This window comes from Symsagittifera roscoffensis, chromosome 4, assembly GCF_963678635.1.
Source record: "Symsagittifera roscoffensis chromosome 4, txSymRosc1.1, whole genome shotgun sequence".
NCBI lineage: Eukaryota > Metazoa > Xenacoelomorpha > Acoela > Convolutidae > Symsagittifera > Symsagittifera roscoffensis.
Window position 1 is genome coordinate 56,960,143 of NC_087065.1, and position 128,821 is coordinate 57,088,963.

General features: G+C 40.6%; 3 protein-coding genes across 5 annotated transcripts; all 3 read left to right on the top strand.

Annotated features, from left to right (window-relative positions):
* Positions 1 to 53,067: 53,067 nt before the first annotated feature.
* On the top strand, positions 53,068 to 65,232 carry LOC134843895 (probable D-lactate dehydrogenase, mitochondrial). The gene is made up of 6 exons (XM_063860233.1): positions 53,068 to 53,526; positions 57,894 to 58,091; positions 58,299 to 58,485; positions 58,771 to 58,979; positions 63,843 to 64,091; positions 64,400 to 65,232. Exons 1-6 carry the CDS (start codon positions 53,074 to 53,076, stop codon positions 64,604 to 64,606), a joined length of 1,503 nt encoding a protein of 500 aa, XP_063716303.1. The 5' UTR covers positions 53,068 to 53,073; the 3' UTR covers positions 64,607 to 65,232.
* Positions 65,233 to 65,346: 114 nt separating this feature from the next.
* Positions 65,347 to 84,162, top strand: LOC134844051 (GTPase-activating protein skywalker-like). 3 transcript variants are annotated; one of them, XM_063860514.1, is made up of 12 exons: positions 65,347 to 65,571; positions 72,528 to 72,667; positions 72,998 to 73,323; positions 75,505 to 75,528; positions 75,768 to 75,785; positions 75,919 to 76,023; positions 78,077 to 78,167; positions 78,240 to 78,322; positions 78,658 to 78,858; positions 79,958 to 80,116; positions 82,971 to 83,170; positions 83,373 to 84,162. In XM_063860514.1, the coding sequence occupies exons 1-12, from the start codon at positions 65,459 to 65,461 to the stop codon at positions 83,512 to 83,514; spliced, it is 1,602 nt and encodes a 533-aa protein (XP_063716584.1). In that variant the 5' UTR covers positions 65,347 to 65,458; the 3' UTR covers positions 83,515 to 84,162. The 3 variants fall into 3 exon arrangements, with proteins under 3 accessions (XP_063716584.1, XP_063716585.1, XP_063716586.1); XM_063860515.1 differs by lacking the exon at positions 75,768 to 75,785; XM_063860516.1 differs by lacking the exons at positions 75,505 to 75,528; positions 75,768 to 75,785.
* Positions 84,163 to 93,061: 8,899 nt separating this feature from the next.
* Positions 93,062 to 120,626, top strand: LOC134843801 (short transient receptor potential channel 6-like). The gene is made up of 16 exons (XM_063860084.1): positions 93,062 to 93,454; positions 94,190 to 94,399; positions 95,178 to 95,397; positions 97,180 to 97,311; positions 97,716 to 97,871; positions 98,234 to 98,479; positions 99,113 to 99,291; positions 104,100 to 104,172; positions 104,446 to 104,608; positions 104,965 to 105,098; positions 105,883 to 106,361; positions 106,560 to 106,761; positions 106,997 to 107,188; positions 108,105 to 108,161; positions 119,748 to 119,876; positions 120,314 to 120,626. Exons 1-16 carry the CDS (start codon positions 93,162 to 93,164, stop codon positions 120,422 to 120,424), a joined length of 2,976 nt encoding a protein of 991 aa, XP_063716154.1. The 5' UTR covers positions 93,062 to 93,161; the 3' UTR covers positions 120,425 to 120,626.
* Positions 120,627 to 128,821: the final 8,195 nt, after the last annotated feature.

Sequence of the window (128,821 nt, forward strand, 5' to 3'; positions counted from 1 at the left end):
CGTCATCTCTTTGACGCCTCTTTTCGAACTTCACCATAGCCTGGTGTCCTTGTACTCCAGAGCCGAAACGGTTCAGCAGGATGTCGAATATCTTGCGAGCGCTGTCTCTCTCATTGGCTCTTTTCGCCATTACACAATTTAGTGCAGTACCCTCCAGGTTGATCGTTAGCGCGCTGCACTCTTGTTTCTTGGAGAGACTCTCTTCCTCAAAGTGTAACTTCATCACCTCTATCCAAGTATCAATGCAGCCGTCTGACTCGTCTTTGTATGACTTCGGCTTTTTGACCTCTCTCCTCTCTCGGTTGAGAGTTTGGTGATGAATGTTTCGAGAGATCTGTTCAGAGGCTCAATGCATGCAGCCGTCTGACTCGCAGCCGTCTGACTTCGTGTCCTTCTTGACCTCTCTCCTCTCTCGGTTGAGAGTTTGGTGATGAATGTTTCGAGAGATCTGTTCAGAGGCTCAAACATCGAGGCATACATCGTTGTGTCCTGTGAGACTGTAGTCAGATCTGGTACTGAACTGACTTGTGGCACAGTTGGCAACCTCGTCTCCGGGGTAGCATCTGCCTCCGGCGGGACTGGATTCGTCCAGCCAGGCCTCGACGGGGCTGCCCTTGGCAGCTCCTTGTTCCTAGGTTCGTAGTTCGTTCTCGAGCTTTGCTGGGCTCTGACGTTGCTGCCCGTACCATCTCCATCATTCGCATGGCGTGAGCGCTCCCTTTGGTTGGAACGCTCCTGCCAATTGCTCCCATTCAGGATCGCGTCAAGGTTCCGCATCATTAAGTCAGACTTGGCATCTAACCTTTTCTCCAGGCTAGTCATCGTGTGGGCGTAGGTACAATCATGATCGTTCAACAATCGCTCGATCTCTCTCGTCATCCTAGCCTCTCTTTCCTGTGACTCCTTGTTTGCCTGTGCCAGGCTCTCCGCCAGGCATTGATCGGTGTTGCGAATCAATTGAGCCTGATCAACCCTCGCCTGCGACTTCGCGTGCGTTAGTTCATCTCTCAGATTCTGGTGAGCTCTCTCGTCAACCTGATCTACTCTCTTAGTCATGTCCCGTCTCAGTTCATCCAGACCATTCATTACGCCAGCGAACATGTCACTTATGTCGCCAGTGGCCACAAATGACGGGGTTAGTCCCAAAGAAGATGAGGTCAACTGCGGCTGCAGCCTGGTGCTTGATGATGCACCGCCTTTTTGCTTGCTCATCGACGTCATCAATCTGTCGAACGTTGATGACGCTCCCATCGTGATCCCATCTGACATGGGCCTGGTCGGTGAGGCGGACGACGCCTTCCTGCTCATGTCGTTCATTGGGCACGATGTGAAGTTCACATCCGGTTGGGTTATCTCCGGGTAGTCATAACTGGAAGATAAACCTTCAGTTCGTAGTGACGCCATGCGCTCATCGTACAAAGACTTCCAACTCTTCTTGGCCTTCGAACCCGGTTGTTCTTCACTCAGGCTTATACTCGACATCATCGCGTTGTTGCTCTGCTTGGCCAGAGATGAGTGGGTATTAGCCGAATGTGAATATTCTCTTCTCCACCTATGACTCTTGGTCTCCGATTTGGACATTCCCTTGAATAACACTTCCTCTCGCGGCTCGACCTCGGAACGCTCCGAGGTCTCCTCCGTCCTCTCGACTTCCTCCCGCTCGAGGTCCTCGCTTGGCTCAAAGTCTGGTCGAATAAGCGTCCGTTCTCCTTCGTCAAAGGGGTCCACAAGCGTTTCGCTCGCAGTTCCGGCTTCGGCGCTCCGCCTTTGATCGCCATCGAGGTTTTTCTCGCTCCTTAATTTCATTTCGCTTACTGAAAGATCAAGTTGACCTTTAGTCGATTCGGTTTCGGCAAACACGTCGGAGGCGCTGCTAAACGAGGACTGGCTACGCCTAGTTTTAAATTTTTGCGTGCTGCCCTTGCTCAGCCTGGGAATCTTAATAGTCGATCCTAACGAGTCCCTGCGCTGCATGCTTTGTGATAAAAATCAATATTCGTATGATTTAATGGCGATACACACGTACCGCAAACAAGTTCAAATTAAATTGCTTAACGCTGCCTCTTCGATCTCGTAAGTATCAAGAATGTCTCTTAGGTTTCTCAATGACAATCTTAGTGACTCAGCTAGAGTTACACATACAAGGCCTGCTCAGTATTGATATAATGCTAACTCAACCCTATTGTATAGTATAACAGTATTACAAAATTTTCACAAGATATAATCAACACACAAAACACAATGGATAATCAGATAAGAATATCCTACAGGTGATAGCGACCTTTCGTCAGTATCAATTTATCGCCACACAATTTATCAAGTCACTGCTTTGTTAAAATCAAACAATCTTTGATAAAAAGCAATGATGATTCAGAAACAGATCAATAAAACTCAGTCTTAAAGAAAAAGACTTCCCTCAATCGGAACGATCCGAAAGAACAAAGCCCAGGACACAGTCTTTTCAAGTGGGTGTGTATTTGCCTAATACACCCACCGAGGTCTTCTTTTAGGTGCCCTGCGATTGCCCGAGCTGTCCTACTAAGTAGCTCAAGGCAACCTCTGATCGAAAATTTCTATAGTCTAAGAAAAAGCTCCCCCACACCCGGACGGCTCCAAGTGCACGAGAGTAGGGAACAACTTTTCTTCTCAAGTGAGTGTGTATTTAGTTAATACACTCACCGAGGTCTTGGGTCCAATTAGGAGATAAGTAATATATAATAAGGATAATAACCTATTAGTAGTCGTTAATGAATAGTACTATACCCTCCTGTGCACCAAAATACCCGAATTAAGACCCTTAACTCGGAAATTTGTGATCGATGGAGGGTACAATCGGACCGCGCCAATCGTGCCCCCCATCACTTAAGTTTTAATGAAATAGTACCCAAGCGATACTAAAATTGTTTCAACGATACCCAACAGTCATTGTGGATGTTGTCCCTGATGTCCTTGTTGAGTGTGGAACACGTCGGTCAGCTTGCCGCTCTACCCTCCGGTCACCGGCAAAATCACCATTAACGTGCTTAAATACTCAAATTACACTCAAGGGAGGGTATCCAACCCTTCACCAAAACACACAATCTTTCTATCAGAAATGATATAGATCAATCTAAAACAACAACAAATAGGAAGGTCAGGTCACATCTCGTCCGAAAATAACATATAAACTGTGACTTTATGTTTTTTACTGTTTTTGGTCTTTTTTGGATATTTTACTGTTTTTTGTACTTTTTTGTTTTCAAATAAATTTATTTTTGGCTTTTTCTTGGTTATACAAAATATTTGTTTGGTTTCACGCTTTCTCTTTAATTGTTTTTGGTCCCGGGACCTTGGGACATGTAACATTCGTCTACTGCAGTCACACATGAGGCTTAAGAAAAATAGGCCCTATAACCACTGGCTCAAGGGTCAGGGACACTATCTCTTGTGTTTTTCTACCTCAAGAACGGTCGGAGCCAGTTCGGTTCGCTTGTGACATGAGACTACGACCCGTTACAGCTTAAAGGCTACTACTAAAATATCCCCCCACTCTAGAATTAGAAACGTCCCCATACTTAGGTCTCTCGATACCCAAAATACATGAACGCCGTTAAAAACCGGGTTGGAACAATCCGTTAAGTTACTTTTTATTAGACAGTGTAACTTTGATCCATTTCAGATGGATCAACCTAAAACTCGCCTTACCTCAACATAACAATTATAAAACACACTCTAGGAATTTAAATTAAGTACTCACATTGCAGCACGCTCAAGAACCAGGAAGTAAATAAGTCGGTAAGCAACTCAAGAATTAATAAAGTAACTAAAATGAGTTTAATGTCAGTCAGTTTTAACAACAAGAACAAGTGTTTACTCTAGACTACCAGTTCTCGTGAACCATTGGGACACTCTAGCTGTCCACCTTTCCACCGAAGGTTCACTCTGGTCCAGTCAATAATAGTATTCCAATCGTAATAATCCAACTCGTGGGAATGCTCTCGTCTCTGTTTCAGATGGGACAGCTCTACTCTAGGTTATTGTTGCTTTCGAAATTGCGAATAGCAATTTCCCACCGATTTTTCTAGCAACTTTCCCGCGATTGTTACTCAATTGTTCTGAAATTGTTCTCACTTCTTTTTCTGATTTTCAGTTCTCGCGAGAAAATCGTGCATGACAGGTTCCATTAGAAATTTTGAAAAATTAAATTTCACTCCAGAATCAAGTGTTTTTTGCTTCTCTCAAGGTCAAACTTCCAAATATGACCGACTGGCACATACTCCCCGGACTCGAGATCGATGTCCTCATCGCGCGCTGTCTTCTGCCAGTGAGTCCCAGAAAAACCGAGTGTTGCTCAAGATACAGTGCCAGTGGTCATTTACAGAAGTTTGCAGCAGATTTAAGCTTATCTACACCCCAAAATTCACAGCCATTTAAAATTTTCACACTATTGCTAAACAGCAACCAAAATCTGCATACACCTGCACCCTTGAATTTTCGCTTTTCAAGCCAATCATTTTAAAATCTCTTTTGTCCTATTCAATCAGGAAATTGTCATGCAGCATTTCGATTTATATAATAAATATAGTATATTAGTAACAATATTTGCTTTGTTAAAATTTCTTTTTCGTGAATCCAAGTTTCACTCGGATCCACGCTCAAGCCCCCCTTCCCTCTCAAGACTCAAGATCCATCCGATTTGCCCATTCATCTCGTACTCTTCGCCTTGGAGGTACTGCATCCTGAAGTGCTAGATGCGGCAAACTGTCTCAACAGTTCCTCTTCATCATCGGAACTAATCACAATCTCCTCCCAAGCCTTCAGCTGTTCATAGGATCGCATCCATTCTCTCTGCTCCTGCAACCTCTTTGCTTGGTTGGGTAGTGCCTTCACCCTAGCTTCTCGGTTCAAGCAAAAGGAGTTGTGCAGGCTCAAGCTCACGTTCTTCGTCAGGTCTTCCTCTAGTATCGACTCCCTCGCTTTGGTATTGTCTCTAGACATCTTACCCACTCTTTTCCATCCTGTCGTGATCGCATTACGATGGGTTAGTAGGGGTCTCTTGAAAGCTTCCGGCCCAATCTCGGCCTGGAACTGTCGATACTCCTTTTGATGTTTTCTCATGTGATCTTTCGTTGTCATGTACAACCAAGACGTCAATGTCGCCCGAAACCATGGAAAGTACCTCAAGCGGCTCCATACGTGCCTGACTTCCGTCGGTATGGCGAATACTTTGCACGCAGTCTCAAACAACTCGAGTCTCCTGCTGTAGTCTATCGCGTATATTGACTCAGCCGTTGGCGTCGTCGCCTCCCGATACTCCGTTATATTCTCTTCTATCCATCTCAGAGCTAACATCGTACTCACTACTAAGAGCGTCACCTTCTGCCGGTGATCCGGTAGTCCGATCGACCGAATCTCTTCCACATCCCACACCAGGCAAAGGTTCTTGTGATCTGGATACCACACCGTTTGTGCCAAACAGTGGCATGGGCATTCCCCATGAGAGATCTCAATGCTCCTGAGATTACGCTCCCCTGAGGCTTCCAAGAGAGGCTCAAGCTCCATCATTTTCTCGTGCATCGTGTCGTTGTCTTCCAGGTTCGGAGTACCTCCCACAGGTTTCCCGATCACGTTTTGTCTCTCGTGATCGCTTGTGTTTTCTCTTTCCAACTTCAGAAGATCTTCTCCCCAGATTTCGCTTAAGTCATCTCTCAATTCTTTTGGTACTGTCCCTTTGATTTTTCTCAACAACTTGTGCGAGTGATGCGACATCCGAGCCAACCTCACGCACTTGGGCACTGAGAAGGCCTTGTCCACCAGTATTCTCTGGCTGGACACTTCCACCATCGCCATGTGTAGCGGGTAGTGACTTCCGCACAAGTTGGCCATCATTGACCCTATCAGCGATTTCGCGTTCAATGGCAAGCCATAAGCTTCGCTCAGGGGAAATCCCATTTCCGCCTCAAGACCAACTTTCCAGCTCCGGATGTGTTTTTGAGTCACCTGCAACACCCCGGGCCATGATTCCACGCTCAACGCCGTCACTAAATGATGTTCAGATTCCAGTGCCTGCAGACCACACATTCTCGAGAAGAATCCGAGAGCTGTCGCTATATTCACCGTGGTTCTCGCGTAACATTCCGCTGTTATTTGCACTTCACTTTTCTCCCTTTCTGTGATGTCTTCGAACCAAGTGACCAGGTCTTCTTTTTGAAACGACAGTATTCTGACGCATGACCGTCCATCGCAGATGTGCTCTCCTTTCCCACACGTCGAATCCAGACAGCTACCCGGCTCCAATTTCTTTGTTGACCCGGGGTCGCTCGTCCTTTCGCTTGGCTCTTGCATCTGGGGCGTGATTAGCTTATGTAGCACACTCAACTTCGCCAGATCTTCATCTTCCGTTGGTGCTAACCTCACTCGCTCGGTGGTTTCCTCGATTAGACTCGCATGGGGATGTGGACACCAGGAGGGTCTTAGTAGCTTCCATATCACTCCCAAGTTCGTGGTTAACAAGCCACTTCCACCGCCCATGTTCACTTCAACTCTCTTGTTTGAGCGCGGTATGCTCATCACCTCTGGTGTTTTCTCAAGAATCAGGCCCAGGCTCGGCCCCTCTTTCTCCACCGCGTCTATCTCCATTATTCTTTCTGTCCAAAACTTCAATAGCTCCGCTACCTCATGGTTTCTGTGGGCTCCTCCAGCTTCCGAGGCCAAGAAGGGATTGTAGGCTATTCCCATCACTCCAGACACATATTGGTATTCCCCCTTCTCACTGAGTCTCGAGTACTGTTCTGACGAGGCCAGGTTACGGTGAACATCATGTTCTTCCTCAAACTTCTTATTAGAGAACCTCCGTACCTCGTCCAGCTTTCGATGGTTCTCTAAGGATAGTCTGGAACCATCTTCTTTCTCTATTCCTGTACTCTGATATACGTTCAAGATGATCGTTGAGACTCTTTTCTCCATGGTTTTACTTCCACTTGCTCTCTGGTGGCATGCCAGGATGGTGCTATCAGACATCATTGACATTATCCATCTCAAGAAACATGTGGCATCTTTTCTTCTAGCCAGGCTCAAGCCTGAATTGTCCCTGGCCACGTGTTGCATCAGTGCCTGATACACCTCTAGCTTCTTGCTTCCCAACTTCAGCCTGTCATACGAGGTCAATGTCTCCAACTCTATTCCCACCAGACTCCAGGTGAACATTAATTGTCCCGCAGTTCTAACGAAGGGATTCGCCATTAGTGGCGGTGCTGATGAGGATGTCCTCATCGCCTCTTCAAAATGATCCTTCAACAAACTCTGCCAGGACCTCTTCAGATGACTTGCCATCTCTATCTTATTAACCTCGGCTTTTTGCTGGGTGGCCCAATTGCGTCGCCTGCGAGCTATTCCACTGTCCAACTTCTTCAAGCAGTCCTCCATTTCCTTCAATGTTTCGAGGGCCACCCACCACGTCCGGGAAGTGTTCCTCGTCTTGTTCCTCTCCAATGGATCACTCGTCACTTGTTTGCCCATGTCCTGATGTGCCTTCGAGATCCATTCTTTGCCGATCTCCACTTCCCCTACCTGTCCGTTCGTTGAACCTCTCTTCACGTTTACCTTCTGAGGCTTGAAGTCTTCTTCTGACGTCGAACTGGTGGAAACCTCTATTTCCTTTTCTACTTCAAGTGGTTTCCTGAGCTCCGAGCTGTTCTTGGATGCCGCCGTCTTGCATCGGGCCAAAACGATGGGCGCCGTCTCTCTCAAGTTTCCTTCCGAAACAGCATCCACTGAAGGACTACCCCATCCTTCCACTTCTCTCTTCCTCTTGCGAGTCTTCACATCTCTGCTCGAGGGTGTCGTGGCTATCATCATTGATTCGACCTCTCCATCCACTCCTTCCAACTCTTGCCTCCCCCCTGCTCGAGCCTTAAGGATATTTGTACTTTTAATCATATTACTAGTCCCAACCTTATCCCTTTTTATATCATCAACCATTTTATCCACAGTTTTTTGTTTCAGAGTAGAGCTGTCCTCACATTTCTCTTTTCTAGTCTTCGATCGTGCGTTCCTCAGCTCCACTAGCTTGTTCAGCAGCTCTTTTCTTGCTTTCTCATCCAGGCCCGTTCCTATCAGGAGCGGTTCCCCGAATCTCACTACTGCGTCCCACAGTTCCTTCTTGAACTTGTCCAGCGTCGTCTCGCTGCCCACTTCTCGATTGAATTCCCCCAGGAATTCCTGCCAAGCGTCATCCTCGAGAGATCCCAAGAATATGTCCCTGTTCCCTTCGAACGTGTTCTTCTCCCTTTCCTCCGAGCTCAAGAGTAACATCCCCATATTGAAGGTCTCACCTGCCAATGGCAACTCTAGGTTCTTCCGCGGGGACGGGTTCAGAGGTGGTGTGGCAGTATCTGCCCAATTCTCTTCGCTCAAGTCTTTCAACAGCTCTTGAGTGGTGAGTTCCTCCCCTGATGGCCCTGGTTCAGGTGTATTCCCCACCTCCATGTCTTCTCCAGCTTCACTGAGAGTTTCATCCATACTCTCTTCCTCTGATTCATTTCTTCTTCTCTCGAGAATTCTTTTGAATCGATCCTCAACGGGTCCACTCCTCTTGTCTCCAGGCGTGTCTACAGACAGTGGTGACGGTGTCGTAGGATCCAGCTTTTTATATTCCGTCAGGGCTACATGCAGTTGACCTGCTGCATCTAGTTCTGTTCCCTCCTTTGTCACTTCTACTTGTTCCAAGCCATAGGGTGCCTTGTATTTTCTCGTGGCAAATTTCATTTCGTCCACCAATGCGACGTGTCCCTCCATCACGATCATCCTGCCATCATCCCATATGGGTAGCATATTCTCAAGTCCTTCCTTCTCAAGAGTCCTCAAGACTTTCCGCACCTCATATCCAGGGGGCTGCGAACCTCTACTCTTTTTCGCTTGCGTCGTCCACGAATTTACCTTCATCTCGCTGGTGTGGAAGTAGACTGCCGCCGTGTAGCCGATGAACAGGGGATCCCAGCCATCCGTGAAATGCCTCTGCGTTTCCTCCGTCATCATCTTCGCCATTATGGAGGGAACCACCAAGGGACTATTCATTCCCAAGGTCATCCTCCTGACTGTCGGGAACTCAGGCATGGTGGCTGGTAGGATTTCTTTCTCCATTATGGCCTCCAGCTCCCTCTTGACTAGCGCAAAGCACTCCTTCCAGGCGGGGATTCTCAAGACTTCTCGTCCGTTGGCCGTCAATGGGTTTAGGTTCCAAAACTTTGGATACATTTCAATGGGGCCCTCTCGCTTGCCTCCCATTCTACATTGCATTTGTCCCCTGAAGTTGCACACCATCATCTCGGCATCTTTCACTTTTCCGAAGAGTACCGTGTTGCTCATACGCGCCCTGAGCACCTCCTGCTGACACCAATTCAGCGCTGTACCATCCAGTACGCTGATGAGACTCAAGTGCGTCACCGAGTGACGATACGTTATCACCAGGGGGTCTGGAAACGCGTACGTCACTGCTGGACCATAGATGCAGGTCACCACCTCCTCTAGACCTCGGATTATCCCCATTGGGTCCGACCTCATTGCCAGGCACAGGTCCGTCAACAGAGGCATCCCTCTGTTCGCCTTCTCCCATTCTTCTCTCGAGGTTGGGTTCTCATCTTCACCCGTCATGTATCGATTCTGCATCATGAGGTATTGCACCAGCAGTGTCTTCAACCCTGCGGCGCACTTGTAGGAGCTGGTTTCAATGCTCGTGTGGACTCTCCCCATAGACAGAGGTTCTCCATATTCCATTAACCGATGAAACGACACCAATTCCCCATGGGTCAAGAGCACTAGTGCCAGGTACCCATCAACTCGAAGTGTCTCCACTCCCCGACTAAACATGTATGCTGGACCCATGTTGAACAAGTATCTGGGGTAGACCAAATACAGGGCCAAGAGCAGGCTGATGGGCATGCCCAGTATCTCCTGCACGAAGGCTCCGAAGATAGTCGCCGTGGTGCCGAACACTCCTGCCAAGAATTCTCTCTCCCAGCAAGGACTCAAGAACTTGAGAATCTCGTAATCTCTCCTAGTCTTCAATTCGCCGTTGGCGTGCTCTCTCCAAAATCCTCCAATCGTCACTTCATTGGCGGCCGAGACAAATCTAACCACCGTCATGTCTCTCGTTTCAGCTAGCTCCAGTTGCTTCTCTAGAAAACTCCAGATTTGTTTCACGAGGAGTGGTGCTTCCTCCCTCGTTTTATTCGTGACGTTCTCCAGCCTTGGTGTCAGGAATGGCCACCAGCCATTCTCTTGAGTCAAGCGATATTTCATCGATTCTAACTGTTTCTCCGTCTCGACCACATTTCTTCTCTCGTTGCTGGGACCTCTAGTCCTGCTGGTGGAATTTGCGACTTTCACATCCATACTCCGGAACCACAGGCTGGCCGTCAACTGGTTTATCGCCGGGTGGTCGTCCCCGATGACTGGGCTGAACTTGAGTTGTCTAGCAAAGTTCGATATCTCTAGCAAGAGTACCTCATCCAATACAATCAGGACGTCGGCCAGTCCGTAAAAGCCCCTCAGTGCATGAGATATGTCAGCCCATGCCGCCGGCAATTCTGATTTGTAAAGCCTCAAGTTCAATGGCTCCAGCTCTCGATTGGGGGCTGCCATCAGAATCCGCCATTCACTCCCTTCTGCTATCAGGATCAAGACCGCGTACACGAATTGTAGGGCGGGTGGCATATTTGCGTATCCTGGGGATGTGGTAAACACCACCTTCGTCTTGGACCCAAATCTCGAGGCTACGTTCTCTTGTACCTCATTCATCGCCGCAAATAACGCCTGAATAGCCTCCCATATCTTCTTTGATGTCGGAATTTCATCCCCCTTTAGTTGCTCAAGAAGTCCCATCGCGTGCAGGTGATCATTCATCCCTGCAAACAATAGCAGTTCAGGTTCACAGGGCATCTCCGACTTTATTGCTACCACTAGAGTCAACATCTGATTCAATTCGGCTCCTGGCAAGGAGTATACCAGAGTCTCCGGCCAGAACAACATGGGAGACGTTCCTTCGAAGTCCGATCCCGCCACAATGACTACTCTTGCCGCAGCTGGATCTGTTCTATCGTAAACTGCCAGAGTTTTGGCCAGTTGGGTGCCACCACAGGGCTTCCCGTACCTGGGATCTTCCGCCAATTTCGAGCCTTCGTAAGCGGCGTCTGGCAATCCCGTTCCTCCCGGATTGAGTAGCTTGTCTACCACCTTCAACTGTGCCGGGGTTGCCAACCTGATTCTGGCGATGCTGGTTCGGTGCTTGGGAGGTTCTGCTATAAGTCCCGGACTCCCCAGCAGCTTGAGAGGTCTGTAATTAATGGGTCCCATGATCGTTTTTGTGGGAATTCCCGTCAGGTCTGTGGTCTCCATCAACTTCGCCCTCGAGAAGTGCGCCTCATGAGCCTTCAACCAGTCTATGCAATGATGTCTATTCAAATCCTCGTGCGACACTCGTTCGATCCCCAGGGTTTCCGCCAACTCTCGTCTGCATTCCAAACTCTCTAGATCCAGTTCCTTCACCTTCTCAGGATATCTCAAGCGGGCAGTCTCCATAGACTTCTTTTCTCTCCTGCCATCTGCCACCACCACAGAGGACATCGCCGAGCCCGGAGGTGTTGATGACTCTACCTCCTCCGACTCCATTAGCGTGGCACTCTGCAATCGGGTCTGATTGCTCCTTGAACTGTCTCTAGTATCAACTCTCGCTCCCAAGCGACCAGCCAAGGCCCTCGAGGCAAGGAATGGTGGGTTGGGAGGTGGTCCTAAAGTGAATTGGGCTGTCTCCAGCAGGTCCGCCTCTAGCGTGTTAATGTGTTCCTGGAAGACGTCGTTCAGCCACTCCGCTCCCCTTGGCCTATCGAAATGGATTCCATCTTTTGAGGTGTCTTCAGGGAATCCCTTTTTCTCCATACGTTCTGCTATGTCCAACAGCCTGAGAGGAAGCACACTCTTCCGGTGTATGTCTCGGATCATCTTGTTCAGGCTCCGCACCTTCTGGTTCATCTCTAGGGCGTGCTGATCAAACATCATGTTGTAGGGGATCGTGCATACCGTCAGCAGGATGGGGTCCATCTGGATCCTCAGTTCCTCAAGAAGGCAGCTCATCTTGTCGCACAGCCTCGCTACTTTCCTCGCTTCTCCCCTTGACACGTCGTTGGTCCCAACCATCAGGGTCACTGTGTAAACTTTGGTCATCCCTAGCATGTCCAGGGTTGCCAACATCTGTGGCGTGGCAGCTCCAGCGAAACTCAAGACTCCTGTTTGCCAATGGGACCGTATCTGGGTCAACACCCGCACTAGGCTATCCCCTATAATTAGGTGAACCGCACCCTCTGGCACACGAGGTGGCGCTAGATACTCCACCCAGGCTGCGTCATGGAAGCAGTCCCTCCTGGTTCCCTGTTCCGCACTCCAGTCCAGCCGATTGTGCCTGTGGTAGTTCCCTTCTGTATTCTTCTTATAGCTTGCGATCACGACATTCCTGACCGGCTGTTCCCTCCAAGTTGGGGGAAGCTCTGGCCTTGTCGATCTTTCACGACTCTGCTGCTGCAATTTCTCGCCTAGCTCCTTCAGGCGCGATGAGGCGCCACTCACCTGACTGCCACTCGAGGTCGAGGTTGGGGTATATCCTGGTAACACCACATCCATCAGAGGACGTACAGGTTGTGTCTCTAGGTTGCGCAAGGAAGGCGTCACGTCATTCGGTATCCAGACCTCTAACCCTTCGCTCATGTGTTCTCTGGCCTCGCGGTCAAGGTTGAACCGTCCTCTAGCCCTGGGAGCTTCATCCACCTCCATGCGCGACTCTGGCCTCGAGCTGGTCACCACTCGTTCGTTTGACCTGGCTCCCTTCTGTGCGTCAAGCTCGCGTTGTCGCTGTTCTATCCTTTCCAACTCCGACTTCAGTTGATCACGATTCGCGACGTTCTCCCGCACCCTCAGCTCCTGCTGATGTTCAGCCCTTAGCATCTCAAGTAATTTCATGTCCAGCTGAAGCTTCTCCCTGTCCAGCTTCGCCTGATCCCGATCGAGGTTCGCTTTATTCCTTTCCTTCAGCGCCTTCTCGAGCTCTTTCTTTAGAACCCCCAGATCCGGATATGCCTCTGTCATCTGTTGCGCTCGCGACATCGATGGCACCTTACTCGAGCTCTGGCCTGTGGATCTTGCTGTTGGTCTCGTCGGTAGCGGGAACTCCCCTGCGCCGTGTTCGGTGTTGTTACTCAGGCCAGGATTTCTTGCCAAGTCAAAGCCCCTTACTCCTCCATCCGCATTCCAAGATAACCATCTGGTCTGTTCTCGATTTGATATGCCCTCGGTGGTGTAGCCGACCATCAAGACAGCCTCCGTCGCAGACTCCCTGCACTCACCCTGGTCCTCCAACTGGAGGATCGCATTCAGCATCACCGCCATTCTCTCGTCTATCTGGGTGTAGTCCAGGTCCCTCAAGCGTCTGTACAGCTCGTCAAGAGTGGGCTTTTTCAGAGCCGCGGGCACGGAGTTCCAGAATCGGTCTGCCATTCTTTGTAACTTCGGGATGTATGTAGGTATATGTTAACCAACTCAAGAATTACCTTACCAACTCAAGAATTACCTTACCAACTCAAGAATTACCTAGAAATGTTCTCCTGCAAGTACTTGCCGTAGATTCGGATTATCGCGTGTTCAATCAAGATTCTCTCTTTCTGTTACTCGCTTGAGTGTAGTTGGATTTTCAACTTTGTTTTTCAAACTTGATCTGAAAACAGAAAGCTCATTAAAACTTAGCATATCACGTCCCTAACCTAGAGACCCCCCTTCTACCCATATGGTTAAAATCTTATCATTCTCATATCACTTAAAGCAATTCGATTGGATTTTCCCTTAAGAACATGCAGATTCATTTTATGTTTTAGCACCATCAATTCTTCCTTTTAAAATTCAATTGTCATGCCAATCACATCTTAAGATCCCTTTACCTGCGCCGCACCCCAGTACCTAACTCAAGACTCCTCCCTCACACCCGACCTGATACCTCCCTGTACCCGACTCAGGCGATGCTCAAGTAGTACTTCTTGTGAAGATGCACCATTATCTCTGTTTCTGCAAAGACCACATGTAGGATAGCGTACAATTCCCTCGAGCTCAGTTTGCCCCTGTTTGGGTCGTACACCGGCATCGAGACCTCCACTATTCCTCTTTCAATCATGAAGTCACGTAGTCTTGTCAGTGCCAATATCACGTGTTCGGGATCAATTGTGTTTCTGTCGTTGACTCTCGTTACTAGGAAGCAGAGGTATTTACCCGGGACTTGTGCCACTGACGGTGGAAGCGCTGCTATGCCTCCCAGTCCTGGCCTCTGTCTGAACAGAAACTCTACGTTCTGGTACTCTCTTTTGAAGTCAGCCTCCAATCTTGACTTGAAACTCATGTTCGCCGTGATGCAGATCGCGCTGGTCCTGTTTGACAGGATGAAGTCGCTATCCGTTATCATGATGTTCTCTGAGTATTCATTGGGTATTTCGAATTTCGTTTTGAAATTCCTTCCTATGGTAGGCTCTGGTTCTTCTTCCTCCAGTTCCAATCCGCTTGTTTCCCTCACTTCCTTGAGCTTCTTTATCATCAAATTTTCGGTGTGGGTAAGTCCTACCCCCACTCCCCGGACAAAAATATTTATCGACGTCCCCGTCGATGTAGTCGGGTCTGAATTGTCCTTGGGGATGTCCAGTGGCCTGTCTGTTGCTGTCCATCCGAAAAGAGGGTCCTCTGTCTTCATGTAATTTGTTGCTGATACATCGATTTGCTGAATGCTTTGTCCTTCGCGGCTCTCGTCTTTGACATCACGCATCCACTCTAGAATCCTCAAGTTCGTGTTCTCCCTCCTTTCTATTTCACTCTGTTCGAGATCCGTCTCCAATTCTGGCGTCGAGTAATCTTCCTGCGGATAATGTCCACCATCGTCAATGACCTGCCGTTCCTCTTCGGCTTCCAGTTCGCCTGCGCTTAGTAGTTCATCGCCCAACTTGTCTGGCTGTATCTTATCGATCAAGAAGTCATCCCCGTACCTATTGTACCTCATACCTGTTCGTTTACGATTGCCAGTCCTGGTTTCCGGTGGTGTTGGTCGATCCGGCTCCATCCACTTCGGTACCTCGTTTTGCTCTGGGTCGTTCCAGTCTTCTTCTACAAATGAACCTGCATCCGACTCCACTTCTATCTTTTCGTTGTCGTCCAAACTCAAGTTCTCATTACCATCATTTTTCTCTCTAGTGCCTCTCTCATTCACCTCGCACGCTGGTTCCACCATCAGGTACTCAAGACCTTCCATGTCTTTTGGTAGGCACCAGTCCTCCGGGGACGGGACATGAGGCTTCAGATTTTCGTAATGTGCTGCTCGCCCTGTACTCAAGCGATAGAACCGTCCTTGTTGATGTACTTCAGTAATCATGAACGGTCCTCTCCATTTCTTGAGTAGTTTCTTTGTTCCCTTGGGCGGTATGACATTTTGGAAGACCCACACGTATTGGCCCACTTCGTATGGCTTTGCTCTTAGTATCTTTTCGTCATATTTCTTGCGTTGCCTCATTTGCGCTTGCGCCGTGTTTCTCCGACATAGCTCGTTTAGCTCTTGTTGTCTTTTGATCGCTTCCTTCACGTATGCTTGAGGTGACGTCCTCTTCCCCTCGTACTCCGGGTAAAAGAATGTTATAGGCATTGCCCTTTCCCTGCCTGTCAACATCATGAAAGGACTGATACCCGTCGTTGAGTGCTGAGTACTATTATAGGCTCCTACTACCTGTGGCAGGTATTTGTCCCAGTCCGTCATGTATCTCGAGCAGTACACCCTGAGCATGTTGACCAGTGTCCTGTTCTGTCTCTCTACCAACCCATTGGTCTGTGGATGATAGGTCGTCGAGTGTGCTTGAGCAATGTGTGATCTCTTCATCAATTCTTTTGTCAAGTCCCCCACAAAAGCCTTGCCGTTGTCCGACTGGAAAGTCATTGGACAACCATACCGCGATATCCAATGCGTTATCAGGTGATCACATGTCTCCTCTGCCGAGGCTGTCTGGCACGGAACCGCTTCCGCCAACTTGGTGAAGTGATCTATTATAACTAGTATTTGGTTATAACCCGACTCCGTCATGCAGATTTTCTGATGGTCTATCTGCACCACTTCATTGAATTCCGAACTCTCGACAGACTTGAGGGGAAACTTCATCTTCCTTGGGTCTTTTACTTGAAGGCATGCTAGGCAGGCATTCACCCATCTCTCGCAAGCTTTTCTCATTCCCGGCCAATCAAACCTGTGAAGTATCCTTTGTTGTACTTTATCTATCCCCTGGTGGCCCATCTGGTCGTGTGATCTGAAAAGCACCTCCGTTTGGTACAATTGTGGTAGTATGATGAGGTTGTGTTTGTGTAATACTTTTTCCTCATCTCTTCTCTTGCACGCTACCACCCCTTCAGCTGTGTGATAAAGTAAATCTCTCTTTTCCTTGTAGAACTGGCTCAAGATCTTGTAGCTGTCTTCCTCAAGTTCCTCAAGTTCCCGAATGGATCCATTTGGAGAGGTTACTTGTCATTTTGTCATTCTTCTGGGCCCTTATTAGGTCAGACAGCCTGTATCTCGCCTTAACGTGCTCCTTTAGCGCCATGATCTGTCCATTCATTTCACCAGGGTTGTGGATGTCATCGCTCAGCTTCACACATATCATCCTTTTCACGATTTTCATGTCGTCTTCTGGTACCAGATTCGTTCTGACGTTTGAGTTGCACGATAGTTCCCTTAGTGGTTTTCTTGAAACTGCTATTTTCTCGAGCTCTTCACTACCTCGTACCTCTTGTATTTCCAGATTGTACGTCCCTGAAGATGGATCCGTCTGTAATTCCCTGTCGTGCTGTCTTATCTTCTCTTCCGCCAGTATCATGCATAGACTGTCTTGGTCTTCGCTGCTCTCATCCGAGTCTTCATCCCATTCTTCACGCTCCCCGGACAATTTCCCTTCTCCGGTTTCGTCTTCTTCCATGATTCTGGACCACTCCCCGGACTCTTGATCTAGTCCCAGGTGTTCAACTTCTTCTCTGAATGTTACTTTCTTGTCCCTGACTTTTGTCTGCTCCAGAATTTTTTCGGGGATTTTTTCAACTAGTGATCGCACAACTTCCTTGCTATCAGTGATGCTTCCTTTTGAGACGTCAGTATTGTTCACTGTTTCTTCTCTCCGAAGTATGGTTAGTTCCGGTGCCTCCTGACCTTTCCCTTGGATCACGGGCTTGTTATCTGATAGTTTCTCAAGCAACCTCATTAAGTCTTCATCTATTCGGACCGTTCCCTCCTCTACCTGGATGAGATCATAACCTTTTGCCTTGAGTGTTTCCCTCACGATCTTGGACTTGAGCATTATTCCTATCGGAATCCCTCTATTTTTCTTCAAGATGGTCTTTTCAAGAGGCTCTTTCGGCAATTCGGGATGATCTTCTATCGGTTTGCCTGATTTGTCCAGCCATCTCGTGAGTGGAAGACTGTCGTACGTTTCTTTGTCCATAAAGGAGAAGCCGTCTTTGATCTCAGGTCTGTCCGCCTCTCTTTGTTCTTGCCTCTCGTAGAACTCCGTCTTCTTACTCAAGCTGTCAGCATTTTGATGTTTATCCCGTGTTCTGTGCTCAATTATCATGTTGTATCCATCCAAGCGAACTATCCACCTCCCAATATAGCTCTGGTCCATTGAGTACGTTTTCAGCCAGCTTAGTGCTCGGTTGTCGACTCGCAGCTTGAAGGGCTCACTGCCTAAGTATGCTCTGTATTTTTCGACAAAGGTGACCACCGCGAACATCTCTGCTTTCGGTGCTCCGTACTTCATTTCTGTGTCACTTAGGACCTTGCTCCCGTATGCTATTGGTCTCAAGACTGTCTTCCCATTCCATTCTTGTTCTTGATGGAGAATCCCAGAAATAGCGACTACTGACGCATCCGTGTCTAGCACGTACATCCCCTTCTCAGTCGGCATACCCAGTACTGGTGCCTCACACAGCTCTTTCTTTATTCTCTGGAATGACTCTTCTGCCGCGTTGGTCCACGTGAACTTCTTGCCCTTATGTCTCATTAATTGTTGCATCGGGTATACCTTGTCCGCATAGCCCTTGATGAATTCTCTATAATAGTTGGCGAAACCCAGGAAGCTCATCAGCTGGTGTTCCGTCTTCGGTGATTTCCAGGTTAGGACTGCTTCCACGGCGTCTGGGTCAGGTCTGATACCGTGTTTATCTACCATCCTGCCCAAGTATTTAATCGAGTCCTTGAGTATCTCGCACTTTGATGGTTTACACTTCAGCCCCGATCTTTTCATGCACGCGAACACCTCGTCAAGCCTCTCGATGTGGTCTTCTAGTGTTGGCGTTGCTATTACCACGTCGTCCAAGTAGCACATTACCAGGTTGCCGTACTTCTTCGTCACGCCTATCAACGCGTGTGCCATCAGCCGCTGAAACGTGGCTGTTGCATTGCAGAGTCCAAACGGCATCCGTTTCCATTGAAACAGACCCAACTCGCAGGCAAACCCTGTCTTGTCCCTGTCCTGCTTCCTTAGTGGTACTTGCCAAAAGGCTGAGCCTAAATCAAGAGTCGTAAAAAATTTTGCATCACCTAACTTCGAGAGGCTCTCATCAATCCTAGGTATGGGATAGGCATCCTTCACCGTGACGGAGTTCAGGTATCGAAAGTCACAACAAAACCTCAACTGGTCGCCTTTCTTTTTGGCCATCACTACTCCACACGCCCACGGTGACTTGGATGGTTCTATCATGTCATACTCTAGTAACGTCTCGATCTCTTTTCTACACGCGTCCGATTTGTGTGGGGTCATGCGCCTCGCCCCCTCCCTGTGTGGCACCGCGTTTTCCTCAAGTTCTATTTCATGTTCAACAAAATTACAACACCCGATATCCGCCTTATGCCTTGAAAAAACCTCCTCGTTCCGCTCTAGTACGTCCTTGATAGCTTCGAGCTGTTCATCTTTCAGTTTGCCCCTTAAATGTTCAATCTCCGGCAGAACCGGTTTATCTGTTTGCATTTCATCTAGCGTGGGTCGCTCTGGAAAGTTCGAACAGCTCGAAAGCCCATCGTCCGTTTCTGACTTAAGTGATTTGATAAGACCTGAAGAATCTTTTATTCTCTGCAATCGTCTCAAGATACAAATTTTGTCCCTGTGATTAGGACAATCAACAACTTCATTTTGTTTTGAGTTTTCAATTGTTTCGTATCGAGTTTTAACTGGTAAAGCATATCCCAGCTTCCTCCCTCTCTGTATCGTGATCGGTATATCAAGGGTATTCAACAAGACACTGACGCAGAGGCCGCTCTTCGTTATCGAAAATGATCTTCCTAAAACAGCAGCGCTTTGACTATTGGGATTTGGAACTATACACACTTGCTTGTTGTCACTTAGTTCATTATAATTTTTCATCCTCAAGCTTACGATTGCCGCTTCATTAGCTTTTAACCTCACTCTCCTACTCAAGAATACCGGTGCTTTGTTCTCATTTGCCATTATTAAATTTACCGGTTTGATTGCGTACCTCCTATCCGGGTTCCGTATCCTGAACATTGCATTATTTAGATCTATCGTTACGTCGAAATTCCTGATGAAGTCTCTGCCCAAAATGAATTGGTCAGATTCATCTTGGTTTTCTACCACGATGAAGCTCATCCACAGGTTACGTTCCCCCAAATTGAGGGCTATTATCGGCGTCCTGCCCAACACCCGAAGGGCCCCTTTGTTTGCAGCTGACAGCCGTATTCTCGAGTCTATCAAGTCACCTTTGTCAAAGCCCATCTTTTCCCATGTTTCGATTGGTATGACGCTCAAGACTGCTCCCGTGTCAAGTAATCCACGTAACTGAGTCTTTTTGCCACTTATGTCTAGCACGTGCCCTGTCACGTCTGCTTCCGTCCCGATGTGCATTGCATCTTCTTCAAGCATAGCACAGTGTCCAATCGATCTTACTTTCAATTCCTCTTTTCCTACATAGATTTTTCCAATTAGGTCTTCGTCGCATGTTATCATCGTCTTGGTATAGATGTTGATTCCATCTATATTTAGCATGACCTCGTGTGGACCATAAGCTTCAGTGTACCTATTATCAACACGTACCGACTTGCTGCCCCCTCTCGTGAGTAGTGCCCTGAGCGCTCTGGAAGTCGTTTGTGGACTTATTCCACTCAAGTAGTCTGCATACACGTCAATGTGCATTATCGTCTGGTCGCTCGGCTCGCTCAAGTTTTTGGTTACCTCGTGTCCGCCCACTGTGATTATCGACATTATTCTTGCTCCGATTTTCGATATTCCAAAAGGTTTACCTGTCACCATTTTCACGGTGTTACAATTCCCGGTCTTCATTGAGCCCGTTCTAGCCTCTGGTATTGAGTTCGATCCGGTTAATGCTTCGTTAAAATTCTGTCTTTCGATCTCCAACTTTAGTCGTTGCTCTATTTCTTTCGCAGCCAGATCTTGTTTCATTTTGGCAATTGCTTCCGTCGCCGCTTTCTCATAATTTATCTCTAGAGAGCTTCCGGCCGCGGACTCTAACGCACCGCTAACATGTGTAACAGCTTTCACTGTCTTCGTCGGCAATTCGGTGTTTGGTGCCCCCAAGTTCCTAGATTCAAACTCGTTTTGCCTGTTCCGCTGATTCTGCACCGCCGCTAATGCCAACTTATGTTTGGGGTGATTCTGGTCCTTGACCGCTTCCCAGAACAAGGGACAATCCATTCTGAAGTGCCCCTCCTGGTTACAGAAGAAGCATCTGGCGCCTATCTTGATGATTAAGCCATTATAGTACTCGTGTTCCTCCATCTGGCTCATATCCTCTTCATCCGGTGCATAACCTAGGCTCTTCATGCCTTGTTTGTACGTTGTGCAGTCAGCCACATGATGATCCGCTGACCCGCAGTTCGCGCATGATCTGCGCTTGTCCATATCATCTCTAGGTTTGTACCATGATGACCTCTGGGGTTGGCTTCCCCCTTGCGTGTTCCTGTTTTCAGAATATGAGTACTTCTTAGGTTTCATCAGCATGTATTCTCTTGATTTCTGTCTCATTTCTTCTGGGGTGGGTGCGCTGTCCTTCGACAATGTGTAGTATGTTGCTAACATTGTCCTTAAGTCATCACTTTTCACCCCATCGATGAACTTCGAGGCAATGCTAAAGTTCCGTCTATTTGTCGACTCCTCTGGGTCACTCCTCCTTCTCAAGCTCTCGAGGTCATCTAGGAACCAATCTATTGACTCGTCGTCCCTCTGCCTTCTCTTTTCAAATCGCATCATCGCTTGGTGACCCTTCATGCCTGACCCGAATCGATTCAGCAATATCTCGAAGATCTTGTCCGCGGTGTCGCGTTCTTCCTCCTTCTTTGCGACCACGCATTTTAATGCCGTTCCTTCCAAGTTGCTCAGTATGGCTGTACATGCTTGTCTTTCGTCACTCAAGTTATCTTGTTCTAGATGTAATCTCATCACTTCCACCCAAGTGTCAATGCATCCATCGGAGTCGTCTTTGAATTCTTTTGGCTTCTTGAATGTCTTTCTTGATTTTCCCTCTCTCCTGTCGCTCGAGTCAGTGTTCCTCATGGCGAAGGCCTCTAGAGTCCTGTTCATCATCTCCCAAGTACTGGCCCATGTCATAGCATCCGGTCCTGTGTTGCTGTTAGCTGTTGAATCTCCCAGAGCAGTCGTTGTATTCGACGTTCCATTCTTCATTATTGTTTTCGCAGCTGTTGGTGCTATGCTTATCGCATCCCTGGTTAAGGGCAACGGTGTCGATTGCCGTTTGTTCCTTTGTGGTTCTACAAAGTCGACTCTGGTGCCTTGCGTACGATCCGCTGCCGGTCTTTCTTGTGGAGTAGAACCTCTCAAGATTGCATCCAACTTCGCCTGTATTGCACACGAACTCTCGGCTTGACTCTTGCTCATTGTGTCCATTCTCCTTTCCAGGCTCCCTAATTGGCTGTTGACATCATCATATCGATTCTTCAACTGTTGCATGTCTGTTTTGATGTTCTTTTCTCGTTCTTCATTGGTGGCTTCTACCTTATCTGACATTTCCTTGAGTCTCTCATCTGTTGCCTTAGCTAGGTTAAAATAACTGTCTAGATACTCGTGCTTGTTGTATCTTATCTCCTTTTTTATCACCTCTCTGTCTTCTTCACTATGCTTAAGTCTTTTGTCAATCTGATTTAATTTCGCCAACAAGTCACCCAGCTCAATGGTAGTCTCTTCATGGTCAGCTGTCGGTCTCTCTTCGGCCGTAGCCTCTGCTTTAGCTTGTTCCTCTCTTGGATTGGCTTCTGAGGTCTTCGTGCTCACTGTCCCAAATGTTTGTGCTCTTTCTGCTTTTGGTTCTTCAGTCACGTTTTCTTTTGTTTTTATTCCGAACATTATTCCCAATTTTTCCGTAAAAGATGTCCTCTTTACTTGAGAGTCTTCTTTCACCGTTTCTTCGGTGTTGCTTATTGCATCTTCCGCGTCATCTATCGGTGAGAACTCTATGGGTTTCTGGTTCGGTTCCTCTGCATTGGGCATTGGAGTTGACTCTGTCGCCATCTTCCTTGTTTCATCCACACTTTGATCGGGTGTCTCTAGATCAATCTCGATGGTGGGTTCTACTCGCTCCCCTTCCGTGCCCTCTTTCGCCCTGCTCTCCGATGTACTCCTTGTGCTGACCATGTTAACTGAAAAGTTCTTCTTCGTTATCTTTGGGCCCGTTGATGTCGTTCCGCGCAGCGATGAATTATATTTCGTGTTTGATCCACTTGACCTTTTTTCGAGCACCGGTACCCTACTCCGCCTCATTATTTCTATTTACAACTGCTTCTATTTACAATTTTATTATATACACGATTCTATTCTAAGGGTAAAAAAAAAAATATTTTTTGTGGTAACAAATTCTGTACAACGTGTTAAAAACCTTATCCAATTCTCTTTCTACAATCTCCGAAAAATTTTCCTTAATTTGGTCTTAACCCTACCTGTTTCGATTTGTCTTATTCTGTCTTAAAACACACTTGTTGTAATTCTACTTCAATTTTTATACCGTCCCAAGACTATTCGTCATTATCACAGTATTCTCCGCTAGTGTCCTAAGACCCTTGTACCGAGGCCCCTGTTCCAAGACTACTGTCCCAAGACTAGTGTCCCAAGACTACTGTCCCAAGACTAGTGTCCCAAGGCTAGTGTCCCAAGACTACTGTCCCAAGACTAGTGTCCCAAGGGCAGTGTCCCAAGACCAGTGTCCCAAGGCCAGTGTCCCAAGACTACTGTCCCAAGACTAGTGTCCCAAGGCTAGTGTCCCAAGACTACTGTCCCAAGGGTAGTGTCCCAGGGCTAGTGTCCCAAGACTACTGTCCCAAGACTAGTGTCCCAAGACTAGTGTCCCAAGACCACTGTCCCAAGACCACTGTCCCAAGACCCTGTCCCAAGACCCCTGTCCCAAGACCCTGTCCCAAGACCACTGTCCCAAGACCCTGTCCCAAGACCCTGTCCCAAGACCCTGTCCCAAGACCCTGTCCCAGGACCCTGTCCCAAGACCACTGTCCCAAGACCACTGTCCCAAGACCCCGTCCCAAGACCACTGTCCCAAGACCACTGTCCCAAGACCCTGTCCCAAGACCCTGTCCCAAGACCACTGTCCCAAGACCCTGTCCCAAGACCACTGTCCCAAGACCACTGTCCCAAGACCCTGTCCCAAGATCACTGTCCCAAGACCCTGTCCCAAGACCACTGTCCCAAGACTGCTCTGTCCCAAGACTTCTTCGGTCTTGTCCCAATACTCGTCACGGAGTGTCTTCCTCGTTGTAGGGTCTTCTTGAATCACCGTACCTTGTACCACCACTCAAGCTCTAGTAAAATTTTCCCAAAAACCCTCTCTTAAAAGCCAAATGCTGACCCCCCTCTTCTTTTTGGTTGTTTCTATTTCAATGTAGGTGCGCAGGTATCTTGTGATCACCTGTTCGTATAAAACCAAACACAAATCCTCACTAAAATGCAACAAAAATCTAAGTAAGAAAAATAATAAAAACAGAAAAATGAGCCCACCTGAAATTCAAAGGTGACCAATGTCTACCTTTCGTCTAAAAAAAAATGTCTGGTATCTAATTGCCACGCGTTTTCCTCCCCCCACTAGTGATCTTATGGGGTATCACAAAAGCTGTCTATATCCGGTCCCCCCTACCAAACCAACCAGCGTACCAGTCTTAACTCGAGTTGAATTTTGGATCTCCACCTAATATTACCAACGCGTGTTAATTTCTAATGTAACTAAGTCAACGATGTCGACTAATTAGTTACTCTAATTTCCCCCTTTTTACAATTTACAACCGCCAACCTCTAACTTAACCAGCCCCCCTTCTAACCTCCCCCCTTTCTAGCCCCCCTTCTTAAGCCTAAAAATTACTTTAAGCGCCGGGTGCTAAACCTCTCAAGAGAAAACCGTAGACCTGTTTCCAGGCCTGCTCAAGTAAAAACGTTCCTCAAAACTGGGGGATTTCGCTTATCCAATTTTACACTTATCTCCTATAATGTAATGTGGATTCTAACGATACCCGTTCTGCCCAACTTGAGAACTCGAGAATTGCCAAATCCTTCTTGGCTGCTTTCCCACTCGACTGGTCACCTGTTCCAGTCCAGTCTCCTATTGGTTCAGCTCAAGTGTCCCTGAACCACTTTCCCACTCGGCTGGTCACCTCTTCCAGTCAAGTCTCCTATTGGTTCAGCTCAAGTGTCCCTGAACCACTTTCCCACTCGGCTGGTCACCTCTTCCAGTCAAGTCTCCTATTGGTCCAGCTAAGTTCCAAGCTATCTGAAAACCCTTGACAACGCCCCACTTCGGGCACTTTATTACGGTTACTGGGTTAAATTGCTAGGTTGATCGAAACGATCGAACTTATAAAACAGTATGGGTATACTATTTAATTAATATAAAGGTTTGATCCAACTGATCTGGTGTCAAAGTCACTGTCTTTTTTCGTTTTATGGTTTTTGTTCCTTTTTCTTTTCTTTTTTGGTTTTTGTTTTGCTTTTTGTCTTTTTGCTCGTGTTTTTGTCCCCCTAGTTGCCCCCCTTTACTCGGTTAGCTAAGCCTCGTTCGGAGAGCGTACCAGGAAATTTTCTCGAGTTTTCTTAAAAAGCTATCACGGTACAACCGGAAGGTTTGCACGTTCCTGTCGAACCGTACCGCCGGTACTCTAGAATGGGCATTCAGCCCGAAGCTGTCTCAAGTGGGTTCGACTCCGTAGTCTTGATGTCGCAAACACCCAGGAGCGCCATAAAAACACTATGTAACATTCGTCTACTGCAGTCACACATGAGGCTTAAGAAAAATAGGCCCTATAACCACTGGCTCAAGGGTCAGGGACACTATCTCTTGTGTTTTTCTACCTCAAGAACGGTCGGAGCCAGTTCGGTTCGCTTGTGACATGAGACTACGACCCGTTACAGCTTAAAGGCTACTACTAAAATATCCCCCCACTCTAGAATTAGAAACGTCCCCATACTTAGGTCTCTCGATACCCAAAATACATGAACGCCGTTAAAAACCGGGTTGGAACAATCCGTTAAGTTACTTTTTATTAGACAGTGTAACTTTGATCCATTTCAGATGGATCAACCTAAAACTCGCCTTACCTCAACATAACAATTATAAAACACACTCTAGGAATTTAAATTAAGTACTCACATTGCAGCACGCTCAAGAACCAGGAAGTAAATAAGTCGGTAAGCAACTCAAGAATTAATAAAGTAACTAAAATGAGTTTAATGTCAGTCAGTTTTAACAACAAGAACAAGTGTTTACTCTAGACTACCAGTTCTCGTGAACCATTGGGACACTCTAGCTGTCCACCTTTCCACCGAAGGTTCACTCTGGTCCAGTCAATAATAGTATTCCAATCGTAATAATCCAACTCGTGGGAATGCTCTCGTCTCTGTTTCAGATGGGACAGCTCTACTCTAGGTTATTGTTGCTTTCGAAATTGCGAATAGCAATTTCCCACCGATTTTTCTAGCAACTTTCCCGCGATTGTTACTCAATTGTTCTGAAATTGTTCTCACTTCTTTTTCTGATTTTCAGTTCTCGCGAGAAAATCGTGCATGACAGGTTCCATTAGAAATTTTGAAAAATTAAATTTCACTCCAGAATCAAGTGTTTTTTGCTTCTCTCAAGGTCAAACTTCCAAATATGACCGACTGGCACAACAAGCGGGCTCATGACTTCCCACCTAACCCTCCGGCCCCCGGAATTTTCGGTGTTAACTAAGTTAAAAAGCTAAATAGTACTAGACGGAGGGTACGCACCTTCCCCCTAGTACAATAACGGTCATTAAGGCCTCTAACTTGGGCATACGCCCGGAGCGGAGGGTTCGTCGCTGAAACGCTTGCTGATCATGATGGTCTTATGCCTTTGACAGGCCCACCCAGGAGCGCCAAAAAAACGTCTATGTAACATTCGCCCAAATACTACACAGCGACGGAGCGTAGAAAAAGTACCTATTAACGACTGGCAGGCGTCAGTTACCTTAATCCTACTCGTTTTTCACCGTCTCGACCTTGCCAGTTGATTTTCTGGTCTGTCTAGGGCAAAGTAAAAAGTTAAAAAGTAAAAAGTTGATTTTTTGAAAAATTCGAATCGACCATGTCAGGCTCAAGTTTTTCGCGACACCGAAGATCAGAAATTAATTTGATGACAAAACTTGAATCAGATTTGCGGGAAAGTCGATAAAAAATCATACCAGAGTAAAATTGTAGATCGCAATTTAATTGAAATCAACAATTCGAGCTCATTTGTTCCTGACAGAGAGCATCGAGAGTCCTACGAGAGTACCTTCGCTGGGCGAGAGGAAAGTTTGATTCGGCAGGCAGACGAGTGAAACTGCCCAATGGTTCAGAAAATTAAACTTCTTGATTTAAAACTACTTATTAGAAAAAACTTGCAGAGTTGCTCCTTTTATATTTACATAATTGTAGAGACGCGTCTTTATGCGAGTACTTAATTTAATTTCTCGAGTGTATTTTATGTGATTATGTTGAGATAAAGTAAGTTTTAGGTTGATCCATCTGGAATGGATCAAAGGTCCACTGTCCAATAAAAACTAATGGTACACAAGAGCTTCCAACCCTGTTTTTAATAGCGTTCGCGTGCTGTAGGTAAATAGAGACATAGATATAGCGACGTTCTTTTTTCTAGAGTGGGGGGGGGGGGTATTCTGGCAGTGAATTATCAGCTGTAACGCGATTTTGTTGTCTCATGTCTTACGCGAACCGAATTGGCTACGACTGAATGAGGTATAAAATCACAAGAGATAGTGTCCCTGACCCTTGAGCCAATGGTTATAGGGTCTGTTTGTAACATTCGCCCGGAAGATACATATCGACGGATAACAAAACTAAGTCTTAAGACGACTGGCTAGCGTCTAAACAGAGCTTTGCATGTTTTTCACCGTCTCTACCAAGCCAGTACTTTTCGGTGGTCTTTCTTACATCAGGCTGACAAAAACGCTACTGTTCTCCGGCTTCGACCAGAACGCTCAAATTAACTAGATTACATGCAAAAATAGTGAGCTCATGGCTGGGTCTCAGTATCCCCAGACCACGAGGTCACTCCTAAAAACAGGGCTACTACTTATTATATTACTATTGTTTTTGTTCAGTAGATAAAAATCATCATCTCCATCGAAGATGGATCAACCCTTCCCCCCCTTCCTCTAGCTCCTCATTCTTGTCAAAACGAATTAAGATCTTAATTAAATTCAAGTCAGGACATGACGGATGCTAAAATTCAATATAAGTTCATAAAAGTCCACGTCCCGAGACCCTTCCGGATTCTTGAATCCGGTGAATCAAGCTTCTTAATATCCAGTTCACAATAACTCGGAAGGCTGGGTTTTACCCTTCACCGTTGCTCGCAACGGCCTTGCAACTATTGTAACAGCACAATAGTTGCAACTCGGAACGTCCTCTGCTGTTCGGTAGTTCGTTGTAGTTTTTTAGTCTCGATTTCGTACTGTTCGTAATCGCAGATAAAAGTTTTTCTGTTTTTTCTTGCTCTTTTTGCTAAAAATGGCCGTTTCTGACGTTTCTCAGAAATATGACGTCATAATTCGAATTTTTAAAAACTAGAATTCCAGAATCTTCTAGCCTTCACCGTTTGGCTAATCGTTCAAATAACGTCCTTATCCGTTCTAAATCACCAATTCGGAAGGCTTGCTGCTAAAATACCGAATTCCGCAGAGACTGCATTTTGGCCATTCTGGTCGAATGTCACATACTCCCCGGACAGTCCGGTCAATGTCCTCATTGAATCGCGCAATGTTCTAAGTGGTTACAGTGTCATCGAACAGAATTTACAAAATGCACGAAATTACTTTTACCTACGTCACATCGACTCACTGCAGAATATAAATGGCATCATCCTACATCACTATAGCCTTCAAATTCTTTCATTAATCTGCACATTGAGGATATGACTTAAGATAAAACATATTTTCTGACTTCCAGTGTCAATATCCCGATTGAAACTTTTTCTCCTAGATTTAAAAGGTGTTGGCTTGCAGGACAGTCCTGCCAACCAACAAGCTAAAATTATCCTACTATGCTCCTTCCCTTCGGAAATCTTGCTTGTTTATTGTCCTGAATATTAAAACTAAGGAACTTTGTGGTTAGAAAGAACAATGCAACAACCTCCCTCCTCAAGAAGTTACTCAAGTTTTTCATGTTACCACAAAGTGATCAGCCTTCCTAAGTGATTAAAAACAATCATGCAGGCTGGAATATTTTAATATACTCTTCCCTCAAGCCTTTCTAAATAAATAATAAGTGAGTGTCTCTAAAGCCACTTCAACTAAAACCAAAATGCAAATTTATAAATGCAACAATTTCCAAACTCAACTTAAATGTTTCAGTTTTCAATTACAACTCGGTTGCTTGGTTTCTCATTTGAGTTTTTCACACACATAAAACAATTTTGAGTTTTAACTTTTCTTCATCATCCCTTTGTTCTCTTCTTTTTTCGTCGTTTAGAAGTTCTAAAACTTCTAAATTCTTCCAATTTTCTTTCTTGTTGCCTCTTGTTTTCTCGACCATTCATCAATGCTCCATTTCCTCCTCCTGTGACGCTGACTCTGCACTCTCGGTCTCCGTGTCTTGTAGCACGTCATTGACTATCCTGACGCTGTTGGAAGCCGTCCTCCAACACTTCTGCTCTTCCACCCTCTGTTTACAGCAAGGTAGGGGATCCACGTTTGATTCTCTGTTTCTACAGAAGCTGTTGTGGAGACACAACGTCACGTTTCTCTCCAAATCTTCTTTCAGCATCTCTGCCTTCTCATTTCCACTACGCTCGCTCGTCCTGGAAATTCTTTTCACAGCGGTGGTCACTGCATTCCGATGGGTCACGAAAGCTCGCTTGAAAGCTCCTGCCCCAATGTCCAGCTGATATTCACTGTACACTCTGCCATGTTTCGACATATGCTTTTTCGCATACTCGTACAACCATGCAGTCATGTTAGCTCTGAACCATGGCATCAATCGTTTTCTTGCCCATATCTTCTTCACTTCCATCGGAATGTTTAGAACTTTGCACATTGTCTCAAAAAGATCTAAATCTTTTAGACAATCTAATTTCTGCAATTGTTCTCTCGTCGGTGCTTCCTGTCCATTATTTTCTCTCACATGAGCTTCCAGCCATCGTATCGCCATCATAACTCCCACTATCACTACTGTTATGGGCTGTGATGAATCTGGTAAACCCATGGAGAGCAGCTCTCCAGATTCCCAGATCAACACCAGATTACTACGCTTGGGATACCACCAGGTCTGCAGCAAGCAGTGGCAAGGAAACTCGTCATGTGTCAACATGATGCTCCTCCAGTTACGTTTTCCCGAAGCTTCCAGCAATGGTTCCACTTCCATCATCACTCGGTGGATTTCATCATTCTCATCTACTGCATTGTAATCTGAGACAGTTGATCCTCTCTGTTTCTGTTTTTCGAAGTCACTGAAGTTCCCGCTCACATATCCCATGAATTTCTTTCCTAGTATTGACTCCAACTCTTCTTTGGTTCTTTCTGGAACTGCTGAGAAAATCTTACACAGTAACTCGTAAGACTTTTCAGACATTCTAGCCAACCTCACGCACTTCGGCACTGAAAAAGCTTGATCCACGATCGTTCTTGTGCTCTTCACGTCCACAGCCACGAAATGTACAGGGTATCTGCTCTTGCACATTGGAGCCAACGTTGAACCCACCAAATATCGTGCTCCTGATGGTCTACAATAAGTTTCGCTGTGTCTGGTGTTCATCTCCGTTTCGATTGCTTCCCTCCATTTTCCTATATACTTCTGCTCAGTCTGCAGAACTCCTGGGAATACCTCTACGCTGATGGCTGTGACCATCTCATGTTTCTGTTCTAGATTCAATAGTGACTCTAAAGAACCAAACATGCTGTAGAATCCTAGTGCTGTCACTAGATTCACATCGGTTCCTCCATGGCAATCTGCTATCAGTTCCGTTTCCGTTCTTGCTTTCATCACTACATTTCCAAACAATACCGTCAACTGCTTGTGTTGTTTCTCCAGGGTTTTCACACAGTCTAGACTTCCACAAACGTGACCCTCTAGTCCACAGACTTCCGCCAGACAGCTACCAGGTTTGACCCAGTCTTCTGGTCCCCAGCCAGGCAACTCCACTCTATCTTCTCCGTTGCTCTTAGAGGCTGTTATCATCACATTATATATGATGTTGAGGTCACGCAGGTTACAGTCCACATTCAGTTCCCTCTGTACGTCCTGTGTCGCCCGTAATATTGAGTCAGCGTTGGGACTAGGACACCACGATGGCTTCATCAATTCCCACACTGCCATCAAGCTCGTTCTCAGTAATTCATCTGAGAACCCCAACCCAAATTCCACTCTCTTGTCGGATTTTGGCACTGAAGGTGCAGTCACCTCTTCTTCCAAGACCAATCCCAATTTGGCCTGTGGATTGTTAACGCTCTTAGTCGTCACAATTCTGGACGTCCAGAATCTTAGTAACACCGCCTGCTCATAATCAAAGAAGCAATCACGTATGTCTTCACTCAGGAAAGGATTGTATGCTATCCCTATAATCCCGGACATATAGCTATAGGACTTCTTCTTGATCGGTCCACAGTATTCACTGGATTTTGGCAATGCTCCCATAGATTCTTTAGTGAGCCTCAACTCCTTGTTTGAGAATCTCCTGATCTCGTCTATCTTTTTCATGGGTTCCAGTTCTTCAGGTTCTTTCATGTTCACCCTCATCGGTTTACTTTGCTGCATATCCAGCATTGCTAGTAAGAACATGGCTTTCGTTCGCTCATCGCCTTCCTTCAACATTTTAACACAAGTGCTTAATGCAGGTACTGAAATCTGCTCTATCAGGAATCGAATGAAACAGAGAGCGTCTCTCCGCTTTGCACACGCTACTGCTGCTCCCTCCTGGACTATCAGATCCCTCAGATTCGTCATAAGGAAAACTTTTTCCTCCTTTGATCTCTTCCTTTCTCCCGAATCATATTCTTCGCTAGTCAGTCCCATCATGCACCAGGCGAGCCTGAGTTGTAATTCTGTCCTTACGTAAGGTACTGCCACGAGAGCATGTATTCTTGGCGTAGTCCTCATTTCCTCTTCGAAATACCTCAATACTACTGCTTTCCATGGAAGGCTCACCAACTGCTCGATCGTCTCCGCCTGTACGTCAGACGACGCCAAAGTTCCGTACGCCTTCTGCTTGAAGGTGGTGCCTTGCAACATTGTTTCCAGATAACCCTCCATGGCTTTTTCCTCTTCCAGGGCCATTACATGCCCTCTAGCCGAGTTTCGGTATTCCAACATCTCCATGTATCCACCGGTGGGTTCATCTATCGACACTGTCTCAGACACTGTCAGTCTGTTGTATTCCACTGGTGTTAGTTGTCCTGCAACACTTCCCTTTCCATGATTCATTGGAGATGGCTTGAAGTCCCTCATTTTACTCTCTCCACATTGACTGAGTATTTCCATTTCTAAAGTCGCTCCAGTCAGAGTGCGGTCACTCCTTTTGGATTTATAACCGGTTGACTTTAACCCCGCCATGAGAATGGGTGGCACCATCGCTATATCAGTTAATATTCTATCTGTGCCAGACAATTGGTAATCACCTTGCCCCAAATCCATGACTTCCTCAACTCGTTTTCTTTTCGCTGAGTTACCAGCTTTCATCGATATTTCCGAATCCACTTTCGTCTTTCCAATCCTCCTCGGCATCACTCTGCTGCCTAACTTCATTTTCATCGCATTGATTTTATCAATCACCATTTTCGATCGCATCGTTCCTCTCCTGGTCCTTGACAGGTACACCACCTCTCCTTCATTGTCCTGCGGTGTCATCTTGATGGGAGAATTCGCTTCACTCTCATCAGTGGCTGAGTCGATCAATAACTCACTCAGTCTCCCTTCACACTCATCAAGCTTGTCAAGTACTTCTCTCACCAAGGGTTGATTGAGACCTGTTTTGAGAATGGACTGGGTCCCATAGCTCTGAATCACAGTCCAGACTTCTTCCATGAACGCCACTCTGTCCAGCTTACATCCCGTCCTACTCTCGTGGTCTCGGTGATGTACTTCCCATTCTTCTTCGGGTAGCGTTCCCAAGAAAGGTACTCTGGCTGAGGCCTCTATTCTTCTCCTCCGAGGTGATTCCATGAGGATTCTCTGATCGTTATTTCTTGTATTGCCAGGAGAGCTGCTCTCCGGCAAATTCCGTTTCATCTCCTCAAAGGCTGACGGAGGTTCCAGTGTCGAGATGCCTTCATCCGCTGGCTCAGTCGTTTCCAACGTGTCTGCATTATTCTCAAGATCACTGAAGATATTGAAATCCAGGCTGGATGTTCCTCCTGTCGATGCCCTGTCGTCCTCCCCACCAGCTTGATCTTGTTGCATGGGTTCTTCCGTCTGACGGTTTCCACCCTGTCCGTCATCTCCTTCTGACTTGTCCCCATTCGAGTTCGATGGTCCTTGTTTGTCATCATCAGCTTCTTCCTGGAATCTCGGTATGAGCAATGTACCGGCTGATTTATCTTCCTCTTCTCCATGGACCACTTTAGTTTCTTCGCAGCCGAAGGGTGCTAGGAAAATTCTCGTCTGCAATATTCCCGCAACTTTCATCTCTTTTCTCACACTAGTCAGGATTACTGAGGCTTCAGGCAATTCAGTCCTGCCTCTCATCCTCATTGGAGCTGAGCCTAGTCGTCTCCATTCCTCATCAAATCCTTCAGGCTTGGGAGTAGCGGCGCTGCTTATTCGCCTTCTCGTCGCTTGATCCGTGTACGCAAATCGTGTGTACTGTAACACGGCGGCATTTCTCCCCACGAAGTATGGATCCATCGTCGCCGAGAAATTCCCTACTCTCCTTTCATTGGTTTCGAATGCTCTCAACCTAGGAGTTTGTACTACGGAGACTGCTCCGAGCAACATCCTTCTTATCAGAGGGAATTCGGGGATTGCTTCGGGTAGCTTCTTGTAATCGCCCCAGTCCTTCGTCTCTTCTCTCACCTTGTGATACGCTGCTGTGAGACGAGGCACTCTGGTCATTTCGCCATTCGTTTTGTCATAGGGCCTCAGATTCCAAAGCTTTGGAAACACCTCGATGTGCCCTCTTTCTACTTCTCCCATGCGGTCACAGAAGTGATCGTCAAAATTGATGACTGTCATCTCTGGCTCCGATATTTTCGCAAATAACAGATCTTCACTCATGAGCTCTCGCAATGCGTGCTGCTCACACCAGTTCAGTGTACTACCGTCCACTGCCGATATGAGGTTCAGGTGCAACACCGACCTCCTATATGCTTCCACTTTAACGTCAGGGAACGCAAAGGTGACTGCTGGTCCATAGATCACTGTCACGAACTCCGTGACTCCTCTGATCAGTGCCAAGGGATCGATTCTCATAGCTAAGCTCAAATCTGTTAACAGCGGCATGCCTCCAACATGTCGTCTAACATCTTCCTCTCTTTCAATTGTCTCGTCTTCTCCGGTTCCAAAGCGATTTTGCTGCAAGAGATACTGGATAAGAGTGTGTCTCAGGTCTCTTATTTTGTTCCACGAGTCTGTGGATTTCTTCATATCCAGATTCCTCACTCTCTCTTTCATCTGCTCTGGACAACGTGCCAGTTTCATCAGCCCTCCCAAGTTTCCGTGGGTTATTGCGATCAACGTCAAAAGTCCATCTAGTCGCAGGTTCTGTATTCCATCCGTAAGCAGTATCACCGGTCCTTTCACGAAATTCTCCGCTCCAAATGTTACAAACAGGGCTATTAATTCCACTATCGATACTTTCACTACCGCTTGGAGGAATTCCTTTATCAAGTAGTGCGAGACTTTCGGGTAGACTTTTGCCAAGAAGGACGCGGTCCATCCGGCTCCCAACCCTTCTAGCATGCTGTCTGTCCTTTCAAATCCCTCCTGTCCTTTCACTTCCTGGGTCCAGAAGGTTTCCAGAGTAATCTGACACATTCTGTTCACGAACTCAGCTGTCTTTTCTCCGGCATTTTCCGCCAGGTTCACCTCCTTCAACAAGTAGGCGTATATCTTAGTGATCATTACTGAGCCTTGCTGAAAAGCATCTGCACCCAATGCCGCTACTCTCGGATTCAGGTGTAGCCACTGGTTTGCTTCCGGCTTGGTTCTCAGCACCATCGCTTCCAGATGAGCTCTCGTCTCCAGTGAATTCTTTCTTCTCGTGTCTTCACTCGCCACTTCCATTGCTCGGAACCACAAGTCGTTGGACATTGCCGTAATCACTCGATGGTCGTCATCTATTCCTGGTTTCAGTTTGAGTTGCCGACTGAAGTTGGACAGTTCCAACCCCAGCACTTCGTCCAACACCAACATGTGTAGCGCGTGGTCCTTGAACCCTCTCATCGCGTTTGAGATATCTGACCATACTGCAGGCAGTTCAGCCTTAAGTGGCCTCAGGTTCTCCATTTCTATCATGCGATTCGGGGCTGATATGATCACATCATATTTTCCCTCCGAAAGTAAGGCTACCATTGCATACACAAATTTCAGTCCATCCGGGAGATATGCATATCCCGGAGACAACGCAAATACTACTCTCAACGCCACTTTGTTGAATGTTCCCTCCTTTGTCGCGTCTACCACTTCACCCATTGACTCCAGGATGTCTTTTATCGCGGGCCATACTGCGTTTTCTGCTGTTGCAGGATCTCTGAGCCTGCTCAGAAAACCTCTACTGTGCAGATGGTCATTGATGCCAGCAAACACAATCGTTATCGGGTTCATCTCTGTCTGCCTCTGTACCCCTATAGCCAATGACACTGATTGCAATAGGTCTAGGTCAACTGCGGCCAGCATTATGACGTCCGGCCAAAACAAAGACTTAGAGGTGTACACGAACTCTGAATTCGCTACTACCATGATCTTGGCCTTTCTCATTTCTGCTTTGTCGTAGGCGGTGAAGATGCTCTCATCTTTCTTTATTGCTGTCAATCCGCCATATCTCTGGGCATCACCATCTTGGTTCACTTTTTTTGGGTATACTCTCTCCTTCACATGACTAGGTGGTGTCGTCAGTTGCTTGAATATCTTCACGTGTTGTCCAATTGGCGCTCTCGCCGTCAGGAATCTTCCTGGCCTTTCCTCACGATTCCTCTCCTCATGGTTCAATCTGACATCCTGCAACGGTCTTGCATTCACAGGTCCCATTGTGTTATTGGAGGGCAGTCCTTCCAAGTCAGCAAATCTTAAGGCTGTCGTGGAGCTGAAATTTATGCTAGCGGCTATCAACCAGTCTACGCCGGTTATTGAGTATAATCTGCTGACGGATAGCGTCGCTCCATTTAGCATCCTCCTTGCATCTTCGATGAAGCTTACTTTCTGCAGGTCCAGCTTCATCAGTTCTTCTTTGTATATGTGCCAGGGAGACGGCATGGGTCTAGACCATAACAATGAGCCTCTGTTCGGTCTCTCTTCTCGACTGCTACTCGTTGTCTCCGATCTAGTGTCTGATCTGGACGTGCCTGCTACTCCTTCGTTTGGTTGGTTGACGGGTCCTATCCTTCTCCTAGGATGAATTGTCCTCCTCGTCGGTGCTTCTCCCAATCGATCCTGCACGTCAGTTCTTCGACCTGATTCGCTGGAGCTTTGTTGCCGGTAATTTATTGCGGCTGGGACTGTACCCAAACGCGTTTCCAGGTTAGGAGGCACAAAGGTAGTGATCACCGTATCATTCACCGTTCCCTCTTCCTTCAGTACTCCTGTGTCAGAGAGTTCTGCTTCTAACTCGTCCAACCGTTCTTGGAAGACTCGATTCAACCAAGCTTGTCCCTCGATGGTGTCAAAGTGGATGCCATCCGAAGTCAGTCTGGCTTGCTCCATGGCTCTCAACTCGTGTTCAATGTCCATAAGGATCATTCTTCCGGCATTTCGATTTGCTAGGTTTCTTATGATGTTGTTCCATCTCATGACTCCCTCGTTGTGCCTTCTTCCTGATGCTGTCAGGTTTCTTGCGTTCATTGGCACCGTGCAAACGGTCAGTACCGCGCAACTGAACTTCTGCCAGAGAGTGGTGAACAAACACACCATCATTGATTCCCACTGTGCTTCCTGCTCGTCTGATCCTCTGGAGATATCATTCGTCCCAACTAATATCATCACACTGGGTATCCTCCCGGGATTCATCAGCTCCACCATCCGGTATAATTGGGCAATTGTCGCGCCTCCAAAGGCCATCACCGTGGTGACCCATGAGGTCCTCAAATTCGTTAGCACTCGGACTAAGCTGTCTCCCAATATCAGGTGAGATGTCCCGAGTGGTGGTTGCTGCAGGTTCACAGCCGGGCTCCAGGTAGCTCGATTGAAGCAGGCTCTCGGATCTGTCTCCGGAACTCCCGTGAAATTATACTTTAATTGATTATTCTTCTGCACGTCCATTACACGAGACACTTTCTTCGCTGGCATCTTCCTTACTTTTCTCTCTGTGATCTTCGAACTCCCCCTGAGTGGCGTCACGTCACTTATCCCTTGTCTGATTATTGTCTGGGAGAGTTGTACTCTGCCCGTATCGTCAATCGTTCCATAGGGTGCAGTCACCCCGGAACCTGGTGCATTCTTGTTAGCGACCAATCGTCCAGCGGTCTCTATCAGTTTTCTCACTGTCTGTTCTACGACGGGATCACCCAAGGTGTCACTAGGATCCGGGATTGTTACTCGGTTCGTCTCTGCTGGAAGCCGTGTCTCCGTTGTTTGACTCATTTCTCGAGGTGTCAAGAGCTCCATCGGGGACTGCCCACGAGGAATATCCCTTGCAGGTATCACTTTCTCAATGGACGTCGTCAACGCCACCTGCTCCGATCGCTCTTTGTATTCCTGCCTTAAGCGTTCGATCTCTTGACCCTGCTTTTTGTTGCAGTCTTCAAACAACTTTCTCCACATGTCCCGGTCTTCCTCCATCGCCAGCATGGTCTTCGTCATATCGTCTAACTCCTTCTTCGTACTTCTCAACTGATCGTTCATCTCGTCCAGATCTTGTATGGTTTGGTTCGTCTGAACCTTCTGTGTTACTCTCGCCCCTTTTGGTGGCACAGCTACTCTCAGTGGTGAACCAGACGAGGTCGCCTCACTGTTCATCTCCTGATGCATTCTCGTCAGCCCAGGTTTGGGCTTGGAGGGCATTGGCATCTCACCTGGTTGGTAAGTCCTAGAACTTCCCAACCCAGGCTCATTCGCCAAGTCACTCCCTGAGAGAGCCCCGTTTCTCCACCTCATCACTCTCATGTTCGGGCGGTCTAGTACTCCTCTTTCTCCATATGCTGCCATCAACAGGACTTCCGTGGGGCGGTCCCCACGGTTGTCGTGCCCCAAGATGTTAATCAGGGCGGTCAGCAACATGACCACCTCTGGGTCCTCCAGAGCGAAGTCTCGTTCGATCAGCCGACGATAGATCGCATCTACCATCGGTCCTACATATGCCTCTGCCAGGTCCATCAATTCATCCAGGTTGAAATTATCCATACTGTTCTTCTCCAAATTTAATTTGATTTCGATTTCAAGTTTTGACTCAAGTGAGCAATTAAATGATCAATCAGGATCTAGAAAAGAAATCACGAATGTCACAATTGTCAATTTCACCTTAACATACATCGTTAAAATCTGCTTAAAGACAGTTCAGATAAAAAGATATTTATCCTAAAATTTATTAAAATCAATTGGTTTCTAAAATTTTGGAATTCGACCTAAGATTGGACAGTCCAAACTTTGGATCTATTCCCAAGATCGTCATTTAGTTGTTCATGGTCACTAACCCCTACTTACCCATGATCTTAATAACCTAACACATAACATAACATAACGCACCTCTCACATATTACACACAACTTAGTCTTTGGCCTAACACCCTCTCGCACATCACTCAGCCTATACTTAAGTAATATTTCTTATGTAGATATACTTGTATGTTCGTATCAGAGAATATCACGTGTACAAGCGCGTACAATTCCCGAGGATGCAGTCTTCCTCTATTTGGATCGTACACTGGAAGCGAAAGCTCCTTCACGTCCATTTCCACAAGGAAGTCCCTCAGCCTCGTCAAAGACAAGACTAGATTTTCTGGGTCCACGTGTTGCTTCTCTGTCGCCCTCGTTACCAGGAAGCATAAGTACTTTCCCGGTATTTGCGACACCGCCGGGGGTAAGGCTGCTACGCCCCCTATCCCTGGTCTTTGCTTCCAAAGGAATTCCACGTTTTTATATTCCCTCTTAAAATCTGCCGCTAGCGCCGTCCTAAAACTCATGTCTGCGGTGATAGCTACCGCACATGTTCTGTTTGTGAGTATGAAATCACTGTCTGTTAGTATTATGTTACTAGAATATTCATTTGGTAAATTAAAATATGACTCAACTACCCTGCCTATGTCAGGTTTCTTAGGTTCTTCACCTGTTTCTGCTTCTAAGTTTCCTGTTTCTCTTGCTATTCTCAATTTTTTTATTATCAAGTTTTCAGTGTGGGTAAGTCCTACCCCCACTCCCCGGACAAAAATATCCATCGGCGTCCCCGTCGATCGCATACCGGGTATTAAGTCAAGATTAGAAGCTGGAATGAGAAGTTGTCCTTCCTGGGCAGCCCAGGAAGGATCATCTCGTTCGGTCTTAATGTATTTCGCGCTTTCGCGATCTACGTCTTGAATCGTAACGCTGGTCTTTTCAGGGTCTGATGTCATGTCGTTCAGCCACTCTAAGACACGCAGGTTCGTCAGGTCTTGTTCATTTGACTGCTGTTGCTCATCGTCGAACTCCACCTCGGGTTTCGACCAGTCGTCAACCCACTCATCGTTGTGATCATCGACTATGTCAATGTCCTGTGACACTGTTATTTCCTCTAAACCCACTACTTCCTCCACTATTTTCTTTAGATCTATCCTATCCACTACAAAGTCGTCACCGTAAGGATTGTATTTCTTTCTTAGTCTCGTCCCGTCTTTCTGACGAGTCTGCATCGTGAACGGAAGATCTGGTTCCATGTTCTTGGGAACCTCTGTCTGTTCGGAATCCTGCCAATCTTCCTCTGCGTAGGGCAAGGTTTCATCGTTTGCTTCGATCTGTTCGTTTGGATCCAGGTCCAATGGTGTATCCGTACCTTCCTCTACGACTTCGTTTCCATCGTTCTTCTCCCTGGTGCCTTTTTCATTGACCTCACAAGCAGGATCCATCATTAGATAATCCCCTTCTTCCATGTCTGCAGGTATACACCAGTCTTCTGTCGATGGATTGTGTGGCTTGATGTTCTCGTAGTGGGCGGCTCGGCCAGTACTCAGTCTATAAAAGCGTCCCTCTTGGTGCACCTCTGTAATCATGAAGGGTCCCCTCCACTTCTTCAGAAGCTTTTTTGTCCCTGGAGCGCCATAAAAACATACATGTAACATTCGCCCGGAAGATACATATCGACGGATAACAAAACTAAGTCTTAAGACGACTGGCTAGCGTCTAAACAGAGCTTTGCATGTTTTTCACCGTCTCTACCAAGCCAGTACTTTTCGGTGGTCTAACGTTCTGAAATACCCATACGTAGTCTCCCACCGAGTAAGCCTTTGCACCAGCTGCTTTCTTGTCGAATCTTTTCCTCTGCCTTGCCTGTGCCTGCTGAGTGTTTCGTCTACACAAGTCGTTCAACTCCTGTTGGCGTCTGATCACGTCCCTCACGTAGACCTGTGGGGATGTTTTCTTTCCCTCATAATCTGGGTAGAAGAATGTCAAGGGTAAAGACTTCTCGTGTCCCGTCAGCATCATGTGTGGACTGACTCCAGTGGTGGAGTGTTGCGTGCTATTATAAGCTCCCATCACCTGTGGAAGGTATCTGTCCCAATCGGTCATGTACCTGGAACAATATACTCTCAGCATCGACACTAACGTCCTATTCTGTCTTTCCACTAAGCCATTCGTCTGAGGGTGGTATGTCGTGGAGTGAGCCTGAGCGACTTGTGACCGTTTCATAAGCTCTTTCGTAAGCTCGCCTACGAAAGCCGTTCCATTGTCCGATTGAAACGTCATTGGACATCCGTGTCTTGCTATCCACGTATTGATCAGGTGGTCGCATGTCTCTTCCGCCGAGGCAGTTATGCAGGGCACGGCCTCTGCATACTTCGTGAAGTGATCTATCATGACCAAGACTTGGTTGTAACCGCTGTCTGTCATGCATATCTTCTGGTGATCTATCTGCACCACCTCGTTGAATTCAGACGACTCAATTGATTGTAAAGGAAATCGCAACTTCCTAGGATCCTTGACCTGTTGGCATGACAGACATGCTGTCACCCATTTCTCGCATGCCTTTTTCATCCCAGGCCACTCAAAGCGCTTCAGGATCCTCTGATACACTTTGTCGATCCCTTGATGGCCCATCTGATCATGCGACCTGAATAATAGTTCTGTCTGATAGAGTTGCGGCAACACTATCGCGTTATATTTGTATAAGACCTTGTCTTCTTCTCTTCTCCTGCAAGCCACGATCCCGTCCTTGTTCAGATATAATCTCCCCTCCTTCTGCATGAAGTATTGTCTTAGGATCCTATAGCTGTCTTCTTCCAGGTCACCTTTGTCAGGTGCACCGTTTTCTATCCACCTTTTTAGGTTGCTTGTCATGCGATCATTTCTCTGCGCCCTTAGAAGGTCCGAGAGTCTGTATCTCGCCTTCAAGTACGTCTTCATGATTCTCATCTGACTGTTCAGCTCGTTGGGCTGATGTGTGTCTTCTTCCATCTTAACGCACCAAATCTTCGCCAACGGTTGTGTTTCTTGTTGAAACGGCTGAAGATCAGTCCTGACTACCTCTTTTTGCGGCAACAGGCTTATCGAACGTTTCGATACCGCTATCGTTTCTAAGTCATCCGCTGCGTTGTCAAAGACTCTTTCGCTTGGTATTAGGTAGCGATCACTGTCAGGATCCTGGTACACCTCTCTGTCCAGGTTTCTCGCCCGAGTTTCCACTAGTAGCGTGTGTATCGCCAGTTCTGACAGTTCTGATCCCGAGGTCGAATCCCTGTCTGAATAGGTGTTCATTCTCGAGCTTTCTGACTTATCATCCGTCGAAGGTGTTGTGCCGGAGACTGCACGCTCCTCCAGATCATGTCCGTATTTCCTTCGCATCCATCTGAACTCCCCGGACAAAACTTTGTTCTCTAGGTCCTGTTTCTCATCAGGAATTTTCTCGTCTATCTCGGACTCCCCGGACAAATTCACTTGTCCCGGGTGTTGATCTTGTGATTGCTGGTTTTTCTCCTCATCCTTCTCCCCGGACAAATAGTCTTGCAGCAGATTTTGTTCTACCTCTTCACCCTCTTTTTCCCGGTCTACAAAGGTGACGGTTTTCTTTCGCTTGCTGCTCCCCTGTTCTTTCCGTCCGTAAGAAGTACTGGTTAAAATCTCTTGGGGTATTGAGGATACTAGTTGCTGAACTATTGTCCTACAATCCCTCTTGTTCTCTTCGTGCTGTTGTCTGGACGGCATGATCTTCACTTTCTTACTGACTGTTAGCGATGCCACTGCTGCTGTCCACTCGGGGTCATCTCTGGTCACTTCTCTTTCTAACAATCCACCCAGCATCCGCATTACTTGTGGTGTGACTTGCACCGTTTTATCCAATAATGAGAGGCTGTTTATATTCATGCGAGAGAGTTCTTGCTGGACCAGGTTCGAGCGCAGCAACAAATCTAAGGGGACTGGATCCTCCTTGGACAGGATCTTTATCTCAGCTGCTTTCTCTACAGGTAACTCAGGATGCCCTGGAATTGGATTTCCAGACTTATCCAACCATCTCGTTAAGGGAAGCGCTTCATAAGTTTCTTTGTCCAGAAACGAGAATCCCTCCTTTACTTCCGCCTGATTGGCCTGCTTCTGCTCCAATCTTTCATAGAACTCAGTTTTCTTGCTGAGACTGTCAGCATTCTGATGTTTATCACGCATCCTATGTTCGATTATCATATGGTAGCCATCCAATCTGACTATCCATCTACCAATATAACTCTGATCCATCGAGTAGGTCTTCAACCAGGATAACGCTCTGTTGTCCACGCGTAACTTGAAGGGAGCGCTCCCCAAGTATGCACGGTACTTTTCCACGAAGGTGACTACTGCAAACATTTCTGCTTTCGGTGCGCCATATTTCATCTCTGTGTCACTCAAGACCTTGCTGCCGTATGCAATGGGACGGAGGACTGTTCTTCCGTTCCATTCTTGCTCCTGATGCAATATTCCTGAGATGGCCACTACCGATGCGTCTGTGTCAAGGACATACATGCCCTTTTCTGTAGGCATGCCCAGCACTGGCGCTTCGCACAGTTCCCGCTTTATGTTCTCGAAAGCAACTTGTGCCTCATCGTTCCATTCGAACTTTTTCCCTTTGTTGCGCATCAGCTTCTGCATCGGGTACACCTTGTCCGCGTATCCTTTTATGAATTCTCGGTAGTAATTGGCAAACCCTAGGAAGCTCATGAGCTGTGTGTCCGTTCTAGGAGCTTTCCATGTCAGCACAGCCTCTACTGCTTCTGGATCTGGCCTCACACCATGCCGGTCCACCATTCTCCCCAGGTACTTGATCGAATCCCTAAGGATTTCACATTTCGATGGTTTGCATTTCAAGCCTGCTCTTTTCATACATCCGAAGACCTCATCGAGTCGATCAATGTGATCCTCCAGGGTTGGTGTCGCTATGACTACGTCGTCCACGTAGCACATCAAGAGATTCCCGTACTTCTTGGTCACTCCTGTCAAAGCCTGAGCCATCAGCCTTTGAAAGGTTGCTGTTGCATTGCACAAGCCGAAGGGCATCCTCTTCCACTGGTACAACCCCAATTCGCACGCGAATCCTGTTTTCTCCCTGTCCTTCTTTCGCAGAGGAACCTGCCAGAAGGCAGAACCCAAGTCCAATGTGGTGAAGAACTTTGCATCACCAAGTTTGGATAGGCTCTCGTCTATTCGCGGTATCGGGTACGCATCTTTAATCGTTACCGCGTTCAAGTAACGAAAGTCGCAACAAAATCTAAGCTGCCCCCCTTTCTTTTTCGCCATTACTACTCCGCAAGCCCATGGTGATTTCGAGGGTTCTATCATGTCGTATTCAAGCAACATTTCTATTTCCGCTCGGCACGCTTCCGATTTATGTGGCGTCATTCGCCTTGCGCCTTCCCTATGGGGAACGGCGCCCTCTTCTAGTTCGATTTCGTGTTCGACGAAATTACAGCAACCGATGTCCGCCTTATGTTTTGAAAATACTTCGGCGTTCCGATCTAGGAGGTCCCGCAATTTTTCAAAATCTCCCTCACCTATTTTTCCTTTTAAATGTTCTATTTCTGGCAAAACCGGTTTGTCAGAATCTAGTTCATATGACGAGGGGCGTTCCGGAAAATTCGAGCAGCTTGATAAGCCGTCGTCCGTTTCGGATTTCATTGAAAACAATTTACGAATAGATTTTAATTCATCAATCCTCTTTAAAATTTTATCTTTATTTGCATGATAAGGACAGTCTTTCACACTATATTTCTTCGAGTTTTCTGTCTCCTCATAGTCGGTCCTCATCGGCAAGGCGTAGCCAAGCTTCTTTCCACGCTGGATTGAAACCGTGGTGTCCAGTGTGTTCAACAACACACTGACACACAGTCCGTTTCGCGTTACCGAGAAGCTCCGGCCTAAAATCACCGAACTCTGACTATTTGGATTCGGTACTAAGCAAACCTGTTTGCTATCACTTAACGAATTTAAATTTCTCATTCTAAAAATGCAGCTTGTCCTGGTTGTAACTTTACTTTTCTGTCCAAAAAAACTGGTACCTTATTTTCATCTGTTATTATCCTATTAATTGGTCTCTTAACATACTTTCGGTCCGGGTTTCTAATCCGTATTAGACCGTTGTTCAAGTCAATCATCACGTCAAAATTCCTGACAAAATCTCTGCCCAAGATGAATTGGTCGGCGTCGTCCAGATTCTCTACCACCAGGAAGCTCATCCAAAGGTTCCGTCCTCCCATGTGAAGGACCGTCACCGGTGTTCTTCCGGCTACGTAGATAGCTCCTCGATTTGCAGCGGCTAGTCGGAGATTCGTAGGAATCAAGTCTTCCCGCGTGAAGCCCATTCTCTCCCAGGTTTTTATCGGCATCACGCTCACCACCGCGCCTGTGTCCAGAAGCCCTGTGACTCCGATTTTTGTTCCGTTGGTGTCAAGCAGGTGTGCTGTCACATCTGCTTCATATCCAATATGTACCGCGTCTTGTTCCATCATGGCGTCATGGCCTATCCTGCGGACTTTGAGTTCCTCTTCACCCAAATAGATCTGCCCCATTTGGTCATCATCTGTTGTTATGTAAGTCCTGGTGTAGATGCTGATTCCATCCACGTTCAGCATTATTTGATACGGCCCATAGACCTCCAAGTAGCGTCCATGAAGTTTCTTCATGCGAGGGCCACCCGTCGTTAGTAGTGCTCGCACAGCTCTCGACTCAGTGCGTGGCTCCACCTGCCTCAGATAATCTGCATATGTGTCCAAATGCATTAAAGTGAACTCTGATGGTTCACTCAAATTTCTTATTACCTGGTGTCCAGCCACTGAGATTATCGACTGTATCTTCTTTCCTTGCGGCGCCATGCCGAACCTCTTACCGGAGATCACTTTAAGTTTCATATCTAAACTGCTTGGTGTTTTCGTCTCCTCGAACTCCGTTGCTTCGAAGGTATTCAGTTGCTCCTGAAGCTTTTCATTTTCCAGTTCAAGTTTCACTCTTTGTTCGATCTCTTTCGTCACCAGTTCCTGTTGTACTCTATTTAGAGCATCCTTTGCGGCTGCCTTGTAATCGATCTTGAAGTCATCGGCCGCAGTTGCTGGTTCCGGTTCACATGCTTCTCCTGTTACCGCTTGCATTTTCTTTGCCGCCAGCTCTTGAGGTTTGTCCTTCCTGCGTGCCTCTGCTTCGTTTAAAAGTCGAGCCTTGCTCGCTTTCACTCCTGATAAAGCTTCTTCATGCCTTGGATGCTTGATGTCTGCCACTGCATCCCAGAATTGTGGACAGTCTGATTTAAAATGACCTTCCAAGTTGCAAAAGAAACACCTCGGGCCGAATTTCGCAATTACTCCTCTCATGAAATCCTCATGTTCCAACTCTGACGCATCTTCGTCCTCGAGGCTAAAGCCTATTGCTTTCATGCCTTGTTTATAAGCTGGGCATGCTGACACATGATGGTCTGTTGAACTACAATTAGCACAAGAGCGTCTCTTGTCCATATCGTCCCTCGGTTTGTACCAATTGTTCCCTTGGTTCGCTGGTCCGTTGTTAAAATTGCCATAATTGTTCTTGTAATATCCAGATCTCGAAGGAGGTTTCAGCAATAGATACTCTTTCGATTTGAGTCTCAACTCCTCCGGTGTTGGCGCATTAGTTGATAGTGGTGTGTAATGCGTTGCTAGCATCGTACGAAGTTCATCGTTTTTCACACCATCGATGAATTTTGAGGCTACGGCCAGGTTCATCCTTCGATTTGACTCATCCGGTTGGCTGCGTCTTCTCAGCATTTCCAAATCATCGAGAAACTTGTCTATAGTTTCATCTTCCCGCTGCCTCCGTTTCTCGAAGCGCATCATCGCCTGGTGCCCCTGCACCCCTGATCCGAAACGGTTCAATAAGATTTCGAAGATTTTTTCAGCAGTGTCACGTTGATACTGTTTCTTGGCCATGACACAGTTCAGGGCTGTCCCTTCTAAGTTGCTGGTGAGCGCGCTGCATTCCTGTCTCTCAGACAAGTCTTCTTCCTCGAAATGTAGCTTCATTACCTCTATCCAGGTATCAATACAGCCATCAGATTCGTCTTTGTAGCATCTTGGTTTCTTAAAGATTCTTCTGGACTTTTCACTGCGTTCATTGGTTCTAGATAACCTCGTCAGGAATGTCTCCAAAGACCTGTTCAGGGGTTCAAATGCTGTGGCCATTGCCGTAGCATCCCTTGAGTGTCCCGCCTGAGTGTCCTCACACCTTGTCGAAGGCTCTGTGTGCGGTACATCCCTACAATCCGAATCACCATGAGCGTTTCCCGCTTGGCCCATGTGACTCCTCCTCGGGCCTGTATGCCCCATGTTGCCAGAATCGCTTCTCCCGGTCGCATGTGTGCTTTGCGTTGGTCGTTCGTTCGAGGTTTGTCTGTTCCCCGTTGAACTTGCTCTACTGTTCGGGCCCCATGCTGTATTACCCCTTGTGGCATAGCCTGATGAACTGCCCCTGCCTCTAGTGGATCCATTTGTCTTCCTCCTTTGATGTTCATTGAAGTTCACCCTCGGTTCCCTGCTGGGACCTCCCGAGTTCGGCTCTCCTTCTTTTGGTCCACTCTTGCTGCTTAGTAGCCCGTCCAACCTATCCATGATAGCCTGCGTTCGCCTCTCCATCATCGCGTCTATCTTTGTGTCAAGAGACCCAAGAGACTGCTCTTGCTGAATTCTTAACTTCTCCATGTCGGCTCTTAAGCGTAACTCCCTCTGTTCCGCCTCTCTTGTCATTCGCGACAAGTTCCTCGTCATATGTTCGTCTGTTCTTTCTTTCAAGCGTTTTTCGCTTCTGTCAACTTCTTGTCTGTTGCGGTTTATTTCTTCCCGCAGACTTTCTCTTTCAATGTGAACTGCTCTTTCCAGTTCACTCATCCTTATCGACATCTGTTCATTTTGTTCTCCTAAACTGCCCACTATGTTGTTTAAGGCTTCCTCTAGTGCCGCCCCGTTATCCATGAGTGGCGTCACATGTGGTGGTGTAACTCTGTCGGTCCCAGGTAGCTTCGTGCTGGTAGAGATCCGGGCCTTGACTCTCTGTCTTGACGTTTTATCATTATCTATTTCAGGATCCGCTAACGCGTTGCCTAGCCCTCCGGTTCTACTCTCTCCAGTTTGTGGCTCTGAAGTTGTCCTAATCGCGAAGTCTTTTGACTGGCCTGGTGTGTTTGCCTCTTTGCTTATCGTTGTCACTACACCAAATTTATCCATAGTTCTAGTCTCTCTTCCGACGTGTGCCTCACTCTCCTGGATCGAACTATTGAGACTGACTTGAGATCCAAAGTCCCCTTGCTCCTCTTCATCCTCTTCCTCCTGGGAATCCCCATCGTTTCCTGCTCCTCCTCCCATGCTGAATGGAAAGATGTTTCCGAAGGTGTTCTTCATTCTTTCTGAGAACGATGATGAGGTTGTTTGTTTTCCAGTTCCGCTTGCCATCATAGTGTTGTCTGTCGGAGATCTTCTAGTTGCCGTTACTTCAGTTGAGATGTCGGACAGTTCCGACATCTCCTCTCGATCCAACGTCCCGGTGGAAGTGGCAAAATCATGGCCTTGTTCTACCGGAGTAGATTCACTCGCCAGCCTTCTGCCTCTCCCTTCCAGTCCATTTACTCCCTGGTTGTCGTTCATGGTATGGTCCGTATTGACCTCCACTTCCAACAGTTCTCTTCGCTCTCCTGAGGTCTTTTGACTTCTCGTTTCAACCATTCTGCCTGAAACCGTCCCCTTTTTATCGGACCGGGTTCGCTTGATCCAATCCACAAAAGGATCGGTCATCGTTTTTCTTTGCTTTTCAGGTATGAATTTCCTAGAGCTATTACCTCGTTTTGGTATCCTTGACTTGTCTAAACTCATTCTTTATTTGTCACTTTCCTATGACTACTCTTGACTCAATTGTTAGAGACCTTATAGTTTCATTAACAATAATAATGACACAACACAATAAATTTCACCAGATTCTATTAAATAGTGACCACGAATCCCTGTATGTTGTCAGAGTACAGTTTGTATAAAATTTATTCACACTAGCCGATTATCGGTCCAAAGATCTGGAAACTAGCACAATATGATGTTATCAGTCAATTTAAAAGATAGTGTACTCACTACCCAATCAAGCTCAGTTTAGGTTGATTTAAAATCAAAAAACAAAAAAAAATATATATTGACACAATATGAATGTATATATAAAAAAAACGTATGTGTCTTGTACTCTTAGTCAGTCGCAGTACAATAGTCGAACCTGTCTTTTAAAGAAAAAGCTTTCCCTGCTTGGTGCTGCACCAAACAGACAAAACTTTGAAGGCAGTGATTTTCTCAAGTGGGCGTCTATTGCACCCACCGAGTACTGTGTTACCTATCTGCCTTCGGACTGCCCGAGCTAGACCTACTAAAATCCTCAGGGCAGTCACTTTTCCCAAAAACGTATTATGTTTCAATCCACACCAATGAGTCACGCTCTTTTTAATTTAGACTTAGTGTCGCGAATATCCGAGTTCGGATCTGTTTTGTATTAGTCTGGTTCTTTTTGAGAGGCAAGTTACCAGTGCAGTCACTGATACCTATCCTGTGTATTAATAACCTAATACCTCTCGCTTTTTTAGTTTTTCTTTCGTTCACCTAAGTCCTTAATAAAATGATACCCCTCCGGATTGGCACAAATAGGACCCTTCCGGACTGTCAGAATATAGACCCCTCCGGATTGGGACCCCTCCGAGTTAGTTAATAGTAGACCCCTCCGGATTTGGACCCCTCCGAATTAGCGACTATAAGACCCTTCCGGATTCGGACCCCTCCGGTTTTGTGGAAAGTAGACCCCTCCGGATTCGGACCCCTCTGACTTCGGAGCCCTTAGCTCTGTCAAAGTAGCTTTTTATAGTTTTCTTTATTTCAGCTTATACCCCTCCGGATACGTTCTGCGTTGCTCTTATGCTGTTTGAATTAACTGGGAAGGGTATAGGATCCTTTCCTAGACCCCTCCGGATTGAAGTTAAGGCACTTATTTGACAATTCACACTAACGGTGAAGGGTCTTATCACTTGCCTAATTTCGACTCTATTATGGTTGTCTTGTGCCTTCAGCCCTCCCTTTTTGTCTAGAACTGTCTTAAGTTACTTAGTTCAATCGCTATCAACTTTTGGTAGGGGTATAAGGGTTTTTTAGAAAAATTTATAAAACGTGAAGGGTGTACCCCTCCGGATTTGTGTAATTTGCTAAAAACAATCTGAAAAAATTTTCTCGCTCGCTTTTCCGAAAAATTTCTGATCCTATTAGTAAGCTCAGCTAATTTCTGATCTATTGGTACCAAGATCAACTCGATATGATCAGTAGTTCCAAAGTTATTAACCAAAACGTCTTTTTTCCGAACTCAAAAAATTTTCTCTCTTATAGGTTCCGCCTAACTTTTTCCGCAAATCTGGTCCTTTCGACCTAAAATTTATTGATCCGAGCTCAGAAGGCCTATACTCTTCTAGTTCAATGCAAAAGACCCGATCTAAAACGCTATTGTAGAAAAAATTTGCGAAAAACTATGCTACCTGGACCCCTCCGGATTGATGAATCCACCAAATCAAACACGTTATGTTCGATTTCTCTGCAACCCGGAAGGCTTTCGGGTAGCGGATTTTAAGACTTGTAGATTCACTAGTGGACGTTGTCCGAACAACTATTTTTACTGTCCTACCTCAAAAATTTCAAAAAATTTTCTAAATTTTTAGTGTTTCTTACTATCAAAAATTGGGAAAATTTGGTTTTTGGTACCAAACTAGTTCCAACCACTTCCGAACTAAAGTTAACCGGTTCTACTTGTTACAGTAGTGCAGTTACGATGTAACACACTAACTTAGCGCTTTTTTCCGTTTCAAAAAATATCGATATCTCAAAAATCGCGACTTGTGGGGGGATCAAAATATCGCTATTTTGACCCTAAAAACCGGTCTGTTTTCGTTGTTTTTCACTGAAAAATGATATAAGACTATTAATATAGGCTATATAAGTAATAATATTAGTAATACTATACCCCTCCGGGTTTGTTTAATCTCCGAATTAAGGTGCTTAACTCGGATATTCGCAGTTCGGTGAAGGGTCACTACAGTGCAGCACTGTCGAGCCCCCCACAGATTACTATCTTACTTTTTGTACCAAAAGGGATACAAAACTTGTTAACGATACCCAACAGTCGATTGTAGTTGTCGTTGAGCCTCTTCCTGTTGTTCCCTGTACTGCTTGCCGGATCGGTCTTCACCCCGGACCCTTCCGAATTGAGCGCAAATCAGCTGACCCTTCCGGATTGGGCGCAATTTATCATTAACGTGCTTAAATGCTCAAATAACCCTACAGTACAAGCCCCACAAACGGGCTACAAAAATGATCTTAACGATCCTGACTGATATAAATGCCTGTAACAACAATATATCTATCAACAACAAACGGGGGGGTTGAATCACATCTTGTCTGGGGGGATGATTTCTACTGATTTTTTACTTTTTTACTGTTTTTGGTTTTTTCGGTTATTTTTTATGTTTTTTGTTTTTCTTGGATACTATACTATTTTTTGTTTGGTTTTGCTTATATCTTTAAGTGTTTTTGGTCACAAACCACTCAGGGGATGAGGGGTTCGCGATTCCCCCCACAATTCCTGGTTCGTGAATTTTCGGTCTTAACTAGGTTAAAAAACTATTCACGGCAATCCGGAAGGCTTCCGCGTTCCGAACTACCCTTCCGCCCCGGCGGTTTAGGCCTAATAAGGGCGTTAATGTGAGCATCCGCTCGGCGCGGAATGCTCGTTAACGGTTCTGCCGGTCATGATGTTAAAAAAGAATAACACCCAGGAGCGCCATAAAAACATACATGTAACATTCGCCCGGAAGATACATATCGACGGATAACAAAACTAAGTCTTAAGACGACTGGCTAGCGTCTAAACAGAGCTTTGCATGTTTTTCACCGTCTCTACCAAGCCAGTACTTTTCGGTGGTCTTTCTTACATCAGGCTGACAAAAACGCTACTGTTCTCCGGCTTCGACCAGAACGCTCAAATTAACTAGATTACATGCAAAAATAGTGAGCTCATGGCTGGGTCTCAGTATCCCCAGACCACGAGGTCACTCCTAAAAACAGGGCTACTACTTATTATATTACTATTGTTTTTGTTCAGTAGATAAAAATCATCATCTCCATCGAAGATGGATCAACCCTTCCCCCCCTTCCTCTAGCTCCTCATTCTTGTCAAAACGAATTAAGATCTTAATTAAATTCAAGTCAGGACATGACGGATGCTAAAATTCAATATAAGTTCATAAAAGTCCACGTCCCGAGACCCTTCCGGATTCTTGAATCCGGTGAATCAAGCTTCTTAATATCCAGTTCACAATAACTCGGAAGGCTGGGTTTTACCCTTCACCGTTGCTCGCAACGGCCTTGCAACTATTGTAACAGCACAATAGTTGCAACTCGGAACGTCCTCTGCTGTTCGGTAGTTCGTTGTAGTTTTTTAGTCTCGATTTCGTACTGTTCGTAATCGCAGATAAAAGTTGTTCTGTTTTTTCTTGCTCTTTTTGCTAAAAATGGCCGTTTCTGACGTTTCTCAGAAATATGACGTCATAATTCGAATTTTTAAAAACTAGAATTCCAGAATCTTCTAGCCTTCACCGTTTGGCTAATCGTTCAAATAACGTCCTTATCCGTTCTAAATCACCAATTCGGAAGGCTTGCTGCTAAAATACCGAATTCCGCAGAGACTGCATTTTGGCCATTCTGGTCGAATGTCACAGTTCTTCTTAACCTCATATGTGACATAAGCAGACGACTGTCACAGCAAAGTTTCGAAAACATTTGAAATTTACTTTTTTATCAAAAATCTTTCTTTTATATGAGCGACTGGCACACATGATCTGCGATAACTAATCCACATAATTAAATTCAATTGTTCAGGACGGAAAATTAATAAAAAGGGTTATAAAGGTTCACGTAAAAGGTACTTGGCGCCAGGCATCTGATAGCACAACTACCAAGAGAAGACGTCGTTATACTCTGCATTTCCGTGCGTTTGATAGTTCGGATATGCTCCGGATCTGCCACTGAACCTTCCGGATTCCACTCACTCCTGGGGTTAACGTACTCGTCACGCAAACCTTTCGTTTCCGGTGGCTTCTTTCGTGGTTTGAGTTTGCCCAACTATATTTTGTCCATCCACTGACTTTTAAGGTGTATTCGGCTGTTGTGCTTTGAGGGGTTGTTCAACTTCGGCGGTTTGATTTTTCTGAGAAATTGTTACTCTCCAGTCGAACATTTCAAACAATAAAAATTCCTGAAGATTCTACCCTTCTCCCTGTGTCGAAATTGACGTTAAAGCGCTTAGTGCCATTTTCAGCGTGTTTGAGAGGGTTCTGCTGTGCCTTCTGGGGGAATGGTAAACACTTTGAAATGGCTCTGGTAGAGACGGTTAAAAGCAAGTAGGACTCTATCTTGACGCTGGCCAATCGTTAAATTTTTATATATTTTTTTCTATGTTATGTACTTTCCGGGTGAATGTTACAGTAACAGAGTTTATTCAATTGTCCCTGTCGGATGAAAATAACCAAATAAAACGGCAAAAATCTTGTTATGTAAATTTTTCCAGACTTTGAATTTATTGCTTAGTGGTTCACAAAAAGCTAATAATTGTTCGCTTTTAGTGCTGAATAAGGATGTAATTTGACCGAAATCGTAATCAAGCATAATCATTTTTTAGATTAACCAATGAACAAATATTTTAAGCTTGGTCGGCAGTTATTAAACTGCTCCAGGCCTCTTGGTCAGCAGCCGGATTACAGAAGAAGTTTGTCAGCTGCTGCTCAAATGTCTGAATCCTACATTGAGCAATTGAGAAGCTGCGTTTCTGGAGATACTAACAGGTTAACATCCAGTTCTGCTGTGCGAGATCTATTCGGGAAAGATGAAAGCCATTTTATTCATTCTCCTCTGCCTGATTTAGTAGCCTTTCCTAATTCATCTCAGGAAGTGTCTGATCTGCTAAAGTTTTGTCATACAAACAACATCAATGTTGTGCCTTTTGGAACCGGGACTGGATTGGAAGGCGGTGTAACCTGCCCCGAGCATCAGAAACGACCATATCTATCGCTAAGCATGACAAACATGGCTGAAATTACCGCACTCAATGTCGAAGATTTCGATGTAACCGTCCAACCCGGAGTAAGTATCATTGTTAGCTTCAATGATGACAAATTGTTGCCAAAATTATTTTTATACATATTATAAATCACCGAATCAAAGGAAATATTGACACTGAATGTAAGTCCGGTAATCTGCAAGTCGGGTCAGGTACATTTAGCTGATTTTTTTTATTTATTCAGAAGGTCGAAAGTATCATAGTTACCGAGGTTACAGTCAGGCGTCCCTTCATCGCATTATCCAGTCAAAATCCTCCGAATTTTCTAGATAAGAAAAAAGGAGATGATTAGTGTTGATGTTTTTAAAAATAAACTCGATACGGGTTACGTTTCTTCAATAAGAACACGCAATGTCACCCCTAAGATTGTTGGATTTTTGTTTAGGGGTAGCAAAAATCCACTCACTGCAAAAATCTCATATCGCGTCGTTTGATGCGCGGAAAAAGTTTCTGTGCGCGTGTTTGCAGGAGAGCTGCGATACTAATTTAAAACCCGCAGTTGTCTTACAGGGCATGGTCTTCAAAATTAGCTTCATTTAAGACTAACGAGATAAAATTATAAACATCGGGTGTGCTTTAGTTTCCTGTTTTCCACGCAAAGTCAGCTACCAAAAATAGTCACCGGAATGGGTTGGAAGATATACGATATTAAAGCGCTATCAGTCGTGATTCGAACCACATCAAACAGTTTTCAAAACTTTTTCTCAGTTTTGACAAAAATTAGTTTTAAATCTAATTTCGAGCGAATAAATTGAGCGATCAGCCTTATAATAGTCTATTTCTTTTAATTCAAGTTCAGCTGAAAGTTTTTTGTTTTGCTCTCGTAAATATAGTTATCGAAGCTTCTTTTAACGCCTTCCATAGAATAAATTTTTTTAATTCAGAAAAAAAAACTTTTTATAAATGTGTTTGAATTTTTTAAATGATTTTTTTTCTTATCTTTTTCTGTTATAACTGTTGTCGATTATACCAAATTTACTATTGCTTATTATCAATTGCTAGTCCTCTGTTCAAACTCTTTCATGACATCAGGAATAAAACTAGACTATCCTTGTTTTTACTTGGCGGATTTCGTCTCTTGGCTGTCGGCTAGCAATGTGATACGAAGCCCCGCTTTGACTTTCTTTTTCATTTTGTTTAGTAGTTCATTGAACCGTATATCTTTTGCTGCAGTTGGTTCGAATTACTATTGAACAAATTGCTTTCATAATTATATACATAAATGCAAGAAAATTTTTAAATGATTTTTTGGTCATTTTTTCCAGATACTGGGGAAAAACTGTTCCAATGCTAAGTAAAAGTTCGAAAGTTCCCGACGATAGAATTTCGTTGAAAACTTGAGTAAGATTTTGTAGCTGCAACTTTTGATAGCTTTATGATAAATATAGCCTCTAGTGAGATGTGTATGGTGCAGTTTTTCAAAGAAGAAGTGAGTCAAATTACATCCAGTAATTTTCTGAGAAGGTATTTTTGTCTTCGTTGAAAAACTTAAGAATTAAAAATTCGTTCAGAAAATATTTATTTAACAAAGAAAAAGCACTGTTTGATTTGGTAGTGTTTACACAAACGAGTGGCAATTTTGCTGCTCACCATTACTAATATGCATTTATCCACATTATTGGTGGCTAGTGTTTGGCTAGGTTCAAGGGCTCGTGGCACCGATGTGATGACGTTAGACTCTGAATCTCCATGTTGCGGGTTCGATTCCGGTATACGGTGAGAATTTCACTTTTTAAGACTGGTTTTACCGTTTTTCCCAAATAAACATTTTAAAAGCTATTTTTTTGGAGTTTTGTAGCTTGTTTTTGCGAATGGCAGCTTCATCTCTGGGATTAAGAAATTGCATAAGTTTCATATCGATTTCAGGTAGTGAAATAGTTTTCATATGTAATGATACGATGCGAGACGACTTTTTAGAGCACATGGCGTAGATGTGAGGATGCGAGACTCCGAATCTCCAGGTTGGAGGTTCGGTTCCAGCAATTTCAATTTTCAAGGCTTATTTTTGCTTTTTCTGATTTCATTTTTTAGAGCTTTGTTTACCTTGCGATAAGCAAGGGTATTGCAATCGGGTACTAGACTTTTTCCCGTAAACAACTTTTTGTACAGGATCTTCACTTCTAGAGGATCACTTGTAAAGGATCTTCAATTCTGGAGGATCTTTCATCTGACATACTCAATTTCTTGGAAAGTCAAATAAAACTATCATTTAGCTAATAATTAGTTCACGTCCGTTTCAGGTTGTAATTATCATTTCAAAAACATTTCTCAATTTTTCGATTGTCTGGTTTTCGTCCTAGTTTATGTCGGTTCATTTTCCGTTTTTTAAACGCCATTTTATCTGGTAGCGTTTTTATTGGTTTACTTTTTAAAGCAATTTAAACAGTTTTTACTATAACTGATACTTGGCAGTTTAAAGACTGTCTACTTCCAATTTTCTATTTTTTGTTTCTTCACTCAGTTGAAGTTGTGCTCATATTACATCGACTTAGTCGTCTCATTTGCATCCAGGATGTTTCCAGGAGTACTGAATTAGGAAATTCGAGTTGATAATGTTTCATAGCTCAATCTTTCGCCTAGAAAAAACACTCAACGGGCGTCTCCCCAAGTATTGTCGCATTAGTTCTCTTCGTATTTTTTTTAAATAGAAATTTTACAGTGGAAGTTCTCTTACTTGGCAGATTTTTCGCACATTGATTCAAGATTTCATTTAAAACAAACCGAAGAAAACGTTCGAAAATTTTGCATTGAAAATTACGTCGACTTTACGACCTTCGCCTCATCTTTTGTTAATTACCTTGCCCTGTTATATCTATCTATTATATATTTAAATGCGGGCTTCACTATCTCGCCATGTTTAAGCTTTTTCAACGTATTATTTTTGCATGTTTAAGCTATGTCGTATATTGCAATGGTTAAGATTTTTTTTTCGATTTTCCAATTTGATTTTAGTGATTATTTTACCGAGCTTAAATGAAACAGCCCAATATCGAATTAGGGGTTGCGAATTTGGCCTCCAAGTTTGAATCCCCGAATCATTTAAGTTAACGAGATAAGACGATTTTTGAGATTTTTTCAAAAATTGTCAGACTTCAAATAAAAAAGTAATTTACAAAACTTGAAGTTCCCAACCCTGTAGTTGGGTCCTGTCAGAGTAATCTCAAAGATTGCGAATCTTGCCTCCAAATATGACTGCTCAATTCTTTGTAGTTTTCGAGATATGACGTTTTTTTGTGATTTTTTCAAAACTTTTCAGAAAACTCAAATTATTATAATTTTTTTCAAAAAATCTGAAGTTCCCAACCCTGTAACTGGGTACTGTTAGAGTACTATCAAGGGTCGCGAATCTTGCCTCCAAATATGGTTGCTCAAATCCTTGTAGTTTTCGAGATATGATGTTTTTTGTGATTTTTTCAAAAATTTTTCATAAAGTTTTAATTATTTCTCGAAATTTGAAATTCCCAACCTTGTAGTTGGGTGCTGTCAGAGTACTCTTAGGAGTAACAAATCTTGCCTCCAAATTTGACTGTTCAACTCCTTGTAGTTTTCGAGATATGACTTTTTTTGTGATTTTTGCAAAAAATTTTCAGAAAACTTAGAATAATTTTTTGAAGCAAAATCTGAAATTTCCAACCCTGTAGTTGCGCACTGTCAGAGTGATCTCAAAGATTGCGATTCTTGCCTTCAAATATGACTGCTCATTTTTTTGTAGTTTTCGAGATATGACGTTTTCTGTGATTTTTTCAAAAATTTTCAGAAAGTTTAAATTAATTATTTTTCAAAATTTGAAATTCCCAACGCTATACTTCGGTGTTGTCAAGAGTACCCTAAAAAGTTGCAAATCTTGCTACATGTGACTGCTAAACGCGACTCAGGCGTCTCAATTTTTGCCTCCTAATATCAATGCTCAAATCCGTATAGTTTCCGAGATATGACGTTTTTTTTCGATTTTTTTCGGGAAACTTAGGTTTAAAAAAATTTTGGATTCCTAACCCTATAGTAGGGTGCTCTCAGGGACTCTCAGTGGTTGCAAATCTGGCCTCCAAAATTCTCCAGAGGGCCATTAAGGTTTCGAGAGGACGTTCTTAAAATGGGAATTAAAAAAATTTAAAAGTTCGAAATTACCAACCCTGTAATTGGGTGCTGTCAGAGTACACTAAAAGTTTGCAGATGTTGTTTCCAATATATGCGGTTTTTTTCATGAGTTCTCGAAAAATTTCGAAGCACCGAAGGTGCGTTAAGCGCTAGTTTTTATTTTATCGCAAGTGGTCGAATAGCTGCTTCGCTTCTGTGTTTGAATGTTTGGCTGAAATAATACAGCATTTCTTTAGTCCTAAGGTCATTATTCGAATCATTTTCATACCGGAAATTTGAATGGGTATTGTGGTAGGTTACGAGGCAGATGTTAAATGATGCCCTTAGAGATAAAGGACTCTGGTTCCCCGTGGATCCGGGCGCAGACGCCTCTCTTTGCGGAATGTGCGCGACAAGTGCAAGTGGCACAAATGCAGTCCGCTATGGCACCATGCGAGAAAATGTCCTCAATCTTGAAGTTGTATTGCCAGATGGTACAATTTGTCATACACAGGTAAATAAATGCCTTTAGAAAATTGTTCGAAATGGGTCGATCGTACAAACTGGCTATCTTCGGTTGGACTCTCTACTGAAATTTTACCACCAAGCGCTCTTCGCAATGTTTCTGATTTAATTTATTCAACCTTGTTATTTAGAGATGCAAGAATACACCGAATTTTTTTGAACTAAAATTACCGATTTAATAGAAGCTGATCTTAAGGGTAAAGGCACAAGGGCCAGAAAGACAGCAGCTGGACTGAATTTGACCAACCTGTTTGTGGGATCGGAAGGTACTTTGGGAGTGATCACAGGAGCGACGCTCAGAATCCATGGGATCCCGGAGGCATCTGTTGTCGCAGTGTGTACTTTTTCGTCTCTGGAGGAAGCGGTCGAGAGTGCTACTATGGGTAATTGCTTTCATGATTAACCAATTTTACTATGAGATTTTTATGATGTGTTTCTAAGGTACCATGTGATCAGTATATGTACGCAAAAACAACAAGTGGCGAGAAAAATTAGCCCTAAAAGGATAATCGAGGGAGACATGTCGAATGAAAATTGAAATTTTATCGTCTAAGTAAGACATGAAGTTCTGAAATGAGCGTTTTTATAAGGATGTCTCTCATTAAGAACACATTGAAAAATAGAAATGTCTCTGAGAAGTGTTCATGTAATGATCTGTGATCTTCAAGTGATGCAATGTGGCGTGCCAATTGCGAGGATGGAATTGCTGGACCCGGCCAGCATCAACGCCTGCAACAAATACAGCAAATTGTCTCTTGATACAAAACACACTCTCTTCTTCGAGTTTCACGGAAGCGAAAGAGGTATTACAGAACAGGCAGAGACGGTGGGAGAGATCACGAAGGATTGTGGCGGAAGCAACTTTGAATTCGCCAAGGTCGGTCTGCACAGTCATATTTCATCTAGTTTCACAGTGTTGAATTCTTCTCACATCGGATTCAATTTAGCATTTTGATGACCTATGCGAGCGAACATAGTTCAGACTCATATAGGTCACGATGATTTTTTCAGGAAAAGTCCTAAAATTTGGAAAGGATCAAAAAAATTTTCGGGGTTAGATTTTTTGATTTATTTTTAAGTTCAATTCATTTTTTTTGTTTAAAAGAAGGCAAACTCTGCTATCGAACAGCAAAAGTGTAAATGTCACGAGAAAGTTTATCGAATTCTAGTTTCGAAAGTGGAATTTAATTTTCAAAAGGAATTTTTTTATAATGAACAATTCAGTATTTTTTTCTCTCTTTTTTTGCGTTCATTGACTCTTTTCCAACAGTCTGTTCGCTATGTTTAAAAGCAACAAGTAAGAGCGTGGTAGGAATTTTGTGAAAACCATGTAGGTCCTGATGCTTTTTTCAGTAAGTTGTTTTAAAATTGACTTTTGATTTCTTTTATTAACTGAAGGCAAATTCAACTATCGAACAGCAAGTGTTTGGAATATTCTAGAATTCGATTTTCAAAAAAATCAACTTCTGTAGAATAGATAACTCGATTTTACTTCAAAGCTATACAGTACTTATACAAAGCTAAACTCTCTGGAATAACTTGAAATAGTTCAAAGTTTCTTGCAATAGTTCGATGTTTCATCTCTTGATTAGCTTGCTCTGGGAAAAAAAAAACGTTTGCAAATGGATTCAATTTCTGAAAACAGCTTGAAATGCTTCAATGTTTTTTGCTTAGTAGCTTGCTTTAAAAACATAATGTTTTTCGCGAAATTATTCAAGCAATAAATACAATTTGAAATACTTGCTCAATAGCTTGCTTGGAAAAACTTGATTTTTCGCTATTTTTTTAAAAAGTTTTATTGTTCATTAGCCGGCTCAAAAACTTCCAAGCTCTTTCGAATTGGGTTAACTTGTGAAAACAACATGAAGTTGTTAAAAAATAATATTCGACTCAAAAAATCCTAATTTTTGCGCAAAGGTCTAAGCTGTCCTAAAATCTTGCAGTTCATCAAATTTTTACATCTCGATAGGTAGCTTGACATATTTTAATTGTTTCGCCATCCATTTCACGTTCTGAAACAAATTGAAAATATTGGTTTCATCGCATGCTCGAAAAACTTGTTATTCCGAATCACTTCAAGCGTTGTAAGCCCTTTTACATTTGAAACAATTTTTTGCTGATGATCATAAGCTTGGTTCAAAATTTTTTTGCGAATGAACTAAAGTGTTGCATGCTCAATAGCCTGAAGAAAACTAAAGGGAATTGATTGAAGCTGTGAAAACAACTAGGAAATTCTAGGTTTTTCAAGCTAAAAGAAACTTCGGGGAAACGACTCACGCTATAAATTAAGTTGAAAAAGCATTGTCAGTCAGTCAGTGGGCGTCACCATCCTTTGGATTCGAAGGTGTCTGTTATAATTCTTTTTTCTTTCGTTCTCAAAATAGCCGTTACTTTCCAGAGAATCTTGTTGCGGCCTGCATATTGTTCGTAATCATTACCCGCTGCTTCCTTTATCCTTTCTTTTCTGTTTTCGTTCAGTGCCTAAAGCGGCTTCCGACAAACTTTCTGATTTCTACATAGCGAAGAAATCTGAAGTGACCTTATGTGCGAAATTTTACCTCAAAAACAGACGCTCAAGAACGAAGCCTAAAGCGCTTTCATTTATTACCAAACTTTTCCCCTTTTAGTTTCTGAAAATATTTTGAAAGAAACATTTTTCCAAGCCTACAGTTTTCCGACCGTCGTTCGGAAATCTCGCGCAAGCTGCCGTATGCTCTCTGGTCTATGATGTAAGACTTCGACTGATAACTCGGAATTCAAACTAAGTGGTTTTCACGAACGGGAATCCGTATGCTTCTGTCAGACGCCTATATCACTTGTTCAGCCGCTGTATGATACCATATCAATACCTCAGTTCAACCAATCCCTTCATTGCCCCTTTTATGCAACAGTTTTTGCACATACAAAGTAGATATTGCATCTCTTCGACAATTTGACGTCCTTAGTCGGTTGTCCTTTCTGTCAAGTAGATTATTCGTCCCACCGTCACCAAGTTTTTTGACATTAACTGTTCAATATTGCTGAACCGTTTTTCTCAGAACTTTGTCGCAATTGCTCTTACTGGATATGGGATGTGTAGCGAATTAGATAAGAAAGTACCATTCACTAACGACGAGCTCAAAACACCTTGACATTTTCGGACTGTTCGAGTTGTTGTCATTGAAGTTTAACCTTCTTCGTGGGAAGTTTAAAATGAGGACGCGCTCAAGCTCTAGCGCCGAGATTACTTTTGATGTTTTCCTTCAGAGAAAACATACCACTGAAAGTTTTACTCGGTAGAGTGTTCCATATTTTTGTTCCAGAAAAAGTAAGCGGATTTTTACCGAAATTTGTTGAAGTTTTTGGAATGATCAGTCTAGTTGCTGTATTTCTTTCGTTTTTTGAGAAGCAATCTCTGATATATTCTGGCATAGAAATCAATTCTTTAGTTGAAAATGCTTAAAATTGATACGCTTAGTGATAAGCAGCCAGTGTAGATTGTGGAAAAATGGCGACATGCTGTAAAGTTTTGATATCTTAAAGACGTATCGGCATGTTGCATTCTGAACTTTCTGTAATTTAATGATTAGATATTGTGGTAACCCAGAGTACACGCTGTTGCAGTAATCGAGCCTAGAGAATGGGTGAGCATTCAGGCCAGAAGGTGTTTGTTGGAGAAGTTTTTAATAGTTGTAATGAATTTGTGGCTCTATTTGTTTCGGTCAAATAATTTTGCCAGCAATTTAAAAGAGTTGAAAAAATCAAAATGGCGATTGTTGATGACAAAAAGTACTAGTTTCAGGTGCTTTCTTTTTTTCGTAAATATTGCAGAACAATCATTTCTAACTTCTCTTTTTCTGTGTTAATTTTCAATCTCATATTTTCGAACCAATCATTAATTTTATTTAAATCCAATTGAATCTTGTCAAAGTTTCCCTCATATGAGGATAGACTGCAGTTTAGCCTGGTTTCATCTGCATAAATTTGATAGTTCAAACTAGTTTTCAAAAGTACTGTTCGTTTTGGCGAAAAATAGACTGTGAAAAGCAACAATCCTAGCAAAGATTCTTGTGGAGCCCCAGTTTTAATGATACGAGGTTTCGATATAGTTTCATCTATCTTGATAAGTATTCTACTACTGAGCTATGATGATCTTTGCTTGCCGATATTTTAAATCCTGCATTATTCTTGAGTAGAAGTAATCACAGCTCATGGTCAATAATCTCACATGCTGTTGTAATTTCTGGGGCGATAACAGCTGTTTCTGTTCCTTTAGCTAGCTTAAGGAAGATGTCATTGGAAGTTTTCAGCTGGGCTGTCTCTGTCGAGAAAAGCTTTCTGTAAGCTGATTGTTTGATATCATGTAACTTATTTGCACTGAGATAGTCTGTTAATTGCACAAAAGTTACTCTCTCGAACATTCGAGAAAAAACGTAGATTTGCTATAGGTCCGTTAGATTTTAAAGTTTCCGTATCGAAATTTCGAAATAACTTTCTTTAGTTGCGGTTTTACCAAGGCTAATTTTAGCGCTTGAGGGAAAAAGCTAATTTCTATACATTAGTTTGAAAAGTTGAAGGAAATTCATCCAGTTATTATTGATTCTTTTCAGGTCAGAAGATTTCATTGGGTCTGACAATGATGCCGCATTTGAGCACTTGAGTGATGCCGCATTACTCAACTGCTTCGGTTATCGTTCTTAAATCAACTTTTTCAAATAATAGCATCTCTTCGGGGACAACTCTTCTCTCAATTTTAAAACTCGGCAGTTGTTATTCAAACGCATTTATTGGTTTTCAATTTTCGTTACAAAGAAATCATGTAAGTTCTCAAAGCTCTTGATAATTTCGTTTTGATTTAGGATACACTTTTTCTTTTTTTTATCCTAGCAGGGCTTCAAAACTTTTCAACTTTGACTTTTAATTCACTGTAGTGTTTAATTTTCTGTCTAAGTACTTTTTTTTTTACTTTTTTATGAACAATTCGTTGCATATGTTTGTTTGAAATTTCAGTTTGTTCCCATTTTCATTGTTCTGCGTTTTTTAAGCATTCCCTCTCAACTCCTTCTTTTCCTTTTGCGCTCTGAATTTCAGGATCAAAAAACTTAAACGTTTTTATGCGCTTCGTCATAGTTTTCAAAGGTGCATGATTTTCTATGAGTGTAGAAAAAATTTCATGTTTTGCCTCTGCTTTTGTGTCAAGATCTGATATTCTTTCATTTGAAAGAAAATTTAAAAATACTTCATCTTGGAGCTGTTTTCAGCACGCCGTTTAGAGGTTTCGATAGGAAATAGTGGTTACCATGGACTCTTGTCTAGGCATAGGAAAAACTCCACTGACCAGAGAATGGTCACTGAAATTGACGCCGAAGAATAATTGCTTGAATCGCCGGCTTACATAATCTTCATTGTTTGCGAATTGATTCAAGCTATAGTTTTTCAAATATTTCAAGTTTCAACGCTTGGTTGTCTTGCTTAAAATCCGAATAAAGGTCTTTTAAGCGGAATGGAATTGATAATAGCTTGCCATATACGTATGTTTTGCGAACCGAATCGCTCCATGGATAATCTTGACAATGCTCAAAGTTTCATCGCTCGACTATCCCGCTAAGAAAAGTTGAATTTTTTTGAACCGATTCACGCTATAGATATAAGTTTGCGGAATCATCCCTTGACTAGCTTGGTTATAAAATCAACTTTTGCGAATCAAATTATGTTGGATGTGTTTTGACAGCCGGTTTTTCGAAACTATTCGTTTGCACAGGAAATGGAGAGGCGCAATGAGCTGTGGAAGGCGAGACATGCAGCCTACTGGGCTATTCTGGCAACTAAGCCAGGCCTGAAGGCATTCATCACTGACGTCTGTGTGCCAATCAGTAACCTCACCCCATGCATTCTGGAAGTGAACGAGGTCATAGAGACGAATGGTTTCATGGCCAACATTGTGGGTCATGTGGGCGATGGAAATTTTCACTCCGTGTTGATGTACGATGCAAATGATAAAAGCGAAGAGGTGAGGGTTTCAAAACTGACTAATGACCAGGTTTAGTTGCCCTTCTGCTGCGCAATGCAATAAACAGATGGCATTAGAACAAAGTTCATTCGGTAAAATATAGTGCGGTGGGTATCTTTGAAATACTGGGCTTTCACTCATTTCAATTGAAAGCAATTTAAGTTATGCGAGTCTATTAGTGTTGCATATGGTAGAAGTGATTTATATTTATGGTACGATTTCATTAATGCACTGTAGTTTGTTAGATTAGTTTTTGTTGTGTGATTGGTTTAGTATGTGTGGTTGGTTATGACATGTATAAATTCCAGGAACGACTGAAAAAAGTAACGACTGCCGTTGGCGATCTGGCCATGAAGTACCATGGAACGTGCACTGGTGAACACGGAGTGGGTCTGGGAAAGAAACACCTGCTGAAGAAGGAAGTGGGACCGGAGACGTATGCTCTAATGCAGCAGATCAAAAGAACACTGGACCCCAACTGTATCATGAACCCTCACAAAGTATTCGATGTATGAATTGTAGACGAATTGGAAAAAACTATTGAACTGACTTATCAAACTGAAAAGCAAACCATTACTAGTTGAACTAGTATATGTACTGTAAATGTTAAATGGAACTGCCTTTTATGGCAAAGTCGGACACAACATGACTACAGCTTTCATGGCTATAGGATTCTAAATGCTTTTGGTACCTGAATTTCGTCTCTGAGTTCGAACTTGAATTCTTACTTTTAAGTTATGGCCGTAAAAGTTAGCAAATACAACCACATATCGGATGTTGCCTGGGCCACAACTGCCCTTTGATGTTGTAATTTTAAATCAGAAATAGATTAAAGGAAAACAGCTCAAAGCGTTTCAGACTTAAATGAAAATTGTTTTGTTCATATTCTTTTTAGAGATGGTATTTAAACGTATGAGTTACAGAGCAAACATAGGTTTGGAATATTTAGACCCAAGAATCTTATGTGGAAAATGTTGCCGTGAAAAATAGAGCGTCATCTGATATTTGTTTTGCCTTCTGAAGATGTTATATTTCTATTATAGATAGCTAATCTCAATATAAAACTCGCGGTGCTCAACAGTTTGTAAATTTGTGAAAATTTTGTTAGAATACTTTTTTTATCGATTCATTGTTCAACTTAGAGAATATGAATAATGTGCACTTGTTTATTTGATGAAGAAGAAAACAAACGTGATTTGATGTGCAATTGTTGCCATGTCAGAATCGGTTTTCATTTGTCATTTTTTTCAGGAAAAATGGTCAAATTGTAGCCCACAATATCTAGTTGAGCTGTATATTTGAGACTGGGGATTTAGGGCCTAATCTGTGATGCAGAGAGCTGGATTTGAACAAAGCTAGTGTACAAAATGGCGTACAGTCAATACGTGAACGTGGATGACTTGCCGCGGCCTGAAGCCACCTCTTTGCCGACGGATCTGCCTCCTAATTCGGACCTCAACAAAATGAAGAAATATGTGCGGTGAGTTTTTGATTCGTGAAATGTCACTATTAAACGCATTCAATTCCCAAATTATAGGTAATGAGTTTTATGCGAATATTAATATGTCTGAATTGACTCTCTTAGTCTTACACTTAATTTTAAGCTCAGTAAGTCTCTTACAGTGAGAACCAATGAGTCCCTAAGATTTGTGAAATTGAAAGAACTTCACCGTGAACTTTTTTTTTGGGATTTTATTGTCGATCGAAAATTTCCCAAAACAAAGTCAATCATTCTTTTTTTTTGGTTTCTTCGAGTTCCTATTTTTTCAGGAAAAATGAAAATGTACTGGAAAAAATTACTGATTTTGTCAAATCGGGTTCATTGTTTGAATTGGTCTAAGTGTCAGTGAACATAGTTAAGACACTTATGTAGGTCGTGATGCTTTTTTAGTTAGAATTATTTTCAGGTGATCATGCTTAAACTTCCACTTTTTTTAATGCTCAATGCATGATCATTTGCTAAAAAGAAGGCAATTTCCGCTCTGTAATAACGAAAGAAGAATGACGCAAAAAGTGTGATCTACTTTACTTTCTTCCATTTATTCAGATTTACCGCAGAAGAAAAAAAAACATATTTCAAGTTTTCTCAAAGTCAAAGAGTTATGAAAAAATGTCAATCAAAAAGTATTCTCGAAATTGAAAGAGCTCTAACGTGATGTTTTTATACTTAAAGATCTAGTTGAAATTCTATTTCATCTAACGAAATTTGGTCTTTTTTTAGGAGTCGATGAACGTAGCTCAGACTCTTATATAAGGTCATGATGGTTTTTTTTTCAGGAAAGTTTGTTTAGGCTCATGTGACTTTTTGCCGTTTGACTTTTGATTTGCTTTGAGTTCAGTTCATTTTTTGCTTAAAGGAAGGGAAACTCCACTGTAGTGAAGCAAAAGGGTAAAGGGCACGAAACATGTGATCGACTTGTAATTGCAAAATGGATGTTAATTTTCAGATTTCCCAGCAAATAAAATTTTTACATAATAATCCAGTTTTCTCAAGTTGGGTTAATTTTAATCAGAAAGGGTTCATAATATTTTGATCCAGAAATTCAAAAAGAATAAAGACCTTTTTTTTGAAAATCGAGAATTTAGGTTTTTCAAAAAATCTGTCGGTATTTTTTTTCTATTTACTTGCGTTCTTCGACTCATGTTTTTTGGCTCAAATTGGGTTATTTGTTTAAATCAAGTTTTTAATTATCAATGAAAGTAGTCGTCAAGAAATTGATGTAGTGCGCGACGAGTTTTTAAGTGTAAAAGAAGGAAGTGATTCTCATTTTTATAGGTCTCGATAATTTTTTCAGTAGAATTCTTAAAATTTGTTCGTTCAAATTCAGTTTTTTGATTTTCGATTGAACTTTATTTCCTTTTTAAAAAAGTTGGGGTAACTCCACTATCGAACAGCAAAAGTGTAAAGGTCGCGGCAAACTTGTATGGTTGAACTTTTTGTCGTTTGACTTTTGATTTATTTTTGAAACGAGGCAAAAAATTGTGCATGATTTTTAGGTTTGAGTGTGGATTTTTTTTGTAGCTGTTCCCAGCGAAGAAAAAAAACCTAAGAAGCGTTGAAGTTTACCAGCTTTAATTCATTTTGAGTGTTAATATTGGAGCTTTAATCAACGAGGAAAAGGACGAAATTACGAGCGACTCAGATTGATTTACAAAGAACAGTGCGTTAAAAGCTCTGTAAAAAGCTGATCAGAATGTTTGTTGAACCTTTTCCTTTTCTTGTGGATAAATCTTAACGTGAGAAGGAAAGAAAGAATTTATTTCTCCTGAAAAAAATTTGAGTCAAATTATATAAAATACAACAAAATCTGGAGAGGACAGACAAAGGGATTTTGGGATCTACCAAGCGCCTATACTGCAAGCAAATATGCTTTTATTAACAACAAGTAGCAAGTGTTAACAAATAGCAACAAAAATGTTTATTCCTTCTGAATTAATTTTTATTAAGTTGAGCAAGTTATAAATCATCAACTGGCCAGCAGATACAAAAAGTAAATATCGATTATCAACCTTAAGCATGGCCACATTAATCAGCTGCGACGATAATGTCATAAAACGCAATTTTAAAAAAGCAAGCCACGGAAAAAAACTCACCCAATAATTCAAAATTTGAAAAACACGATACATTGAAATTACACGTTCTTTAATTTTTGACCATTTTAATTAAATAGTCTTTAGCGTATTGAAAATTGCAAACACTGAGAAACATTTGTTCTTTTTGAAGTGATATACTGAGATATTTTCACAAAAAATGAGATCGCTAAAATAAGAACATTTGAGGCACATTTTTTCACTCAAGAATCCTTACTCCTAGAGAATTATCCAGCACTATTCAACGAATGGTTTCAGCCTTGAACTAAAAGTAAACAAATCTGGGTTACCAATTCGAAATATTGATTTAAGTACGAGGGTTTAAAATTTTGATAAAAACGTTATATTTGCTTATGTTGTATTTTATAAAAAAAGTTTAATGTGTCTGCATTTAAAAATTTTTTCAAATCCCACGGGCAATAACTTCAAGGTTTTAAGTGTGTTATACAATTTGCATGCTCTATACCGTATCGAGGTTTTATCTATTTCAATTCTGCAAAAAGTTCCGAAAGCAAACTAACCTGAGCCTTCCTTGTGGCTTTAAGTGAATTTTGGAAAGCAAACATTTCGTTTGAAAAAGTTTCGAAATGTAATTTTTTCACAAATTTGAGTGCAAATTTGATCAAGTGGTAGACTTGTTACTCATGTGCAAGCTTTTTTTTGAAATCTCATTATACTGATTAAGCCGCTATCTGAAAAAAAACCTTTTATTTTCATTTTTTCAGAAGTTTTGCTTCCTAGAGCAAACTGTCGACATATCTGAACTACAAAATTATATATATTTTTTTGATTTTCCAGCAAAACAGGTTTTATATTGATCCATTCTCAAATTGGTTAAATTTTTTTTAACAACATGTCAATCATATAAGATTTGTGAAATTGAAAGAATTTTACCCTGAACTTTTTTTCTCGGGATTTTATTGTCGAAAATTTTCCAAAACAAAGTCAATCATTCTTTTTTTTTGGTTTCTTCGAGTTCCTATTTTTTCAGGAAGAATGAAAATGTACTGCAAAAAATTTCGAATCCTGTCAAATTGGGTTCATTGTTTGAATTTGGTCTAAGTGTCAATGAACATAGTTAAGACACTTATGTAGGTCGTGACGCTTTTTTAGTTAGAATTATTTTCAGTTGATCATGCCTAAACCACTTTTTTTTAATGCTCAATGCATGATCATTTGCTAAAAAGAAGGCAAAATCCGCTCTGTAATAACGAAATAAGAATGACGCAAAAAATGTGATCTACTTTGAAAGTGTATTCCATTTATTCAGATTTACCGGCAGAAGAAAAAAAACATATTTCAAGTTTTCTCAAAGTGTTATGAAAAACTGTCAATCAAAAAATTCTCGATATTAAAAGAGCTCTAACGCGATGTTTTTATAGTTAAAGATATAGTTGAAATTCTGTTTCGCCTAAAGAATAGTTGAATGTCTTTCATCTAACGAAATTTGGTCTTTTTTAGGAGTAGATGAAAATAGCTCAGACTCTTATATAAGGTCATGATGATTTTTTTTCAGGAAATTTTGTTCAAGTTTTTTTGACTTTTTGCGGTTTGACTTTTGATTTGCTTTGAGTTCAGTTCATTTTTTTGTTTAAGGGAAGGCAAGCTCCACTGTAGTTAAAGCAAAAGTGTAAAGGGCACGAAACACGTGATCGACTTGTAATTGCAAAATGGATATTAATTTTCAGATTTCCCAGCGAATAAAATTCTTACATAATAATCCAGTTTTCTCAAGTTGGGTTAATTTTATTCAGAAAGGGTTTATAATAATTTGATCCAGAAATTCAAAAAGAATAAAGACCTTTTTTTCGAAATTCGAAAATTTAGGTTTTTCAAAAAATCTGCCGGTATTTTTTTCTATTTTCTTGCGTTCTTCGACTCATGTTTTTTGGCTCATATTGGGTTAGTTGGTTGAATGAAGTTTTTAATTATCAATGAAAGTAGTCGTCAATAAAGTGATGTAGTGCGTGATGATTTTTTAAGTGTAAAAGAAGGAAGTGATTCTCATTTTTATAGGTCTCGATACGTTCTTTAGTTTTTGACTATTTTAATTAAATTGTCTTTAGCGTATTAAAAATTGCAAACACTGAGAAACATTTCTGTTCTCTTTGAAGTAATATACTGAGCTATTTTCACAAAAAATGAGATCGCTAAAATAAGATCGTTTATGAGGCTCATTTTTTCACTCAAGAATCCTTACTCCTAGAGAATTGTCCAGCACTATTCAACGAATGGTTTCAGCCTTTAACTAAAAGTAAACAAATCTGTCTTACCAATTCGAAATATTGATTTAAATACGAGGGTTTAAAATTTTGATAAAACGTTATATTTGCTTATGTTATATTTTATAAAGTGAAATGTTGTATCTGCATTTAACAAACTTTTCAAATCCCACCGGCAATAACTTCAAGGTTTTAAGTGTGTTATACAACTTGCATGCTCTATACCGTATCGAGGTTTTATCTATTTCAATTCTGCAAAAAGTTCCGAAAGCAAACTAACCTGAACCTTCCTTGTGGCTGTAAGTGAATTTTGGAAAGTAAACATTTCGTTTAAAAAAGATTTGCAATGTAATTTTTTCACACATTTGAGTGCAATTTTGAGAAACTGGTAGACTTGTTACTCATGCGCAGTCGAAGTGTTTTTTCGAAATCTCATCATACTGATCACGCCGCTATCTGAAAAAAAAACCTTCTATTTTCATTTTTTGTAACTTGAAAATTGGCTTTAAAACTGCAGCAACCATAAACGCAAACACAATATTGAAAGATAATAAACGCAAAGGCAATATTGAAGAATAAGGAACAACATTAGAATAGTAATAGCTTAGTAGTTGGCGCTTTGGCTTTAGTTTCTTAACTTCGATTATCTACTACATTGTTTTTAAAGTCTCATTTGATTTCATTCCAATCACAACTAACACTCAAATCATACCTACTGTATGCGACTACTAAGGTATCTTTTAAAGCAGTTGAAACAAATTTTCCAAAAACCACAACTTTCTAGCTAAAATAATAGTATGTCGTGATCAATTGTATCGAAAGTTTTTTTCAAATGCAAAAACAAGCAGTCATTTTTATCAGAAGGCAGCGCTAGTCTCATTGTGTTCGTTAAATCTGCTAATTATTCAATTGTGCTATGCCTATTGCGGAAGCCATATTGCTTTGAAAGCAGCAGTGAAGTTTTTAAGGTAGGAATAAACGCGATTGTACATCTGGTTTTTTACTTTTTACGCTACAAACAATAAAAATTGAGGTTGATCGATAATTGTTTTACTATTTTTGATCCTTCCAAACGTAGAGGAAAAACTTTTGCTTTGCAAAGCTCTTTCAGAAACAAGCCGTTCATAAAAGCAAGGTTAATAAAAAAGTTTTTTAGATAGGGAGCCCTCACACTAGATGAAGTTGTTACTATAATCGTATTTAAATAATCATCGTTCGAAGATTTTTTGTTATCTTAAGCGTTAATAATGTTCATAATGTTAACAAGCTACCTTGAGAACATAGTATAATCAAGAATTGGGCGGGCAGTATTAGGAACGCCTTTCTTGATGATTTTTCCTTCGGTCGTGAAAAAAGAAATAAAACTCGGCATCGTGAAAAAAGTATCGTGAAAATAGTAAAATATTTTACTATTTGTCCATGCCCTAAAAACGCGATTTTTTTTCAGTATTTTGACAAACGTATCTTTATATACTTGACTATTATTGAAATCATCCAATTATCTTAGTTCTTTCCTTGTTTTGTATGATGTCCCCCTTGCAAATCATCTGGGAAGTTTCACAATGTTCGGTCTGATGCATATTCAGCTGGTAACCGGTGTGCGATAGAAATGTCTTTCTCGTCGATACAGGCATCAACAGTTTTTGATGGCTTGAGCACCTTCTGCTTAGTTTCTTCCGGCTTTTCATGGATCTGTTTTTCTTGCCCATTATTTTTTTCATCCTCATTCAACCCAAAAACTGTCTCTTTCGTTATACGTTTCCAACTTTTGTGCCTCGCACATTTTTATGATCGTTTTTAATGTCAGTGATTTCATGATCTTTGGTGACTTCTGCATAAGTTTCTTCCTTTCATCCCTCTACAGTTGTTCTTACAACTTTGGAGATAGTTGTTTGCAGTTGGATACTCATTTGGGTCACTATCGAAGCCTTGCCCTATAAATAGACCTTCATCTGCAGAATTGATCAAATTTTGAAGCTTCATGTAATAAGTGTCTTAGTTGAGTGGACTCAATATTGTGCATGGCCTTTTAGAAGTACTTCTTATTGGAGGCGTCTGGTCCAAATTCCGAAGATCTGGAGCTTGGGTTTGCATGTCTGCTATTCACCTCAGTTATTTCATTCTGAACTTCAAAGGAAGTGGGGGATTCAGTATTCATATCTCCCTTAGCTGTTTAACAATTTTATCACAACAATTAGGCTAATGTTAACGTAACTGTTGTCCTACCCTTGATTAAGCACTGAGCATATTTTGATTATGTTTTTAGGTGATATTATCTCCATCCTCAGTCAACGATTACTGGTTTTTCTTAAAAGCCTATTGAAAACTTTTTCTATCTTGACTTTTGGCTTAACCATTGAGGGTGTGGCACGCATTAAATCGATACTTGATTTTTTCTTGATTTTATTCGTTTTCGGCAGCAGCGCCTATAACTATTTAATAAGCCGTAATATGGTTATTGTTCTAGGAAAACCGGGAAAGAAATACATTTTTTGATACCTTTCAAGTCTAATTTTTCAATCGGAATAAAGACTTTTCGATAAATGATGAACATTTTTTTAAAGCGGAAACAACAGTATAAGTTAGTCAATCAAAATTCATGATTCGAACATTTTTGTTTCAGGAATGGAAAGTGGACTCTTGCACAGGGCACGAGACGTCACTTGTGGAAGCACATTCTGAACATTTCGTACGCCAAAGTCTCGGACTGTCCGGCGATCGAAACTTTCAGAGCTCAGAAGGCGGCATTTTTTGAGGAACAAGGTTCTAAAATTTTACTGTTTTGTTTTCTTAAACATTTAATTTTTAGGCGATTTGGTTTTAAAATTACTATTAATTTATAAATTAATATTCTGATGTGCATAATTTTGCAATCTCAAGTTTGGTCGTAAGTTTTTTTGGAAATTATTGAGTATGGTGTTTCATATGGTTGTCGGTTCGAAATTGAACCTGAATTACCATCCACAAGGTGATTTGGCCTCAGCATAATTAAGCTTAACTGTAAAATTTTTTAGTATGTAGTTATTATATAAGTGGAAATCTTGGATCGTCACCTTGTTTGTAAAAATTTTGATGGATTTGTTTTTCTTTCAGGTCAGGAGCGCAATCTAAGGGTTCCCAAAATGGTACAGGGAGACTTCCCGCTGTCCATATATCACCTGAACAAGGAGGGAGTGACGTCACTTCAGGTGGTGCTGACAGTGATCTCCTTCACCTACCCCCAAATATCCTACTGTCCTCTCCTGGCCCCCATCGCCAGTCTGTGTCTGCACTGGATGACGGAGGAGGAGACATATGCTGCCTTGTGTGACCTCATTCTGAAGGAGTTCAATGAGGCCTACATGATGTATTTGCCAACTAACACAGTCTCCTATACCGCACTCTGCAACTCTCTCCTACCTCTCGCCATTGCATCAGATGTAAGCAATGAACCGAGCCATCTTAACTCTTGCGAGAGAAAGTGTCTTGTTATCCGGAAATAGGCTTTTTTCTGTAAACAACTTTTCTTCCTGGGTCTTTTCCTCTTTCTCCCCACTTTAAAGTTCAGTTTTGAAAAACTAACTTTCGGTGTCATAATATTATGCAAACTGAACATATTTGTTATTCATCATATCTTATATTGTTACATCTCACATTCAATCAGAATAATACGTAAGACAGCTGAGATCATTGAAAACTTGAAATGGGGGGGGGGGGTCTTCTTACAAATCTTACTTGATTTTCATGCTAGCTTTATTATTGAACCTTGTAAGCTTCCTGGGTCGTTCTCACTTGGCCTATCGGTAATGCGGTTGCCTGTACGCCCTAAGATCAGGGGCTCGAGAATGTATGAAATTGAAATTTTTTTCCGGTAAAAATTGAATTGTCGGACAATCGTTTGTGTTCAAGTTTTGTCGGCTTATTTGCCACTTCACGGATTTTTTTTTGCTATAAGCTATGTTAATTATAGTTGCGAGCGTTGTTCATTGTAATTTTAGGGGTGACTGAAAACTTTTTTTTGCAAAATCGTTATTTTTTTCGGCTCCACTATTGTCTTCAAAAATTTTCGGCTTTGTTTCCGCCTCGTAAGTTCTACTCCGTTGCTAATTTAATCTTCAATTATTTTGCTTGTCATTAGTTTTGAATAATTGAATTTTTTATATTGGGTAACATAATGTTTCAATATGAAACTTGATTATTTGCACTAATTTTTTCCGAGATTTAGCTGACTTTTCACTCATTCGAGGCTTATTTTCTTTTCATTTTATAGAGCTGCTTTTTGTCGTTCTCGCTAGCTTCACCTCGGTATTTAATTCAGTGTTAGAGTTTACTTTAGACAGAAAGACAAAATATGTCTTCAGCCAGGGGAGGTTTTAATGTTTTGTCGATGAGGGCGGATTTTAAAAAAATTTTAAGCCGATATAACGGACCAACCGTACAATTCTCAAATTCAACCGTATGACTAAAGAAAATTAAATTAAAAAATGTGTTGGTGTACTTAACGGCATACAAATGCAATCCTGCATAAAAATTTAAAAAAACTAATTTTATTTGCCTGTTTATACGAAATTCACATTTTTTACAGAATTTTTTTTCAGTTTTAATACAAGCTTGGGGAGGGCATTCTACGGTAGGTCACTTAGGGTGGGGTTGAGAGAATGCACGGTTAATCCGATTTCATTTTTTAAATTTAATCTAGCTCTTTCAAATCAAGTAAAGCCTTTTTTGCCATCTAATTGTTCCGACTTTCGAAGAAAGGAAGGAATATATATGCTCGGTTTTTTTTAGTCAGACCAAAATTCAAAAGAAATTTTCTCTAGGGGATTGATCACTTAATCTCCGTGTTTTCTGAGGGGTCTTGCTCACCACTATACTAACCTGGCTATCCGAGGTCTATGAAACGAGTCTATCTTAACTGCTCGTTTTATAATTTGATGCTGAAAGTGTAACGCGAATCATTTGGCAGTGACTAATTATCCCATGTCACAAAATCGTTCCAAACTGAATTGAGGCCATCTATTAATTCATGGTCTCATTAATTCCACATGCAACTACAGTAGTTTTGTTATTGGTCTTATTAATTCTACGCACGACTACATATATTGATTCCACGCATTCCACGATAGTTTTTGGTTAATGAAATATTGACAAACTATGAATTTCAGGCTGATAATATCAAATTTTAAGTATTAAAACTTGATATTATCAGAATAGAAATTATAGTTTAACAAAATTTCATTAACCAAAAAGTATTCGAGACCAGTTAATGGGCAGTCGGAATATTCAGAGCTTTGCCCTGATACGAGCAGTCTTGTTGAGTATATATTGACGCCTTCAGAAAAATTTGAAGCAAGTTGACCTAAAACTGATATAAAATTACAGCAAATGGGGTCGAAAGGGGAAGAACATCTCTAAGTCCGCCCTTGTTTCCAGCATAACTCGCTCATTGGTAGAGCATTTTACTGGTATCCTAAGAAGTGTGGATTAGTCAAAGATACGACTTCGATCTATTATTGCATCTAAATTATCAATTTTGCCTTTGTGTTCTAAGTCCAGGTGTGTGTTTGTGCTTTAAGTTAACGCTTCTAACGCATTAAGTAAATTGTGTGCTAAATTATTAGATGCATCAACCTGATGAATGTGAGGTAAATATTTTTAATTGTCAATAATTAGCCTGATTAATTTATAATTGTTGAATCAAAACTGTTCGTCTTTTAAGATTGTGATATCATATTTTTAACTTCATTTTTTAATGCCCATGGTGAAGTCACACTTCAAAGCGTGACCTGTTAGAACAATTTAGATTCAAATTAGGAACGTTTCGGAATGGTATTGGCTCAATTCTAACATGTTATGGGCTCAATGATATCAGTTGTCTTTTTAGTCACTATGGGGACTACTGGTAATTGTAATCTGTCAATAGAAACCTTTTATGTTGTCTTTTGTCTTTTCTTTCTTTCTTTTTACTTCTGGGCAAAGGGCACTTGATAAAACTTCAAAAAAGCAACATTAAACAGTTAGTGTACTCATTTTAGCCTCATGGGAAAAGTTTCAATAATATGCGGAACCTAGTGAACCCGCGTGAACAGCTATCGCAGTGGATCTGGTGGATTTTCAGAGATCTTCCTCTATCTTACTTAGTAAGTCCGCACAGTATCTCTGTTCAGTTGTTTTTACACAAGCAAACGCTTGTGTTATACTACGAATGCGTTTTGTTCCACCCCAAATAGCAGATTTTGAATGCAACCAAATTAGCCTTTTTGCTGCGTAGCAATTTCTGACAATTTATTAGCATTTGTTGTATTGTAACCTGTTTATAGTTGGCCTGGGGATTAGGAAATTAGACGATAAACAAATTAGACGGATCCAATAAAACGGAATTTAGACGTTAATTTGTTTTTGCAAAACTAGCATTTGAGACGGAAAGCAAAGGGCTAACAAAACTTTTTGCTTAAAACAAGTTCATAATTACAAAAATAGTATATGATCCCATTGCATATCAAAATATTTATTTATAAAACGCTAGTCTCAATAATATAAAACGTTTTTGAAATGCTTAAATTATACAAATGTTGTATGTGAAAATAGCTGAATGTCAAAATTGCGGCATATGAAAAGTTGATTTGCATTCAAGAAAGCTCGAACGAAAGTTAATTGTAGTCAGTAAACAAATTTCAGACAATTACGTCTAATTTCCCATATTTGTAATTTTGCATCGACGTCTAAATTCGTTTTTGTTGGTCACGTCTAATTTGCTTTTCGTTTTATTTTCCAGGCCCCAGTTGGCTTAATATTGAAGTAGTTGTAGCGACAGACGCTTTTGTTACGGCTCTTCATCTCAAATTCTGGGTTCTTTTCCATTTTGGGCTCTTTTCCATTTTCTCACCCCCGCATAAAACTACAAAATTAATTTTTCTAAAAATTGCTCGTACGGTAATTTCCGTGTATGAAATGTTGAAAAGTTTTGTTCACTTGATCACCATGACCTTTTTTCTACAAATGAATAGACGATCAGAAGACATTTGAAAATCGACTTTCTTGAATCGATTGTCATTTGAAAATTGACTTTCTTAAATCGATTGTCATTTAAAACTTGACTTGCCTAAATCGGATTGCAAAAAAAACTTAATATTAAGAAGCGGATATTGGAGCAGAGCCTAAGATTGTTGCGCGAAAACTTCTATTTTCGCGGTTCAATTTTTGTTTTCTTAAGTTCAATTCAAATTCTTTTGCTGAAGAAATTCTCAAAAATAAAAAAGCAAATGTTGCGAAAAACGTGATTGACTTTTTTCAAAAATGGATTTTAGTTTCATATTTCCTAAAGTACTTTTCTTGAAGCGTCAATCAAATCATGAAAGATTTATGAAGTTCGAAGAATGTCGACGTGATCTGTTTCTTTCTGAAATAAAAAAATTAAAAGTTTTTCGAAAAAGTAGTAGTTTATTCGGTTACTTGAATTCATCAACAATTTTACTATTGTCTGCCAGTTATGTTTTCAACTTTGTTCCAATATTTAGTTTATTGTATATTTTTTGCCGATTACGTTTACGATGTTTGTTCCGACCATTGAAAATGGGGAAGAACTTGGGATTCGTGTTTTAGTTTTTTTCCCACGCAAAATCAGGTACCACAAATAATTATCTGAATGGGTTGAGTGATATACCAATTTAAAGCCTTTTCAGTCGTGATTCGAATGACCTTAATAATTTTTCAAAACAAATTTCCCAGTGTCGAGAAAAACTGGTTTGAAATTTTGTATTTACAGCTCAATTTTGAGTGAGAAAAGCGATCGAGTAACGATCTTTAAATGAAAATTTATTTTTCAATTTAGATTTTTAGGCTGAAAAAAACCTCATTTTACTATAGAAAAAAAAACTAGTTTTGGATGTTTTATTTTGTGCTTTCTTTGGCAATAAAGGTTTTCTTAAAAAATAAAATAAAAATTGAATATTTTCTGTTTTTCTTTGCCATTAATTTTTTGCAGACAAATGTAGCTGATTATGTCTAAATCAGTAATTTTCTGCGCGTTTGTATAGTTCTCGATTCACACCACGCACAAAAATGACTCTAATATGGAGAAAAGAAACGAAAAAAAACTTTGTATTTGTTTTTTTTTAAATGAATATGGTCGGGACATTGTACTAATTGCACAGCAACAGGCTATCCTTGTTTTTAATTGAATGTGTTTTGCAGGTTAGAATAATGGACTGTTACTTAGTAGAGGGACTGAAAGTGTTCTACCGAGTGGCTCTTACCATTTTGCAGTTACACAAGAAGCAATCAAGCAAGTTCCATTCGTCTAATTTTCAATTACAATAGATTGTTCTCATTGAAATGGTTCCTTGGGTTATTTTAGATAACAATGCTCTAGAAGAGGATGCAATTCGCAATTTTATCAAGAATCTTTCCAGCAGTACAACAGAAGAAAAGTTCATTAAGGTTTGTCAATAATCTACATGAAAGAAGTAGGATTCATTCGGTTTTTGTCATATGTATATGAGGCGGACAGATTCTTTCTCTTTTTCGCTTCTAGAATTAGCATTTGTCGCGTATGAATTAGGGTGTCATCTTTCGCAATGTTGCCAGCCAGACTTGACTACATGAACAAAAGAAAACGGCCCATCATGGAAGTATTACCAATAGTCTATTTATATTCCCCTTTTTAAGGTACCCCTTGTCAGTATAATTTTATATGCTGGCCCATATATATATATAAGTAAGTATATGCGCTTTGAGAAACGGAACTTACCAATTGGAGGGTGTTCTGATTTTAGAGTGTTTATAAGCTGAAAGCGCCAACGAGAGATGAAATCACAAAAGCAGTAGAACATGCGAAGGAGTTAGCACGCACATCTAGCAATGGTTCACATGAAAATGGAGGTCACCACCAAAGTGTGGATACAGGAGTATCCATGGGTCCTGGAAATTCCATTGTATTGGAGACCATAAAGTCAAACATCATCGACCAAGAGCAAGTTAGTTTTTAGTGCCAACACTTGGCAAAAGTCATCATCAGCATCACTATTAAGTGTTAGTGAACGTAGTCAACACACTTAAAAGGTCGTGATGATTTTTTCAGGAAAAAGACTTGACTTTTGATCATGCTCAAATTTATTTTTTCTTCGCGGTTTGACTTTTGATTTCTTTTTAAGATCAATTCATTGAAAGGAAGACAAAATTTGCTCTCGGGTAACAAAAATTCAAATAGTGCGAAAAAGCCTGAATGACTTCCACTTTCAAAAATAAACTTGAATTTTCCGATTTCACAGAGAAATAAATTAATTTCGATTTACCCAGAGTTTTCTAATTGAGTGAGTTTTATGAAAAACTTTAATCATGAAAGATTCTTGGAATTCAGAGCTTCAATGTGATATATTTTTTATTCGAAAAGGAAGTTGTAAAACGTGCAAAAAATGTCATGAATTTATGTCTGTTGACTATGATCTTTGAAATGATTTGTGGTCGGAATAATTTCGCTACTTGCCCAGCAATCAATTGTTCTTTTCGTTCATTTTGTAATTTTTATTGTAAACTTCTTATTCCTGATAAAAATGGCTTGTGAAGTTGCGCTTAATGTATAAAGTTGATTTACTTTTTCGGCTGAGTAAAAAGATGGAACCATCTGGCTGCTATAGTTTTTTTGATTAGGTTTCATCATTTTGATGAGTGTGCATGAAAGAAGTGAATTCTGAGACCTATAAAAGTAGTATTTTTATTCTTGTTTCTTCTCGAAAAAGTCTTCGAATTTGTTCTCGCAGTGTGTTAATTAGATTTTTTATTGTTTCTTAATTTCATTTAGGATCTTCAATCATAAAAGATTTCTGGTATCTAAAGTTATAAGGTCATATGTTTTGTCTTTGCAGCAATTGAAACACCTGTAAAAGTGTGTTTTTTGCTTCGTTGAGTTAAGACTGGTACAACTAGTTTTTGGCTATGTTTATTATTGATATCTGAATATGTTTGTAAATTATTTCTTGACCTTTTGAAACAGACAAATTTGTGTACCTAGCTAAATAAACAATAGGTTGCAATGTACATATACTAGTATGAAAATTTGATTGTGATGTTTTATAGTTGCACAAATTGTGGCTGTGGTTGCCACCCAAATCGAGTGTGTTCCAGCCCACTTTGCTGTACCAGACGCACCTGGACGGATTTAACCTGAGCCAGCTATACCGCAAAATAGAGTCACACCAGCCGGTCATCCTCATCATCAACACACTTAACAAAGAGGTGAGTAGTCTCATGATCAATAAAGATACATATCATGATTTGTGTAACTATTTCAGCCCAGGAAAATAACCAATGATGCGTTGACAGTTCTTAAGCAGGGGCACAACAGTGGTTATCCACGAGGAGTTGAGCAGCTCGTATGTTGGCACTTTTTTGTCTGTCTTTAAACGTAATCGAGGGGCTGATAGTTTAGATGAACGGCTATATTGGACGGTAAAAGGCTAGCGTGTGACCTGCTGTTTAATTAATGGGCATCGAAACATCAGTCGCCTGCATAAACGGCAGAGGCGTGAAGTAGTTACAGGATTGAAAAGCAGATTAATATTCGGGCGCATTTTTCTAATATGTAAAAACGGACTGATATATTGTTTCTTTAACTATTTTCGCTAAAAGTGATTTATGAATTGTCTGTAAGAGCTGACAATAAGTGATGGATTGTTGCTAGTCAATCCCACTGACAAAACTCTTAATGATTTTTCTTTTATTTGTTCTGACTTCATTGCAACACTGTCGGACATGTCTGACTTTTATTTGTACCTCCCAGCTCAGCTGCATGCTTATTATTATTCGCTTTGCGAAATCTGTGCTTACAGATTAAAAATTATTATGAAGTTTGACAGTTTAAACAAATGGGATGCTTTGATTAATTTTCTGTCTAAATGTAAGCCGACTGATTCAGCAGTTAAGCCGATAAACTGATTCATGCACACGGTTCAGGAAATTTAAAAAGACCAACTAATGCTTCATGAAATCCTTTATATGAACCCTCATACGCTCGAGGACTATCTTAACTTGCGTTTTCACGAAAAGATTTATGATTCCCTCATTTTGGTGTTGGGTACATCAGATCTCTTTTCGAACATAATGGCGTTGCGTTACAGACACTGGTCAAAGTAAATTTAATAATATAAAATAGTCCGTGCATACCGTTGTTTGTTTTTCTGTTGATTCAGAGTCGATGAACGTTATGAAGTCTTTTATATAGGCCGTGATGATTTTTTGTTTCTTTTTTTCCAAATCTATAAAATTTGTTCAGGCTCCAATTTGATTTTTTGCAGTTTGACTTTTGTTGTTCCGACTTTCGTAACGAAAGTAACGGAATATTTGTGCTCGGGGTGGGTTTTGTTCTTCAGACAAATTTCGACTGTTTAACTGGCTCTTTTTGACGGGATTTTTAAAAATATCATTCAAGAGGTTTTGTCCTGAGCTTAAATTTGAAAAGATATATCACCTATGATTAATTTTCTCAAAGTTATGGGGTTTAAAGATTGCCATTTCGGGCAATTTGGGGCAATTAACGCGCGATATATTTTGCGCTATTACCGCGTAAGCCAGATTTAATCTGTCTTAGAAATCGTTCGAAATTGATTCAAGGAAGCTTATATGCCATAATCGATATGTTAATAGGAGCAAAATGTATCACTTTACTTAATATGACGTGTGGGGGATGTTTTTACAAAAAATCTCCAATTTGAAAAAAAAAAGTTTTACCTTTAAATTTTTCATGTTATTACTGCTCCATAGACCTTAAAAGGCAGTCGGAACATTCAGGGCTTCACTCTGATACGAGCAGTCTTATTTCTTTTTAAGTTCAGTTCATTTTCTTTGTGGAAGAGAAAACAAACTCCGCTATCGATCAGCAAAAATGTAAAGGGCAAGAAAAACGTGATCGACTTTTAATTTCGAAAATGGATTTTTGGTTTTCAGATATTCCAGAGGAATAAAAACGTTTCCTATTGATCCAGTTTTTTCAATTTGAGTAAACTATCAAAATAGGGCCAATCATTAATTATTCTTGAAATTAAAAGAGCTGTGAGGCCATATTTTTCTCTTTGAAATTCGAAAGTTGACAAGTCAGTTGTTTTTTCTTTTTCTTGCGCTCATTGACTCTTTTTAGAGTCATGAACGTAACGAATACTTTTATACGTCTTGGTGCTTTTTCAGGAAAAAATCTAATAGTCAAGTTCATCTGCTAATAAAAATAACACTCGCTATCAGTGTTTTTAAATCAGTTTTCACCGATAACGTATGATCGTGTAACATTGTCTTAATCGTAAAAAAAATTTTGTGCATTACAAACACTTTCCTTTCAGAATGTTTTTTATTACGACTCAAAACGCCTGTTGTGATAAGAAAAACGCATGTAGGACCAACATTTTTACGACATAAAGGTATTTTAGTTTTTCATTATAAAGTGCCAATCTTAGAATGATGCCGGGTGTCCATTCCGTTTCGCTTTTCTCTGAGCGCTATTAAACAAAGTTTATTCGGTTAGTTCATTGATGTTGCTATTGCTCAAATGCTGAATTTCAACAGCAAAATTGTCTCATACATTGTTATCGATAAAGCAATACACGAATTTGAGAGAAACGAGCTTGAAAAATTTGTTTACGTTCCTTTTATCCGCTTATTTTAAATCAGTACAGAAGACGCTGGTTCAGCAAAAAATACTTTAAAACATGAAAATAGTAGCGAAAACGTGCTTGAACAAAAACAATCGATTTTAATGAAATATATCATCAGAATGAGGTGTGCTAACGGGGTTCTTTTGCTTTTAATTATTGATCTATCGGAATTCAATAATTTTTTCGTTGGATCAGGTTGAATGATGTCGAGAAAAAAGTGTGCGTTTTTTATCCTTGTCTTTAGTTAGGTTTGTTTCTGTCAAAATGTATTAATCTCAAAGTAAGTGACGAACAATTTTCTGTGAAATGTTTCAGATAAACGAAGTAAGATACTTGTATGGTTTTTCTATTTGGGTTCTATACTATTGTTCTGCTGTTTATGGAAGATATACTTGTGGAGTATCTTTGCTGCTTGTGTCACGGATTCAATTTGATTTCCTGATTTCCAGGTATTTGGAGCATACATTTCTGTGATGCTAAAGGAGAGGCATAAGTACGACAAGGGCATGGGATTCTTCGGAGACGGACAGACTTTCTTGTTCAGTCTCAGTCCCCGCACTGCCAAGTACTCGTGGACCAACCGGCCTCAGGACCATGGATCAAGTCTGTTCGTGTCAGCACAGAACGAACGACTGGTCGTAGGCGGAGGGTGAGTTGAACTATGAGGCAATTCTTGGTTTAATTTTGTTAATTGAAAATGAGCAGAGGACAATTTTTTTTGTAGCTCATCTCTGTCAATTGTAGACCTTAAACAAAACTATAAAATTTTGCGATATTTGGGGTTTCACAGGTTGTGTTTCGACAAAATATCATTTTTATACTGACAATTTCATAAATCAGATGCTGTTTAGGAACCACGAGGGAGTTGCGATCGATTGGGCCATGGACAAAGGAGTCTCGAGGACTTGTACGACATTTAACAATCCTCCTCTCTGCTCGACGCCAGACTTCTCTATATGTAACGTTGAGGTGATTGGACTGCGCGACGACTAACTTTGAAAAGCTGTAGACTTCTCCTGACCAGATGCCATTTAAAAAGAACAGAGTTACTCAGGCTGATGCTTGATAATCAAAAACCTTCCTGGTAGGAGACTGAAGTGCCTGGAATTTCTAAAACGTTTTAAAAAACTCAAAAAGTATATTAAACTTGAAGAATGTGAATTTTGATTTATACTCGAATATAGCTGCACCAAATAATTAACTCAATCTACTGTAAAGAGTGGTGTTTATCTAGATGAGAGTTGAATACGTTATTCCAATTTTATTGATGCGAATTTCTTAATTTATTTGATGGAAATTGGGTGCTTCTCTCCTGTTGAATTTTTTTTGTTCGTCACAATGTGCATGGTCCTTCTACAATTAAACTGCCAAATCAATATGATACAGTTCTATCTTTTACCTACGGTCATGAATTCCTAAATGCGTTTCAGGTCTACCTTAAATATTTTGAATGGTTTATTTATTCCTCTAGCGAGTTCTACGTCTTCAATGCAGTATTTTTTTTGTAAATAAAAAGCAAATTTCGAAAGTGTAGTTGATTCATTTATGAACTGATTATTTATTTGTGTATCGATAGTTTGATGATTCTTACTAGTGCAATAAATCAGTAGATTGAAAGAAATATATTCTTATTAAGAGAAAGCCTTGATAGGGAAATACATTGATCCAGTTTTCTCAAATTGGGTTGATTTTATGAAAAAAGTGCCGATCATAAATGGTTCCAGAAATTCGAAGAGCTTCAAGACAATCTAATTTTTTCTTTCAAATTCAAAATTGGGTTTTTTTTCATAAAATAAGTAGTTTTTGTTTGTTTACTTGTGTTTATTGACTCTTTATCACTTTTCTGCTTACTGTTTTGACTTTTAAATCATGAGACTACTCTTGAAGTTTAAAGCCATGAGGGTAAAAAGATGGGGAGGTTGACTTTTAAATCTTGAGACTACTCTTGAAGTTTAAAGCCGTGAGGGGAAAATTTCAGTTTGAGGCAAGCTGCGTTGTTTTTGCTTCTTTTTTAAGACTTTTCGTAAAATTATCTGTTAAATTATTTTTTTCTCGTGAAGCTTTTATGTTTGCTCAAGACATCAACGTATTCGCCTTTTTTCCATAGATTTTAATGATTTCAAATGTCGAATCAATTTTGTTGGTAGTCATTTACGTGCTTTGCCTGCTTACTTTTTCACGCTTATTGCAATCAAAATTAGTTGATGCCTTTCTTGAAGCAAATAATAAATGCAGTACCCACGAGTCAATGGCGGTCCAAACGATGCTGCGTGTATGAGTCACAGAAAATTGACTCGCGAAAATCAGAAACTATACTTGAAACAGCAGAAAAGCTATAGCTGAAAACTTTTGTTTACGAAACTTGGCCGGTAAAATAACTACAGATCTGTATTTGTACATATTGACGTATTTATGAATTTACTAAGGTATATATGCACTCTTTGAGTGTTCACTTGTTAAAAGTTAGGTAAATTGCGTCCCAAATAGGAAATGGCGCGGAAAAACGTGAACAACTTCTGGTTTTCAAAGTTTTTTTAGATTTCATCGCAGCAAAACAAAAAATATGCTTATTGATCCAGTTTTCTCAAATTGGGTTAACTTTATCAAAAATGCGTAGAAAACAACATTTCTAGTAATTCAAGATTTCAGCTCATTTTTTTCTGAAATTCGAAAGTTGCGACTCATTGTTTATTAAAAATAAGTCAGTTTTTTTTCTATTTACTTGCATTCTAGATTCTTTTCAACTTTTTGTTTGCTGGTTTAATTAACACAAATTCTATAAAATCACTCGACATCAGTTCCACACTAGAACCTATCGGGCTGCTTCGAAAAGATGGACGCAGACCAGATGGACACACACTAATGCCATGGCAGCGAGGACGGACCTTGGCATGGGTTTTCACATGTATAAGTCGTTTGGCAAACTCTAATCTGCGATTGGGAGTTCTTCCGGGTGCCAATGCAGCTTCCGAGGCCGAAGTCCGCAAAAGAAACCACTATTCAGACCTCCCTTCCACTGTAATTTTTGAACCCGTTGCCATGGAAACACTGGGTGGCGCTGGTAGGTCTACTGCAGTTTTCTTGAAAGAACTTGCAAGGCGAATAACAGTCTTAACAGGTGAGAAACTAGCTTTTAAATTTCTCAAACAAAAGCTAGACCTAGCGATTCAGAGCGGGGACGCTGGATGCATCCTTGAGGCAACTAGTTGACACACACCCTTCGCTTTACTGCTTCAACTGTAAACTGTGCGGTATATACGCCCTTTTTATTTCTTGTTCAATTTAATTGACTTCTTTTAATTTACACAAAAGATTGCCTATCTAATCTGTCGCCTTTAAAGTGTTAAGTATCCGTGAGATCTTTCATAAACAAAATTTCAATCTTTAAAAGCTTATTGAAAGTCAAATTTTTTGTTTTCGTTTCCTTGATGTCATAGACACCTTTCTAACTGCCTGGTTTCTCTTTCTGAGCACACATCGAAAAAATACCCTCCACCCTTAGACCAAATACCTCCTTCTTAAGTTGTCTTTATAAAGTTAAAAGAATTGACCCGACGGAACTATCGCTGAAGCTTGTTTTCTTTAAACCTAATCAGGAGCTTCGAGGAAAGTTGGCACGGAATCGAGTTCAGCATCATATTATTAACCTACTTGTCGCAATTTGGATCCCATAAGAACGGTGCTTCAGCGACGACAATGCTTGATTTTGGAAAAAAATATATATTTTTTTTCAATTCTTTCATTTTCTATAGCTTCACTTAAATTGTAGTAGGAACATTCTTGTTTTATTTTTCTTTTGTAGATTAGTTTTCTTGATTCGATTAGTTTTTCCATCATCAGGTACCAGAGAGAATACAACTCATACGACGCCAAAGTTACTTATCGCGTGAAAAACTTAGTCGTGATTCGGAGTGTTAAACCATTTTTCCGCAAAGTTGTAACAGTATCGAGAAAAAATGGTCTGATTATATCGTTATTCAACCTAATTAAACGCGATATGCGGATTTAAAAGCTGATAAAAATCTTTGTTTTTGAAAAAAGAAAGTATTTTTATAATCTTAGCTGTTTTAGATCGTTTTGAAGCTGAAAATGAAATGTTACCCGCATAAAAATAGTGGACAATACTTAAACATTTAGTGCAGTGTTCGGCTCTGTTTGTATTTTGTCATTTTTGGGCTCCAAAAAAAGAAACTATCTGTAAAGAGCAAAGAAAGGTTTCAAGCAGCAAAACGGAAAAGCAGTATTAGATATGCGTTTTGTGTTGCTTAAAAGTTGTCCTGGCTGTTTGTTATTTTGAATGGCAAAATTTTTTATAATTGTCTCGGCGTAACTTTTTTTAAACCAAATCACAAGCAAAAGAGCGGTAAATTGACATCACTTTCGACATTCTACAAGTTTTTCAAGATAAGATACCTGAATTGAGCTGAAAACCCAATCTACGCTATAGAGTATTCCGACCACTTTTTGTCTTAGTTGGAGCCAAGAAACAACCAAAATGACTTCAAATATTATCACTCGAAAAAATTCAAAGGCTAAAAAACAGTGAAAGTTAAAATACAATTAATTGTCTCCCTAATATTAGGGTTACACACGCGTAGCTGCGCTTCATAAGCCAAGGACAGTTATTTAGCATTTGTTAAATAAGGTGTCAAAAATGAAAAAGACTTGAAAAACATATGAATTTAGGAGAAGTCTGAGAAAACCCAAGCTATGCCAGAGTACCTTCCGGTCAATTAAAAAAAAAGAACGGCTTAAATTTGAGAAAGTTTGCTTCGTTTTTTATCATTGTGAAAGGGTCAGTTTAAAAAGAAAAACATTTGCCAATTTAAAGAGAGGAGAATGACTTACCTACATGAATAATCGTCAAGTATATAATAAAAAAGGCAGCCAGCAGATTGTTATTGAAGGATCAATTAATTCATAAAAACCGAAAAATCAAGATTAATAATAGCAAATACTTAGATTCCAGGCAAAAAATTGTTCTGAATTCCTCAACTGAATATGGATTCCACAAAATGTAGGTGGAATGCGCAAAATGTAAGTGGAATCCGTGAATATAAGTGGAATCGGCAAACAAAATGCGGATTCCACTTATAAATTGCGGATTTCGCTTTAAGTTGCGGATTCCTCAACAGCTCAATGTAACTATATACATGCCTTATTATTTTTTGTGGATTCCCTCAAACTGTTCTGGACTCCGCAAAAACAGTTGCGGATCCCGCAAATTTGCCTATTTTTGGAGCGATTTTGGGCGGTACAATATTTCAAGTATTTGTGTGAGGAATTCAAAACAGCCAACAAGACCAAAGAAAAGTAAAATTGTTGCGGATTCCGCGACAAATCTGATTTTGACCTGTTGCGGTATCCGTTTAAAATGCACAGAATGCACAATTTGGCCTCTTAGTGATAAAATAAGATCTTTGAGAATTATGTTTTGAAAAAAAAAAACGAAAAACATTCACCTCAAAGCAAGTATTTTTCCATGTCACTCGAGACATGTTAAAACCTCTTCTTTTAAATAACTCGAGTGAGAAAAAAACCCACAAAAAATTTGGGTGAATTTTAAAAAGAAGAGAAGACAAATTGTAGCCAGCGCCACTACCACTATCATGTTACATTAAAATTTAAACTTTTTCCAAGACTCCCTAATTTTTAGCTCAAACGAACTTATAAAACAGACTGTCTGAGGCTGACAGCCTTATTTTATAAAGCTGAATCTTTGGTTTCTACGCTCGCGATTAGCAAACACTATCAAATTGGGTATAGTCTTCTTTCAGTTTTCAGCTTGTTAAAAAACTGTTTAATCATTTGATAGCTCGGCTTAAATATTCCCATCCGGAGAAGTTCAATTTTTTAGCCTCTCCTTCAAACTTGGTCTCGAAGCAACCACGATGTCTGTAACTTAAAAATTTCAGGCTCAAATCTGACCTGGATCAATTTTTTTTCAAATGGTAGTACAATCAGTTTCAACAAATTTGTCGGCTTTTTATTTGCCTGCCTATGTTTTGTCAACTTTGTTGCCAAAGTTGCGATTTATTTGTCTGCCTAAGTTTGTCGACTTAGTTGCCAAATTTTTTGTGCTTTGCATTTTACTAAGCAAATCAAACTTTTAATCTTCACGCTTTTTTCTATTGTTTACGCTTGCGATTCGAAAGCGTTGTAAATGCGCAATTTAGACTTTTTTGACTTGAGACTTTTTAAAACAGAATCATATATTTGCAAAAATAAATCTACCATAGACTGTAACAAGATGTACCTGTGCCATTCAAAAAATTGATAGCAAAATGGATATTTTTAACAACCGCCAATGTGATACCTAGTTCATAATTACCACCTCTAAAAAATCTAATAAATTGTTAAGCATATGATGCCATTTTTACCTAAAGAATTTTCCCCTCTTTACAATGTAGGTGCTGGCAGTTTTATATGGTACAGTGGATGCGGTCATCGTAGCCGCAGGTGACTAGTCATTTTTTAATTCTGTGCAAGTCTCTTAAAAATTCAATAAAAATAGATCTTGCTTGAAAATTAAAGGTTTAAAAATGTGAATGAAATTTCTTTTTGAAACTGATAAAGATATCTCAAAACTTCGGTTAGGCCTTGACTTTCATAATGTTGAAAACTTTTTGTGTTTTTTGTGTTGGTTTTGCAAAAATCAACAGTAGCTAAGAGATATGAGTATACTGTTGTTATGTGAACTTGTGGTTGATTTCGATTGGATTAACCGGAAAAAGAAAACTTTTTAGGGGCTAATTCACTGAAATCACAGAAAACAATTATGACTTCTCGGCAGCCGATGAAGATAGAATGAACTGGATGGGATGTCTTGCTGGATTCGGAGACAGCAAAACTCTCGCTGACAAAGTGCCACGGTCAATTGTAGACAAAGTGACCCAAGTGATGAACACAAAGAAGGAGTCTAAGAAATAGAATTTTTGTTTGAAAAAAGTGTTTTAATTGTATGTAGGTTCTTGTACCATTTGTTTTTGTCAATTAGTTCAAATCTTTTCTGTTTAGTTCAATTCTTTTCTGAGTTGTCACGGTTTTGCCCAGGATTTTAAAAGGACTGTGATTGACATTTATATATTTTTTTCGTTGATCCTGCTGCCAAAAAGTGCCACAAATGAAAAATAGTAGTTTGATAAAGTAGTCGGAACCTTTGTTTTTGTTATTATCAAGAGTGACCTGACTGGTAAATATTGTAATTTTTGATTGCTTACTTGCGAGGGTATGCTTAGCGAATTCAATGTAAACTGTGCAAACGAAGTTGTATTCTATTTTACTCAAAAGATTGCATTTGTTTATTGCTTATTCATAAAGATTTTAAATCCAAAGTGTTCAAATTTGAAAATATTTAGGGTTGATTTTTCAAAGCTGAAATTAAGAGAAAAGAGCTTTTTCTTTTAAATTATTACGTTTGCCATAAGCAAGCCTTATCAATTTGGAATAAAATGTTTACCATGTTATTACGTTTGGGATTAGCAAGCGTTATCAAACTGGAGTCCTGATTTTTTTTTCGGGTTAACAACTTGCTCAATAGACTTACATGAATCACTCGTATCTTGGTTTATAAAGAATTCAATCTTCTATGCTTTGCCGGCCAACTTAGCCTAGAGGTAACGAATATGCCTGAGGTAACGACTAAATCTGACCAGGATCATTTTTTTTAAGCGGGATAAAATAAAAAAGTCGGCTCTTTGTTTGCCTGCTTATCTCATGTCGGCTTAGTTGACACATATCCTGGATTTTTTTTGCTCCGCGCTGTTTCCTTAAATCTTGGTTTAAGTGTTTAATTTATTATTCCAATTTATGTACCTTGACTGCGTATTTGCTTCTTTTTTTGTTTCGCTAAATTAATTCCTCGGCCCAAAAGTTTTTGGCCTTGTTTTTTTATCGGCCTAATGCATAATTTTTGGGTCATTTAAAAAACTGTTTAAACATGCCGCTCTGCAGTTTTCAAGCTGGTTGTAAATTTACCAACCGGTTTGTTGAATTTTTTCTCTTTTTTCGTTATGAACTAATTGACCGTCTACTCTTATGTGAGCTACGTACTCCCCTAGAGACTCTTTACTTGACCCATCTGTCTACAGCCTTCGAAAAAGTCTGAAGGGGAAAATTTGACCTGTAATTTTTTCAATTTTCTCAAAAACTACCTCTCTGAAATCTGAGTTTTTGGTTTCAAAGATAAGACTTGTTCTAAAAACTCCCTGCATAACTGGAAACGCATAAATTTATGGTCAAGCACTTTTATACTTAAGTTTAAGGCCATCGGAATAATCAAATGTAGAAGTTTGAACGGTTTACGACTCATTTTGACTTTTTCAAAAAAAACCTCTCAAATTTCTAATTAGGGGCTCAATGGGAGTAAAGGGTAGTGGGAAGCTCACCTGCTCTAACCGCCACTCACAAAGTTTTTCACACAAAGCTTATGGCCCTCAGAAAAGTCAAATTTTTCATTTTTTGGCAGTTTTTAAACTTTTTGACTGTTCTCAAAAATTACCTGGCCATACCTGCGATTTTGAGTTCAAATCAAAGTACGCCTTCTGAAAAGTTCATATTGTTATGCTTTTGCGCCCCAATTTTTCTGACACTAGAACTAATGGCACTCGGAAAAGTCACACTTTGATATTTTCACCGTTTCTTCTTAAGTTTTTGACTTTCTTGAGAGCTACCCACCCGATTTTGACAATTTGGGTCCCATCAAAATTACAGGTACTCACTATTTCTTCACAGTAAAAACTATGGTTTTCGGAAATGTCTAATTTTTAGTAAGTTGACAATTTTTTGGACTTTTCTCGCTAACTATCCTGCCGAATCCATTATCTTAGATTTAATCGAAACAACAGGTCGTTGAAAGCCGACTTATTTTTTATTAACTATGCCCAGTTTTGATTTTAAAAAAAGTAATAACTTTCAAGTATGTCAAAATTCCGAAACTTTAACAGATTTTTGAAAACTTGCTTCACGCAAAAACTACTGTGCCAATTCTCAATTTCGGACATTTTTTTCATTGATGCGGCCACAGCGTGCTTCGAATGAAATCTGAGATGAAAGTTCATTTGAAAAAACCGGTTGCGATAATTGTTCCTCCAGAAACAGTGACTCCTTACTTTTTTGTGAGAAAAAAATTGTTCTTTGGAAAAACTGATTATCTCAAAAGTGTTTACTCTTCTGAATCAATTTACAAAAGAACCAACAGAAATTTTGGGCAAAAAACAAATTTTTGAAATCACATTTTTTGTGCCGCATTAATATAGCAAATTCATCAAAATCAAACATGTATCTCCAGCTTTAGCTGGGCCTTTAGTTGGTTTTTATCAAGACATACAAAAATTTTGATTCATTTAATTTTTTTTCATTTTGTGTTTTTTATGTTTGTTTTGTATCGCAAGTTATGCGAAGCTCCACTTCGCCTCTTGGCTCTAATTTTGTCTTTTGTCGACTCCATTTTTCTTTATTTTGCTCAAAATTGTTTCGGCCTAAGTTTAATAGCCTTAGTGATTTAGTTTTTTGTCATCTGACTCAATTGCGGATTTAGGGCGGGTGGGCGGTGGTAGTGGGCTTGTAGTTGGTATTACAATTTGGGGATTTGACCCCCTGCCGACCGAAAGGGTCCCCCTGTGTAATTTTTCGAGATATCCACGTTTAGTGAGGGACTTCAAAAGTTTTCTAAAAACGCATTCGGCGCCAAAACTGACTAATTTTTACGAAAAACTGCGTGCCAATAAAACGCGAATTTTTGGTCAACATTTTTCAAAAAGTGCCTAAAAACGCCTTTTGTGGTCTGGTTTTCAACATTTTGCCTGCGGCGCAGAAAATTTGCTCAAAACAGGGCCTTTTACTGCTTTTGATAGAGCTCGGAAACTACTTTGGTCGACTCCTCGAAAAAATCTTAGATCCGCACCTGATCTGACTGCAAAAAAAAGCTTTTTGTGTTATTTGTAATTTCAGAGGGGATTGCAGATTAGAATTTCAGAAATTTCAAAAAATTTTTGTGACAACAACGTGACTTACTTCCTTTTATCGACAAAGTTACCTCTCGAGAAAAGTTTTAAAAACTTTTAAACTCCGACGTTTGTGTTTCCGGATGTGTGCGCCTGAAATTGACCAACATCATTCCAGACAAAATTTTGAAATTTTGTAGAGACAATTTTTTCGAAAATGTGTCACTTGTTTTTTTACGTGGGCTTTTTTTCATGTTCTGTCTGCTTTTTGTAATGCTATGTTTTTGCGTTATTATAAGTCGTGCAAAGCTGAGTTACGACTTTGAAATTGAACATCGTTTCCGTTCAAAATTGAAAAAAGTTGGGGTGTTTTGTTCCGAGATGTTTTTTTTTCAAATCGCTTTATCATTAAACACGTTCTTGTGTTCCTGTTTCTTTTAACCTATGCATGCGTTTTAATAATAAAGCAATCAATAGAGTTTAAGAATCTATTGCAGTAAAAGTAAAATGAAAACTGATTTTTGATTTAATAAAAAATGAAGGCGCTTTTGAGCGATTGAAAAGTATAATTACTTTGCTCAAAGTCTCAAACTAACTACTCGTCTATGCGTTTTAGTCAAGCTTTTCATTCAAAACACTTTTGAAAATTCTTTTTCAATCTACCACAACAGAAAACAAAATGGCTGTTGAAAAATAATGAGTAAGCAGCAGCCAAATAGAAAACTTTCTAAGGCTAAATCAGGCCTTGAACTTAACGATTTATCAAAAAAAGAGCCGAAATCACACAGAGCTCCTATTTCTCTCAGGAAAATAATCGAGGAGACCGATGACGCAATCAAATCTTCTGACGTCACTTCAAAAGATGATGTGATTGGACCCTCTGATGTAATCGTTTCGTCAAACACCGACTTGGACGACATGTTTGTAAGCAGGGCTCGGATGGCGTTGGACGCTTTTTCGGGCCACAGGCAATCAGTTGACAATGACAGGTAAACAATTTAGCTAACAAAACTAAAGTTCATGAAAACTTTTAAACTCATGAAAACTTGTACCAGAACATGGCAGTAATAAGGGAAAACTGTTTGTGTCTCAGCCTATCAGTCGATACAGTAGCGGATTTAGGGGAGGGGGGGTGGGGTACGCCTAGTCTTCAGGGATGCAATCTCCCGAAAACCCAATGGTTCCCTTTTTGGTACTATTTATAGACATCCATTTTTGGCTGACCGACCCTAAAAATGTTTTTAAAGGCGCCTTTGGGGCCAACATACTTTTGTTTCGAGGGAAAGCGCGCGTCGAAAACGCAATATTTGGTCAAAACTTCCAAAAACTGCCTAAAAACGACACTTATGGCTTGTTTTTTTTTCAAAAAATCGTCTGCGGCGCTGAAAGTTTGGTAAAATGAGGTCTTTATTCTGATTTGGGAGAGCTCCGAAAATCAATTTGGTCGACCTTAAAATAAGAAAAGGTCGGCAAAGTTTTCGAACATTTTTTTGAAAATAACATATATATCACTCGTATATTATACATATCTTTTTTAGTCTAAATCCACTCCCATTATGTGTATTTTCTCGGTAACTTAAAGCCAACTTTGTTTGATTTTATGCATTAAGTATTTCTTTTTAAATCAGCCCGATCGCAATGAAAACTCCAAAGGTATACGTAACTCAGTAACCACAACAGATTGGAATAGATATCAGCTTATTATTATGATGGTCGTCGGTTAGGTTGGCCGATATTGCGCATTCATCAGGAGAAGACGAAGACGACGATGAGGAAAACGAAGACGGAGAGGGGAGTGAATGGAGTGAGTCATACTTGTCTAGTCTGGGCCAACTGGAGAGGGAGAACTACAATACTTTCCTCCAGATGAAGTTCCTCCGGGCAGTACACGAGAACAACTACATCGAGGTTGAAAGCATGCTCTGGAAACAAAAGTGAGCCATCAATAATTGAAAACACTTTTCGCCATTTTTATTTAACACTGTTGAAAGCATTTTAACTCCTTAAAAATTTATGCTTTTCTGCAAATAGTTCCATTTTCTGAAAATTATTTGACATTTTCACAATTCCAACATGGGATCGCCTGAAAATTTATTTTTTGTGTGATCTGACAGTTTTAACTAAACATTAACCAAAAACATCCGGCGATAGTTATACACACCACTCAAGATTTGATAGTTATATATACCACCCAGGATTTTCATGACTGTAGTTAACAATTAAAGTATTAATTAACATGAAACAGAAAAAAATTAAGATTTTTGCTAGTAAAAAATACTTTTTTTTCTGGCATTGAATACTGAGAAAATCTTCCAACTTCATGTGAAGCTCAAATTATTTTGCCAAATTTTTTATCGCCAACTTCAGCTTAGCTTCTTGTCTGAAACATTTTGCTGTTTTCTGCGCAAATAGGGGCAAAATTAATTTTTGCTTAATGTTAAATTATTTACGAGCGCAAAAGGTTAAAAAAAAGTTTCAAAAAATTTCAACGCAGTTTGTTCATAATTAAATTTTGAAATTCGAAATGCCTGATTTTTGAAAAAATCTTTTCAAAAAACGGCCCCTTCCCCGTCAAAAATTTACTAATACGGGGCTTAATGCGCTCGAATTTTTCAGAAAAAACCGCCCCTCCCTCGTTAAAAAACTGCACAAGTCACTGCATAGGGGTTTTACTTCTGCTTTCTTTGATCTTGAAATGTTTCGTTATTTAAGACACGAAGTGCGTGTGGACACAGTGAACGAAGTGGGTTACACTTCACTGGCTATCGCTTGTATGTCCAACTCGGCCCAGATGATGCGAGTGCTCCTCAAGTATGGCTGTCGAATACGGGAGGAGCTACTGGTCTGTGTAGAACATGACTTCAAAGAGGGTGCCTTGATGCTACTCGACAAACTCTATGCTATTCAGGGCAAGAACGCTGTCAACCAACCGGTAAGTTCAAAGATTATTGTAAGGGCAATTTATCTGATGTATAATTAACCTGCTATTAGAAAAAAAAGGAAAAAGACGTGGCCGATGAGTTTCTTCCTTAGTTGATTTTGTAGCTAAACAAATCACTTAGAGTTGAATTTATTGCATGCAGGGGCGGATCGAGGATTTTCTTGAGGGGGCCGGATTTTCGATAAAAATTTCAAAATGAGTTTCTGAGCTCTCCCAAATCACTATGAAGACCCCATTTTGACCAAATTTTCTGCGCCACAGGCAAATTTAAAAAAGCTAAAAACGCGCTTTTAGGCTTTTTTAGGCTGACTGCATTCTTCCCCTCAAAATCGTAACAAAGTCTGAAATAAGCCTTTTTGCTGATGATACTGCCATTCTTGCATCTTTTCCAACATCGAGAACATCCGATGATTTTAAGAATGATTTAGGAAAACAGATGACTGGTGCATTTGTAACAAATTGTCGATTAGCTCTACAAAATGTAAAATTTTACATAATGGTAAACCTTTTCTTGATACAAAATTTACACTGGGAGGTGAAAATATTACTTTTACTAAATGTTTCAAATATTTAGTTGTTCAAATTGATCATCAACTTAGATTTAACGAGCATGTAAATATTGTCTGCAAAAAATTAGAAAGAATTAATGGGATCATGTACAAAGGCCGGTGTGTAATTTCAAAAATATGTTATTAAGGTTTTATTTAGCATATGTGGTACCAATAAAATCACATGGTCTTCTAATATGTGGTAGTGCTAGCAAAACAAATCTGGAAAAAGTTTATTTAATTCAGAAAAGGATACTGCGAACAATTTTTTTAAAAAAAAATTTGACCATAATACTTCGAAATTTAAGGAACTTGGTTTAGAAACAGTTCATAAAATTTATTTAAATCAACTTTTCAAAGAGACAATTTTCCAATAACTAAAACGTTCTCCATTAGACTATCTGAATACTATTAAATTTAGTTTTCAAAGAAGTACACGTTCTCCCTCAAATGGAATGATTCCCTTTTACCGCTGCAAAACAAAAATGATGGAAAATTCTCTCTCCTACAAAATTTGTAAATGCTTCAATTTTTTGATGTCAAATAGGCTTCTTCCAGATAACATTGAAACTTACTCTGATGAGAAACTGTCAATCTTTTTAAAAGTGTTCAAGGAAAACTACATAGAACTAACGAGAAGACCTTTTGAGTAGGCAGTGGATAGAAACCCTGAGGGGGGTATTATCTTTCCCTCTTACATCAACTTTTATTCTGAAAACCTCAGTTAACATCAAACCATCTCTTATTAATCAGTTGGTAGTTATCAATTGTCCAGTTTCAGATGCATTTGATCTTCACAAACCTCCTTGTCAAAGATGCTCTTCCTTCTCTTCCTTCTCTATTAAGTTTGCAAGGACCTCTCACTGAAAATTGGAAATTGAATTTTCAAAACTAAAATTACCTTGTTTTCCAGTTCACTTAAGGCCATTTACCCACGAAGGAAAGGACCAGCATACGGGATGTACAACTCATCATGGCGTTCCGCTTTTGTGCCCTTTTTTAAGAACTATCTGAAAAATCTTTGGTTATTTTTCTGAGCTGGGTAATGTTGCCTCACCCTCAAGCAACGAGGACGGATCATGGTGGCATCCGACCTTCAGTATAAATTAGCGTGGTTTTCGATTAAGATAATCTGAACACAGAAATATCGAAGATGAACTAAAATAAACCCAAACCACATCAGTTCATATTGAAATCATGTCGGGGTAACTGACATGTTTTTCAGCCGATGGAGAAGTTGGAGATCTTTCCCCCTGGGGCTACTGCAGTGAAAGTGGCCAGTATCTGCAACAATCTGGACATGTTGAAGCTGTTGCGCTACTACGGGGCAGAACCCATTCCAGTGCCAGACATGGAGGTACTCAGTTACTCAGTCAGAGATTATTGGTGGACATCTTTTAAAAAAATATTCAACTCAATCATAAAAGGGAATTGAAGCCAATTTGTGTTTTCTTCAAGTTGAAAGTTTTGCAAAAAGTAAATTGGTTTGCATAGGGCGATTTGGCAAAAACTGGAAACTTATTAAAACAAAAATTTACAGTTTGTGATTAATTTGACATCAACTATATAACTCCTCCTATGGTTAAACGTGACGTGCTGCTTCGATATGGCTAGTTTTTGGCCAATAATTTCTTGCTCTTCTAAAAACAATAACGATAAAAGAGACCTTATTTTGTCCGAAATCTCTGAGATACAGGTGCCATGGCACACTTATAGTTCTATTTTGGCTAACTTCTTCTATGTCGAATCTAACTGTTTCAGGTGAACAGTAAGAACTCAGTCGAAGTGTTCTACACGATGCGTGCTCTGGCTAGTCCCGCCTACTGTCTAGTCATGACCCGCGAGGACCCCATGATGAGTGCATTCAAAGTGTCCACTCATTGCAGACAACTGGCAGAAATGTTACCGCATCAATACGTGCGTCCTTTTTTCGAACTAAACACATTTTTATGGAAACTTTTAAAAAGTTTTCAAAATAATTTTTCCATTTCAAAGATAAAATGCGCGAAATTGTCATATACTTTAAGGGAATTCTCAATTTCTTTTGGTTGAAAATAGCAGAAGAAGCTTGTTTTGGTGTACTTGAAACCATTCACTACCTCTATTACCTCAAATAACTTCTGATTTATATGTTGATATTCGACAACAAGTTTCGTTAACACAGCATTTCGGTTAGTCTTCTGAAAGAAAGTATGTCCATGCCGAAGTCTTTACTTTTCAACGTGTCTAACTCGGCAGCGCTATTCTTCTGTCTATCATTTTAGTTATTTCTTATATAGGAGCAGTACGAGAAACTGTCGCAGCAGATGGAGCAATTTGCGACGCAGTGGTTCGGCACCGCCTCCGACAACTACGAGGTCAACATGATCATAGGCCTCCCAGACCAGACCAACGTCCTTCCTAACCCCGCTACAGTGTCCCTCCCTATGCCCAACAGACCCTCATCTTCCGCCTCCCCTCAATCGCCCTTCGAGCAGAACAAGTACTGCAGACTCAGAAACGCTCTGCTCAACAACCACATCGAGGTATGATGCGATCATTTTTCTGATTGTTAATTTTTTTCAGCAGAAAAACAAATATAGATATTTCCATAGTTTCATTAGAGAAAAAATATCCATAAAAAAACTTAACAAGCATGACAATGAGATTAATACTACCCCCAGTATTCTGATTCTACAATTTTGACTGCGAATAAATTTATAATGTTTATTCTAGAATTACTGTGAATGAATTTATAATATTGATCTTTAATCCAAATTTATCCAGTTTGAAAGCTATGATATGAATCGTCATGTTTTTATAGGTGTCATTTTTTGAAATAAATATATTTGGTAAAAATATGAAATGTTAGTCCCACACATATTGCAAAAAGGTCAAACAAATCGGCATGCTCTCGGTATGCTCATTTGTCCTCACTTGGTATGACGACTTTGGTGTCTTTCAGAGGCCATCAGTATTTCAGGGGCTCAACTATCATACTAGTGTACTGCTTACTATAATTAACTATGCTAAAAAATGTCAGTTTAAAAAACTCAACAGATTCTAACTAAATTTTTTAGCATTCAATTTATCGTATGAACAAAGTGTAGACAATTTTACGAATGACTGGGAAACTGGAAAAGAGCCGATGGCTATCGCTATGTGTCTGTGTGGTTTAGTTCGTGGCCCACCCGTACTGTCAGCAGGCGGTTTTGAAGGAGTTCGAGGGCTGTCTGCCAAGTGGGTGGCGGGACAAGCCCACCCCCTTCAAGGTCTGCCTCATCTTCTCTATGTCCGCCCTGGCCCCTCTCTGGATCTTACTCTACTGGCTCCTCCCAAACAGAGACGCGCCCATGAAGTGAGCGAGAATTTAATAAGCATGATATTAAAAAGTACCCCTCATTGTGCATAGAAAAGCACATGCAACATTCAGATTCTAAACACATGTCACAGTTACACAGTTAGTAGAAGCAGTGAACAACAACCATAATGTGAACAAGTTCAAGAAATTTGAATAAACGGTTACAGGAGCTTCCGAATAACGAGCTTGGTAGTGCATGTTTTGGCAAGATTTCTTGTGTTTTTTTTTCCAAGTCAGCTGATCAAAATCATGGTAGCAACTACAATAGTCCTAAAAATGGTGGTCGTAAAAGACTTCATTTTGAAACAAATCAGTTAAGCGTTCCGTTCGTCCTCTGTTTTGGTTTTTTAGGGGGAAAACAATATATTTATACAACTGAGACATCAGGGTCAGCGTTTTAAGAGAGAATGTTTGTGGCTGATCCTGGGCAGAGTTGCTAGCTTCATTTGAACCTATTTTCTTATTGAAACTATTTCGATGCCAAATTTGTCAAAAGGTTTTTGATTGGACTAAAAAACAATTTATAACTTAAATTTCATCACGAGAACCGATTTGAAATCCTAAAAAAAGCTACCAACAATTTTTGGCAAGAGAAAAAGGGAAGAATAAAAAAAACTTGAACTAAGATGAGGAAGAAAAGTAACATAATAAAAAAAGCATAATTATAATTATAATAATCTTAATAATGAAGTTTTAAAGCCCGCAAATAATTAACCGGCCTTTGATTAAAATGGCCTAATTTTCCAGACATCATACAATACAGCATTCATTTTAGCAGTGAAATGGTTAGGGGTTAAAATATACGGTATTAAACTGAAAAATAGGAGCAAAATTGTTGTGGATTTAAATTGTTTAGGAGTGAAATGACTAGGTGTTAAAATATACGGGGTTAAACTGTACGGTATTAAATTGTAGGACACCAAATAATAATGACCTTAATAATCATTATGATCATGACAATAAAAATCATAATAATTAAAATAACAATATACAAAATCATAAAAAGATGAAAAACAAAATGAAACAAAAAGAATAGACTTGCTGATCGACACACCATACAAAAAGAACAAGCATTCCTGAAAACCATGTATCAGATACATCCAGATATCCGAAATTTAAAAAATACTTTAAGCTGATACATGCAGAGGTCTAGAGAGCAAAAATCATTTCGGCAGATAAGGAAATTTTTGAGGTGGCAAGTTTCCAGGATGGTATATCTATTTTTGAGATGGCAAGTCTTGTTTTTGCGTGGCTGCCGTGAACGAAAAGCAAATTACAACCAGGAGCTGATCAATTGTGTAAAAACTACTTGAGACCAGTAGCTGGAGCAGGCCTAGATGTGTCAGTTATTATTAACACGCTAGCCGAGAACGGAAAAGAAAAAAAACAGTTAGAACATGAATGGACATATCTCGCCTACTTGGAAGCAAGTGAAGCAAACCAAAATTTTCGGGTCCGAGATCAATGTATATAAAATCCAGGGCGGTAAAAAGTTGTTTGAGCGACCAGAAGGCAGAGAAACGTACTTTTTGGGGGTGGTAATCCTTAAAAAGCTGCCCAACAGGCAGTAAAACTGAAGCTGTTAAATTGCCTTGCGTCATAAATAAAAATGAATGAACAGCCAAAAAATCCGAAAACGTTTGCAAAACGAGCCAGATGTAAGGATAGTGTTGCTTTTTTAAAAAACGTTCAAAACACGTAAGAGACTACGGATTTTCCCCAAAATTCATTCAAAATTTCAGCAGGTATAAACTTTGTTTGTGGTAGAAAAAATTGAAAATAGATTTGATTTTCGGATATAGATTGAAAGCGGAAAGATGAAATTGAGGATGAAACAGAAAAAAAGGATAAGAAAAAAGAGTAAAAGAAGAAAAGTAATAAGCAGAAGAAAAAAGAGAAAAATCAAGCAGAAGAAAAATCAAGAAAAAAAGAAGAAAAAAAGAGAAAATAAAGAAGAAGGACAAACATTTATTTTGAAAACAAAAAAAGACCGCACGTAAATGCTTCGTAAAACCAAGTTAACAATTTTTAATTCTAAAAGAGGTACTTAAGGTCGTCTAAATTCTCAGTGAAAATAAGATTTCAGAGGCAAGGGAAAAAATTAAGTCTAAATTCCTGTGTATAGTTACTTGAAACTTGCTTTCTCTCAACTTTATTATAAACGGATCCGGCGATAAGAGTAAGGAGTTTCAGTCTTTTGAGATCTTAAAACTACTTCTTCAGGCGAATATAAACTTCATGACTACTTGAAACTTCAAATAAGGCATCAATTAATAAAGAGTTCATGCTATGCTTGTTTTATTTGAGCTCCAAATTAGTTCATAGGTTATTTAATTTTCAAAAAAATGAGCCTATCGGAAAAAGTTAAGATCGTATACGCTATTCTGACAGCCCACCTTTGAACAACAGAATATCAGCATGAATAGATTTTAAGATATATGAAAAGAAATAGCAACCTATGTTCTGATGTCAGATAATTTTACGAGAAAGGCGAAAAAACAAGTATATTGGGTTCAGTTATGTTAATGGGTTTATGAATGTCATATATGGTTCTATGGTAACTTCTGACATTTTTGTTTTTTAATATATATGTATAAAAAAATTTACGCTTGAGATAAGCAAGCGTTACCAAATCGGAACATAGACTTTTTTCGGGCTTACAACTACTTAAACAAAATATGTTTAATCACTTATGGGTGGTTACTAGATGCGTGGGTGCTAAGTTACTATTAACTACTGGATGGGTGGTGTTACTACAGGTTAGTTTCAAGGGAACTTGAAACTTTTTATGATTGTCGGTCATTTTTGCGCTTCGTAAATTTGTTCAATTTCTAACTTGAATTTCAAATGCATTGCTTGGCTCTGAGTTCCTTTTCAATAAAAACAGTTATTTTAAAAATGTTTGGGGTCGGGTTTTTCTTTGTCTTTTTGAGACGCTATGAAACATTTTATCACTTCTCGCAAATTTTTTTTCAAAAACTTTTTTACCGATTCAAAGAAAAAAGGGGTATCCATAGAAACACCGCCTACTCCTGTTTGCTTTACCACTTTGTCTACAGCCTTTGAAATAGTCTCTGGGGGAATATTTGACCCATATTTTTGATTTTTGTGTTTTCTCTAAAGTTATCCTTCTCTAATCTGAATTTTTGGTTTCAATGAACAGAGTGGTTTTAAAAACCTCCCTGCATATGCGATTACGCAAAAAAAAATTGAGGAAAAAAAATTTTGGCCCTCGCAAAAGTGGAAATGTTGATTTTTTGCCTGTTTTTTTGAAACTTTTTTCGAGAACTACCCTGCCAAACCTGGGTCCTTGGGTTCAATCGAAACTATAGGCAAATCTTTTCTGCTAAACGGCTACGCGTAAGATTTTTGAAACAAAAAGCTATGATTTCCGAAAATGTCAACTATCTGATTTGCTTACCTTTTTTTGGACCTACAAACCTGATACCATTGGTTTAATCGATTCAACAGGTTGTTGGATGCATACGTTTGTAGTTTTCTACGCCCAGTTTCTTGGGCAGAGAAAGCCAGAGCCTTCAAGCAAATAAAAGTTTTGAAACTTCGATCGTTTCTTGGAACTTTTTTTGACTTTTCTAGCAAAAAATATTGTGCCAATTCTTAAGTTACGTGTTCAATCGAGAAACCCGATATTGTGAATGTTCTCTACTTTACCGGCAACGACCAGCTTTTAGTTTCTGAAATTTGAAAATTTTCTAGGCGACTTTTGAATTTTCAAAAAAAAACTACATTTTCAAATCTGAGATGAAAAGTTCAATCGAAAGAAGTGGTTGCGCGAATTTTTCCTGCAAAAGCGGTTACTTTTTTGTTTTTGTTTTTCGTTGAAAAAATGTTATGTTTTTGAGGAATTTCTAAAATCCCAAGTTTTTACTCTTCTCTAATTTAGTAGAGTAACAACTAAGATTTTGGACAAAGTCCAATTTTTGAAACAACGCATTTTTTACCGCATCAGTATAACAAAATGAAAAATATCAAAAACGTACATCCAGCTCTAGATGGGCCCTAGGTGTCCTTCATCGTGTTATACAAAATTTTTGGTTCACTTTGTTTTTTTTTCAAGTTTTTTATGCTTGTGTTGAATCGCAAGTGGTGCGAAGCTCGTCATCGCCTCTTTGTCAAAAAATATTTTTCTTTTTTTTTCCAAAACTACATCAAAAAATAGTTTGCTTTGTTTTCTTTTTTTTCTTCAATGTTTGCAGTCTTTTTCAGGTTCTGTTTGCATGATTTGAATAAAGAAAGTAAGTGAAACAATTCTGGTTTTGTTAAAAGTTTCTGGCTTGAAATTGAATTTATTATTATTTTCAGTATCCCTCCGATGTTGGGCTGAACTCCAAAGTTTTCTTTGTTTCAAATAAGTAAACTATATGTTTAGTTTCAGCCTACTAACTTAGCCTACTAACTCAGCCTTTTATGTTCGTTTCGAACACAATTCTATTGATTTGTTCACAATACAAATACATAACGAAACAAAAAGCAATCGCAGCTAACGAACACTATTGCTCCTATCATTCAGGGATTTCAAATAATTGTGAGAGCCCATAAAAACGCAGATTTTGTTGGTTTTGATGAATTGGTTTGATTTGTAGTTCTCATGCAGCTCATATTAGCGAAAAAGGACCTAAAAGTACAAACTTTATCAAAAGTTTATCAAATCAAACAAAATCTGCGTTTTTATGGGCTCTCACAATCCGTCGAAATTCTTGAATGGTAGGTTCATAGTGTACGTTAGCTGCGATTGATTTTCTGTTTCATTATTTGTTTGCTGATGCATGTTTACTGATTTGTAGGAAATTCGGAGCCCTGCTGGACTGGCCATACATGAAAGTCATGACAAATTTATTGCTGTACGCCATCATACAGGTCATCTAAGAACCGAATGAGTTAATCTAATCTTATTAATAAAATTCTGGACCATTTACGGTTCCTCGTCATAAGAGTTGTACAACCCGAATGACTCTTAGGAACATTTTCGATAATTGAACACTTTTTTGACTTTCTGAGATAAATGCAAGGAAGAGCAGCTGCAACAAAAATAAATGTCAAAACTTTACAAATATAGGTTTTTTCAATATAGGATTATAGAAAACGTTATTCAAATCATTAGCTGAAACAATTCACACATCGCTTCTTCAGGTTGCGCTGATCTTGTCGAAGAACAGATTCTCCATGGACAACTTCGATCCGGAGGACCCGGAACAAGCCCAAGCGAGACTAAGAGAGGACGCCAGAGATATCCAGGACCAGTTCATAGCCAACATAGACGTCCTCAACATATACATATTTGTGTGGACTCTGGGTGAGAAAGTTTGGGAGCAAACATTCATCGAATCTTCTGCAGTGTTAAATACAAAAGCATAAATTTATTGGCATTTCTCAAACTTTCATTTTACTATCGTGTTCGCGAGTCAGTAACGGATTTTGGGAGGGATTTTGCATCCTAAAATCAATTTGGTCGGCCCAAAATTACTATCTGCGTCTGCTCTGAATGGAAGTGTTTCATTATACTTGAACAGAAATGGTGAATTCTTATTTACATTAACTGGCGATGAATTTGATGTTTAATATTATTGAAAGATTCATCTTACGGTGGAAAGTATTTCGTGGAGTAATTTAAAGGTATAAACTTGTATGAGATTTTTTTCTGTGTTTCAGGCAACGTGTGGGCGGAACTGAGGAAGATCTCTTCGTTCGGGATGAACTACTACAAAAGTGAGAGTGCCAACTTCACCTGTCTCCTCATGACCTTCTTCTTCTTCATATCCGCCGTCTGCAACCTCATTCTATGGGTCAGTTAAACGCCTCTTTTGTTGTTATATGCCCAAAAATCATCTTGTTTGATATTTCGATAATTGGATCATAATGCTTGAATCTGATTGGTGGAAACTAATCAATATTTAAGAAAATCTAAAAATTGTTTGCGAAGATTAAAGTCCATGTGGTATTGTACATGATGGTATTTTTAGGCCGCATTACAGAAAATACCCCAGCCGCCCGTCGATTCTCCATCAATTTAGGATGTTATCTTTGGGCCATATCAACATCGAAGTTTTAAAGATACTTTTAAACTCATTTGAATTAGGGAAATTAGAATTTTCGAATCATGAATGTGATAAGTAGTCATGTTCAAAAATGGTCAGAAATGTGATTCGAGATGATAAATTTACCTGTGCAAAAGTGAGCTCGTTAATACTAATTCAAATTGGCAGGAGCCGCACTGTTTTTGGGCAACTAGGCTCAATCATTTCCCCTAAGCGTTATCTTTTCTGGCTTTAAGGCCGCGAATTCCTTGATAATATTTGTTTCTGGAGGGCCAGATGAAATTAGCCATCCAGTCACAATGATTTTCTTACCTTATAACCATACAATGTTCAATTTCGATCTCGTCGAGTTTCTTTTTGACCAGTAATTTTAGTTTTTTTGTAGTAGATTTCTGAAGATTTTCATTTATTAAACCATAATTTAAAGTAATCGAGTGAATGTTCCAAGTTGAAGTATTCGAGTGATTGATCATAGAGGTATCTAATTTATTTTTATAAGTTTAATTTTTTTAGTCGAGTTTGTTTATTTTAGTCGAGTAAATACAGAGACACTACTTTCAGCATAGAGGGAATACCCAGCAGCCCCATTCCAAACTGGGTGCGAGACCTCGCCCACGTGCAGGACGTCGCCATCACCCTTGGCAACCTTCTTCTGTTCCAGCGTCTGGCTTACTGGATATCTCTAAGCACCTACATGGGCAAAACATTCTACTACTTCACCGTACCTTTGTTGCCTATCTTGAAGTTTTTCGCGCTCTTCGTCGTCTTCTTAGTGGCCTTTGCAGTGTCTCTCAATGGCCTACTATGGCCTTCGTATTCGTCTTTGATGTTATTTTGTAACCAAACCGTCCATAATCATGGTCGGCCTCCTATTGGTCCCGGGAACTCAAATACAGACAACTCGTCTCTCATAAATATGTTGGTTGCTGAGTATAGCCAAGAGTGTAGCAATCTACGGGACCCAAGTGATAATTTCGAAAATCAGAAGAATTTCATCAGGGAGATGATCAGGTGAATCAATTTGTTCTAATAAATATACATCCTTTTTAAACTTTTACCAGATAAAATTACTAGATAAAAGAAGTTAAAACTCCTTATTGCTTCTCCAATCGAATGCTGGTAATTAAATTTTGTATTAATTTGAATTCCGCAATCTCTAAATTTGAATGTCTTCGTTCCTTGGCGTAATTCGGATTCTTTGTGATTCAGCATTATCGGGAACCTTTTTGGCCTCGTTTTCGCCATGTTCGGAGCCGACCCGAAGTCGCGACTGCTAGCAAACTTCCGCAACTACAGCACCCCACAAGAGGCGACAGCCGCTATGTTGTATGCAGTATACGCCTTCTTCCAAATCCTTGTTCGACTGAACGTACTCATAGCACTAATCGTGGCAGCACTCACCCAGATATATGTACGTACCCAAGAAGCCTAATGTCCTTCTAACAGAAACTGTTTTTATTGATGGTTTTTTAAAAAGTTTTCATAATAATTCAAGACGCCCGAAACTAGCTCTAAATCATTAAATGAAGTACAGCAATAAACAAGTTAAAATGATTCCTCAATTTACTTATGATTGAAAAACCAAGATTGCTAAGAACGTTTATAGGGTTAATAACCATGGTATCTGTATATTTTGTACCGTTTAGCAACGTGCCAACGAGGAGTTCAAGTTCTACCGGACGAAAGTGATGGTTGCGTTTATAGACCCAGAAGACAACACTTGGGTGCCCTCTCCCCTCAACCTCATCCCCACTGTGAGGGAGGTGCAGAAGTGGATAGTGGACAGAGCAGAGCGGAAGAGGATGGGGAGCAGCTTCACCACCAGTGACACAATTAAGGTATCCTGCCACTCGGTCGAGATCCCTATTTGATCACATCCCTATTTGATCACATCCCTAGTTGATCACACTCGGTCGATAATCCTAGACTATCAAGGAACGTTATCTTGCATGGTTTTTTAAATTATAAGATGATGCAAATCTTTTAAAGATCTTGCAAGATCATGCAAGATAATATCTTTTCAAGATGTGAACACTAGGAACTCAGTAAAAATCGCCTAAAATTCAGCAAATATTAATATGAAAACGCTAATCAAAAACCATCCATATCAAGATATGAACGGAATCCGCCAAAAAAGGAAGAGCCAACGTGGTTCAAATCATGCTTCAAATTATTCGTTAAATCTCGTTCCTGGTGAGAGGGTTCGAAATGATTAATGCGAATTACTATTAATGCAAAAATGCTGCATGGCGAAACTGCTACCGGTTGAAGTCGATGCAGGGGCGGATATAGAATTTTCTCAAAGGGAAGGACTTTCAAAAACTTTATCAACCTTTTTTTTGTCGATCAGAATGAATTTTCGAGCAATCCCAAAACACTATAAAGACCTTATTTTTACAAAAAAAATTGCAGCAGGCTAATTTTTGGAAAAGTAGGTTAAAAATGCCGTTTTTGGGCATCTTTTTCAAAATTTTTTGGCGCTTTCCTTCAAAATTAGTACATATTGGTGCCAAAGGCCGCCTTAAGAAAACTCTAGGGTTGGTTAGCCGAAAATGGATGTCAAAAAATAACATCAAAGCGGGGACCCGTTGGTTGGTAAAAGACCCGACATCCCACCCTAAACCCGCCCTTGGGGCGATGGGCAATTTTCATGCGAAAGAAATAGCTAAATTCCTCTCTTTAACTTCTCATTAACTTTTACACGCATGAATTTTTCCAATTCATCAGTTAATAAAATTAATGTTTTTGTTTCAGGAGCGAATGATGAGGGAGGCTTCTGAGAAAAGTCGACTGGAGAAATTAGCTATAAGTGTAAGTTTTGACTGTAGTTTGTTTGTGTGTCTTACTTTTTTCATAAAATTTGCTGTCCATATCGCATTTGATGGACGAGAAGCAATTATGGAATTATTCTGTTTACGCTCATCCAATTTTTTATACACAGTTGCCCTGATGAATGCGGTCGCGTGATCCGTCATCATATGGAATCTCCGAGACTGTTTTACTTAGCTTCTACTCCTTTGCTATTTTCCACTCTGTACCAACATGTCAATTAATCTGGAAGCTGCTCAATTCAAACATCTACATCAAGAATTTAAAAAATCATAATAATTGATATTTTTTTGAAGGTAAGTTTTTTAATCAACATTCAAACTAATTGAGAGGCAGAATATAAAGTTAGTGGAAAATAGCAAACAAACTATTGTAACACGTTGGAACCAAAAATTCAGTGTTGAAATATATCAATTCAAAAATCATGAAAAAGCCAAATTTTTTATTCCTCATTAGTTAATGATCGGAAGTGATCAAGCCAAAAGTCGCTCAACGCTTACTTTTCCATTTAAAATGAAAGGTTTTGATGCATTCTAAAGCTCACTTTTCGAATCAATTTTTCAACAAATTTTTATATTCTTCGATGGAATAGAGCATGTTTATAACCCAGTTATGAAAAACTAGCAAGGATAGCCGCTTGATTTTTTTCAAATTAGTGTTGGTTCTTGCGAGTCTATGATAAAAGGTGTGCGCGTCAATCTCCACGATTATATAAAAAACGGTTTTTTAAACACTTTAATTAAAGAGTATTTTCTCGGCAAAATAACTCCGGAAATTTGAAAATATAAGGATAATTTATAATGTTTAACAAGCTTTATCATCGGTAACATCGGCCACAATAAACTGCATAACTCAAAGCAAGCTGCAAAAATGGCCAGTATTTGTCCTTGAGACAAATTGCTCTTTTTAAAGGTCAGCCTTAACCAAGGCTGAACCAAATTAGAGCGAAAAGACGGTTAAAATGGGTTTTGGGGGGACCGAACCTGGTTACGGAGCATCCCATCAAGTTCGGTGCACATTCGAGTTCTAGAAAGGAAATGACCTAGGCGGGATTCGAACCGGCGCCGAAACCGCTGGGACGCACCATGTATACGCTCGGCTACTGTCCCTATATGCATTTATATTTTGGTTCAGTTTTATGCATTTATACTCTCGCACATTTACATTTGCGCTGCAACATCCTCCGCCCCTAAAGACGGAAGAACAGGTGCGAGTTTTACGGTCGGTCGTATCAGCTCGCTCGTAACAGTTTTGATATCGGCGGATCGGGCGCATCCGTCTTTGCCGTAGTGTAGTTTAGCAACACGGGCGAGTGGGTAATGCCCACGTGGGCTGTCGGGTTTGACTACCCAAACCAAGTCGCCGGTTTTCAGTGTGACATCCGAATCATTATGCCACTTTGCTCTCTTGTTGAGAAATGGTACATATTCACGCAGCCAGCGTGACCAAACTGCGTTAGCGTACGATTGTGCTCTGGCGTAACGCTTTTTATTATCAAAGTTATCTTCGAAACTTAACGACGGGAAGCTAGCTGCGCTGTGACCGAGAATGAAGTGATTCGGGGTGAGTGCCTCTAGGTCGTGCGGATCGGAACTGACCGGAGTGATCGGTCTTGCGTTAGTAATTGTTCAACTAGGCAGAGCGTTGTTCCTAGAACTTCCTCAGTTAATCTCCTGTTGCCTAATATGTCGTACAACACTCGCTTAACACTTCTCACTAGCCGCTCCCAGGCGCCACCGTGATGAGGGGCACTGGGCGGATTAAACTTCCACTTAATGCCTTTGTGGACGAAAACGGCCGGGCGACTTTGTTCCAATTTTGGACACAGGATAGGAGCTCCTTTTGAGCACCAACAAAATTCGTGCCATTGTCAGAAAGAATGGTTTTGGGGGTACCTCGCCTTGCAATAAATCGCTCTACGCCCATGACGCAGGAACTAGTATCGAGAGATGGAACCAACTCGATGTGAACTGCTCGAGTCGTGAGGCAGGTAAATAGGAAACCCCATCTCTTTTCGGTACTTCGGCGTATTGGCACTTGAAACGGGCCAAAGTAATCAACACCTGTGTTGGAGAAGGGAGGCTGCTTGTAACCCAGTCTTTCAATCAGTAGGTCAGACATAATGGGCACAACTGTTTTTGCTTTGCGCTTACGGCATGTTATGCAAGTATTTTCGATGTTCCCAAGTAACCAGCGCAACTTCAGAACAATGTATTTCAACTGAACTACAGCACGCATGTAATCCAACCCCTGATGTGCATGTTGAAAGTGCATATGCCTAATCAACAAATGAGCAACTCGGTGTCGACCATCCAGTATTATTGGATGTTTGCTATCAAAGTCGGTATCAACAAGACGGCTGATACGTCCAGTTGAACGCAGGATGCCAGCTGGGCCGATGAACGGAGAATATTTAGCAATCCGACTTTTCTTTGTTATCAGTTTATCGGACTGAAGTATTTTCACTTCGGCAGGAAATGATTCGGACTGAGCGAGATAAATGAGCTTCTGCTCGGCAATATCTAACTCGGACGGGTCGGTTATTTCAAGCGTTTTTGTACGGAAGTGTTTATGCGATGGTAGCACACGAAGCATAAACGCTAAAACACGTTTGTACTTTACAATTGAGCTGAATTTATCCCAATTTTTAAACAGACGGATCGACGGCGCTTTCTCAGATGAAGCATCAACAACAAACGTAGATGCAGTCTCAAGGCATGTATCAATGTCACAGAGTGGGCCTTTTAATTGGATCTTTTTGGTGACATCAGTGTTCGGCTGGAATGGCCAATCACATGTCCTCAATATACTAGGGCCTCTAACCCAGCTGCTATCCTTGAGAGATTCCGAAGAGATCCCTCGTGTGCCGGTATCAGCTGGGTTATCACCACTGAGTACATGATTCTATTGATCAATGGTGGTGGACTCCAAGATTTCACCAGTGCGGTTTCCAACAAACACAGGAAGTTTGTTGCACGAGTTAAGCCACTGGAGAACGGTGGTAGAATCAGTCCACATGAATACATTGCTTACTTTGAAAGTAAGCGCTTTCAAAATCTCTTCTTTGAGTCGAGTCGCAAGCAGAGCAGCCTGAAGCTCTAATTTGGGAATGGAGAGCATCTTCATAGGCGCTACACGGGCTTTCCCAAATACAAAAGCTAACTCGGTCTTTTGCGATTTAGCAAGTCGGGCTCGGAGAAACGATACGGCGCAAAAAACGTCCTTCGAACTATCACCAAACGTGTGAAGTTCACAGCGGTCGAACGGTTCGGTAAAGTAGCTACGAGGTATCGTCAGAGTACCTAATAGTGGAAGTCCTGAGTGCCAATCTAGAAATTGTTGTTTAATTTCCTCTGGGAGATCATCATCCCACTTTTGACCACTGATTCTCCATATGTCTTTTAGTAAAAGGCGCGCTTTCACAGTATATGGAGCTACCAGTCCTATTGGATCAAAAACTGAGGAAACAAAACTCAACACGGTGCGTTGAGTAATTGCTTTATCTAGTGGTCGATCAACACCTCTACTTACTACTAGGGTATCTTTTACATGATCCCACCTGAGACCAAGAACATGCGACGATTGGTCTGGACTCTTACAAATATCCTTAACTGACGGGTTGGACTCACGGTTGTCCGGATTAAGAGCGGTTGTAACTTCGGGTACATTGCTAACAAACTTTGTCAGGTTAAACCCACCTAATTTGAGCATTGCGACTAAGTCTTTACTTAGGCTAAGAGCGTCAGCGGTATTTTCGAACGAGTCAAGATAGTCGTCCATGTAAAACTTCTGGACAACGGCTGAAGCGGCTTCGGGGTATTCAGCTTGATTATCAGAAGCAGTTTTTTGTAGCGCGAAATTCGCACAAGTTGGCGAATCACGAGCGCCAAAAATATGACGGGTGTATTGGTGAACCACCACACTTGAAGTGGGGTCCTCCCGCCACAAAAAACGGAGAGACGGTTGATCTCGCGCAAGTACTCCAACTTGTAAGAACATACCTTCTATGTCCGCTGAGACGGCGTACTTGTGTTGACGAAACCTCAACAGTACAAAAATAAGATTTTGAAGGAGATCCGGGCCAACCAAGAGAGATCTATTTAAGGAAGTGCCATGAAATTTGGATGCTCCATTGAGCACACGGCGCACCTTGCCGGGTTTGTTCGGGTTCAAAACCGGATGATGTGGAAGATACCACTCACGTTCGCCTCGTGAGCTGGGATCGTGCGGGTTGACGGTTATGACATATCCTTTACTTATATCTTCTCTGATTGTTTCGGTATACTTCTCGCGAAGTAACGGATCTTTATCTAATCTTTTCTCTAACGACTTTAATTGGGCTAATGAAGAATAATAATTGTTAGGCAAGCTAACATCATTATCACTCCACAGCATCGGTACAGTGTAACGCTCACCATCGTGAACGGTTTCAGTTTTTAGGATCGACAAAGCACGCTTGTCTGCGGCGGAACGGGCATCTACTTGCTTGAACGCACCATACGACTCTAATTCGTACCAAGTTTTGATTTGGTCGGTCAGAGAAGTATCGTCCGTAACGCAGTTAAAGGAAGAAGAATTTAAGGACGAACGATCAGGAGACGGACCACTAATGACCCAACCTATCGGAAGTCGGACGGCGCACGGTGAGTCAAGTTCATCTCCGAAGACATGTTCGAGGGGTCTTATCGCATGATAGAAGTCCTGTCCTATAACTATCTCAATCTCTTTGTAATTATACGCAGTCGTCTTTAACGGGGCTAGTTGCGGGTATTTGACCTGCAATTCGGAAACGTTTATAACATCGGGTCCTATGTACATGTTGTGCTTAACGAAAGCGACAAACGAAAACGAAAATTCACTTTCATTGGGCTTTGCGGAAACTTTCAAGTGAACTCGTTGAGTTTTAGATACCTTGGCTGAGTTAAAACCATCGGTCGTAACATTTACGAGCGTGCCAACTAATTTGAGACGTTCAACGAGTGCCGCGGAAACCCAAGAATGAGTGGAACCGGTGTCACAAAGTGCTAGTGCATTCGAATTTTCCGAACCAGAGGACACATCTACCAACGCAACGGGAAGAATACCTTTTGCAGTTCCCTCACAAGGTTTAACACAAGCTGCGTTATTTGCAGAAGTAGTGTTTGTATTAGTTTGAGTCGATGGTGATCGGTCGGCCTCTTTGGGCGGGAAAACTTTCTCGGCTCCATGAAGAAGCACATTGTGAGTGCTCTCACAGTCCTGTTTTGGGCATTTTTTTGCCTTTTGGCACTTTCGGAAGGTATGGTTGCCTTGTAAACAAGAAAAACAGAGCTTTTGTTCTGCTACATATTTAGCCTTTTGTGTTGCGTTTTTCTCTTTGAACACGGAACAGTTCCAGAGTGCATGCTGCCCTTTGCATAGCGAGCATGGAGGAAACCTTGTCTTTTCTCTACTTTTCTCATCCTTAGAACTTACCTTAGTGTTACCTGCAAGCACTTTTGTAACTACTTTTTGTGTAACTGGTTCTTCAGACTTACCCTTAGAATTGATCGTTTTCAGCCTCTCATGACCCTCCGCTTTTTCTTTGAGCCATTCATTGAAATCTAGCAGAGTTGGTCTATGCCATTGGCGTCTTACGGTTTGCATCGACCATGCCTCCTTAAGGTTCGGGGGAAGCTTACTCACAGCCTGATTCAGTAAGTTAACACTTTTCAGGTCGTCGTTAAAAGACAGAGACTTGAATACGGCAACAAGTCCAGAAATTGCAGAGGAAAATCCAATTACATTTTCCGAGTTATGCATTTTCAGCGGCGGAAAATTACTCAATTTATCTAGGTGAGCCCCTACTACAGCATGCGGCTGCCCGAATTTTCTTTGAAGAGTTGCTAATGCGTCTTTATATAGTACTCCGCTATAGCTATACTCAGCGATTGCGGATTTTGATTTACCCACTACGAGCGTTTTCAGATAGGTAAGCTTTTCATCGTCACTGAGTATGGCTGAATCGACCGTCGATGTGAATTGCCCAAACCACTCATGCCAATTAAGTGGGTTGCCATCGAACTGGGTCAGCTTCCACTCAGGGAGATGATCTTTTCGGCTGTGCATGAGTATATTAACCAACTCTCGTGTCGAAAGTGGACGCTCGACGTCTGCACCAGGTGAATTACCGGGAGTTGGCTCTGTGTAATTCGAAGAGTTACCGTGACAATCAGGAACGAACGGTTGATTAGCATGTGAAAAGTTTTCAGGCTGCGCAAAGAACACAGTCCCTCCATTTGTATAAGGAACAAAATTATTCCTAGGAACAATCGGAGTTACTGCGGAAAAAACAGTTGTCGAAGGAACGTAGTGCTGTTGAGTTGACATTAAAGGGGTAGCAACAGCTGGTCTCCACAAATTACTATAAGGATTGTAGTGGTCACTTGAAAAGTTATAACTACTAACGGGAACACCCATATGTTGTTGTGATGGGGCTACAGGTGCTTGGTAGCCAACTACTACTGATCCTGCAGTGTGATGACTTAAAGAAACATGATTAACTGCTGTTGATGCAGGAACAAACGGTGTTACACCAGAAGGAACTTCTGCAGATGATGGCGGAGCAAAATAGTTTTCAGAAGTTACCGGGACTACTGAACCTGTGTTTGGATTGCCTAGCACCGGATGAGTGGACAAAAAAGTTTGCTGAGGCAAATTATTAGAAACAGGTTGAATGACCTGCTGTAACCCTACTGGATTGTTAACGGAAACCTGCGATCGGACCAAATTCGACAAATTATGATGTTGTCCGTGAATGTGGTTACTGTAATACACTCCCGGATCACTAGAAGCTGCGTGGCCGTTATTCACGCCTGTAAAACTTGATGAGACCAAGTAATTTGTTGATGCAGGATAAGTTGCCTCAGGAGCTGTTGAACGAACGTGCTGCTCTTGATTGGGAACTACAACAGCATCAGGCTGATTGTGGTCGACAGATTCGACCCAGTGACGCGTACGATCCTTTTCGTCAATTGATAGTTGTGGAGAGATTCGAGTTAAACCACTTTCCTCAGCATTCTCACTGATTTCCGACAACTCATCTTCTAACTCAAGCCCTTTCAACTCAATTTCTGCCAGTTTTTTCCTGTGTTCTTCAGCCAATTCTTCCAACTCTAAACGGCTTTGTTGTTCTTTCAGTCTTAATGATACCTTTGCCTGAAACTCAAGTTCCTCTTGTTGTTTCTTTAAAATCATTAAATCGCGCTTTTTCTCAGAAAGTGTTTTCGACGGAGCGGCGGTATAACTAGATTTCTGAGAGCCCGATTGCTGATGTCGGCTGCTTCGATGCGACAACTTAGAGCGGGTATCTGTTTTATGCGACCGGGGTTTTTCACTTTTTTCAGAATGATGAGAAACTTTTGAGCTGCTATCAATTTTGTCCGGCTCTGTTACTGCCTCAAAACTTGTTTTATATGTGATAGCTTCCTGCAAAACTTTATCGTTGCTTTGAGTCAACTTATGAAGCCACATATCCTGTGCCGGTATCAATTCGTCGGGATTGGCACTTTTTGCAGCCATAACAATCAACTCAGTATTTATCTCGACCGCTTGCTCTATATAGTTCCTACATTTTTCAATATAAGTATCAATTTTTGAGCAACGACTCTGACTCTCTATGTATTCTAAAATTATCTCGTGGCATTTATAAAGTTCGTTTTCGAGAGTGCTACGTTTCTCAAACAACTTCTTAATTTTCTTCTGAAACTTAACTTTCATGCTTAATAATTTCAGAAATAAACGACTCTCAGAACATACCGTATTTTCACTCAAGTAAATCCACAAACTTTTACCTGGCGTTAAAGTTAAAGCTTAAACTGGGCTTTGTGAAACAAGTCTCTTTCACGCGCTTTTGAGACGGTGCGGATAGTATACGGAGCGCGTGATCCAAGGAACTAGCTCCTAGAATGAATACCACACACTCAAGAGACCTATGCGACGGCTACGTTACGCTAAAGTACCAATGGGGTGGGGAAATTAAGTAGGTCGGTTGAACTCCAACAACGCACACGGAGTAAACCTGAGGATGAAAGAATTCAACTTAACTCACTTAATATCACCGTACCTGACCACTTAACATTAGTGTCGCGCAACGAAGTCAATAATCGGACGGGCTGAAACGGCTTAGAATTACTTGAAGCGTACTGGCTTTCAGTTTCACCAATGTGGGTGGGGGATCAGGCAAATTGGTTAAGTTCCAACAACACACGCGGAAAAAACCTGAGGTTGAAAAAACTCAACTTAATTTGCCTGATATTTTGCTACCAGACCACTTACCATAAGGTTGGTGTCATGTTACAGCACAGTTTCGCAGAATTATGGGGACGTTTTGAGGAATTTTTGGCGATTTTTTACTTTTTTCCCAAAATTTTTCGGAAAACTTTGGTCAGCAGGTTCGAGTCGTAAACCAATCCAAAATTAGTCTAGTACCCCTTGTCTATGATCCGATTTTTTTTTTTGATTTTCAATCCGTTCACAATTACCCAAAAATTTGTGGTATCGGGAAAAAATTACCACTTGTAGCTTGCTTTGAGTTGGAATACACAATAGAAAATCGTATGTAATTTTATCGCACAGAAAGATTTTGAAAAAAAAAAACTAGAAGAGTGTTACAGTTTTTGACGATTTTGGAGATTTTCGGCACCGGAAATTTCTCTCTCACGAGTCTGCACAGCTACTTGCACGATATCTTAAATGACAGTCAGGATACCTGTTTTAAGAAGTCTTTCATCTGTCCTTCATCTTTCTGCACTATGGAATATCTGCTAATTGAGATAGAATCGGGTCGGTCGGGCTTACACGCCTGAAGATTCTCCCCAGCTACGGATTCTGTGAATATCAGTTAAGAGATGCCAACAATTTAACAAGGTTATTTTCTATCGTAAGTTGGTTTGGTGTAGTAACTTGTGGGTTGACTTCGAATTTGAACTCGTATTGTTTGCTACGCAAGCAAAGCTCGTTTTCACTGCAAATTACGTTTTGAGTATTCGGGTTTGTCTTTTTCCTGTAAGTCTGTTAAACTGTTGTCGATATTCGATGACAGTTCGTGCTTAAAATTCAACAAACTTTACTTCTTTTGCAAGTGGGAAAATAGAAACTGAGGTTTGATATCGTCCAACCGGCTTTTCGTACAACTGGCACTGGCACTGTTTAAGTAATGTAGCACAAACTCACCAAAACAGCGCCAACTGACATCTAATAAAGGGAGAGGAGCGTTGAAATGAGTAGGGATAAACAAGCTATCCTTTCGAGGTAAGTGATTTCACCTGGTCACCAAATTCAGTTGCAGTTGTTTGTTGTTGACGTAGACGTTGTAGCTACTCACTGATGCCTCGAGTCCCTTTTGGGGCGCCAAAATATGCGCGTCAATCTCCACGATTATATAAAAAACGGTTTTTTAAACACTTTAATTAAAGAGTATTTTCTCGGCAAAATAACTCCGGAAATTTGAAAATATAAGGATAATTTATAATGTTTAACAAGCTTTATCATCGGTAACATCGGTCACAATAAACTGCATAACTCAAAGCAAGCTGCAAAAATGCCCAGTATTTGTCCTTGAGACAAATTGCTCTTTTTAAAGGTCAGCCTTAACCAAGGCTGAACCAAATTAGAGCGAAAATCCGGTTAAAATGGGTTTTGGGGGGACCGAACCTGGTTACGGAGCATCCCATCAAGTTCGGTGCACATTCGAGTTCTAGAAAGGAAATGACCTAGGCGGGATTCGAACCGGCGCCGAAACCGCCGGGACGCATCATGTATACGCTCGGCTACTGTCCCTATATGCATTTATATTTTGGTTCAGTTTTATGCATTTATACTCTCGCACATTTACATTTGCGCTGCAACAAAAGGATCGGACAAAAACATAAAACTTAGGCATTATTGACAGTAACAGTTAAAAAAAGCAAATCGAGCAACGGTTTTAGTCGAAAATTGACAAGAAAAAATCCATCCATTTTGCAGAAACTTTTTGAAATTATGGAACTTTTTATTCCCAAGATAGCATTAAAATACCTTCAAAATTAACCTTAACAGGTTTTCAAATTGGTTTGAAACCGAATCTTTTTGGACACTGGGACAATTTTTAAAAAAAAACTTTCTACGTCGTTGCAATCAGGGCTGAAAGCGCTTTAATATGATATATCAATCCACCCAATACGATTATTATTTGCGATAACTGCTTTTGAATTAAAATCAAACTAATTTCACCTTATTCGTTCAAAATAAGACCATAAATCAACAATTTCTAACAAGTTTCTCTTAGCAATGGAAAATTATTTTTAACGTCGTTCGAATCACGGCTGAACTGACTTTAAGAACATATATTACTCGGCCCATTCGGAAGATTGTTTGTGGTACCTGATTTTGCGTTGAAAAAATTAAAATGCACCTAAATACAAAATTTTTCCCCATTTTCAATGGTCGGAATAATAAGCAAATCAAGACAATAACAAATTGTTTAATCGTTATCAATGAATTGTATTCATTATTTGTCAATGAATATAATGAAAACACTTATATAGCATGTATTGTTTTTTTCTTTTTTTTCGGAGAAAGCCATAAAAGTTGTTGGCGCTCAAAGTTGATTTTCGTGGTTTTACTTTTGTTTATCTGTACGGCCAATTCAAATTCATTTGTTAAAAATAAGCAAAACCAGCTCCCGAGAAACAGTTGCAAATCAAATGGTGAAAAAGGGGTGAATGAGTTCTAGTTTCAAAAATAGAAGTTAATTTCCAGAGTTCCAAGGAGAAAAATTATTTATTGTTTCTTCTTTTTTTTTCAAATTGGGCCACCTTTATCACAAGGAAACGTCGCAAAAGTGACAAATTTGTTTATTTTTTTTTTTCAGAAACTTTTGGTGGAAATAGTATATAACACAGTGGCTTAATACTGCCAAACAAAATACTGGAAATCAATAATTATTATTGTTCTGCGGTATTTTGTTTGGCAGTATTAAGCCCCTGTATTATAATATATCAATTCCGCGAAAAATTTCTGTGAAAATATTGAACTCAGGTTCAAAGTCATGATAAAGTGCGTTGAAACTATGTCTGGACCTTTCGCCTCAATCTTGTCTCGACCTTGTTTTAACTCGGCCCTAGTCAAACTTTATGATTATATCTACTGCTTCCTGTTATATTTTGTTGTGCTTACTATTTCTACATTTTGTGGAATAATTTCAAACTTATTTCGTTACTAGTTGCGACAACGCGATAACTATCATCCGCTTACTAAAAATTCACAAAACGCTGATTTTTCAACATAAAATATGAGAGTCTGTTACGTAAATCCAGAAATGTGTTAAGAAAGTAACAGGATCTACTTGTCAATCGCCCTTCCTTTGGTATCTACTAAAGAATTGTCATCCCTACAAACAAATAAAAACAGTAAATAGCACTACAGCTTTGTATCTAAAGTTCAAACTTTACTGTAATCTGATTGGTCGAAAATTTGACAAATTTATCTACTTAACAATTGCGGCCCCCTTTCTTAAAAGTGGGGCAATTGTTAAGTAGATCCATGTTTCGTAATAATTGAACTTTGTAGCGTATGGTGAACAACGTGAGCAGGAGGGTGTTGAGAGTGACGGCTAAGAAGAAAGTGGAGAGGAAGATCACTGTGGACCATCTGAAGGACCTCAAGGCCGCCCTCTCTCCCGTCTTCTTACAAAATAAGGTATACCTGATCCTGAATATTAGCTTTCATCCTTGACGGGAAGCATTGTTGAAGCGACAAAGCACTCCTCCCAGTTGATAGCTTCCTAATCGTTTCGCCAATAAAAAGTTTTGTTTTTAGTGTGAATAAATTGGGGTTTAAAATTTCAGCTGAAGGTCGTTTTTGTTTCGGTTTTTCAATTCAGGAAAACTAATTTGATGATATGCCATAGCAAAGGTCGACTAAAATTTTTCAAGATTTAGCAGTTTTGGCAGTTCTGAGGGGGTAAATGTTTGAAGGATTTTTGAGGGACGAGCTCTCCAAAAATATCAAAGAGAACCCATTCTTTCAAAACAAGCTGAACTACTCCAGCTAGAAACCAATGTAAAAAAATGAGAATGATCGCAGATGCATCTAGGTAGATGATACATAATGATAAGTTTGATTTTGTTCTTCAGGCCAACCTGACACAGTTGGATGATTCAATGAAAGACTTCATTCACTCTCGCTTCAACATTCCTAGGAGGGAACTGGACAGCAAACGCCATCACCACAAGCCCAGAAATTGAATAACATCAGCGACACTCAAGCAGCCATCGTTTATCAATATTAAATAGAATCAATGGTCACAAAAAACCAAACCGAACTTACCATAAAAAGGTCCCCTAGTAAAAGTATAGATAATTTCGAGCAGCAATTTTTTATAGCTCACATTTTTTTGAGGGCTATTCTGCACAAGTGCATCTATTACTGCTTACCTAAATTGAACTATGAGAAAAGAAATGTTTCGAATGGTCTTTTTTGCGGAGATGATGCGGCAAAGGTTTGAAGATTTGTTTTGAGAATTAAATCTGATGCAAATAGTGCACGGATTAAATATATGTCTCATTATAAAAATTCTTTAATCTTAAGTTTTTAAATGGGTAGTTTCGTAATTGATGGGTTGCAATATTTCCTTCTAAATTCAATTTAAACCACGTGGACGAATTTTGCTAGTAACTAACATCTTTCCGAATTTCATTAAAATCTACGTTGCATAGACATTTGAGCGGCTTTACAAGTTGGGGATGTGATATCCTATACGGTATCTTGTTGGAAAACTAGTGATAATTCAAGAATGTATACTTTGTAGCTTGAATTAATTGTTTTTTTTTCTGTCTATTTTAATAGTCACTGATAGTGATACAGTAGATTCAAACTCTGAGCTCTCAGCTGTGTATCATTGTCTCTGAACGCGTGACCTTGGACACATAATAATAATAATAATTGATACCACTGAAAATTATTATTACATCATGCGATTACTGCTATTGCAGTAGCAGTATGACATACCCCCTCGAGTGGAATTTTTTTTATATATATATGAAATAATTTATACGATAAAGAGTTTCATACACTCCGTTCAAAAAGAGTTCCCGAATTTGGAAAATTTTTAATTGCAGAATTTCAATTTCCTTAGTTATCTTCCAGGTCAATTCTCCAGCAAGGATTCTAATTTGCACCTTTGTCCAGCGTTGCGTATCCAAATTTCCTCCTGAATAAGTGTCTTTCTAGGAGGCGTAATTTGGACTCTATAGGCCTGTCGCTTCGTTCTTGGAGGTCCGTTAATCTTCGTCGGTACTCCTGGAGTGCGGCCTTGAGAAGTGTCCCCCTGACAACTCCTCCGATACTTCCTTGATGGAATGTTTGACCGGGTCCCCAATCCGTTTTGGCTCTTTACTCTTAGTATGTCTTGAGATTTGTCGGACTCCCTAATCTTCGGCGCTAGAATCGTCTGAAACCCCCTAAGGAGGCTCAAATCTCGTATCCCGTTCAGATGCTGGCTGAACATGTCCTCTGAGGTCGTCCGCGACCTTTTGAACCCCCCTCTTGAGAAGTTGGTCCGCAAAATTCTACCACTCCGCTGGTGCCAGGTTTCGGTTTTGAAATGTGTCGAGGATGTCGTCAGGGCGTGTTTCTGAGTCTATCTTCTTCAGCTTGGCCTTTTTTTGGAGTGGAGCTCGATTGAACGTTTTTATTCGAGCTATACAAAGTGGAAGTTGATTGTTCGTTGCTCTGGTCGACTGTGGTAGCAGTTTGTTTGGGCGATTTTTCAGGTTTGTCGTCTCGTTTCTTGCTTTTCGTCTTTTTCTCTGATTTCGTTAATGCAACCTCTTCCTGCGTTTTAGGTCCTAGTATTGAACTAGGGCCCGCTGTATTTGGCTTGGCTCGTTTGATGGCAAGGCTTACACCCCCTCCAGCTTCCGTGTCCTTCGAGGTTATGACTGTTAGGCTTTGTTGGAACCGATCCACCGGGTTCATAAAATCTGCTAGATCAACGGCCCGTCGCAGTTCTTCATCCAAATCATTGTCCTCTAAGTTTTCTGGGGAAGTGATTCTTTGAAGCTTGTTGTGTGGTTCCGCCGATGAACTTTTGCTTTTGCTCCGCGTTTTCTCTTGTTACAAGCTAGTTTTCGCTTGAGCGATATCCGATTTTCTGTAAATTGATCCTTTCGACGTTTTGAATGTCGAATCGGTTTCCGTCGATATCTTCCCCTTTAGCGGTTTTGTGAGCGCTTGGCCGCTCTTTCATAATTCGTCCTTACGCAAAATTGTCTTTTTCGGACACTGCGTATTTTCCTGGTCCTTATCCTCTATGAATCCCTTCTCCCAGGAGTAGATCATCTTTTTTCGTAGTTCCGGGTTAGATAGGCCTGTTTCGTCGAAAATCCTCCATAAGTCGTTTTTCGCTGCCTCTCTCCTTTCCTCATTCCAGCGAGCGTTCGCTTCCGGTAGTTCTTTGAGAGCTTTTGCTCTCTGACGACCCCTGTCTGAGTGTACTTGCTGCTTACGCAGTGGGCTGGCTTCCCTGCTGAGTTCCCCCCTCCTGACCCTTGGTCAATTCTTCGCTTTAGCTGTGATGCCGTTAGCGCCGATCGTTCCACATGCTGTTTGTCTAAATAGTCAGAATTGTTTATAAACTTATCACGTAAGGTTTCAATTTCGTTTTTTGAAAGTCTGCCGAAATATGCCTGGAAAGGAGATACTTGAATAGTTTTCTGCTTGTTCCAACGTAAGTCTCGCTTTATGGTACTAAGACATAGTTTTATCGATCGATTTATTTCTTCTAACAACATTACCCCCAATCTTTGTTTTATGGTTTGTATTGTTCGTTCTACTAGACCGCAACCCCGATGATCACCCACCGGACAGAATTTTTGTTCAATATTAAGTTCAGTGCAAAACTTAATGCCATGTGTGTCTATATATGATCTCAAAAATTTTACTGTACACTTTCCACTTGTTGATTTTGTGACCTTTACCGAAGAAAATTTCGAGAATCTATCTATAGCTACTAGAAGGTAGATATTTTTTCCTCGGTGGTTTTTTAACGGTCCCGCGTAATCTAAATGTACATCTTGACCCGGTTGCGTAAGCGTTGGCAGTGGTTTTGACGCATTTTTCGGAGTAAGATATTTTAGGTTCTTACCATATCTGGTGCAACTACGACACTCTTCCGCGAGGTTCACTATGTCCTTGTGCATATGCGGCAACCACAGGTATTGTGACACACCTAGCATAGCCTCTTGACCCGGATGTCCCCGATGAATTCGTTTGAGCACAGCTCGTCTCAGTTGAAGAGGTACTGTCAGTCTGTTGTTCACCAGAATGCAATCGTCCTGCACCGCCATCTGCGACCACAGATGGATTCGTATACGGTCCCATCAGCTCGAATCCCTGTCTGTCTCCTCTCTCAATGACTGGTCTGAGGCGGTCCATCCACATGTCATCGGAAGTCAGTTCTGCCAGGAGACTTTTATCAAACAATTTGGAGAGATTGCACAGTGACTCCTCCGTTTGCTGTTTCTGCAGCTTTTGTTCCTTTTGTTTATTGGATGTGATGATGATTGGTACTTGATCGGTCTCCTCCGGAACTTTATCGGTCTCTTTCGATGCTCCCACTAGTTCCCGATTGATGTTTCTTGTAGTGTTTTACTCTCCCCTGACCAATTGCCAGAACGAAGATAGCCTGCTGTCCGCGTCTTTTTGTTGGTCGGGTTGCAATTGCCATTTGACTCTTGATTGAATTCTTGTTTCGCTCTCCGAGCTGTCTCTGTTTCTCCGGCCCCCGCGAATTAGTTTTCTTGTTGTGCGGACCTCCTCTTCGGACAATTCGTTTGTGTTCGACAGGGAGCGATTCCACTTCGGTTCCAGAATGCTCTCCTCTCTGTAATCATTTCTCCATTCCTGTGGTGTATCCGACCACCAGTCGTATGAACGATTGAAGTTTTCTTCATCTCCTTTTTTGAGTCTGTTTTTTTCTGAATTTTGTTGACTGATTGTTGAATTCTTTTGGCAGTTTCTTGACACAACTGTTTGCTGGGTTGAAATGAAAAAAAAATTGATCTGTTTTCTTTGTGAGCTGCTGTTTAGCTGTTTGGACGGTCACGAAAGAAAATTTTTTTTTCATTCCGGTCAAGCGTTGTTCGTTTTTGACCGTTTTGGTTGCCATATCAACCACTAAACGATGACTTTTTTGCAACATTCCTTCTAGAATGTTCTAGAATGGTTTCGTTTCGGTTGAGGGACCCAGTGTTTTCTATAATAATGCTCATGCAGTATAATGCTTCGTGAAAAGAGTTTATTGTTGCCACTACAAATCTTTCGTCTAATTCCGATTCGGGCCAAAGATCATTATAAGGACCACACAATAGATAATTGACTATCCCCATGACCCTTCCTGGAATGTAAACTCTTTTAAATTGATATGGACACAATCGATCGACCCACCGGGTCAATCGGGATTGATAGGTTTTGTTTGACTTGTTCTCATCTAAGGCTGATGTAAGGGCTTTGTGATCGGTTGCAATTGTAAATGTTTTACTTAAAAGGTAATGTGTGTATCTGTCAACTGCCCAAACAACTGCAAGTAACTCCAGTTCATTTGTTGAGTATTTTTTCTCTTGTATATTTAGGTATCTGGATGCAAATGAGGTCGGAACCCACGATCCTTCACCTGTTTGTTGCTATAATGTAGCCCCCAAGCCGTTGTGGCTTGCGTCACATTTAACTCTTGTTTCACGATTAGCTTCATAGTAGTTTACTTTTGAAATATTTGCTAATGCGTTTTTTTATGGCATCAAACACCACTGTGTGTTCATCCCCCCACTCAAATTTTTACTGGTAGTTTCATGTTTTTCAGCTTTTTCTTTTGATTCTCCTCTTTGAGAAGGGGCCGCAATTTTTCTGTTAAGCTTGCCGCGTTGGGTATGATTTTTGCTGGATGAATTATACTACCCAGAAATGATCCTAATTGCTTTAGGGATTTTGGTGGATTTAAAATTTGTATCGCTTCTCTTTTAGTAAACTTTGGACTGATCCCTGACTGTGAAAGTTGATGCCCCAATCAGTTCACCTGGCTTTTGAAGAATTCGAATTTCGAAACTTTTAATGCCAGATTTTCATCATTCAACTTTTTCAGTACCGTTTCTACTAATTTTTCATGTTCGGTTTCATTACCTTACGACACAATGAGAATGTCGTCCAAGAAACAAAAAGTGTTATTTGCATGGTTAATAGTTCTGTCCATAGCTTTTTGAAAACCGGCTTGCATGTCTGCTAAGCCACAGAACCCTGTAAGGAATCTATACGTCCCGGTAGCCTTTCCTTCAACGATATTGAAGTTACACTGCTTAGCTGTGTCTGCAGCCAATTTTAACTGGCTATACGCGTACTTTAAATCAAACACTGTAAATTAAAGTGTGCCCTATTTGTTTTCTGTAACTTTTTGGCTTACCCCATCTACGAATTTGTCTACATTTAGCATTTGGTACTTGTTTTTGAACAATTGCCTGTTTATCGGTTTTGCGTCCAGTGCAAATTTTATCTAGTCGTCTTTTACAACTGGGGCTATGAAGCAATCACTTGTACATTTTTCCAGCTTTGTGATATGACCTTCTGTCAACAATTTTTTAATTTTGTTTTCTACCTTGTCCTGTATATGAATTGGGATTCTTCTGCCTTTTTCTTGAATCGGACAGAGAGGGTACTTGAATTTTGAACTTACAATGTGATTTTTTGAGATTCCTTGTCTATCAAACAAATCGCTAATTTTATCAAAGAAGTTGTTTTTTCAATCTTCTGGCTGCTCGCTCATGAGCACGTCAAACCTGGACAGTTCTGTTGGATCTGGTTTTTGTGTGGTGGCGATCCCAACTTGTCCTTGTAAGTCCAATCACATTATGCATCTGGTTTTATGTTCCGTCACCAAAAAAGTGGCTCCTTTCCCCTCCCAGCCTGCCGAACGAAGAATTTTCTTCAATGCCCCCAATACACAGATTTGTTGTTTATCGTAGTCGACGAATTGGGTAGCCAAGTTCCGTTTAACAGACGGAATGAATCTTGCTTTGTTTGGTTTATCGATTATTTCTTTTGTCGTCACCCAATTTAAGAAAGAGACTGGACTTCCGGTATCAACCGTTAGTTGTATGATTTGATTATCTAATCTCACCACGGCCTTTAGTGATTTTACCCTGTTTGACGTTGGGTCTTGGAGTAAGTCAATTTTTTGCTTTTTCCCCCCTTTAAATTTTTATTGCTTTCGTGAATTCTATCGCCCACGTATTTCGAGATTCATTTGTTCTCTGGTCGGTGTGTTTGTATTGACATTACTCCAAAATCACTACATGTGCCGAAACTTTTTCTTATAAGGTCGCATTCCTAATCCGATTTTTCGGATTCTTCCCTGACTTCGCTCACTTGCTGAGATCTTCACATTTTTGAAAAGTGGTTGGGTTTTCCGCAATTCTTACAAGTTTTGCCCAGTGCCGAACAGTTTTTTAGATGTCCCTGGTCAAATGATCCTCCGCATCTATAACATGGTTTTGTTTTTCCATTAGAGTTTCTGTCGTTATTTTGTCGTTTATTTGCTTCCCTCTTATTTTGTTGATTTTTTGTGTTTCCTGTTGAGTTCCTGGCAGCCATCACTGGTTCTTGTTTTATACTCACACCAGAGTTGTAGTTGTTGCCCGTTCCTACTGTTGCTGCTGCATTTGTCTCAAATGTTTCAAATGTCAGTGTATCCTGCAACGTCTATTTTTTTTCGAAACAAATAGGTCACGAACTATCTCACTTTCCAGTGTTCCAAGTTCTGATCTGACAGCTTGCGCAGTTAACGCTGCGTGGAATGATTCCAGCGATTCCCCGGACTCTTGCATTCGTGTGAGCAATTTATCTTTTTCTTAAGTCACGCACTTTACTTTTTGAAACGAGACCGATGCTAGCTCTGTAATTTCCCTGAACGACATTTGGAAATTTCAGCGTGTGGATTTTCTGCAAAAACCTTTTCTTTCATTCAGTTCCTAGAGAGAGGAATAATCTGGTTACAAGCTTTTTCTGTAAATCATTATAAAAAACATTGTGGCCAGCCCTTGGGCCACGTGTTCTTCTCTCTTCTTTCTCCAGCATAACTCGATCTCTTGCTAGCTTATCTCTAAGATTTCTGGCTGTCGTCGCAGCTTCATTTTCTCCCTCTCGTTGCGTTTCTGGTCGTGGAGGTGGTTCTTTTAAGATGTCTTTTGGTTCTTCCAACATAACTTCCGCGTTTACATTTTCTTTTACAGTTACTGCCATTAGGAATTGCTCGAACCAGATTTTAAATTGCCACGGTGGGTTCAAACTTGCTGACGCCCAAAATACGGGTTTTCCCATATCAGTACGATTGTCCTGAGCTGCGAATCCTGCTGGCTGCGCTATGTGATATCCTATACGGTATCTTGTTAGAAAACTAGTGATAATTCAAGAATGTATTCTTTGTAGCTTGAATTATTTGTTTTCTCTGTCTATTTTAATAGTCACTGAGAGTGATACAGCAGATTCAAACTCTGAGCTCTCAGCTGCGTACAATGTCTCTGAACGCGTGACCTTGGACACATCATAATAATAATAATTGATACCACTGAAGGTTATTATTACATCATGCGATTACTGCTATTACAGTAGCAGTATGACATGGAAAACAAATGACTGGCGATGTTTTTTTTGGGTATTTTTCAAGTTTTAGGACAATTTTGTCCGGGACACAAATGTCTGGACTCGACATTTATTTACTTCCATCCGAACCTTACGTATAACTAATTATATCAATTAAAAAAGCGTTTCAACAAATTGGTTTTGCTGCCTTAAGTTTCATTTCATTCTAACTTAAATTGATTTATTGAAAGACAATCGTACAGAAATAAAAAAAAAATTATTCGAAATTTCAACAAATTGCACCTGCCAAATTTTTTCTGCGCGCGCTCCCCCTTTAAATTAGTATATATTGGCGCCAAAGGCGCCGTTAGAAAAAGTTTAACGTCGGTCAGCCAAAAATGGATATCTCAAAATAGTACAAAGGGGGGACCCTTTGGGTCGGCAGGGGGTTAAGTTCCTGAGAAGAGAGCGTCCCCCGCCTAAATACGCCCCTGCATCTACGTATCGTACATAAATCGGTAGACTAGGCAATTAAGCCCGTCCTTAAAATTTTCTGGAAAGTTTATATTTTCCTTAAACTTTGAAAATACCAATAAATTATCTTGAGATAATTTATTCAACTATATAAGTCATATCGGGTCAATGCGTAAATATTTTTTCCATTTTTGAATATTTTTGATTGTGGTGGTTTTTTGACGGAATATGTTTGATTGGGGTGTTTTTTTTATTCAGTCAATTTTCGAATTCACAACTAAGCATTTTTGACAAATTTTTTTTATACCATACGAAAGATATTGTTGTCTTGTACTCAAACTTGAAAAGATTTTTCAGTTGCAATCATTTTTTGGTAAAAATACGGGCATTTGAAAATTGCTAATTTGTTCAATTTGGGATGATTAACGCACAAAATTATGCGTTTCTCTGACACGTGTCAGCGGCGAAATAAGGTTTCCTAATTGAATTGAGCAATTTAGCCACAGCCAACACTTTAAAAAAATGATAGCCTTTGTAAGTTA

Bases quoted from the DNA above. Each gene is read 5' to 3' on its own strand.
- LOC134843895 (XM_063860233.1), top strand. From the start codon at position 53,074: ATGAACAAATATTTTAAGCTTGGTCGGCAGTTATTAAACTGCTCCAGG. The intron at 53,527-57,893 runs GTAAGTATCATT...GTATTGTGGTAG, and splicing joins ATGTAACCGTCCAACCCGGA to GTTACGAGGCAGATGTTAAA. The intron at 58,486-58,770 runs GTAATTGCTTTC...GTGATCTTCAAG, and splicing joins GGTCGAGAGTGCTACTATGG to TGATGCAATGTGGCGTGCCA.
- LOC134844051 (XM_063860514.1), top strand. From the start codon at position 65,459: ATGGCGTACAGTCAATACGTGAACGTGGATGACTTGCCGCGGCCTGAA. The intron at 78,168-78,239 runs GCAAGTTCCATT...GGGTTATTTTAG, and splicing joins GTTACACAAGAAGCAATCAA to ATAACAATGCTCTAGAAGAG. The intron at 80,117-82,970 runs GTGAGTAGTCTC...CCTGATTTCCAG, and splicing joins TCAACACACTTAACAAAGAG to GTATTTGGAGCATACATTTC.
- LOC134843801 (XM_063860084.1), top strand. From the start codon at position 93,162: ATGAGTAAGCAGCAGCCAAATAGAAAACTTTCTAAGGCTAAATCAGGC. The intron at 93,455-94,189 runs GTAAACAATTTA...GTCGTCGGTTAG, and splicing joins CAATCAGTTGACAATGACAG to GTTGGCCGATATTGCGCATT. The intron at 99,292-104,099 runs GTGAGCGAGAAT...ACTGATTTGTAG, and splicing joins AACAGAGACGCGCCCATGAA to GAAATTCGGAGCCCTGCTGG.